Source organism: Hyposmocoma kahamanoa, unplaced genomic scaffold, assembly GCF_003589595.1.
Source record: "Hyposmocoma kahamanoa isolate Upper Pololo Valley unplaced genomic scaffold, ASM358959v1 202, whole genome shotgun sequence".
In the NCBI taxonomy this organism is placed as follows: Eukaryota; Metazoa; Arthropoda; class Insecta; order Lepidoptera; family Cosmopterigidae; genus Hyposmocoma; species Hyposmocoma kahamanoa.
The window spans coordinates 9025999-9142117 of NW_020653726.1; the positions used below are offsets into that span (position 1 = coordinate 9025999).

Here is a 116119-nt window from a genome sequence, read left to right on the forward strand (position 1 = left end):
CACACACACACACACACACACACACACACACACACACACACACACACGTCACAGTATTAAAATAAATACATATAAAAATAGCAAATGAAAAATTTAGTTAATATTTTAACAGATGTGCTCGAAATATCTAAATACTTATATTTGTTTTTATGTATACTAGATTTCAGTTTTAATATATAATTTGTCCTCTACAAAGTCGGTAATTAGAAAATACTTTAAAGGTCGCACTTTAAAGGTGTACCTTCGATTCTTGCCAGTAGTACAACTCATCCGTGTCTATAAAATGTGTTTTTGTGTTGTACACATTGAATAAAACTAGTAAATAATTTATTTCTTTATTACATTACTTATGATAAAATTTGATATAATCATGAAATTATGGAAGGAATAATGTAAGCGAATGGGTTTCACGTGTAAAGGTTTTGCAGTAAATTTTAGAACAATATAGGAAAAGTGTTACAAATGTAGTAGGTGTCGTTTTTGTGGTGGAAGTGAAACGTTTCAAGCATCCATCACATGGTGACTTTTGCTAATCGTCATGAATGCATATGGTTAAATGTTACGAGTATACGGAGTACAATATTTGAGTGACTTTCGTGCTTTGGTCTTCAAATAACGTACCAAATATGCTGTGCCGAATATGTTAGTACGTCGGAAGGTGTATTAAAAGTGTCACCTGTTGACTGTGTATTGTGGTGCGTAGAGTGCGGGTATGTGTAGCAGCAGGTAGAATCTGTAGACTCGTAGCGCAGAGGCGAGCGCGCGAGTCGCGGCGGCCATCGAACTCGCGCTCCTCTCAAATATTCCAAGCATGCACAAATTAAACTGGTTTTTTCTTCATATCACTTTATTACCTTTGCATAAAAACATTGTGAAGAGAACAATTTCGCGGCACTCGACGCGCCCGCACCCGTGGGTTACTGCGTTACGTCACTCCGTTTTAAATTCCGTTACGTATTTCTCCAAATTGTTATATTCGATTTGAGTCCGTGCCAGTTAGGATTCCGTTCTCAAACACACGAAAAACTTTCCAAGTTTTGATTTCACTTAATGCAAAGACTTTTTAAAACCTAATATCGCTTATTTGATCTTTTCGTGCCAGTGTCTCTTGTTAAGTCATTAGAGCGTTTCACAACTTTCAGTGAAGATAACGAAAATTAGTAAAATTTAGCTTATTATCGCTTTCATTTTAAGTGTGAAAAACTGATGTTCAGCTGACATCTTTTTTTTGTTCTCATAAATATCGTACGTACGGAACACTACTCGGTGATAACCATATCATTTTCTTTCTTTTCTAAATAATATAAGTTTCGATCGTCCTACTTGAGATGAGGACAGAGTTCGGCTTATTTAATTTATTTGATGTATTTTCATGTAGCAAGTTTGGTGGTATTGCTGTATTTTATGGAAGAAAAACTTAAATGGATAACAATCCTCAAGTCGATAAAACAAGAAAAAAGTATGTGAAAATTAATGATTAAAATGACAATATAATTAATTCTATAGTAAAGTTTAAGTTTTGTTAAGAAATGAAAACCATATTCGACAATGTTTTTCGTCCGCAATTACAAAAGTAGGTAAAAATGTGAAATACGCTACTTTAGGGTAATAATATTAGAATTGAATGTTTAGATTCCATTTCTATGCAGATGTTGGTGTTGATGTGGCGATAACTGCACACGATCAAGAAACAGAGTCACGTGTGAGCGACGCTGTGCCAGCACGGTGACGGTTGCGGGACAACGCGGCGCGGCCGGCTGAGCCTCGTGTTTCGTTTGTCCCGTACGCACCTCTATCACATCGACTTTCACCGTAAGGGCGGCGTCACACCGACGAGAGATTGGGGCAAATTCCGCTTGTTATTGACCGAAATCACATCTCGCGTGCTGCAGCCTCAAACGTTAACGTTAACTTCAATTTGAAACAATTCTATAGCTATTGCGATAATGATAAATCATAACACACAGATACGTGTAGTGCGTCATATAGAATTTGTTTTGGTTTCAAGGTATAATTCTAATTACATAATTTTTTTTATAACATCTAGTGATGGGACGAACAAGTCGTGCGCCTGATGGTAAGCTACTCGCCTGTCCATAACAGTTACAGTGCCACTCAGAGCTTTGAATTTCAAAGATCTGAGGGGCACTGCCACTGCGCTCGTCACCCTGAGACGTAAGTTGACAAGTCCCATGTGCCTTTAACTTCACCAGCACCCATACCCTTCAAAACCGGAACACAGTAATATTGACATTACTGCTTGGCGGCAGAAATAGGTAAGGTGGCAGTACTTCCCAGGACAAACTCTATCACAAGGAGCTCTACTGCTACTTTCACACACTTTTGTAGAAAGTTAATAGCAGTAGAGCTTCTTGTGAAAGAGTTTGTCCTGGAAAGTACTGTCATCTTACCTTTCTTTCTGCCGCTGCGTGGCGGCGTTTCGGTTTTGAAAGGTGAGGGTGCTGGTAGAGTTACAGGCACTTGGGACTTGTCAATTTATGTCTCGGGGTGACGGGCGCAATGGCAGTGCCCCGCAGATCTTTGCTATTTAAAGTTCTAAGTAGCACTGCAACTGCTATGGACAGGCGTGTCGTATACCATCAGGCGCACAACTGGTTCGTCCCGTCACGTAGTAACATAAAAAAATAATATAGTGTGTGAGAATAAAGCATTAATTTTAAATATTTTTATTATTTATTAATATTCTATGTTCATGTATTCGTATATACGTTTCATTTACTGAGGTTATATAATACAGAGGGTGCCTAGGTGCGTCAATAAGGCGGCAGTATTTGTTACGTGACGTTATAGCGGTGATGATATGGCGCGAGTGCAACTTCACTTTTGTCTGGCTACCTACTACTACTTTAAGTGAATTAAATACAGGTAAAAGCTTTATTGGGCAATATTGGAATGAACTTTTTGCGTTGTAAAAAGGATACTTATGAATATGGACTAGAGTAAATAATCATAAGTACCCTTTTTACAACAAACAAACTATATACTAGAGTGTAAATTAAATTTAAATTAATAGTAGATAGATAGTAAATTAATAGTAGAATGTAAACTTTACACTAGAGTGTACAGTTTTTTTTTAATTAAATGGACTTGCTCTTGACCACTACTTAGCCCTGGAGTAAAGATAGGGTCTAGGACGAGCTTGCCAAGAAGATGCATGTTCAGTCGCCCATATTATATCAATGGGTACGAGTAATAGAAATAGAAATAGAAATGGAAATAGAAATAGAAACCATTTATTGTACACGTCAATGTTTAGAGGATTTATATTAACATAGTTTGTAAGTAATTTGTGACTAACACTATATGTATATTTTGTCCGAAATAAAGATCTGAATTTGAATTTGTATTTGAAGGTTGTATGTGCTCGAAAACACAGTCGCAGGCAGTTAATTCCGTTTCTAGGCTGTGAGCATAATAAAAGATGACGAAAAGCGCTTAATACGCCTGAAGGGAATATCGACTAAGTAAGGATAATATCCCACCGTACGCCTGGATGACCGATGGTAAAAGGGGACGGGATGAGCTGACAAAGCTCGTCGACATACTCACCGACATTCTCCTGGCTCTGCATTCAACCGAATCAAGAGCCTCAAGTTGATATTTCGCCGAGCCATCCTTGAGGTGACTGCAATACTCCGTGCAAAATCAGACTTGTGCTTTGTACAGAGTTTATGAAGCAACCAAAGAATTTAATCTGTGGCAATAAAAATTATGCACTATAAAGTACTAGTACAATATTGATAAATAAGCAGTAAAATTACATTTATTTATATGCTTTAAAAGCCCTGGTAGATTCTTGGAGTGTTTAGGGACTACGATCGCAATGCAAAAAGTAAAAGAGCAAAGTCCTCGGGTGATACGGCATCAAATGCATTTTATGCGCGATAGGTATGCTGCATAAAATAAGTTGCTTTTAATGGCCGCACAAATATGTAGCATAAAATCAGAATTTATTGAACTTGCTTCTTGTATATTGATTATCTAAACGACTATTATCACTAGTAAATTTAAATAATTTTCATGTTTTATTGAAAATCCTTCAACACTTTGAAATTGTCCTGTGTTGTCTATGTATGTGTCCATGGCAACTACGATACAGGGTTTCCCTAGTGCAGGGCTATGTTGAGTGTGTGCGTTATTATTATTATTATTATTTGTATTCATAATCATAACAAAACTAGTGAGTTGTTCCACAAAAAAATCTCAATAAATAAATACTCGCATAATTTAAAATTTCAAAATTGTATTTTTATTATTCAGTCTGTGAATGATACGCCATACAAGTAGTAAACAAATTGTAAAGGAGAGGGTTCAGTAATATGAAATCGTGATGATTTTGAAGATACCTAATAATTTAGTATAAAAACTCACTTTGTTTAATCGCTGTTAAAATTTTTCGTTGCAACATCGAATTACGTACCACTGTACGTATTAAATACAGTGGTATTATATATCATAATGGCACTGTATTAAATACATTTTTCTTACCAGGAAATTAATAATATGTAATATAATGTTGAGGGTCGTGGGTTCGAATCCGGGCTTGGACTTGAGTTTTTCGGAATTCATGTGGAAAATTTAATTTGAAATTTACCATGAGCTTTTCGGTGAAGAAAGACATCTTGAGAACACCTACAATGCAGTTTAATGATGTGTATGAAGTTCCCAATCCTCATTTTACCCGTGTGGGAACTACTGCCCTTATGAGAGGAGGCATGTGCCCAGCAGTATGACTATATATAGACTAACTATTTTGTACTGACTTCAAATAAACATTTTTATGATGCTGAGTGATGGGACGAACAAAGCGTGCGCCTGATGGTAAACGACACGCCTGTCCATAACAGTTGCAGTGCCACTCAAAGCTTTAAATCGCAAAGATCTAAGGTGCACTGCCTCTGCGCCCATCACCCTGAGATTATGTCAGGGCGCAGAAAAGTTCCATGTGCCTGTAATTTCACCAGCACCCTTACCCTTCAAAACCGGAACGCAGTAATGCTCACATTACTGCAAGGCGGCAGAAATAGGTAAAGTGACAGTTCTTTCCTGGACGAACTCTTTCACAAGGAGTTACTGCTACTACATAAGAAATTCTGTGACATTAACACAACCATATGAACATTTGAAAAAAAAAAATTAAAATCAAAAGTAAAACAAACTATTATCCACGTCACTACAAACAAGTTATAGAATCTAGTAGACTATTTAACTAAAACATCTTCTGGTTACACAAAAAGTTTTAGCCTCTGTCCTTATTTTTTGCCTATATAATTTCAACAATAAATAATGTTGATTGTTAAGTAGGTAACGTAATGTTGAGTGGTGTCATTAATCAGAGCTTGATTCTTTCCGCGTACGAAGGAGGCGCGGAGGGACTGTGGCTCCTCCGCCGCCGCCTCCGCCCGCGCTGCTTTGCCTGTGAGTGTGCGCTAGACAGACATAAACATCAATTTATTTCTGGCAACGAACCCGCGTCCTTGGCGCCGACCTTATTGCGCAACACCGGTTTCGAAATGCGCACACGCCCGCTCTATGTACGCTCGTGTGCCTTTTGACAACCTATGATAACTCGACCATCGATCGGTATAAAAGATTTCCTATACTGAAACGATTTAGATCTTTTAAGCCATATAATTACATACTGCATAATAATGTTTCAACGTAATATTACTGTAGAATCAAATACTTGTCAGGAAATAAGACCCATTATCATTAGATACTTTTTAATTATGTTTGATGTAAACTTGTTTTGGGTGGAGTTATTCAACTAAGTGAAGTATTCATATTTATGGTCATTTTTTGAGATCTCACTTTGTTGTCTTATAATTTTCTTGAGTTTGTTGGTTACTTTATCATACTACCTATATTTTTCTAAGCGATTTTTAGTAAATATTATGATTAATCAGAATGTTTTAAAGTTCCTATAGAAGAATGACCATAAACAAGGCATTACATTCAACGAAGAAAATTAATATCGTAGCAGATAACTGTTATTGCGGTATTAAAATTTATTGATGCCATTAATATACAAAAATTTCGCCTTTACTTCGTAATGTTTGAAGTAACACTAATACTTCACATTGTTTTTGTATATCTGGGTGCAATTACTATATAACAAGCTGGAATAAGTTCTAAAGAGTTTTTTTAGTTGTAATCATGTTATTGAAGATTGGATAGAAATATCATTTATATATAGCAAAGCGTTATTTCACACAATACCACATCTGATCTTTCCTAATTGAAGTTCTTGAAATAATATTGAAATAAAAATAGTATAAGTTAGTAATAATAGTTTATTACATACTTAGTATACGTTTTAGACGAATTCAATAGAACACGCACACGCATGCGCACGCGCACGCACGCACGCACGCACGCACGGAAGCACGCGCGCGCGCGCGCTCGCGTGCTTAATTCATTAGTGTAGCGATCAATATCACTTAAGCAGTTTGTTCTATTTGAAGATTAACTTTATACAATGTTTTTTTAACGTATTCGTTAAACCGTATAAACTATCTCCACTAATATTTTATTCAAATCTTATAATATTACAATCATATAAAAATTTTAGTCGTTACGACGCGATTGAGTAACAATATGAAAACTTTCGCATTAGAATTATATGATAGAGAGATAAAAAGTGAATTAGAGATCCATGGATCCAGGACGAGATCCAGAGATGGAACCACAAAGCCAAAGATACCGCATCCATGTCCGTCAGTATTCACACGTTCAAGTGTTGGTAGGCGAGTGAAAGTGGCCACAAGCCTCCAAGCAGCGCGGCGAAGGCCGACCACAACCGCGCGCACGATAACGTAAATAATATCTACCGAAACCTCCACGTATACAACATAACACCGATAATTTGATAACAAACGCTGCGGTGAAATTCGCGAGTTAGCATACCGCTGCACAAAGAAGGACAATACTGTAGTCTCCTTAGTAACATAAAAACAAGATGAACATCATACTTAAGGTGCTATTTCAAGTAGTATGCTTTCTCAATTCAAAGTTTGTTATTATCGACTTTAAAAAAACGAACGACAGTGATATAATTATTAACAAATGATCTCAATTAACGAGCACGAGGCACAGAAAAACAAATACCTAAAGCATAGCACAACGAGAGACGCTTCATGATGTAGGTGAAGTTCATGGCAGCGGAAGTGCTGACGCCCTCACAACGCATGGTGCCGATTGGTCACATAAAGAGTCAACTCTGCATATAGGCATATGTTGTACCGTATCAGTATCCTTTGATCATAATTTTCCATAGTTACGTCACATTTCCATAATAAGTATTTTACATGTCACATAGTCACTTAATTCAGTTTCATCAATATTAAGTATTTTCAAAAAACTACTTTTCCTAATGCTATCTTAAGATTAAACTAGCTGACAGTTAATGATCCCATGCAAGTCTAATAAAAATGTAATACATTCCACTAACAATACATAAAAAAACTTTTACAATAATTGGAGGTAGATACAAAATAATTTCCAATTCGTGTTCGAAATTGTGTGTATATTTTGGCTTCAAGAAAATTACACACGCAAAGGTATGCTCATGTAGAGTCAATACGACACTTAAATTAACTTGACACCAATATTGCGTGTGAAGAGCTGGGCTCGTCTGTTTACATCGTGTTTTATTGAAATAATCAATTTACCTGCAAGTAGTAAATCGTTAAATTTGTTTTAAATTATAAAATGTTAGTTATAATTTTTAGAGAATCCGGATGTGAATACTCGTAAATCTTAGACGCAAAAGCTCGGTTGGCAGTGGTTGAGAACGCTCGCTATGGCGAAGTGACGGCGTGCGCTCACGCTCCGTAATTACCGCGGTCGCCTGCGGGGCATTCCACTGCGCTCAGCCTAATTAGTCCGGTGTGCGATGAGTCTTTGTCTAACAGTTCAGCTCACCTTGCCGAGTTTTTGCGTCTGCTACTTAAACGATTCGCAGACTGACCTCTAGCTAAGGACATCGTGGCCCTTTAGCGAAAAAACTTATTGGCGTAGTCCTTATTTGCGTGATATTAAATATTCTATTGACAAAAATTACAATTTTCTACTCACTAGTGAAATTATAGGCACATGAGACTTATCGACTTGTGTCTCTGGGTGACGGGCGCATTAGCAGTGCCCTGATCTTTGCAAGATCTTTGCGATTTAAAGCTCTGAGAGGCACTGCAATTGCTATGAACAGGCGTGTAGGTTACCATCAGGCGCATGACTTGTTCGTCCTATCACTTGATGTTATTATAAAAAAATCTACTACTTAGCATTTACAAGTGGTTTCACTTTGATTTTATGGTGTTACATAATTGAGCCCTCACGAAATAGAGTATATTTAGAAAAAAATAAACAGAAATCTGGAAAGAAATCTTAGTGGTATGAAACCTAACTGTCAAATTAAAGATTTGAGGAAGTAATTGAAAGTTAATATTTTAAGAGTAGTGATGCCAAGCCGCAGCTGTGGTGGCGGCGGTATTGTCAGACGGCGCATGCTCGGACGTGAGCAAACACGGCGGTTCGGAAGCTGCGCGGTGTTTGCACACACGCACCCTCCTGGACACTGTTACGTCAACATGTCCGACACTCGGCACAAACACCGCACGCCCGCACTGATCGCTTGGAATAATATTTGTTCACTAAGGCGGTGCTACTTGTTGATTCATCGATAACTGTCAAACAGGCTACGGATTTATTGGGAATTCTTTTGAGTTCGTTTGCAGGTTACATTTCTTACAATAGTAATCTTTGTTAAACATACGATTGCTGACTATACAATCTACCAATATCTACCAAATTTTAATAATACTATAGCTCGTTCAATCACGCAATAGACCACAGCATCATCTATAAAACTCCATGAGCCTTTAAGGGCGTTTATCCACTACTCCAGACCTAGAATAAATTTGTAAAAATGTCAACGATACACAATAATTTGATGTCAATATGTGTAAGTGATTATAACTGTCTAACGTGATAAATATACACAAATTCAGAAAATTAGTGCCAAGTTAGATAACAAATGCGATCTTCATTAAGGATAATTTCTACAGGAAAGCAGCTTCCAAAATAAAACATCTTTGTTCTAAAGAACTCTGATCTAAAGATACTGCGCATAAGGCCAATAAACAATACCTATATTTTACTTTACTTGAGGTGCAGTGAAGTATAAACAAATACTGGTTGTGTAGTGACCCTATAGAGTCGTGCTAGTAGTTAGAGAGTAAAGTAGGTACGCGTACAGCTTCTGCACAGATTAGGTAACGCACAGACACGTGGAAATGTAATTAATAATAATAATAATAATAATAAAATATCTTTATTTATCTCCACAACACAATACAAAGAAACGTTACAATTACAGTAAATATACATTATTAATTCGTGAGGAATAAGCCTTAAATGGAAACGACACTTAGTTTATTCTGTTGGTCTTAGAATTTTGGAATAGAAACACAATGTACACCATGAATAACAAGTAAAACATAAACTTTAAACATTTAAAGGCAAAATGCCTGAAAATTTCTGCGTGCTAAGCGCGTTGAAGTCTTTAGCTCTACGCAGTCTAAGATAATTTTTCTGTCCTTATATATTTTTAATATGTATAATACATAATTAATTTCTAATAATTTTTCAAATTTAAATACGCTAAAATTAAATATATTTATCAGGGAATCGTACTAATTGTATTTCTTATCATATAATAAACGGTATGCGAACCTGCTTGAATCTTTAATTGACAATGGAGTACCGTTGAAATTACGACTTAATTATATACTTTAAGTGAAGTAATTTATTAGCAGTAAAGTATGGTGTGCGATCAGACTCACATACTTTTACTCTATGGCCGCGGTACGGTCTGGTTTATAAATAGCCGGCGGGCGGCAGGTGCGCTCGCGCAAGCAGACGCGCGGACGCCGCGCTTCCGCGAATCTGCTCAGCGCTGACACTATGGCTACTTTTTTATGAACCCTCATATTTTACAGCCTTTTAGGGCCATTAATATCATAAATAGTATTTTTAATATAAGAAAAGTCATAGTGCTACTTGGTACTACTTGGTGAAATTGCAGGCACATGGGACTTGTTAACTTATGTCTCAGGGTGACGGGCGCAGTGGCAGTGTCCCTCAAATCTTTGCGCTTTAAAGCTCTAAGTGCCACTGTAACTATTATAGACAGACGTGTCGCTTACCAACCAGGTTCCCGGCTTGTCCATCCCACTACTTAGTTTTATTAAAAAAAAAAGAAGTACCACGAGCAAGAGCTAGGTCGTATGCTAGAACGCTAGAAGTGTTACGAACTCAACATTTCTCGTAATTTAGCCGTATAACCGGATGGCCGAATACTAGTGCACACTAAATATCAAGTAATGTGATTTCTGGAGTCATTTCATAATTCGACAATGTCTCATTTCTACATAAATTCAGGAAATACGAAGAAAAGCAATCGTACGAAAAAATTACTGTAATTAAAGAAAAATAAAAAATAGGCTACCTACTTCCCGATTTTATGATTGGTTTTCATTACATGCAGTTTCGGATTGAGTATTTGATTCACAATCATTTGGTGTAACAAACTGACGTCGTTTAAATTCCCATGGTGTTTCTTTCTGATTTTTTTCCACTAGTGAATGTAATAATTTTGACTTCTTTTAAAAATGTAACTATATATTATGTATGTGCATTCCAAATACTACCTGCCACTTGTCATCCATAGGTTCCAAATTTGCATCAGTCTACAATATCATACACCCACCTATAGCGCGCCTTTAAGCACTGATCTCCTAATTCACCTGTATTCAAAAAGTTATGGAAACCTTCTTAACTATTCTTTGAGATGTCATATTCTTCTTACTCTATCAAATGTACTTATCTTATATATGTATAAAAAGACTTAAATCTACAGGTCCGTACCGTCGAACTCACAATGCATAAATGTTGTTTAGTTGTTGTGAAGTTCTTTATTCATTAGGATTTTTTTAAAAAACGTCGTTAGGTCTATTCGATAGACGCTTGACTTTCGTGCAGGAGCGTGCAGTTCGAGTTCCAAAATGCACTATAGCCTTTTCGCATCACGTGCCATTAATTTGCGAGTATTAATTACGGTGAACTAATACATCGTGAAGAAACGACAGATCTTAGAAGGTTCAGTACTGTTCAAAAACATATGAAGTCACCAACCAACATTGAACTGGCGTATACTCCTATCTGAGGCCGTGATTATACAGGACGTTTACATTAACTTGAAGGGACATGATTACATCTATTTATACGAAAATCTTCTTAGTAAAAGATGTTCATATTTAGAGGTGAAATCATTCAACTCGGGTGTAAAGTAAGTTAACAACTTTTACATGTACTCATATACATATGTCTTAACACAGTATTTACTTTTTGGTATTGAACAAATTATACTAACTCTTTTCTAAAAGTCTTTTTATTTTTCAGGGCTCAAGATTTTTTGGTCAAGCAGTACTGGCTATACCAGTATCATTGGGAAACCATTTACGGAATAAGGCTTGATAAACCCGGTTTGATTGCCTTGGGTGTATTGCCGGGTAAATTTGTCCGCCTGAAAAGCGTTTGCCGTGCATGGAAGTTCCATTGGTCATTATCATAATGATAATTGACAGCAATATTAGTTTACAGAAATGTTTGTGGTAATGTTTGCGCAGGTTTTAGGTACAAATAACAAACATTTTAACTAAAACATTTCACTTACTGTTCTTTCGGTCCTAGATCACTTCAAGTTGTCTTCAACTACGATATCTTTTAGTAGCAGTAGAGTTCTTTGCGAAAGAGTTCGTCCCGGGAAGTACTGCTGCCTTACCTATTTCTGCTGCCAAGCAGTAACGTGAGCATTACTGTGTTCCGGTTTCGAAGGATAAGTAAGGGTACTGGTCAAGTTACAGACACATGGGACTTGTCAACACATGTATTAGGGTGACGGGTGCAGTGGCAGTGCTCCTCAGATCATTACGATTTAAACCTCTGAGCCGCGCTATAACTGTTAAGGACTGGCGTGTCTCTTACCACCAAACGAACGACTTGTTCGTTCCGTTACTAAAGTCAATTTCAATCTCAATGTTATCAGTTTAATTTGTTTACCTGACTCAAAGTTGAGTTAAGTGGAGTAAACTCCAATTAAATACATTCAATTTATCACAATATCTGTGTGCATCCAACTCAGAAATTATAATACTGGGTAACTCAAAAATTTTAGATCACAAATGAGTACTGTCGCATTGTAAAGCCCACAGAGTATATTATAGTATGGTGTTTAGACACGTTCCATCATGTCATTGGTAAGTACATAATACTTGTTTAAGGAACGCTTCAGGAAAGGGCAAGAGCATCGCTCTCGGGCACTTGCTCGAACAGGAAAACAGGGACAGATATAAATGCAATCCCGGTCGGCGAAGCGCTATAGAGGACTCATTTTTGCTTCAGGTATTATCAGATCTGTTTTTGCCTACTTTTTACCCAGTATCGGAGAAAATCACTGTAATTTGAAGAAAAATTGGCTACTTATCTTTTGTCTTTATGATCGGGTTTAAGTTACATGCAGTTCCGGATTGGGTATTGGTTCACAATCATTTGGTATATACATATAACAAACTCCGTTTAATTTATTTAATGAGGTTTTTTGTGAAAAAGTTCTAATAGTGTTTTGTTTTGTTTATGAATACAAAGATCGACCACACTGAAAAATGTCGTAGACCCGGCGGGACTTGAACCAACGTCCATGCTGCACCGTAGCATTGCTCTAACTATCTGAGCCACGGGCAAAGTTATCGAGTCGTTGCAATTCTCCTATGTGTTTTTGTTATAGATATTTGTACTGACTTTTCGGCTTTCGTCGCCGCTAGTGACATACACTGAGAGATTTTTCAATAACCTTCTCACCGCAGCCTAAACTTCGTTTAAATGTCAATTATAAGATATCTTTTACGTATTTTCTTATTTCAACGTCATTTTTTTATTTCAACTTTTAATTGTATTGAAAACCCGTACCCAACAGTGAGACGTATAAATGTTTTATAGACAAATTCAGTGGAACCGGCTTTAGTCTTTTAATCCAGAATATCTCTATGCATTTTGGTAATATTTTTTAAATAGCGTGACAGTAATTAATAGCACGTAATCGTACAATTTTAAGATTTTTCTTTGGGATATCAATGAAGGTAACAATTAATGAAATCATTAATATAAAATTATAATGACCAAGTGAACGATTAGCCTCAATTGTTCATCTCTGACTTACAAAGTCTATACAATTGTCTAAGTAATTCTACTAATGAATTAACGTAACTGGTGTACTTAGAGAAATTGTGAGGACAAACAGACCGACAAATGTATGTTTGGACGACAATAATGATAGGTTTCTGTAGACGACAGGGCGCCGCGAGAGACGACGCGCTGCCTCATCGTGTCGCGTTACTCATCTACACACTGAAGTAGAGTTCGTACGACTTACTCTCCGTAGTTCTTAGTCTCCAGTAGCTTAATCATGGGCCCATTTACAATCTTTATTCTTACTATTATTTTGCATTGACTGTTTTATTACATGTCCAATTGGTTTTTTTAAAAATAGTTTGCTAACTATTTATTTTTAAATATTGCTATCGTACAAAGTACACCACCACTTAGATAACAAATATAATATAATATTTCCTAGACTGTTGCGTATCTGCAAGCAATGTTGTATAGTAGCTCAATGTGTAAACTAAATTAGGAGCTTTAGGAGAACATTAGTTCGTCTAAAGGATATGTAGATAATATTTTATATGCGACGGGACTAACGTCATAAAGTCGTGCGCCTGTTGGTAAGCAACACGCCTGTCCATAGCAGCTGAAGTGCTACTAAGAGCTTCTGTCCGTCCGTCACCCAAAGGTTCAATTTATATTGCGGCGGAACGGTATGGAAGCGAATTTTTGTAACGATATTGTACATAACAATAATTAAGTAATTTTGTATTGTACTAACCATAGAACGTAAGTAAAATTTACTGTATTACTAACATTATTATGGATCATGGTCCGAAATAAATAATTCTATTCTATTCTATTCTATAATGAACTTTATAGTCAAATTGTGTAACGTACAAACTAGATGCGAGCCAAAATCTTCCGCGGAATGCGCGGGCATTCTCGAGCATGCGTGTACAATATCGTTACAAAAATTCGCTTCCATTCCGTTCCGCCGCAATATAAATTGAGCCTTACCCTTCAAAACCAGAACGCAGTATTGCTCACATTACTGCTTGACGACAGAAATAGGTAAGGTGGCAGTACTTTCCAAGGATAGAAACAATCAACTCACAAGTTGAAATTTCTGTCGTCTCATTGTTCTTAAGAGCCTTGTGTATCTATTCTAAAGTTACCGTGTACGCACCCACCTGTGTGGCGCACCACCAGCACTTACGTTACGTCATTTACAACTTAAAATAATAAAACTGGTTCCGATTGTGATCTATACGCAGCCGTATCGACGATTAATATCCCTACACACCTGGCAGCGACCCCGCCGAACCACCGACACCCGATACCCGTAACCTATACCCTTTAAAAAACATATTTTCATATACAACTCATAATCATATTATTTTAACACCAAAATCTGACATAATCTGCGCTTAGAATGGATAAAACATTCATAATAAATTTTTTGCAGCAATTAATTTTTCGAAACATATATTTATTAGACATGCGATTCAGCTTTATAACTATAAAGCTGAATCACATACTAATAATAATGCCTATTTTACGACGAAATATTGTTTGTTGAAACGATACGTGATTTGGTAAATTTGTTATCGTCCAACATTTTCTTCAAAGTCAATATCCTTCTGAGAGGCCTAAAGCAATAAAAAGTAAATTAAGCGTCCCTTTTACTCCCCACTTGAGAACAAAAGACCTACCACAAAATGGACGAGCTAATGGCACAAAGGGCTTTCATTTCTCAGAGCATTCATGCACGGTCATCTCATAAGAACGACAAGAGGCTTCTCTCTCATTACTTACTCGGCTTTCCATGCACGTACTTACGAGCGACAAGTGTTATTTTTTAAACAAAGCCGGTGCAACGACCCAGCCCTTATTTGGGCAGCCAGTGAGGCGACGACGACGCTGCCTCATCCAGATCCTGTAACATTATCTGCAAAAAATGTAACAAGAAAGAAATATCCCGTAATATTAATCGAGATAATGTTATTTATCATTACATGAATTAGAGTTAAAATAACTTTCGAACTACAACATTGTTAAAATCCAATATGTTTATAGAGGATAGATTCAAAGACCCGTTTCGAAAAACTTGAATATTTTCAATTTTGTTACAAATTTTTACACAGTAGCGGGAGTTTTTGGATAAGGTGCAGAGATAAAGCTGCGCAATGAAAATTTAAAATATAAATTAATTTTCGGAATATTAATATGGTATATTTCTGCTTCAACTGCGTTGGCCCACCCAATGGATGTTAATTACTTTGAATGGTAGTATTAACCTCTTCAAGCTTTTGTAAAACCCGTATACATAAACGTAGAAAAACTCTTTGTACAATGTGTAACCTCTTTGAACTGGAACACATGATTTGCGTTATCTCTCATGAACTCTAACGCTTACTTTTCCATCCTAATATAGAAACAAAGCATCGAATATAATTTTAGAATTTTTATCAATATTGTAATTAGTTTAAAAGGAGATTTATATAGATTTTTTTGATGCAAGAAAGTGTGATGATGACTCAAAATTTCAATCTGTTCCTGTTGATGATTCAGAAGAGATGGTAATTTGAGAAGTTTTTGTAATCGATATCTTTGGAAATTTATTGAAAGCTAATTTGAATGGTCTATTAGCGCAGTGGACGTTCGGCCAGGTGGGCTGCGTTCGCGACCTGACCGGCCTGTCCGCGCGGTGTCGCCTTACACTAGGTTTCACATTAGGAAATTTATACGACGGCTCATATGACTACCGACGAGGGTAATTATTGCTTTATTGATGAGATAAATTAATATAATTATTAGATCGGTTCCGAGAAGCTGCTGCAAAACAAAGTGATTCATCCGAAGTTATTTCGTATGCTTGGCGCAGATGCGCGCCCGCACTGCGGGGAGCGCTGATTAAATTAAGTGACATTTCATTTTAAATCATGGACATAAATCTTGGATATTACGAGGGCCATTATCGTAGGTGCTGTGTATGTAAGTGCGGGAGCGGCTGAGGGGCCCAACGATGCCAAAGGTCTTCGTTGTCGATAAGGCAGCCGACACTGTGTCTGCCGAACGACTGTGACGACGCCGACGCCTGCGCACCCAACGCTCTCACCATATCATCATCGCCCGCGCACCAACGCCGATATTTATTATAGTTCATAAATATTTGTCCAAACAATTATTTACAATATTTAATTCTTTAAGGTTCAGCAACATTAAAAGAAATATTAAAGTCGTAAGAGTGTATCTATACTAACTCGAATTCAAATTCTTCCCGTACTAATACGGTTCATTTTACTTGGGTCGACCGGCAGAGACACTGGCTTTTTTTTACTAACGAAATTAAAGGCATTTCAAAAATGTATATCGTATATATAGTTCACGTGTCTATTTAATTCAATTGATATAAAAAAAACCAATGGTGAAATTCCTATTGAGTATAGCAATTTTCTTGTAAAATTTCGAGGTAAGCTTGTGTTTTTTCTATCGTGAAAATTTTTAGGAATCGTAGTTTCACACCGTATAGTGTCAGTGTATATCCTCGATTTTACTATATTTTTTTTACAAAATGATTGATTCAACAATTTCACTGTCATGTGGAATCAACGAAAGCCTTTTGAGTTAGTATAGACTCTTAAATCATTCGTTTCCTTATTACAAAAAAGTTACCTGCAAGGATGATGTTTTGAAAGTTATATGTAAATTAATATCATCTTGCATAAATGCGAGTCAGATGAAATAGTTTTATGAACAGAGGTTATAAGTTGTCGCAGCGTAGCCGCACCTTTAGACGATGGTACGTACGTACGTACGCACCCAGCTGCTGTCACTTTTACGCGTCCACTTCATATATTTCCATGTATATTGTTTGTCAATACGCTACATTTACATAAGTTGAGCCAAGGAAACATTGGCTGGGCAAAGTACGAGTACAATTACATACTTGCGCTACGTGGTGCGTTTCCATTTTGCAATACAATCAATGCTAACGTTTTAGTACACAGAACACGCTACACCTTATTAACATAGATATTTACGATGTGTACCGTAGTAAATAAATTTGTTTTTATACAAATTGTCTACATAACTTTATACATCGGAGATTAATTACTGTCGTTAACCGTGTTAAGAGTGTTAAACTGTTTTGAAGCGAACGCATTTTTGCAATGTCAATTTGTTAGGCAATGCTTGTTTTACACGAGTCCATACAACAAAATGTACTCGAAGTAAACTTGTTTATGTGGACACGTACCCATTTTTGGTACCTACAATTCTTTTGCATAACATAAGAAACTTTTAATCCTAGATTAAATCTGTGTTTGTAGAGGTTCGCTGAAAATTTTATGGGAACACAAGCTTCCTTGAAGACTTGTTCACACTCCATATTAAAAAGTTTTTATTTATTATAGATGAATTCTACACCAAATTTTTCTCAAAATCTTACAAGTCGGCGAAGTTAAATAACTAACATCTATCCATCTAAGTGTTCTTGCTTATATTATGATATTAATGTAATGTATCAACCTACATACAAACATCTCATTACTTGATACAGGTCACAGGTCTTAAAGGACAAGACATAAAGGTCCATTGGCTATTATGGCGGCGGGCGTATTATCAGTTGTTGACTGAACAGTTCGTTTGTTCTGGAAGTGTTGTTCGTGTAACATAGAATGTTTAATTATGAATAGTGTATAATAATTTGGCATGGTATTTGGTATTTCAGCGCAGCGCAGTAGCCGACCTTGCGGCGTGCGCGGGCGCAGCAGAGGTGTCACGTTGCACCGCAATGCAGCGACGCGGCGCGCGTGCGGTGCAACCCCGCGACGGAATGCCCGATCGCTTCCATCATCTGATACTCGCAGTGACAGCATTCCTATCGAACCGCATGTTTAGTGTTTACCCACTGCGACTTTGGTTCTCATGCGTTCTGGACTAAAGAGACCGTTAACATTCCTCACAAAGCTTCTTGTAGGTATTCGTCTATTATTACATACTACCACATTAACATTTGTATTAATCCACTGGATATAAGATTTCTACAAAATCAGGGAAACGTTTCTACTCGTATCGTAAATTTACTTTTAGTAAAAGGAAAACCATACATACATATAGCCCTTTTCCCATCGGATTAAGCAGAAACATCAGCTTTCCACTTGTTACGATCCTGATACATATCTTTCGCCTCATCCACACGCATCGGTGCTTTCTTACATGCTCGTCGGTTAAAGGTAATAATAATAACGGAAACGGCACGGGTGCCATGGACCCACACATAGACAACCACAAATGCTACCCAAACTCACAAGAGAAATAAATGTAGGCCATACAAATCTTTCTCCCGGTCCGGAATCGAACCTGGGATCTCTGCGAGGATCTCTAGTACTAGTAGAAGAATATTTTCAATATAATAAAGAGGGAAAGAACAACAATCGCTGGGCTCGTGTACATCCTACACAGGAAGAAACGGATTTATAGGATTTGAAACGTAACATGGAACGGAAAGAATTATGTAATTCGAGTTTTATCTTCTTGTCACCTATTTGGTAACCTTCGGTTACATATTACGCATTAAACATTGGTTATAATCGTTTCGAATTACCTTGCAAGTTGCAAGATTGTAATACCTATATACAATAACGACCTTAGTATTTATATTTACTAAATATACCTTCAACGTTATTATAATTTATCTGAAAACACGTATATTGATCCCCAAAGATAGAAAACGACTATATGGCAGGCCAAAGCGTCGATGGAGAGACGAGCCAGACGCGCACCTACGGGACTGGACCTCAGTGGCGCAAAAGAGAGTGGTGTGGAGAGAGGGGTGGACAGTAGGCCAATACAGGCTCATAAAAAAATCAGAAAACAGGACATGTCTCTAGTTAAAACAAATTTCTAAGATTTCAAATATTTGGACAAACATGTTTCGGCTTCCCATACGAAACATCAGCTGGTTTATCATTGAATACTACATAGGTACTATATAAAATAGAAGCTGCTGCCAAGTTTCATTAAACTAATTCCTTTTTTTTATCACAGCCCCGCAGTAGGGAAACTCTGTATCGCGGTTGCCATGGACACATAGATAACCACAAATTACACCCACACACACGAGAGAAATAAATGCAGGCCATTCAAATATTTCTCCAGGTCCGGGAATCGAACCAAGGACCACTGCGTGGCAGACCAGCATGGTAACCGTCGACCACGGAAGTAGTTACTAACCACATGTCAAATGTCAGTGAATACCAGAGCCGCAATGCAACAAACCTTTCCCGCTCACTTAATTTCTTACTTCCCTGGCTCAGCAATCCGAAGTGGATCTTGGCCTCCGAAAACACGGTTACACCAATTTTTTAGGCTTGTGCCAATTCCGACCATTCACTCAGCTCCTTCAGGTCTTTGGCGACTTTATCCTTTCAGCGATATCTCGGACGGCCCACTGGACGATTACCCGTAGGTTGCCCCAAATACGCTCTTTTGGCAGTTCAATCATCTCATATTGTTTCCATATGCTATAGCCAGCGGAGTCGAGTCGATTTTATCTCTCAGAACCTAACTCTTCTATCACTATTGAATCTGGCATTCCAGTTTAGTAGCAGTACCTAAAGCTCCTTGTGAAAGAGTTCCTTAAGAGAAGTACTGCGATCTTACTATATCTTCTGTCGCCAAACAGTAATGTAAGCATTACTGCGTACCGATTTCAAAGGTTAAGAGTGCTGGTGAAGTTACAGGCACATGTCACCTCATGTCGGGCGCACTGGTAGTGCCCTTCAGACCTTTACGTAGCTCTTAGTGGCACTGACTGCTATGGACAGACGTGTCGCTTACCACCAGGCGCACGACTTGTTTGTCCATCAGTTGGTATCATAAAAAAAGTTGCCGTCTTCTTTCCTGCTAGAATAGTAAATTCACGTTCCTAATTTTTTTTTATATCTCACTGTCAAGTTACACCTGGTGTAAATTCAAACACGAAAGTATAAAATACTCTTCCAAAGACTCTGTTGATATGTCTATTTTATGTAGCATAAATAGTGCGGTAAACGATAAATTTATGTAAGTATTTCGTTCTATAAATAACGCGACTGTAATAGCAGGGTCGGTATGATATACTGTGGCAGTAACATGTCCTTTAATGCAGACTACTAATTGAAACTTAAAGCTGGCTGCATGCTCCGTGACAAAATTAATTAACTCAAAAGGTGTAGACAAGTGGTCTTTTCTAAAATTTTTGTAGACTATCTAAGTTTAAATTGGATCCCGGAACAAAATGAATGGGGTATGAGTTCGTTAAAACGTCGTAGGGTACCCATACCAATCCTTAAAAAGAGAATCCTGCTAAGCTAGGGTCGTGTCCTGTCCATAGTTTGATGTTCATTCAATTAACACAACGGTACGATTCTAGATATAACTTTTTTATTAACCTAGTTAAAAAAAGGAGGAAATTTGGTTTGAGGTTTTTGTATGTATGTTAAGCAATAACTCCGGTAATAAATAAACTTGTGAACCGATTTAGATGATTCTTTTCTTGTTGGAAAGAGGGTATTAAATTTGAAGAAAATATTCCACCTCAAAGAGTGACAAAGTAGTATAGTAAATTACAGGCACAACTTGTCAACTTATGTCACAGGGTGACGGGCGCAGTGGCAGTGACCCTCAGATCTTCGCGATTTAAAGCCCTTGAGTGGCATTGCAACTGTTACGGACAGGCGTGTAGCTTACCATCAGGCGCACGACTTGTTCGTCCCGTCACTTGGTATTATTAAAAAGAAAGATCGTATTTACGGAATGACATTAATTTGACAGAATAAAAAATTAAAACTATGAAGTAATTTCTATCCTAAAGTGGATGAAACTTTATTTATACGGAGTGTGCTCTCGTAGGACTGTCTTCTTTAAGAGCGGTGGAATATCACCCTTACTGTATTTGCATCATAATGTTCATAAAGGCGAATGATGTAAAGGAATGGAAAAACTGGCCGACAAATCAGCCAATTACATGAAATAGTACTTCATCTGTCATAAATTTTACATCTAAACTATTATTTCACAAAACAGTTGTAAACTTTTATTTTAATACACAAATAATATACAGTGAGTTCATTGCCTAATCTAATCTAAAGCTTTGAATATTCTACCGGTGATTAGGGCACTGCTTTTAGTTAAACACCTAATGCGTCGTCAATATGCCGTGCGCCCGCGCTTTTTATAATACAATACTCCGGCTGAATTTGCTCCTATTTATTAATCACTGAACCTTAATGTGGAAGTTCCATCTAATTTTTTATTAATTAATTAGAAAATACAATAATTATTATTTATAATTTCTTAATAGTGTAAGTTTTTCTGTTTATGTTGTTTGACGACCTCCATGGCCCAACTGTTTATACTGTGGACGCTGGATGGGGAGGTCCCAGGTTTGATTCCCGGAGGTCTGGATGTTGGAAGTGCCCCCAGAGTGAATTCCGTTGCTCTGGTAGATACTCACAGTATGGAAAATTCCCTACTTTGAGTCCAGTCGCATTACTACTATTATTATTGTTAAGTGATGTATTTTTAAATTTAATAAATACCTTAAGTGCCTTAGTTTACTAACGTAAACCATACAATTGTTATAAACAAAAAGAAAGGAGTATTAGGCTTACACAAAAAAATTACAAAAAATCAGACAAAACATGTTCAAATTGTGATGTAATTTCTAATACATTGTCTTCTCTGTATAATTATGTATTCGCTTGGCTTTAGTTAATATGCGCTATGTAAATGCTCTATATCTATTTTTAGCCTGATTGCTGATCGGGCTTTAACGGCTGTTATGGTAATAAATAATGCAAACGAAATCGGATAGATCTGAATATAGGTACGTCTGTCTATATTTATAGTGATATTGGCGTACTGACATAAATCAATATTTGATATGATATATATCAAATAAGTTTATCAAAATGATGTAATATGTGTGAGTATGTATATACGATAATTCCGCTGCAATGTTGCTAAAGTCATAATGTTTCCACATTATGTTTGGTATTGCGTAAAAGGCCGTTCTGAAAAAGTTCAAATGTACAATTTGCTAAACAATGAAGTACATAAGAGACTTTCAAATTTTATACACATAATAACATTTTGAGACTGTGTACGTGACAATGTATTATTTTCTATTCTTTTCAAACAATTTTAATTTACATGTAGAATCAAATGTATTTTTAATAACGCAAATACACATGGCCACGCACTAGGGCAACGCTGTATCAGGAGTGCCATGGACACACACATAGACAACCACAAAGTACACCCGAACTCACGATCCGGGACCTTTGCGAAGCGTGGTAACCGTTCGGCCACAGAGGCAGTTCACAGGAGTTGATTACATGTAAATTAATTTTTCTTATCAAATTTCCTACAACAATACGCAAGTGTACTTCAAGTTAAGTGTTAGCTTTTAAACACGAATGATAATAGCGTAAACAACATTTGAACATAGTTCAAGAGGAAAACATCATGAAAATTATATTTAAATTAAGGAAGTTTAGTTGGATTATTAAATGTTTACTAAATAGCAATATATATACATAGAATGCCAAGTTCGAAACTCTAAAATTGTCTTTAGACATTTGTCTTTGAGACTTACTCGAAAACAAAATTAGCCTCTGTGTTCTAAAATTGTTGTTGTCAAATTTTTACTACGTATATTTATAAGAAAACGTTATTTTTTACTAGGTAGTGCCTTCCCACCGCGAGTAGCCTACGGCAGGGCTAAAACGGCCGCATTGACAGAATCATAATATTATTAATTGACAATTCATATTATGAATTTTACTGTTGTACTGTAGCTACTATTTTTCATAGTTTTATTTGTTCTTCATACAAACTTTCATTCACTATTTCACCTCCTTTAAGATTTATTTTTGTAACTTAAAGTAGTTACGTCCTTCTAGGTCCCATCGATCTCTATACCAAAATTCATCAAGGTTCAATGGTTTAAGCACGAAAACGTAACATACAGAGTTACTTTCGCATAGTTTGGATCATAATGATCAGGTGAATCACATCACGCAATATTCCATAATAGAACACCATCATGCAATGTTCTAAACCACCTGCAACGCGTTTCTCCGACCTTAATTTGGTCGTCTGTTCATTTTAAGATCCTTTGTCAATCGGTTGTCAACTTTTTTTTTTCATCGTGGCGGAATTCTCTATTTGTGCAGACCACCACACACAACTTATCTATTTGTAACGCAAAGTAGCACTAATCTCTTCCGTTTGAATTGTAGGAACCACAGATAGTATATGCCTGTGGTAGGAACAGCGAAAATCATCTTAGATGCAGTTTTACATTTAAATCTTAAATCGGAAATGTCTATAGGCGGCGGTTACCAGTTTCTATCAGGTGAATCGTTTCACCGTTTAAAAAACAAAATAAAAGTAGCATTTGCAGGCTACAGGGCCAGCCTATTGCCACATTAACTTGCTAACTCTTTTAAACGTTCATTTGCAAATTTTTCAAAATAGTTCTAGTTTAGGTTTATCGCAGTAATCACATGTTAAATTTTAAGAGCTTCAACATCCTAGGTAAACGGTTACAGAAACTTTACATACGATACGATAATGAGACTTAGTTTGTTCGACATCTACATAATCTCAAGGACTGAGTTCAAGACATGGTTCGTGACACGTAAACCCAAAGGCATCTAAGGCGCAACTTTTGACAAATTCACTCGCCTTTTAACAGGTACGGGTTTTGAGATAAGGCGTGTTTTAAAAGGTCCAAAACAGAGGTCCGATCGATCATTAGGACTTATTTGTTTTTTGAATGTGACAGGACACCGCTCGGGTTAGGTAGACTCACTTTTTTGTTTGTGTATTATCTATGGCAGCATCAGACCATTCGTCATGCTGTCAGTGCGACAGGGTCCGACGAAACAATCAAAGTGACCGCTTGATAACGGAGAAGGGCCTGACGTGCACTTGGTGCAACTTGCGTAAATGTGAATTCATTTCCCTAAATAGAAAATTTGAAACTAGTACTTATTAAAAAACAAGTATGTTTTCACCCCACTAGCTCGGAAAGGCTTTCTTTCTCATCAGAAATCTGCGCGCAAAAGCGTTTTTTCCACGCTAACGTGGAATAGGTTTTTGAAATTCGAACTTGACTAGACTAGATTAGACTGTGGTGCACCTAACTTTTTTTTTTTATGAAAAAGAAAAACATAATGATTCACGTTCAACTATGCGATTTGTCGTACATTATTTATGTAATATAGGTAAATACTTTGGTATATTTTATTCTTTTTATTGTTGACATTAAATGGACAACCGGAACTAATTTTGTTTATTAAATTAAAACTGATTTGTTATAGTTCAACTGTTTTTCTTTCATCTACCATTTTCCTTGCTATAGTGAGGTGAAAAGTTGCGTGTTTCGCTCGGCAACAAAGTTGTTTTGCGTCTCGTGTCGAACATCAACTTGATTTGCTTAAAATGCGAATTAGTTTATGTAATACATGTTGCATTAGATCAGTTCAAATGGTACCCTCACAAGCTGTTAAGTTATTAAGTGTTGAGTGTGTGCGTTATTTTTGAAGAAACTTTTAAAAGTTTCTCGGTGGCGCTATGGCAAAAAAGCAGTTTAAGCCAAATACAAAAGATCTGGAACAGGTACACAAAGAAATTTGTAAGTTCTGCTGACTCGATATGTAGCTCTGTTGGTTAGATCGGTAGCCACGGTGAGGCTTCAAACGCTGGCTTAGTTTTATCGGCGGAATTTTTCTTTGTGTCTGTTCGATATTTGTATCAATAACAATGGCGTAAGGTGTAGTTGTCTTGAAAGTATTTCGACTAATCGTTGCACAGTTGTAAATCGAATCTTTAGGGCTGTAGATGATGATGAGGCCCTTCGTAATCAGATATTGTAAAATTAACCGTACCATTACATTCATTGACCTCAATGCTGTAATGTAAAAAACTATTGGTGAAAAATCAGTCTTAAGAAAACTATTATTAGATTGTTGTTTATTATTTATTATTATTATTAGGGTGGCTTTATTTGGGGCATATGTAGGCCCTCATCACTGCGACGATCAGTTGGTCTATTGTGATCACCGCTAATTACAGTTCGGAGTTAAGGCCGCCAGCATTGAAGAACTGAAAGACTTTCCTGGCTCCGACAGATTTAATGTCCTCTGGTTGTGGCATGTGCCTTCTCAGTATGGAGCTTCGTACGCCCATCAGGGGGTAACATTGGGAGAGAAGATTAGCAGGAGTTTCATCCGCCTCGTGGCAGAATCTACACTCTCTATTCTCTCTCTGCCCAATATTTAACATGTGCTTGTTCAAGCCACAATGTCCTGTTAAGACTGTGGTGAGCATTCTGATGCCATTCCTGTCCAATGACAGAGCTTCTCTACAGAGTTTGGCACTGTAGGCAGCTATCAGGGCTTTTGAATGCTCAAGAACCTTACTCTGTAGCCACACTTCTTGGGAGACGTGTGTAGGTTGTTCTTATGGAACGCACTCGTTGGCAAGACGACATAAGTTTTTCGGTTTAAATTATACAAAATAATACTATTATATAGCATCTCACATACATACATTTTTAGACCAATTTTCTTGAAATTTACTTTAATTAATAGTTTCATTTTCTTAGCTAGGCAGGCGACATCAATCTAGCAAAGTCAACGTCCTTTTTAAGGGTAGGTATTGAAATACTAAAATATTAAAATTCAGTGGGCGACTATTTTCAATTTTAATTTGATTATGAACAAGCAAGAATTGTTATAATATTGTAATAAATCTGCGATGACATTTGATAAGTTATCTAAAGATGTAACATAGCAACCACTGCGGCCACCTAAGTGCACGCGGTCTAATAATGACAGTCACATTTGAAACTGGTACGCACAGGGAATATTTATAGCCTGCGGTTTTCCGTAAGGATGTCGGTCTCATTACAGAACACTCGCTAAACAATGCTGCGTATCAATGGAACGCAAATTTCCTTACGTCAGATAAGATGCTTAGGTAAACTTGTCTCTTCTTGTAGTTGCATGCGCTACCAATAACTTACAGTAGAGTGTATTTCCTACTTTTGATCAATTTTCATTATCACAGGAATCATTGGTTGCGATAGTCACAACACTTTCAAGGTATGTACAAGAATGTTCTTGTATTTGTAACAAATTTGTCATGTTCGAAACTGCGATCATAGGTGAGCATTTTTACACAAATGATTTTAACGAACATCACTTAAATTAATTTTTACGGTACAATTAATAATTGACCGTTACACTAATTAAAACTCTTAATAAGGGCAACTTAATTGACGTAAATTGTTATTTACTTTAACGTATCGCCAATGAGCGCGACTTGCACCACATTTTGAATAGAGAACTTGATAATAGAAATTAATTGCAACAAACGCTATGCCATTTATTACAGGAATACATCTCAAGAAATAATAATGTAGTTTAAATAATAAATCTACAAGCATTTGTATGTGACACTGGAATATTTGCAGAAATAATAACTTATTGACGCGAGGCTTGCAGACCTACCTTAAATGTGTTTTCAAGCATTGACAACAAACTTATGTGTAAGAAATAATCTTATTTCGATGTGTTAAAGTTGCAAATCCAAATAAACGCTTTTGATGGACGGTAAGCATAAATATGCGGTGGTGTAGGTACGTGAGATTATTGAAGGCAAGTTTTGCATATCGCAGGCCGCGTTCATAAAATACAATACATTACGAGCAAACCTCCGGCTCCCGTGTTACGTGCATGTGAGTGGCTTTAAATTATATCAATAAATATGGCGACCGTTCAACCTTATTTTACATGACAACTCTATGTGGTTCGTCATTATTGCAAAAAATATAAAAGAAGTTTATTTAGCTTGACGAAATAAATAACTTCTGCTATTCATATCATGGAACATGTTACAATATTCTGTTTTTGAGGAACATATGTAGAATAACAAGTTAAGTGTACGATCTGTATTGATACTCCTCAAAAACAGTAATTTTAACATGGTATGACAAAAATATCAATAAGCGACTAACATGTAGGTCTAATTCAACACGGGTGGTTAAACCGATTGGTATGCACCCAGCGTGCGCTCATTCATCGCCTACTCCAACATGGAATCCCAATCCTAAAACATCGTTATCACTGTTCCCACTCTAATCTCGAGGCAATAAAATTTCGATGGACCAAGAAAAACGGGTCACTTCGATAACCATAAATTTGAGCCGAAACGGATGGGACAAATTTTTATAATGGGGCTCCCCCATTTGGGCTGTGAGTCGCGTTAATGACAGGCTAACAGTTTGTTTTAACATCATTATAGGAGCGTATCGGGCATTCCATCGGCAGGCAGGTACCTGCACTTAACATATAGCAACACATGTAGGCGCGGAGACCGATGATCCAAGCACGGTATTTCTACCGCCACTGATTCGGAATGATAGGAATCTTAAAGCTTAATTTGACAATAAGTAATGTGATGAGGGCCCAATTGGGGACATTGTAGAATGCTTAACATAACCATGAAAATAAAATAACAACCATGGAAAGAATTACAAGCCCTTCACAAAATAAAGAAAACGGATAAATGGAAATTTTTCGTTTCTTAGTGTGACTGTTGTTTGTCATGGAAATATGTTCGTAGACCCCGTTAACTGTTCATTTTACAGCCAGCACCCTTGAGCAATATATCGGAGGGACAGCTACATGCATTTACAATTACCATATCGCGTCGAGGTAGCTTCTGACATCACACAACAAATATCTTTGAACTTCTCATCATCACCATGCTAATAATATAACATTTATGGTTTTTGATAGTCTACCATTACGGCTATATACCATATGGTAGATATTAAAACAACTCAAAAATTGTTTTATAAAACCACAATGAGCAGCAAGCTCAAGGACCGCATCTTTGGTGACTCTTAATTGGTTTTAGCTTAGAGCCTGTGAAGGGTAGATAAAATTGACATTTCAATAGTAAAAAAGGAAAGCAGGAGGTCCACGCGCAGTGCGCAGTGCGCAGGCGCAGCGAGTGATTTAGCGCAGCCGTCGCAGCCGCAGGTTCCCATGGGAAAGCGTCCGCAAATATTGACACTCCACTAACATGTTTATATGCACTTAATGCATCGCTCACCTTTTTACATTTTATTTGCTCTCCGCGCGAGGCAGACCGAATGTCGGCCTCTTATTCGAGTTGTTTTTGTCGTAATTTTGTTTAACAGGTAGAATCTAATGCCGGTTACAAAGTGATTATTTTAATATTATAATTTTTTTCTCTTAAGCTGTAACCGTTGATAAGCGGCTTGTGCGTAAAATATCCTGGAAAATACATTGCAACTACTAACAATAATTTATAATTAATAAAAACATGTATTTTACGATTTAATATTGCTTTATGACGAAACAAGTATAAATTTATGTAAATGTATGTCCTTATATGATAATCTACAGGCTTTAGTGGTTTCTTAAAGTATTTTTCCTTGAGGGCCCGTCCGAGCAGACTTGCTGGCGCGATATGTAGATTTGCCTCGTACTCGCCACGACGCATGAAGATGATTTACTTATGGGAGTGGCAAAGTAAACTTGTACGCAAACCAAACTTTGTTTCTCGTACCAATAACTTACCTAAGCATTGGAGGTGCATTATGCCTAAGCGTGAACATTTTTCAGGTAAACAAATCTCTGTCAATTTATTTTCCATAAGACTATTATTTATTACAAGAACATTATTACCTTTTCAGACGTTCGTTCGGTACCGGATACTAATATAATTATAGATCGCTATAAGAAATAGAATGGCATTTGATATATAAAACCAATTTAGCCAATAATAAATAGGTCCAGCCCGAGGCCAGTGCGAGTCGAGAGGTGGGGTTCCACGTTTTTGATATCGATTTGATCACCTCTGTCACACCGGTTTGTAACATTGTTACTTTTTAGAGTGGATGTATTTAAACATCTACAGTTAATATTATGTTCCGTAATGTAATAAAAAATCTGATTATCAGTTTTCATGACATGTTTTTGGAAAGTTTTGACAATTCAAGTTGTAAAATTAGTTTTTCTTATTTTTTATTAAACGTTGTACACATAACATACCTTCATAATCAAATTGCGGCACCTATTGGAAAGTAACAAAATCTTTAGTCATGGCTCTCCAAGATCGACGAGTTACCACGTATTAGCGATTAACGATTTATATGAACGCAAGCTGCCTTCTCACGAAGCAAGCAAGGCGCATAGAGCGCGTCACGGTGTAAGGTGGACAATTTGCGGTCTAAATAATGGGTCAAAATTACGCGTTTTGTCCTTGCCGTGACCATGTGAAGATGTGCAACTTGTTGCGTCACGCTCCCTCTAATTACGTATCGATGGGATGCACAAATTATACCCTGTTGAAGGAACGAGGGCCGACCATTTCGGACGGAATGTCTTTGATAGTTTTTGGTCCGACGTTTTTGTTTCTACCTTCGACTGGTGTTTAGGTTTCGGAAAGGAGCGACAGACCACCTGGCAGGTTAAGAGGCTTTACCATAGAAATTGTAATTGTAGTAATTGGTCTCCGTTATAAATTGATAAAAATGTAACAGAATGCAGAATTACAACAATAGCATGACATACTTACTTGCATCTTAAGAAGGTAGAAATAAAATCTTTCTTATTGTAGTAAATTTTATGCGCCAGTTGCAATAAAACTTGAAGTTATGCGCCATTTACTTGTTAACTTCAATAACAATAGCATTACGTCGAGAGCGTTGCTTTGTTTTAAAATAAAGTGTATGAATAAATCCTTATTTGAATTCCTCGTTAAACTAACGCAAATATTAAATAATGTGGGCGTTTACATTGTCGTAAATTCAAATACGACAGTGAAGCAATAATCTACTATATCTGTAATGCTAACGATATTCACGCAAGGATATTGTTATGTTTAAGACATCAGAATCAATTATTATTTTCTAACTGGATTTATTCTTCGATTTATTTATCATTATGATCTCGATCATAAAAGGAGAACAACACGGAATAACTTATTTAAGTATCTCCAAAGGATTGTGGGTTTTATGTACGGAAATGTAGAGGCTCTTATCTTGTGACGCGAGTGGCGATGCTCGGAGCGGTTTCGATTTGGGATACATGAATGCGTGCAAAGGATTTGGACTGTTTATGGCTTCGTGGGTGGTTGTGGGCGTGGCGTAGTCCTTCTCTTTTGCACCCATGCTCTTCCCATATCTTCGTCTCCACCGCCGGCCGCTCCCACAGGACCTTTCTTGTTAACGTGTTTTTTGTTCCTCTCAGCTCGGTATTAGAAATGGTCAGACGAGCAAATATTTACTCACGATTTTCAAAATCTTGTTTTCATACTACTACTTCTTAAAGTGAGGATGATGACTTGTTAATTGTCTTTATACGGACTCGAAGTGCCGTCTAGTCCACATTCTTTTAAAAAATAGCTTCTTTGAATATTGTCTTTAAATCTTGTTGCATTATCGTAACGTAGTACTTGTATACAAATAGGTAAATAAGGATAACATGTACCTACTACGTTCGTTTTTTAACAAAAGTAAGTATATGACAAAAAAGCAACCTAGCCAGGAACCGCGTTATTTTCGGTGTATCACATTATGATAATTTATCAGCATAATTACAAGCCAACATATTCAGGCGAACAACATTGTGGATATAAACCTGAGGGGACACATGAAATGATACTTACTTAGACGGTGTGTCTATCTGTTTGTTGTGTGTAATCGCAGAACTTGTAAATATCTATTAATAAACCCAACAATTAAATCTTGAAATAAATTACATAATTCGCCTCCGTAGGTGTGAAATCTACATGTATATTTAAAACAGTTATTTTCGGACACTGATACATCGTGCTCCACTCATCCGACAAATAGAGAATCTCGTTATAGCTTAGACTAATCAAAAAATGTTCTCAAAGCGCGCAATCTAACCATATAGGTGTTTATGAAAGCGGCTCGCGGCAAAGGGAGGGCCGGACCTCACGCGCGCCCTCCGATGAAGAAATTATCCGCCGCCTAACGACCAAGCTTTCGGGCTAATTGGACCCTATCGATGCGCCGATTTATTCTACGAATTGTTACTTCAAAACGTCTCTCGGTTGATTAAGATTTGATGACTCCAAAAATTTTGAACAGAATATAGATATTAGAGGTGGTAAGCTGATTTTTTTTTAATGAAACCGCAGGAGGATGTGAGAAATGCGTACACATTAAAGTTGGTACTTTTTGCATTAAAGACTATATTAGAGTACTTTACTTACTTTTGTACTAATTGCTTTGACTACTTACAGACTTACCAGTATAATAAAGTTTACGCGGGCACATTACCCAACATATAATTACATAGATAAGGAGCGTCTCAGTGTATCGGGTTTTTGAATGAACAAAATCCGTCAAGAGGAATAACTAGAAATTAAACCTTATTGGTTTACAATAAAATATCTAAAAGAGATAATTTCGACGTGTACTGCAGCCGTCCAATATACGCATTGAAGAATAGTATTCACATTACCGCCACAGTATCCGCAGAAAAGACATCAACGAGTGCATAGTTTACTTTTTCTTTTTTTTTTAACCTTTTGTTTTGTTTGTCCACAGAGCACTCGATGGAAAGTGAAGATGTGAACAAGAATGATATACGTTCGTTAGAAGATGCCTGTTCAATCTGACTTTAAAAATATCCAGATTATATCTTTCGGAAATACTATCTTCATAAATTGTATCCAGTATGCATGATGAATGTAGAACGAAAACGCTGCGTATTAATGGAACATTTGTAAAATATGGTGGCTGAAAAGAACGAACGGGATTCAGTACCGAAATGATATGGAACCACGAGCATATTATCACCGGATCATCATCAGCGATTTAAGAGCTGTTTCTTTGTCGGTTTGAGATGGTGTGTCTAATTGGACTTTTAGAGTGGTCGTAGCAAAGATTGGCAGACATTCGTCTTGACCGATTTAGTAAAAGCCCAGAAAGATTTACTCCAAAAAGTAAGTAAGGATATGAGAAATGTCTTTAAATCGGATGTAACGAAAAGCCTTTTCGCAAATCTAAGTATGTGGCTTTATTTAATACTTTCTTCAGCATTTGAACATTAAAGCAAAACCGAACATCCACCCACGCCGAGTAAATCAATTCCTTTCGTAATACCAACACAACGCTGTACCTACTTACAATCAGTATTGGATTTGTGGTTTCTATTCTTGCTGGAAATATCAGAATATGGAATAAATTACTCCATAGAATGACATATCACCTTGACTGCTTCTACCATCAAACTGCTGACTTGTATAGTTAGTTCTGTTTAAAAGTAGGTGTATCAGGTGGAGAGTAGACGGATTCATAATTCATCAGATAATGGTCGAACCTTCCTAAAGAAAAAAGAGACATGATATAGTTCTAGACCAATAGTCAGCAGGAAGTCCAAGCAATAAGTCTATTGCTTGGACTTCCTGCTGACTATTGATATGATGTGTGACTATCAATATCAGTTACACAAGTAGTGCTTGTCAACAGTCACGTGAGACTTAGCGACAGGGCATGCAATGCCTATGCCAGTGTGGTCAGTGTTCTGGTATGGGCACAAAAACACTTTGTTGTGGGCATTAGAATCCCGCACAGCAAGATGCGCCGACAGGTAGGTACCATTACCTACTGAGCTGACTCCACCGAGTCGACAAAATTAAATAGTTCAGAACATGAACAGCCAGCTTGTCTTCAAGCCTTCACTATGCATCAAATGAACACGGACATAAAGCATTTGCTCGTGATCTCTATCCACTGAACTCATAAATCTGAGAAACCAGGAAACCTCAAGGTTTCGAAGACGCACAGACGTGCAGAAGTCATCGTTAGCTTACATGCAGACAATGATATAGATGTCAGCCGGTAGTTTGGAATTGCGCTTCCTGTAGCATAATTTGAAGCCCTAGTTTATTCTCAATAATTTTAAGTAAGCCGCATCGATTGGAGTCTTGTAACCAGAAGAAGGGAAGTTTCTCTATTTTACGTTGTGGGTGGTAGCAATGTATTCAGTTTATAGAACTCGCGGATGTGAACTACGTAAACCTTCAGAATTCATCATCATCATCTCACGTATAAAAAAGTTTGTCTCAATAATGAAGCGAAATATCGTATTTGGAAAACAGTATTTAGTCGCCTTTACTCCAAGATATTTTGAAAGTAAGTAATTCATTCCTTAAATGACACCTTACCTACTGCAATTATTCCTTTTAGTTCACGGCTGGGTGGAAAAACACATTTACAACTTTGGACGTGTTTCGACTCTCATTTTACTGGTAAAAGTCAAAAAGAAAAACGAATGACTCATTCGATCATGATTCACTACACAATTAACCGCTGCCTCTAACGTTTCACTGATAACTTGATAACATTTCACTCACATCTTTGTGCGTGATGAAAAGGACTCTACACCGAAGCTGATTTCTATAAGATACTAACTTACACCAAACAAACACTACGTTTACTCACTTTGGACTTTAAAGCCAAGGTAATTGTGCTCATTTAAAATACTTAAAAGCGCAGAAAAGTGGATAAGAATTCCGAGTACGGAAGCCTCTTTGGAACGCCGCTGGCGCTAGTAGGACAATGGTTTATCTAACTTAACAGACAAAAACAAACAGGGCATCTCAACATTACACCGCAATAGGCAAAAAATGTGACAGCACAACTGAGGGAAAGTTAACAGGTACACAAAGCTCGTCGGGAGATAAGGCAAACACGCACTTTGAGAAATATGCGGAGTACGGTACCTTATTGTAATTTGTGGGGACCACTCGAGTGCATTGTGCATCGTTATTGTCCTGTTATTTGAGTGCTATGACATCATTTCTTATTGATGCCATTCTTTTATGAGAGTTAAGCCGATTATATAATTTTGGACATAAAATGAGTGAATAATGCTTGGAGGGTAATACAAAGTGTATTGCGTTAATAACGCGTACACATAATAACGTTAATGCATCATAAAGAATTGATGCAACACTCTTTATCTATATTTTCTAGATGTCATACACGTCGTACAATTATCGAGCTTTAGCTATAATTAAGTATACTCATAAAATATGTATATTATGACCCGTGAGTTATATTAGCTTGAAATATCTCTCTCCAGTTTCCCTTTTTCTTGACACGGTGAGAGTACAATAGTAACGTTTTATTTTGCAGTTAATAAGTATAATAAAAACTGATAATTAACTTCCACACTTATAGAGCCCATAAGACACGTGGACAAAAAACGAATGCCCCTGTAAGTCGTCTTGTTACATAAATGTGTAGAGACCTACGCAGTTAACATGCCAATTAGATGACGCATCGCGGTCGCTTTGGTCCACTAGAGGAGGTCTCGAGGGTTGGGATACCATCGTGGTGGCGCTAATACTCTATTTTGCCTCATATATTAAGGCTTTGTATCCAAAGTTAGCGCCACCATAAAAAATACCGACGGAAGTAAGCCCACAAAGCGAATGCCAACGAGCAAAAAGACGGCGAAAAAAACTGCATAATGCCGTGGAGAGGCAGTGTGGGCGCTCGACCGCTCTTGTAAAATTTATAACAGCTCTATTTTGTTTACCTGCTTGACTCCGCTTTTATATTGTACGGTAATTGGAGGCATTTGACGATGACTTATTAATTTATTGAGCGTAGCTCTGGTTCAGTTTTTATGGAGGTGCTAAAACGCTCCTTTTTGCTCGCCTTTATGTATGTCGTTGTCCAAGAATGTTTTTATTTCTGAATGTCAAAGTCTGCGATTCATATAATAATAGTCTAATGGCTCGTAATAATATGTCGTATTTTATATTTGATTTCAGAAGTTCTGCGGTAGGTTGATACTATTTACCTACGAATATTTTTTCGGCTTTTTATAATAATCAGATAATGATCATTTGATTATTAAATTAATAAACTTGCTTAAACACGGAGTTCTTTTTTTACCATGAGTCACCCAGTGATAGTACGTAGAATATGTGCATAATATATCTTTTTAATTCAGATAAATTGCTAGAAGTCACGCTGAATTTAAGTTTGCATAGATCGTGTATACGGAACTCAAAAACAGTACGTGCTATATCATAGCACTCATATACATATATACGTATCATCATATTACAAAATATTTTAAAGTAATTTACTACATTTTGTGATCAATTTCACGTGTACAATAATTAACCAGTGAAATAAAAGTGTACTAGTATCCTGTGCGCTTATAAGTGTTGTGTTTAATTGTCGCCAAGGCGCCACTTGTTACGGCAATTGTTTTTTGTTTTGATCCGGCTTTAATAAAGTCAATGTTTTCACGCCTCGCCACTGGAACAGTAGACAATCCACACAAAAATTGTTTATTACTAAAACAAATTAAATATAAAAACTAAATAATATATATCTTTTTAATTAATATTATAACATATGTCATAAAGTGTCTATTTACGCTAAAAAGAAACCAATATTCATGAGAATGATAGAATCCAACTTCACGATCTATCGGCGCACTGTATTTTGAAATGTGTGCGCCTACATTAAATGATTACTCTTTTTTTCCTTTTGTTCGCCCGAATCGAAACGTTAAAACATTATTATGACTTCTACATTATGGAAGGCTCGAAACCCCGGAGCGGCTAAGTTAACACACCATTCTATGTGTGAGTTCTAATCTTACACGCACGCCTTCTATGGGAACAGTTCGTTTAGTCGTCATTAGCTCTACTTAGCGTTATAGTCCCCTTTTAACAAGCCATTTGATAGTTTTAACACTTACAAGGAACTTCAAACGTATTTTCACTCAAATGTTGATTTTCTTACACTTTTTCATTAAACAATTATTATTTTAACACGTGTTTTAAGAGTCTAACTATTATTTCGGTTTATTTTGTACCCTAATATGTGTACAGTACAATTTAAGAAGAAATACATGCAGGTAAAGTAAGAGTATTACATACATTTCCACATCACCGTTGTCGCCCGGTTGTCTCGTACTGCTTGCACCTGTGCCTCACCTTACACCATTGATATCATTTTTCATTGATCAAATTCTATGAAACGTGTTACATGTCTTTGACAGAATGAAACTACAAGAAATTGTGAGTGCAGTAATGCAGCAATGGATGTACACGCATGCATGTGACGTTAATGATGTATCTGAATATAGGTACTAGAGTACCTACACAATTCAGGTTCTGTACGGCATTTGTAGACGAATGTGCCATTTACATTGTAATGCATGCGTAGAGCCTCCAACCTGTTCGATTAGGAGGGGAATGCTGTCCACAGTCCTACGGACACACTAGTACTTCTTTACATCTCTATACATGTCTGCCTAATCCACAACTTCATTATAAAAGCGTTACTAAGACAATGTTTTTTCGAGTTAATAAACTTAATAAGCTCACTAATGTTCTCATTACCCTGTTTATGCAATGATCATTGGTAGAGTGGTTTTTCTAGGTAGATATGGAAACAGGAGTCGTAACTCCAATATCAAATATATAAATTATCTACTCTTTTTACTGCCGACATTTACATAAGTAAAATGACCAAAGACATTTTGATTAATTTAAAAACTGCCCCTTGACCTTTTATTGTTGCAATTGTTGTCAATCTGGCACCAAGCTGTCTGATCAGTCGGTATTATTGTTTGTTGTAAAATATGATAAAGAGCTGATAATACCACCGAGTAGACAGAAATAGTGTTTTAGCGAGTGCATGTCATGACTATTAGATGACCATGAGATTCACTCTAGTCTGATGATATTTCATAGACACAATAATATGTCTAAAAGTAAATACTGGTGTGACAAGTAGGAACGTGATTGATCCCCGAGTGTGAGGGTACGGGTGGCGGGCGGCGGGGCGGCGCGGGCGCAGCGGCAGTGACCGCTGCAGCCAGGTGCGTGCGGCCATCGACACCATAAAATTAATAACCCGTCGAGACCAAGCAATGCACACTCGAACCTCGTGTGTACTTCACATACGGTGCATACTCGACAACTGTTCACGTCCCAAACCACTTCGGGACTCATGGGAAAATATTCCGCAAAACAAACGACTCGACGCAACGAGTTGCTGCACCGATACATCGTAAATCGAAGTACCTACTCACTGAAAAGCTTCAATCACCTTTCGATAGAACTCAATAAACAGTTTCAGTCCAATTATCAATTATTTGCAGTAGGCAGGGATTATAACTATGTAGAGTGGGATATTTTATTGGGCAAACCGCCTCTTATATACCTGTACTGTATAATTTCACGATTTAGTGAAGTACCTAACTACATTAGCATAGGCAAGTTCATTACCAAGATATTTCGTCAAATTTTCATTTTGACTCATGAATGGAATGATCATAATTTGATGCTATCAACGCGTGATGCTTCAGTCATGCAGGACGGATGTTAGATTTGTATTTAATAGCGGCTAAATACAGGCGGGTCAGGGCGAGGGCTTCGGGCTGCAGGCCGTCCGCCGCCCGGCCGCGCACAGACGGGCCGTCGCGGACGGCGGGCGACACGGCGGGCGCGGAGAGAGGACGAGCGGACTACGCCGAGACGGTGAGTCTGACTGATAAAGGAGGATTTTATCCGCTCGATTTAGCATGAAATTGGAACACAAAGTGAATAAAGCCACAAGATTGTAAACATTATGAGGTTCCCCTTTTTTATAGCAAGCATTCGGCTTATTTACGGTTCTCTTTTTATTGGTCACTAGTGTCTGCCTCGAACCCCTGTTTATTACCTTGTTAAAGTCTAGTTAACGAACTGATCGATCCGTACCAGCTCGGTACTCGCAATGCAGTTAATTGAAAATTTATCGCTCTACCTGTACCCGTATGAGCTTAATTGATTCGGGACGTGAGCGACTGTAAACTGGAGTACGAATTGAATTTTATTAAAACGACATGAAAATCGAATCGCCTATTATTAGAGACAATTTGAGTGGCTCGTAAAGTGGGTGCGGGTGTAAATCACGCGCGTCTCAGGTTCCCACGCGGGCGGCACGGCTCCTCCGGAATGAATGACTCACTAAACTCAAAGCTCCATTTCCACAAGTCATAGTGCAATTAATAATATGCGGCATCCTGTCGAATTATCTCTCGCCGTGGCAGGGGTCCGGCCGGCTTTAATTTACCACAATGGAAGTCGGTTCTGAGAAGCGTTCGGCGGCGAGGCGGGTCGATTCTTCGACGAAAACAAACAGAAAATAATTATCATAAAGATGAAGAGCGGCCGCTCGAGCCTCGCCGCTGCTAATGGGAGCCCACCTGGCCGCGCCGCAGGCCCTCCTCCCCCGTCTCACAGCGCGGACCGCTGCGCACACTCGAAGCCTCGCGCACACATTCCTCCCGATATAGCCTTCGCTTCCCTTACAGCTCTCCCATCATTCGAGTAGGCAATAAACACTTGATTGGTTTTTAATTGTGATTGTTAAGAAGTCGTTTTCTGAATAATGCATTTCTGACTTGTATTAATTTACTACCATTAATTGCTTTTTGCAGGAAAATAAATGAACTTTACGTTAGGTCCTGAGACTAATCTTGTCCCATTTTATCAAATTGTAACGTGGGGCAATTAGCCCTCAAAGTCCTATCCTAAATAAGAATACTTATCTATTACTGCAAGAAACATACGGTTTTATATCCACGTACTAACAGACAGCAAGGCGGTGATAATTTTCGTCATCATTGTTTGCTATCCTCGGTCTACATCTGACGTAACTATTACTGCTATCTATTAATTTACCATTACGGTTAACCTTTTCAATCGACTCCTAAGATAAGTTTATTTGACAACATTACGATTCTTAGGATTGAGATACTCGTATCAGTACCCAGATTGTAACAGAGAATAGCAAGGTCTTCTTTATCCCTTATCTGAGCGCAGCTTTGACCAACTATTTTTATCGTGTCTGAGGTATGTAGGGTCGGTTACGGTACTTTCTCTTGAGAAATGCAAGAAGTGTTGTGGAGTTTAGAAAAAAATATTTATTATATTAAATAGCAAACAGCAATTGTTCATATTCCGTAACTTGCTATAGGTACAATTTAGCAGTTACTTTAGAGTAACATTTAAATAATTTTTTTGATATGAAAAAATAACAGTATTATGTAGGTAACAATAAACGACGGTAAGAAAAGCTATTTTCCGAGAAACCATTAAATGTAGTTGCAACGTTTATTTGGAAAATTGGCAAGTACCTACCTACGGCAATAAAGTATTGAGTACCTAAATAAATTTCAAGAAAACGTGTTATATAAATTTATCTATAAAAAAGTCCCCAAAAACCATTAATTAATGCATGAAAACTTGAAAGCTCAACAGTATGGTTTACGAAATACCTAGATAATTACAATATCATTAGACAAATAATATTGTAATATAAAATAATAATATTAAAAATAATCTAAATATTTACAATATTATTATGTCAAAATTCTATGTTGGAAACTTTGCCGTCCGTCATTTACATAGCCTTCAAATTCGCAATGTAAAACGGTGACAGTTTATGTACTTAGCTTAACGCTGGTTCAGACAAAAATTGTCTCAAGTAAGTACTTACTTATTTATGAAAATGTAGCAAAATAAATTAAACATTCCTTTAAATCTCACTTTAGAAGATAACGATCTTTTGGAAGATATAATTTAACACTGGACAACATGAAACTGTGAAAGCTGAAGATAAAAAGCTTTGACGAATTCCTCAGACCAAGCTGAATGGCGGTATGAGTTTTTCGTATTCGTTTTTTGGGCGGCGTTGACGGCCGGAGTTTTTGCGCGAATGCCGTCGTATCTCTCGGTGGTCCATTAAAGCTGGAACAATGGCCCACTCAGTTTCTATTACCCGTTTTATCTAACTTGACGCAGATTATGTGAATTCTGTCGGGCTTTTTTAACTTCGCTTAATGACGTGTTGTCATTATACCGAGATCGCAGCGGTAGGTATATGGATACTCGCCGAGTTGTACATTGGTAGGTAACTAGGTACGTGGTCTATTAAAAGTAACGTGAGTTTATTGATGCCTTACATTCTCTCAAATATGTGGATTAAACATCATCGTCTATAATGTACGCAATGAATACGAAAGAATTATATTGACATGGAGTTCTTCAATAAATAGTTGGACAAAAATAAAGAATTTCTGACAACATCATCAATGGTTATAAAATCATTACACATTTTTGTTTGTAAAAAATAAGCCGGTGGTAGAAATTAGGGAATGTTGGTCTGGTCGCGTGGTGCGTGGGGAATTTTATCAATTATACAGATAGGAGCCGCGGGCAGCGCCCCCCGCAGCGACCGCTCTACCCCACACGTATGTAGTATGGATATGGCTTGTGTTTTTGAACACACGACTATAAATTAACCACGGAGTGTGTATCATTGCCAGATACAACTAAAAAATGTTAGAAAATTATTAAAAGTCTTAAGCTAAGTATTCTTTAACATTTCGGCTTAAAAATAAACCACTTAAGTGACATTTTTCACAAAAAGCCTAAGTATTTATTATAAAAATATAAAGCTGTGCTGTAAAACTTTAATTTTAATAGCTTTTTTTTATTGAGCTTTACCTACAGGAAGATTCTGATTTTCTTACCATAAATTTTGTGGCTTTTTGTGGAAAACGTCAATAATGTGGTTTTACCTTTAAGCAGACGTACTATGTTTTATATTATTATGATCAGACTTTACGTTATTTACAAACTCCTGTCAAATATAAAAAAAATGCAAATAATATAGAAAGGAAATGAATTGAAAACCTATACTAGAGTACAACATCCAATATAAATTCTGATGCCACATTAGTGTATCCTTAGGTGTGTATTCTCCGACGAGGCATTGGTAGTTCCAAAACGCAGGCTTCGCGTGTGTTCTACCTTTACATTCCGCAGGGTACCCGGGCGATCCGAACTAAGAGTCGGGAACTTCAGGACTCCTAAACGTTTTTAATAAGCTAACCTTTTGCATTACTAAAATTCTTTACTGTTAAGTAAAGATGAATTATTATGTAAGGTATATTTTATGTTTTATTTGTGTGGAAAATTCATATTTTTAGTTAAAAAAGAAATATTGTATTAATCAATGGTTAAGTTCCTGTTACATAAATCACTATGCATAAAGTTTAGATTTTCGAAAATACGTGAGTGGTACAGAGGAAATATTCGAAGAAAATCACAAGGATACTTTTGTAAACGTGTTCTACGAAACAATCCAACAAAATGTTTCTAAACTTCAAATAAAGCTGTTGCCGTCGGTAAAATCGGACACGTTCTAGTAACCCACTGGTGGTGTTATTGTTTTAATCAGGGAATAACATAAACACCTCCCAACCAACCTCAACATTGTAAAATCTTGAAAACAAAACAAAACTCTTGCCGCTCACTTATTCGTGGAAGTGAAATAACACACTGTATTTACTTTCATGGAAAATTATTTAACGTTACATCTTACAAAACGAAAAACAGCACGCCGCCGGTGTGTTTGTAAACGAGGCCGAAAAGAGCCGGGAGCCTTGAGCGCTGCAGCTAACATGTTCCATCTTTAGCCAATAAACCCACTAACGCTCGCGAAACTCAACCTTAACCACGAGTAACAGTAACCAGATTCTGAGCTGATTTTGCGACCATGTTCCAAATTGGCTACTATAAGTTTGCAATGCCCGCTCTAAGCTTTTGTAATAAGGTTGGAAATTGAGTACTCGGCTAATCCTGTAAACTTGAAGAGCCGAAAATGTTTACCCGTAAATCACGTCCATTGTTTAAGGAAAATTCTATTTCGATGCATTACCGTGAAGCGCCGGCAGCGGGATTCGCTAAACAACGCTTCCCGGTACAGACTGGCGAAAGCTAACTGCGCACTTGCGCACTAGACGAGCTTTTAGAGAAACAACAACAAACGTTTTTACTGAAGTACATTTTTTTTAAGCAACGGCGCAGAATAAAGTATTTAATTTTATGCCAAAAATTGTCCTTCGAAAACGCACTAAGCCGATTAGTGCTTAGGTCGTCGTGAGCTCAGGCATATAGAGCCCGCGCTCGCGCGCTCTCTTTTACGAACCCTGTGACTCGTTCTCTAATCAAGATCATATTGAAAAGTATATACAGTAATAAACCAAGTCATTAAGAAATACAAAACTTTAAATTTTTTGGTAGTTAAATCATACAATTAATTCACTGAAATAAAACTATATCGAGCACTACTTCGACTGTTACAACAACTGCTTACTTTACAACTTAACTAAAATTATTCTCTTGTAACTTAGAAACATTTTATATATACCGTATTAGTGAAACGTTGACAAAATCATTTTAAGGAAATAAAACATACGGAAATGTAAATAAATCTACATTTATTGCTATACTTACTATACATAGAGGCTAATAGGTTTCCTCAATTAAAAAATCATGCACCGATTTGTTGTACCTCTCAGGGAAGGTTTCCGTCAGTTCGTTGCGAGTCAACCACTCAGCCTTGCTTTTGCTGTGAGCGCTTCCGCTCTTGTAGTTGGCATAGTAGAAAAATACCTATTGGAAGATCGATGACATTTTACTAAAGATGTACCAACTAAAAGGCGGCAAGGACGACAAATCTGCCAAATTTATATAGTCAGCGACAAGAACGCAATCAGACCACCTTGAATTTGACAGGGTTATTGTTGGATAATAAAAAGAATAAAAACATTTCGACGCACAATGAGTTTTAAGGCACACATTTTACTGATTAATTTTCAAAACAATAATTATACCAGTGAAATAAAAATAAGAAAAAGTATTTTAAAAAGCACGTAGCCAATAATAATGTTGTTCTAAATGACGTATTTAAAAATAATAATTTCGTCAAGCTATATATTTTGACAATCATAACTATACAATTATAATTACAAAAAGAAATCGATTAGTTGAAAAACTGAAGTTGCCTACGGAAATGAACGAACGGTTCCGCGCCGAAATTACTGATATTTGAACATAATCCGCAATCGGCAAATATCTAGTTTTATACATATAGAATCCATTTAGACAAGCCTACTTGGTACTTGGTGTAACGGGCTGGTGTCTGCAACTCGACGACATGGCGCCTATTTTTTTTGCGCCTATTAGACAAGCCTAACGTGCGTACATAATATCAAGCCAATATACGTATTGTTGATATAAAGTTTTTACTGTATACCGAAGTAAGCTCACAGGAAACAAAATACGACGCACAACAAAGTAGGAATATGAGAAACTATTAAGATTAATTTAACGTCAATAAATGCCAACAGTCACTGATACTAGGGCCTCGTCACAAATAATCTTGGATTCCGCAGCATTTTTAACGTATTCTATTCTAAACTCTTAACGTATTCCACTTTAAAAAAATAAAAATTACTTCATTAAATAAATGCAGGATGAGGTTGTGGCTATGCGACCTCTTTCATCGTCATCCCACCTTTTTATCCCCCTGTTCCCTGGTTTCTGGTCAATTAATAAAAATTTTGAATAGTTTCTAATTCTTTTTCTCCGTCATTCTTACTTATTTGTTATAATACCAAGTGACGGGACGAACAAGTCGTGCACCTGGTGGCGACACGTCTATCCACAGCAGTTGCAGTGCCACTCACAACATTAAATCGTAAAGATCTTAAGGGTACTGCTACTGCACCCATCATCCTGAGACATATAAGTTGACAAGTCCCATGTGCTTGTAATTTCACCAGCACCCCTTACCCTTCAAAGCCGGAACGCAGAAATAGTCACATTACTGCTTGGCGGCAGAAATAGGTAAGGTGGCAGTATTTCCTTGGACCAACTCATTCACAAGCTCTACTGCTACAAAAAATTTACATTGCTCCGTTTCGTTCCGTCGTCGTCACTCCCATCAAAATTCTCGGAGAGAAAAGGGTGATAAAAAAGTGGGATGACGATGAGAGTCGCATCATCACAAGGTTAGTGTTGAATATAACTGTCATGTGCCTAATGTATCGGTAGGGGGGGGGGAATCCCCCTAGCGCCGAACAGCACATAGTAGGTACCGAACAGATCACGTCCAAACATGAAATAATGCTCTCATTTGCTCTCGTTTATGAAAAGACGTTAAACTTAAAGGAAAGAAATCCCCCGCGGCGTGGGAGGCCTTAGTCTCGCTCGATACGATTTACAGATGACATTCTACACATTTCGCACGGAAATCAGTTGCATCGAGAGAATACATTGCGTGTATTGCATTTTCTTTAATCATTGGGTACATTTTACATTGAAATACTTTTGTGGCAAATATATTAATAAACGTTGTTGTAATCGAAATTTTACTTAGGTATAGTGTGTCCCTACGTTCGGACAATATCTGATTCCCTAGTACCGGACAAGTATATTTTTACCCATACAAGGTCCCTAGTAGGGAGACAATCTTATTTTGGCAAAATGTTCTATGCTATATAATTTGCTCTACTACCAGATGCTGCTATAGAGAACAAACAAGGAAACGTCGAGCAGAAAAAAGTGAAATTTTGACTGATTCGCCAAATAGAAGTTTAGAAAAAAAATATAATGAAAAAACAAATAAAAGAAGAAGGTAATCGCAGAATTAAAAAGACGAAAGACATATGACAAATAAAGCCGGTTGAAAAACCACTAGAGAGGTACAACTGTGTTGTTTGTTGCGAAGACTACGAAGAAGACTGGATTCAGTGTGAGTCATGTAAAGAATGGACACATAAAACCTGCGCGGATATCCCACAGTGCCCAGATCTCTATGTTTGTAATCGTTGTAATATTTTGTAAGTTATCTTTAAATTGTTTTCACTAAATTGAATTATTGTTTGCGTTGATTTATTGAGTCTATAATGGCCGTGTTTCTTAAAATTATATACATATGTTAGATTATATACTTCCGGACACATAATTCGAGCCACCACGCATTTTCAGTACTAAGTGTCATAAGCTTAAACAGTGTTTGATTGATCAAAAATCTTTATGCAATTTTGAAACTGGTATACTAAACGTCTTTTCCATAAGTCCTTGTTGGGACTTTAGACTTGCAAAACCGGCGAAAACTTTTTCTTCGATGATAACACTATTTTTGTATTCTTGCCCTTTACGACAAAAATGCGAGGTGGCGCGATTTATGTGTCCGGGAGTATATTATATTAAATAATGAGTACATTATGTTTCAGTATGTTTGCTGTATTAATGAAAGATTAATTGACTAAGTTTTTATTTCAGAAATCTCGATGTTAACGGTATTGGCCGATATTAGGGGTTTGAATAAATACTTACCCGGTACTAGGTGCCACTTTTCAATGATACCAAAAACGAGACCATTGATTAGTTTCTTTTTTCAGTTGTTAAAATTGTTCGATAGTTATATATGTTGATTTATTTGAATGTCTAATATGATTGTGTATCTCAAAATGTTACGTCGTAATAAAACATTATCTGAGTTTGTTTATTTTTTGCAAAACCTTAAGTGTCCGGTACTCGAGGGACTCCCCCTACATATACATAAGTGGCGACTTACCTTAGCGCCAAGTTTGCCAACAATTTCACAGGGATATTTGTATTTATAGAAGCCACAGGGCGCGTTGGAAAGAAACTGCACTTTTAGCTCTGACCCGCACTGCTCCTTTACTATTCGTTCAGCTGTCTGTACACAAGACACAGTACATTAATTAGTTAAAATCAAATGCAGGCGTAGAGATTCTAAAAATATAATAGTAATAACGTACACACTCGCGGGTGCCATGGACACACACATAGACAACCACAAATTACCTACACCCAAATTCACGAGAGAAATAAATGTAGGCCATATAAATTTATATGGCCAAAATTTATTATTATTATATTTCTTCCGGCCCGGGAATCGAACCCGGGACCTCTATGTAGTAGACCAGCATGGTTATGTTTAAAAGCATATTTTTACTTTTAAAAAGCTTTACTTTTACTTAAGCTTTACTTTATTTTTACATTTAAAGTGTCTGCAGCTATCACTAATGTTAGTTATAGAATCTTTATCTGGTTACTCTTTATACCTGTACATTGTAGTAGGGTATAAAGTACTGTACACTGTACATTGTAGAGTACATACCTGTATATTTAGTATTTATTGCTCATGCTCTTTACTATCTCTTTACATATAAATAAATTAACTATAAGTGGATCAAAGCATTAAGTTTTGTAACTCCATCTAGTGGTTTTCCAGTGTATCACAATAACATTTTCAACACTGATCAATATATTCAGCTGTTACTTCTTTGTATTGTTAGATAGCGCTTTAAACAGTTTTAACTTATGTACTGCATTATGAACACTCGAAACATGGTTTAAAGCAAGCGCGACCTAACTTATTACAATATTTCTACTAGTTCTTTATCCAAAAAGGCATTTATCGATTATATAACCAGAAATAGAGACGAAATGTCATTTAATTTGCTTAAAAATTATTCTGCCAAATTATTACTGTGACAACTGCGCTCCGATTTGTCTGCCCATTCGAAACGTGTCGTCAATTGTTTCATTTGTAAACGACCAGTTTAACTTGAGCTTTGCTATAATGGACGAAAATTACATATTTAACATTTAATTACCGATGAAATGTGATTCCGTTTGTTTCGTAATTAGATGTTTCGCTGTTTTTCCCACACCACCGAAAGGAACAGCCCCCATTGTTAATATTATCTTTATTACAATAAATACAGAACATTTTTGGAATATACGGAGACGTACACCCGTCTAATAGGTCAGTTGTTGGCGCTGTACTATTTCAGTTTCATAATTTGTGTTTTCAGCGCAAACGATAGCTGATATTTAAAAGTGATATATACGGCCCACTGAACTCATGGGCTAAATGGCCAGGGATGGATTTTATTTCGCCTCTATTTCTGGTTATATACTCGATGCCGACACGCAACCTCAAACTGCAATAATCTTTATATAATAGGTAAAATTTCAAATTTTACTAAGACTTGTAATCGTCACATTGATTACGTGTCACGGGATTGGCGCTATGTGGGGATCCTAACATTTGATTATTTTTTTAAATTTATCGATTGCTGGTGCGTCGCTAGTTTGATGATAAAAACACTATTTTGTATTAATTTAAACGATTTCGATGTTTTTTCAGCATTGCACATCACCTGCTTAAATAGCAACATTTATATAGAAATTTTAGCAAGCCGCTAATATGAAATTATTCGGCAGGATTTGAAGCATTTTTTCCAGAATTGTAAAATTGATTACCAGAAGGTGTGTGTTGGGCGCGCGACCTTACCTCCCGTTTAATCCGGACCCCGGTATGAAAAAACAAACGAAATTAGATATTGCCATACTAAGCCGAGCCAACTGTACCAACTGGTACTTTCACACCTCGGTTTTCCACTCAAGTTTAAATATTAAATTAAGGACTCAATTTAAGTCGTTGCATAATTACAAACGGATGGTCACCCATTAGATACTTAAATTTTGAGTTTCTTAATTCTTTGATATATTTTTAAGCGATGGATTTATAGCCACAATAATTAAAATATAATAAAAACTGAGAATTAATAAATATTATTAGATGTGGAAAATTTGTGGGGTATATGAATTTTGCTCTCCCAAATTTGGGTACTTTAACCTAGATTTTTGGGGATTTCAAATAATTACCATTGACAAAGCTTTCCTTTTTGAAGACAGAGTAAAACGACGTTTGCAGAATGCAAAATTTTAAATAGTCATGTAGTTATTGTCGACAGTTTTATCGATAGACTGTGAAAAAAGGTAAAACTTTGCCAAAAAATATATGATTTGTAAATGTTATGACAATTAACACAAGGTAATTTCTAAGGCAATTAACACACTGCACCGCGCCACGCAACGGTGCACGAGACGCGGAATCGCGCACGAGACGCGGAATCGCGGGCGCGGTGGCGGAGACGCATATCTGCGTTAACGCGCGGTTTAATCTATGCGTGGTCAGCGTTCTAGCGACCCCGCGCCACTTAAGGTATTCACGTCGTAGTTGTTCGCCGTAGTAATTGTACATGTAGCTGAGATCCTTCTTTGACATGAATGGTTAATAATACAGAATTCATTAAAAACGCACAGTTATACTGTCTATTTGGTTTTTGTTTACTCAAATAAAAAGACACCGAAGATATTGGGTACAGCCCTTTTTACGAACCAGATCGATAAATGGATCATTTCAACTTCATTACAAAGATTTAAGAAAATATAAAGATAAATTTGGTCGATTTTCAATAGCAAATCTAAATTCATTGACGTCAAGACCCATTGTAGACAACTGAACAGGACGTGTTCAGTGAGAAGCTTTGTCAGTGTGTTGGAAGGCGCGTGTTTTCCGAGCAAACTGAGGTACTTCAGTACAACGTTAAAAACCGCAGCTACACGCTTCGTCGCGGAGCAGTGTGTTAACCGCCTAATGATTACTACTTAATTGCGTTATTGCCTTGTTTATTAGTATAATGACAGTTGGCCTTCTAGAACCGAAATCAGTTTTTATTCATACACGTTTTAACAAGGACCGACGAATTTGATTATCTATATTGAATTAAAGTGAATAATTTTAAAATATGTCTTCTCTTTGCATTTTTAATAGACATAATTCTAAATGCAGTGAATGTATGTATGAACTCACAAAAATTAACAATTCAAATGGACCTGTGCTCAGCAGTTGACGAATAGTGATGATTCAAATGAAACGAGTTAACTAGGCACTTAAGTAGGCAGACGCTAACCTTTAGTGTAAAGTTTTTGTTTCACTATAGTTTTATATCTTGTAAATAAAATTTTTGAATATCAACCAGAAATCTTGTTATACATGGGGCGCACTATAAGTTTCCGGAATGAATAAGAAAAAATACTACAAATGGTAAGAAATGAAATTATTGTTTCTCAAAATATTCTCCGTTAAGCGTTAATGAACTTTTTCATACGAATGAACATTTATGCCACTCCTCCGTGACAATCTCTGAAACATATTTTTCAAACTCTTCGACAGCCACTTCAGGTGATAAAAATCGTAACCGCGTAACTGGTTCTTAATTTTTGGAAATAAATAAAAGTCACAAGGTGCGAGGTCGGGACTGTTACCCGGGATGGCTCATAATGTCAACGTTGTTCACCTTCAAACATTCATTTGTCTGTGTGGCCGTGTGAGAACTGGCATTAGCGTGGTGCAAGATGATACGGCGTTTACGATTATTTTTACGGAGTTTGTCAATAACTTCCGGCAAACAAATGGTCGTGTATCAATCACTATTCACGGTACAACGATACTCTAAAGCAACAGTAGCCACGTGTCCAGTTTTATTTAAAAAAGAAGCAATCATCCTCTTAGAGGCATTTTACACGCGCGTCACTTTGGTTGGTTTCGGCATCTCGAAAGACCCATACGCTCGATTGCTGCTTTGTTTTGGGATCGTAACTATAAATCCATGTTTCGTCACCTGTTACTATATCCCACACCAAATTTGACGCCCCTTGTTGAATCTGGTAAACATGGCATTGCACTAAGTGACGCGATCCGTTTTTTGAGCCTCAGTCAAATTGTGTGGGATCCACCGAGAGCACTGCTTATTCACACCCAAATGTTTGTGTAGTATTGATTGTATTTGAACTATGTCTGTGCCTAAAGATGCCCGAATCTCATAGTATGTCGTATACGGCGCACAGCATCGATGTTTATGTTGTTCACAGCAGTGGACGGGCGACCATCACGAAATTCGTCACACACACGACCGCATTTGAATTCTGTAAACCAGCTATACATAGGCGTCTTGCATGGTGCTTCATCACCAAAAGCAGTTTGAAGTTCGCTCCGCTGAGCTGTTAAATTACACTTAAAGTCGTAGAAATCATACTACGAAAATTTTCACGACTTAAATCCATGGTGATGTAGACAACCAATTTATAAAATGACGCCACAATATAAAAAGACGTGACAGTCAAATGAAACAAACTGTATTCTACAGCCAAAGATTTCCATTATTCAAATGTTGTAATTACTTTTTAAATATTGTTTATGTAAGTGGCCAATTTCGGAAACTTATAGTGCGCCCTATGTAAAAGCGTATATACATTGACCCCTTAAATGAAGAAGTGTAAGAATGTTCATTTCTTTAAACTTCTCTCTTAAAGATACTCTGGGGCCCAGATTGTAAATTGCCTTAACCACATACCCTCATAACTGATTACCTATCAAATTTGTTATGTAGTTATTGATCACATATTTCTTACTTGTCTCAGAGTCTCGCCTTCTTTCCACAGACCCTGTGGCAGGAGGGTCTTTATATCTTTGCCAAGTTTGTGAGGCATGACCAACACCAAGTGCCTTTGAAGGAATCTATCTGTTGAGGATTTATCACCTTTTTTATCTGCTTCTGTAAAACGATTTAATTATTTCATTCAATAATTATTCAGTGGTGAAAACTGGTGAAAACTGTCACAAAATTGTACATGAGGTGGTGAGCATTGATATTACATCGGCCTAAGGTAGAAAAGTGCAATCACATATTACAGATTTAAATAATTTCAAAATCACAGAGGTCTCAGAGAATCAAAACAGTCATGTTTCTATCAGGTTCCTAACAGAACCAAAAGCTTAAATTTAAAATAACTGAAATTAGAAATTTCTCCAAAATTTTATAACAAACGGGGAGATAGAAAATTGTTGGGACTGCACTCACCATAATAATAGGAAGGAACAATCTTGATAGTTAAGATAGTATTGTATTAGAAGTTATTGCCTATTAATGGTATGAGTATCTCAACCCCTCCTATGTAAAATATTGTATGTCGAAATTGCCAAGTTTACAAGGGAGCATTTTAAAGTTTTGAAATTTCTGAAATGAGTATAGGGCCATTCCAAAGTGACAGGTGGGACATTTTGACTCCTTTTTGTCGAACTTTAAGTAATTTCTCCCTAACCATTGGTTAATTGGACTTAAAATGAAAATATCATGAAGCCAGATATGCAACTTAACCGCAACCATTTATTTACATTAATTTATGACCTTATTTATACTCAAAATTTTTAAGTTTCTACTCACGACACTCGCCTGTTTGAGTTGATGGCTTCATTTTCATTTTATTTTATTGCCAAGATCAAGACAAACTATTAATATTTTGTTCAGCAAGTTTTCATATGTGATAATTTGAATGTTAAAGTTCTATTTTATATACACACTTCAGTAATAACTTTGATAAATATTAAGGAAATTAATATGTTAAGTTGTGACGGGTGGGACACGATTTTGTGACGAGTGGGACGAGTTACAATTGAAGACACAGAATTAATAAAATTACACTGTTTAATATAAGATCTATCGTTAAGACATTTTAACCCAAAAAAAAACCCCAATTAAAGAACTGATAAAGTAATCCTGTTATTTTTCCGAAAGACTATCTATGACGACATGAAATGAAAGTCACGCTTGTAAAATGCGTTAATAAATTTGAAAAATTCTGCCTCATACTCGAAGATTATGACAATTGTATCATATCGAAATATATGAAATTTTTGAAATGTTGCTCTAATATATAGTGACAACATGTGGAGACAGACTTTTCATGAATTTCCTGATACTAAAAATCAGCAGGTAAAATGTTGTCAGTTTTTTTTATGTGTTAAAATGTCTTAATTATGAGAAAAATTATAAAATACTTCCTTACAAATGTTGGATCTACATATAAACAGAGTATTTTTTTAAATTCTAGGTATTCAAATGTAACTTGTCCTACCTGTGACAAAATGGTGTCCCAATCGTCACAATTTAATCGCAACTGTTACACATCAAACAAACAAGCAAACATCGTAAAAACTCGAATCCATGAAAGTACAAACATTCAATCAAAGTAAAAAGTTTAGAAGTGTGTCCTACTCATCTCTGTGACGGGTGGGACACACTGCAAAATCTTAATTTTTACATTCCTATTTACCTGCACAATGCCCAACCAAGCCAAAATAATTACCCTTACCATAATTGTTATTTTTACAGAAGCAAATGCCAATAGATTGCATATTTATTGGTTAAAATAAAAATATTTATGTTTCATTGTGACAGGTGGGACTTGAAATTAGTATTTATTGAAACTTTAATGACTCTTCACCATATATACTTCCATGCAATCACTTATCACTGTTTTAAAATTAGTAAACTGTATTTTCTTCAACAATAATAACTTATTTAGAAAGATGCACAAATAACTACAGAAATTGTTGCTAACATTATAGAAAAAAGTGTTTCACCATAGATGATTACATTAATTTCTAATGATTTGATTTATTGGGCGTATTCCAGTCATACAATTAAAACCAAATTGTGTAATTTATTTTTTTGAGCCGCAGTATCATTTTCACTGGAATGACCCCATAACATGTGACTTTAGCATTTCTCAGTTTTATTCGCCAAAGCTCATAACTCACATAGAGTATTATAAAATGTAGATATCAACTAGACAAACAATCACAATTTATTTTATAATTTTATCCTAACGCAGATGGGGGGTAACCAGCAGGTAAACTAAAGTGAGACTGTGCAGGTCAGGTGACAGTTTAAAATTGTAAAATAATTGTGGTTGTTCATCTAACCAATAGCAAGGGTTTTATAATGCTCTATGTGAGTAATGAGCTTTGCTCAATAAGACTGAGAAATGCTTAAGTCATGTGTTATGTCCATTTCAGAGGATTCAAAACATTATAATGCTCCCTTGTAAACTTGGCAAATTTGACATACTTTACATAGGAGATGTCGATCTATGTTTCAAAGTATGAAAAAGTTCTACATAAATGTCTAAATGAAAAGTATCAACAATGTTCAATTGGCTAAGATTCAAATTGAAATTGCTGTTATATAATTACTTGTTCTTGTTACATAATATTTTTAAAATTTCACACCACAGTGGACCTTTGACATACATATTGGATTACAATATACAATTTACCTACCAGTAGTAATACTGGCAAATTGGAACTGTGCAAATTCTTCGTTGGATGCATCTTCAAAGTCCTGTGCTGTGTTTTTACTAACAACTTCCATGTCCACTTCAATAGAATCGTTTTTGAGGAGCTCAGCTTGAATTCTACAATTATTAATATTTTTTTTATTATCAGTTTGAAAATATCAGAATGAAAATTTCATAAACACCCAAAAAATGTCCTTTCAAAGTATTGGTTCCAACCTTCTTGGATGGTGGAGCCAACGATTATAGTTTTATTTATCTGTAAATAAGAGTTTGAGTTTGATTGAGTCTGTTTGCTTTGCTTTGCTGTTTAGGTACCAGTTTTAAAAACTTACTTACATTAAATACATATTTTGTGTTAACAGCATAAAATTACTTACTTATCTTGTTCACGTCTCAATTCATGAGCAGATTTCAAACTTTTCTCAATTTCCATGGTGGCCAACATGTCCTTATATTTCTTCTGAATATCGTTCAGCGGTGGAGTTACAACTGGTAGCCGTTCGATGCAAACTCCTGTCACGATGTCCCATGATGATGTAGTACTTACACCTGTAACATTTTCCTTGCCGTTACAAACGACACCGATTGCAAACGTTACCAGTTGCAATTGTTAGGTTACCTCTTAATAGAATTTTACTACAAATCCTTAATTCTGCTTGTATTAGGGTTTTGTAGAGCATTATTGTCTAAAGAAATGACATATACAATCAAAAGTGTCTTAAATAATCAGAATATAGTAATTTCTAAATTATTTATATTTTCCAAGCCAGCTGATTTTAGTTAGTATTTTGTAATTCTTATTTCTTTTCTTTCAGTTAGTGAAAAGGCAATGGTATAAAACCAAAAAGCACCTTTATTAATTCTAGCTGTCATTCAGAATTTTAGATTGTGCCTTTTCGTCCAAAAAGTTGAGACTAGGGCCTTTAAGGCACTGTTGGGTAGTTTTCCGAAAACAAATTGAACATTAAAAAAATTCGAAAAATCAAAATTTTAGGCTAATATTAGGAAGGCTAATTATGTTCGTCATTCAGAAATATCTTTTGAAGTTTTATTTAGCTTGAATTATAAAATAAAATTGTGTCGTTAGCAAGTAGAAAAAGGAGAATTCTAATGATTGGACAACGGGGAAAAAAATCTCTTAAAAAAAGATGGCTCGAGATGGGTCCATCATTTTCGTTCAGTACCTTCAACTTTAGACAGGTGTCCTCATGAAAATATAGGAAATAATTCGGAAAAATATTTATTTTTCTGAAAAATATGATTTTCAAAATGGAAATTTTTCTTGACCCAACACTGGGCTAGGGTCACAATCACAGGGTTCTATTCAATGATTCTATATACCTAAATATATACATCCATTCGCATCTTTAGAATTTATTATTAAAGATTATTAATTTGGAAAGCTCGAGTGGCACAGACTCTCTGTCTGGATATCTCTGTCTGAAATTCCACTCCCGCGTCGGTATACGTACTTAATACGGCATAGATTTAGTCGCCGATTGAGTGTCGTATCTGTAACTGCAAAGACAACACGCCAACACCACCACTGTTGATAAAAAAGTGGATTAGTGGCGGAGTAATAACTCTCTTTCGCAATTAAAATGGCTTGAAATCTGATTCGGTCTTATCACTCTAAAGTCATAAATAACAAAAGCAACATTGCTTAGCTAGTAAAAATGAAAGTGATTTAATTCTTGTTAGGTCAAATGACATCATAAAAGTTCAGTAATTAAGTAACCTTATAGCAACAACTTTTTGTATTTATTTATTTTATTTTATTTTTTATTTTATTCAATGAACAAAGTTTCAACAGCATTCTTATACTTATTTGACAAATGTGTTTAAGCAGTACAAAAGCCAATTACAGAAACTCACTATGTATACAAAACATGTGATATTATTATTACAACATTGGGTAGAAAAATAAATTTAAATTAGTACAATAAGAACTGAGTTCACAACTAACTGTAAATTACTGATATCAATTGTCGTGTATAGGTCTGTGTAAGTATGTGTGTGTGTGTGTGTGTGTGTGTGTGTGTGTGTGTATATGTGATGGAGCGTGAGTGTCTAGTTCGCCTCCCCCTATTTCCTCAGAGAATGTGCTAGGCAGGTAAAACTAACAATGAAAGAAACTGCTCGCATCGTTAGTGCTTACAACTCGGCTTACATGGCGCACGAAATCGACGCAAATAAAACTGTTTAAGAAAATAAGTTAAATTAAAATGGTTCAATTATAGTAATTGAGTTAAATATTCAAATAAATTATATAAAGTTAACTTTGATTAATTAATAAAATGAGAAATAAATACATTATTTTAATTTATTTATTTATTTATTTATACCTCTGATGTTTCGAAGCAAAGCAGTTTTAAATGTAGTCCTAGACGTAGAAAACAGGTCAATATGTCAGAAAAATACTTGTTGTATGTTTTAGGCAATCTCACGGTCATGTCGTTAGCCTCGTAGTTTGTCCGTACAAGCGGTACGTGAAAAAGCTGCGTATGACGTGACCTTTTCTTAGGAGCTTTTAGGCTGATAATCCTATTAACTAATTCGGTACAATCTAATTTTCCTGAATATATATCGTACAAAACAACCACATCCTGCATACGACGTCTATCGCTGAGTGTAGTGAGGCCATGTTTACTACACGACTTCCTGTAATCGCTTATGTTATTAGTTCGAAAGTTTAAATATTTTATGAATTTTATTTGCAGGCGTTCGATAGCGTGTTCGTATCTAATATACTGTGGGTTCCAAATAGTGCTGCAGTATTCAAGAATGCTTCGAACATATGCATAGTACAAAACTTTTAAACAGGATGCACTCCTGAAATCCTTGGTCACTCTAAAAATGAACCCCAAATTTTTATATGCCTTGTTGGTTATGTGCTCAAAATGATTAGCGAAAGTTAGTTTTGAATCCAAATAAACACCTAAATCCTTAACGACATCCACCTTGCTCAGAAATGTGTTATTCAATTTGAAATCGTATTCAATGCCTTTTTTGCTTTTTTTTTCTCGACCTACCTTACGACAGGGACCAAAAGTTTCCGACTGGCATAATTTAACAGCTGGTGTTCCGCAGGGTGGAATCCTGTCACCACTTTTGTTTTCTCTTTTTATTAATTTTCTTTCTTTCTCACTTAACTGCTATTAGCATTTTTATGCTGATGACTTGCAGATTTACACGCAGGCATCTGCTGAGGACATTAATTCACCGTTTTCTCAAATTAACCGCGATCTACAAAGCGTTAGTACATGGACAACTAATTTTGGGATATCTGTCAATCCATTGAAATGTCAAGCAATATCGTAGGTGGATCTAAACAGATATCCGAGATTGACCATAGTTCGCTTCATCATGTAGTGTATGAAAACTCGTCTGTTCCACTCAGCTTTAGTGTTAAAAACCTTAGTCAATGTAGTGTGGAGTCAATGTAGAGGACATTGACTCCACGCTACATTGACTACACACTGGTCCTCACAGGTGTCCCGAGCTAGTCGTAGGTTTCTTTCTTCTTTACGTTTTCTCAACAGCTTTCGGAATTTTCTTCCTACTAGTACTAAGATCTTATTTTGTCACCTCCCTTATATTTCCCCACTCGTTGATTGTGCTGATTATTTTGATGTCCGTTGCCCTGATCTCATGAAAGATCTATTAGATAAATTGTACCGCCTTCTCAATAGTGCTTTCTGTTTCATCTTCTACCGTCGCAAATTTGATCATGCTTCTTATTTCATGACTCAACTTAAATGGCTTCCTATTCGTCAACGCAGGCAGAATAGACACTCTGCACGTTCAAATTCAAGCTAGTCTTGCCTGCGTACCCGGGACGCTCATTTATTGTAAGTTAAAACGTAAAATCTAATTAAATAGAGCATATTTTGCCATGACAGTTGTCTAACTGCGTGGCGGCAAGGCGGACTCCGCTCGGCGATCGCGCGGGGTAAGAGGGATGAAATTCGTACCAAATAAATGCGCCCTTACATGTTGTGGTCAGTAAAGTTTAATACATAAAGAAATATTTAAATGAAATACTTTTCGTCTTGTCGAAAAAAATAAATAAAAAAAAAGTTTAAAAACGAAACAATTATAATCTGTGGTTCATAATAATTGGTCAAAGCCGACATAATCGCAACCAATCAATATAAAGAGAATGCGCTTATTTGAGTGTACTTTTAGCAGAATATCAAAATAAGCAGAAATTAGTCAATAGGTTTATTTCTATAGATCTATCTCACTTGCTCACGAACTTTTACGTACTTTTTTCAAAACACACACAGTGCACCGACTTTTGTCGGTCGTGTTTTCTGTTTATATGATTTGTAAAATAATTTACGATTTAGATCACACAAACGTTCTTATTTACTGATAACGAATGTGTTTCAGTTTCATTCGGATAAGTGCTCTATGGTGTGCTAGACGTGTCGTGAGTGACTTTGAGACTTGAAAGACTCAATATGGAAGAGGAAACTATAGGGGATTATTTTCCGATGTTTGATGAACCTCCAAAATTCGGGCTCAAGTTACCATTAGATCATGTTTTTCCTTTGCAAAGTAAGCAGTCTATTGTACCAAGACCCAAACAGATACTTGAAATGATGCCTTTAACAGCCAGGTAATGCAATACGTACTTTGACATAAACTTTGTTCATTTTCTTTTGACTATTTTTTTCATTAAAACTCTAACACAAATTACTAAATTTCATTAACCATGTTTTCCTGGCAGATACTTGAAGTACTACATGGGAAAAAAAATACACAAAAAACGTCCTATCATGGATTACATTAATATGATTTCTGCTCAAAGAATGTATGGTAAGTGATCTAGTTACCTATAAAATTTTATGATTTATCCTTATGTATATAAAAGGAACATACAAAATTAAGGCCAATAAGAAATAACTGTCTCACAACAATATTTAAATAAATTTTATTATATTTTTAATTGTAACTTATGCTTAAGGTACTATGTGATATTATAAAAATATAAAACTCGCACTACTCCATATTAGGTCACCACTGTAGTTAACTGTAACTCTAAAGTAAGAATGAATACCTAACAATGGCATACAAACCTACTATAAAGGTTGGATATAGTAAACTCTGTACCATTGAGTTACTATGCTTGCATTTGATACAGGTCCCATCGGTGTTATAGAAAGACTTCAAATTACTTTCTGCTCCTAGCTGCTGCTGCAGAAATGACTCGAAGTCTCTTAAAAAAAATGTTGGCCAATTTTGAGCAAATTTCTTATATTTACTCCTTTTTCCATATTTTAGGATGCCCAATTGGAGGTATAGGAGGAGGTACTATAGGTCGTGGCTTTAAGGGAGAGTTCTGCCGTTTCCAGCTCTACCCAGGACTGTATGAATACATCACAGTACCGGAATGCCAATTCATAGTCAACATCAGAAATGCTAACAATGAAACCATTTTTCAGTCTGTCTTGTCTACCTATGAGTAAGTTCAAGGTTTAATTAACATTATTAGGAGATAATAGTACTTCAATCTTTGAAACTGTTGTCCTAATTATGTATCAATGAATACATACATTCATGAGCAATTTGTGTAATTATAGCAAACCGAAAAAAGCACCAGCCTCATGGGAGTGGAATCTGAATGCTCCTGATTGCGAATACACCGGCTTGTACCCACGTGCATGGACCACTTATGATTTGTCTAAATATGGAGTAAAATTGGTCTGCAGGCAAATATCACCTGTGATACCTCACAATTACAAGGTTAATACTAACCCACCACACATGTGATAGTATGATTCATTAACTATTTTTTGTAACTTCTTGTCTTGGCCTGACTCACTAAAGGTTGTATTCCAGAACTCTACTCAATGCTCAAGTCAGGATTTGAGCAGACTTGAGTATGATTTCAAGCACTGGAAATACTACCCTAATGGCAAGGGCTTGAGTATGATTTTCAGTGCTCACTGCAATACTCAAGTCCTGACTTGAGTATTGAGTAGAGTTCTGGAATACAACCCTAAGAGCATGGAGATTTTTAGTACAATGCCAACGCTCTATTATCTATTATAACTTAAAGATTTTGATTGAGTAGGGCTTAAAATGTGAAAATTATGTAACACAATTTTAAAATTTAACAAAATTTCAACAAAAAAAACAGTCACTTGAGTAAGAGTTATATTACAATATTTCAGTATTTTTTCATCCTGGTTCGGTTATCTCACTGGTTTTCAAATTTTTGTTTTCACTCCAATTTTTACAAGGTGTATTGTTACAACTTGGCATTTTCACGTTTTACTAGAGATCTTCTATGTACAACGATCGCCATGTCACTGGCGATGTTTGTAGGCGTGTCCCCTGGATATGATCATTTTGATCATATCGAGGCGAGATGAACCACGCCCCCATACCAAATCTCCCCTTTTTTCCTATATCTATGATGCCAACGCGCGTATACTTGCATCACGTCTCTAGCGATTTACGGGCAGTTGCATCGAGATCGTATCGCTGCTTAAGTCGCACATATGTGTAAAGGTCGACGATTAGCGACTGCATCGCGACTGAATCGCTGCAGACGACTGCTAATAGTCGCCGTGTGTAACTGCTCTAAGTAACAACCATGACAGTTATATTCTTATAGAAGTTGTCATTTTCTGGACACCAATAATTATAATACTAAATTATATTTTATTGTAAAAACCAATGTAAATATGCTTGCTTTATTTATATAATCTGAATAAAAGAAACTGCATGTAACTAACAGAAGTGCACAATTTTATAGCTTTCTATTGATAAGAACTAGATTACAAGAATTTTGTATTAAGGGCAGAAGCATGTAGGCATAATTCACTTACATCATCGTCAATAAAATAACTTAGATTTTTCTAGTTTGTTTTGTTAATTTCAGGATAGTAGCTTACCTTGTGCAGTATTTGTGTTCTCAGCAAAAAATGTGTGCACTGAAAAGCGAAATGTGAGCATTACATTTACATGGACTGAAGTACTGAATGGGGCCAATAAGAAGAAATCGATAGGTAACAACAGATTCAATTTTCTGTGCATAAATTAACTTTTAATTATAAATTACGAGCAACAACAGCATAGCTGGTGGAACACTTGCTTTTCATGCACGATTGCGAGTAGGTGAGGACCTTTCTTCCATCACTATTGAATTTAATATCACTTGTTTTAATATTACATGAAAACATAAAACCTACATGTAGTACACATAGAAGATTTAATAAATATTTTTCTAAAATTTTTCAAGTCACCGAAATTCAATTGGCTAACAAACCTTCTCCTAGGACTATATCTGTGGCAGATTAATTCTTCCAGTTTGTTAAAAGTTGACTATTAATTTTACTAAAGCCTTTTAAACTAACTAAATTTTTATGTGTTTTTATTATAATAACTACAATGTCTTATAGATAAATATCTTATTATTATATATTATATTAAAATGATTTCCTTACCAACAATCTAATTGTTAATTTATCACCTAAAATACAGTACGTGTGATTAAGCTGATATCATCAAACCACCAATTACATCTTATCTAAATATATTTAATAATCAATGTACATAAATGTTATGTATGCCATACGATGCCATCATTTTATGTGTACTTACTTATTAAATTGCAAGTCTTAGGCTGAATATTGTTCCATATTTCGTGAAATCATGTTCTTTGTTTTGTTTCACAGTGCAATTTTTCATTTTGTTATTTTCTATCTGTTTTGCTCTATAAGTAATAATTGTTTAAATTACTTTGACAATTATTTTAAAATTTATTATAATATTTTAGGAAAATTGGACCTTGAGAGGTATTCAGAAGAGTACACATGTGGAGTCACCCTGGAGCAAAAGATCTCAGACCAGCCGTGTACTTTTACAATAGCGAAAAAAAAAGACGAGAAAGAAACGATTCACGAAGGATATTGCCTATGGAATGCGATTAAAACTTCCAATTATGTGTGGGAGTGTCTTAAAAAGCATGGGAAATTGTCTCCTGATCCAAGCTTAAGTCCGCCTCCGCCAGATAACCATAAAACTGAGAAAAAAAAGAATGAGAAACCACAGAAAATTTATAAATGTAAGATATTAAATAAAAACTGACGCTATATTATACGTACTTTCGTTTTTCAAAGCTAAAACTGTTTGCTATAATTTGGTGCACACGCGTATAATATCTAATACCAGCAAAGTGTACGGTCTATCGAGTACTGACGAATACCCATAATAGTATTACTGGTCTAGCAAGTAAAACTAACAAGTTTCATATGGAATCTAACTTTTTTTTGTTTTACAGGTGATTCCATAGGACTTTCAAGTACTATAACCTTAGATCCAGGGGGTACTGGATGTACGGAGTTTTGCCTCTCGTGGGATATGCCTGTTATTAAATATAAAAAGGATCAAAAAGTTCACAAAAGGTTGAGCAAACTTCTAAATAACAAATTATAATAAAATGTCGCTTTTAATTTTCACCAACTTACACTTGATACTCGATATTGTTTTAAATTCGCTTTACGGGTTATCTTATGCCAACGTCTTTCTACAACGCTTTTAAACGAGACTTACACAGATCGTTATTACACACTGAATAACTTGACGTGTACGTGTTTGACGCCTGTATCACCCAAATCTAACGAAAATGTTTATAATACACCCATTGGCCTTTGCTGGTGGGTCAATGAATACATCCCAAAAATTCGGATTCTGCAAAGGATGCAATACAACCATGACGAAACGGCTGCAGAATAGTGGTCTGTGAATAATATTATTAGCAATCTTAGGCCTTGTTTAAGTTTTGGAGTTTGGTTTGTATCAAGTACAATATTTTTATTTTATTCAATATATTGTTTTTACTACCATAATATTAATGTGTTTTTGGGAAACTACTATTAGTTTGGTGTTATTACCCATACAGAGATCGAACTAACGCAAAGAAAAGTTCCTTCGATCCGGCTGGATTCTAACCAGCGACTTTGCCAGACCGTATCCAAGTATATTTTAGGACTTTTCCCTGGCGAAATAATTACGTTACAATTTTACTAAATGCTTATTTATAGATATTACACAAAATACTTCGGCAGCGACGGCATCGCGGGTACCTGCATAGCGGCATACGCGCTCAAAAACTACAAAAACTGGGAGAAGCAGCTTGATGACTGGCAGGACCCGATACTCAATAATAAGTACGATATTCAAGCTGTACAGAAAAATTAAACATTTTTAAAGAATGTCTCTTGTTTAGGGTGATCTATATTTTCCGTACATTTAGTTAATAGTGGATTTATTTCAGCAATATACCAGATTGGTTGAAAAATGCCTTAATGAACGAGCTCTATTACGTTGCGGACGGCGGGACGATTTGGTTTGACGTCCGGGAAGAATTCCCTGATTCAGATCCTAGGTAATTTGCCTATTCTCTTTTCCATTATGTCTCAATATATACGTCAATTTTATATTTTTCACGACGCGATTTCTGTGTAATTTTCACTTAATAAGACGTACATAATCAATATAATCGGTGGAAAAGAATAGACTAGATTTTGGAACGACCATGAGAGATTCTTTTATAGGAGCATCGTGTGGCTAGCGCGATCTGGCTATTGATTGTATGACTGATGAGGTCGTTACCTCACCACAAATCCCTCGAACGTCCTAATGCTCGCAAGCTTTTTTAAAGGATCAAAACAATTGTACATACTGAATATTTTAAACAATTTTTACGAAATTTACCTGTTAATTTAAATTTAACTTGAACTTAACTCGCGTTGCTAAGTGTCACTTAAATATTATGCAATTTATGGCGAACCATTTGAAGTTTCCTTATAAGAATTTATGGAAGAAGTCTGTTTAAAGGATATAGGGTATTTTTGCCTCTTAGCATGCTAAGCAGTCCCCGTATTTGACGGGAATTTCTAACACAGACTTCTAACTGAAAAAACCGTATATGCATTCTATTATTTAGAGCTGTGTTTATAGGCCAATAGGTCCTTATCATTTTGTGTTTATTCTGATTGTGTACTTCGTTTTTTACAGACATGATTTCGGGCTATTCGGATACTTGGAAGGACACGAGTACAGAATGTACAATACGTACGATGTCCATTTCTACGCGTCTTTCGCTTTGGCTCAACTCTGGCCTAATTTACAAGTTAGTACATGTAATTTATACACGACATCATGTCAAATACAATTTATTTTAAGCTCTGTTGCTCGAGTGTCCTGTGTTTCATCAAGTAGCATACTGGCTCGAAAGACAATTTTATTTTTTCTTAGACACTAGGGGGTTGAAATAGAGGTCGATAGAGGTATATGGTAAAAGATAGTCAAGTAATGAGATAGGGATAGGAAAATAATGAGTCAATTGCTTGACGCGAGGATCCCTGGAAAAGGACGGCTGCCATATTTTCGTTGGGAGGCTGATAGGCGGATTAATGAAGCTGAAATGTGCTATATGCAGGAGTATAAATTTATCTTTTAGTCATGGATGGAGCAATAAAATAACGTTATTTTTCGCAATCATTTATTATAATTTCAATGTATTCAATTTTACGCGACTATAACACTTTTTGATTTTCAGGTGGTGCTTCAATATATGTTTCGAGACACAATTACAATGGAGACAGAGAAAAGTAGGCGGTCGCTATATAACGGAAAAACTGTCAAATTCAAAATTAAGGATTCAATACCACACGATTTAGGAGATCCACGTAAGACACATACTCAAATTAATTGCGATACATTGTAGTTATTACGCGTCATATAGCATCTGCAGCAAGTCCTAAACAAACTCGTTCTGTTGGATTTGAGCATTTTGTTTTTGTCTATAGATCTCACATTAGAACATTTTTGGCAGGCAACAGACGCTGGTTCAAGTCCAGTCAGATCAAAGGAATTATTTTACATACATTATTATACATTATTTTTTTTTTTTCTACATATTGCGACTGAAAAAAAAAGAAAGTTTCATTAGTTTATCTCGTCGCACTAACCGCAAAAAAGCCGTTTAAACCCAATACAAAGATTTGCAACAAGCACTTGATTTGAAACGTGATGGGACGAACAAGTCGTGCGCCTGATGAGTGGCACTCGGAGCTTTAAATCGCAAAGATCTGAGGGGCACTGCCACTGCGCCCGTCAACCTTAGACATAAGTTGAAAAGTTCCATGTGCCTGTATTTCACTAGAACCCTGATACTTCAAAATCGGAACGCGGTAATGCTCTCATAACTGCTTGGCGGCAGAAATAGGTAAGGAGGTGCGGGTCAATGGGGCGTTCAAGGTTTGCGCGTACATTGTGTCTTGTGCTGGATGTATTCAACACAAGACACGTGTCTGCGCGCAAACTTTGACGTATATTGTGTCTTGTGTTGGATGTAATCAATACAAGGCACACGTTTGCGCGCAACTCTTGAACGCCCCGCTGAACGCACCACTGTTCCGAATTTGCAGCCTTAGAGATCTTCGTGCGATCTGCTAACTCGGACTGTAGCTCAGTTGGTAAGCACAGTAGCTACGGTGTGGCAAAAGACACTGGTTCGAGTCCAGTCAAATGTATCAGTAACAAGCCTCGGATAATCTTTAATATCGTCTACACTTTCATATTCTAAAATATAACAACATCATTTTATATTACATATATATCGGAACAATTTCTCGCAGACGACAGACCATTCTCAAAGATAAACGCCTACAACATCCACGACGTGAGCGAATGGCGCGACCTGAATCTGAAGTTTATACTGCAAGTTGCGCGCGACCACCGCCTGCTTCGGGCTTACTCCGCACCTTTCACGTCTGAAAGGTACCGCTCCATGACGTATATAGACGACGTCAGAGACGGTACTGAAGATGACCTCTATGCTCGCTCTACGGGACAAGCCGACGATTCCCGAACGCCTTCTGAAACGCCCGCGTCAATCAAACAGCCCACTCCAGTTGCCAACATTGAGAAGCCGCCTATTGGGGATATTTTAGACCTACTGTACAGGTTAGACTTTGGAGTGATGCAAGTGTCTAATATGCCCCAGTTAGTACATAACCCTATGAATGTACTCATAAATGTTGTAGATTCGTAGTCATTTGCTACGAACTAGCCTAGCATGGTAATGCATGTCCGTATACAACCATGCAACGCAAGGAGAAATACTTGCCTGTTTAACAGAGAATTCTGTACAGGAGTATACCACATCAGGCAGACGAAGACGTGCAGCATTTACCAAGAGAAGCAACAGTCGCTGTGTGGGACAGTCGAAAGTACTTAGCTGATATGTATCCGTCGTGCGCGGCTTTGTTACGGCGATGTGCACAATGGGACACTGATGGAGATGGTCTGATTGAAAATAGTGGAAGCCCGGATCAGACTTTCGATGCGTGGGTCATGACTGGTCCTAGGTAAATGTCAAACATATTTAATAGATTCAATGTGCTATATCAACGCATATTCATCCCACTGTTTAGCGGTCTGTGTTTGCATCATTTGACATGTTGGTAACTTTTGATGCAGTCGATGATAGTTGCTTAGATGGTACCTAATCACTCCAAAAAGGCCCGTTGTTGCTGGTTGAAAACTTATCGTCATTTTTTAAGATATGCAAAAATTGTCACTTTATGGACAACAATATGATTGATTATTATTACGTAATCATTTATTAACAATAATTATTACTTATTAATATACAATAAGTAATACTTATCTAGTAATAAAGATTTACAAGTGCATTACAAAATAGCAAATATTTGGACATTTGATTTTTTAATGTTCAGTTTTCTTATTATTAATTTAATCTATAATAGTGTATACGCATTCGGGTGGACAATTTAATCATATAATATTATTACAGAGTCCTAAAATACTGACCTCAGAAGTTCGTGGAATTACATCTATTTGCCAAATTTTATTGAAATCGGTTACCGGAAAGTGCGCGACACCGGATTCATTACCTAGTTTGTCACTCTTTGAGGTGGAAGCTTTTCCTCAAATTTAAACGGGACTAATACTGAGGTAGTACAGTAACACAATTGACCATAAAGTTCATTATGCTATGTACAATATCGTTACAAAAATTCGCTTCCATTCTGTGCCGCAGCAACATAAATTGAGCCTTAGGGAGACGGACTCAGTGACAGTGCCCCTCAGATATTTGCGCTCTAAAGCTCTAAGTAGCACTTTTTTTGCTATGGACAAGCGTGTTGCTTACCATCAGGCGCACGATTTTACGACATTATTTCTGTCGCATATAAAATATTGTCTACATATCCTTTAGACGAACTAATGTTGTGTAATGTTCTCGCGCATGCTCAAGAATGCCCGCACATTCCGCGGAAGATTTTGGCTCCTATTCAATTTTTTATGTTACACAATTGAACTTTTTTCATTATGTTATGTACATACAACATCGCTACTAAAATTCGCTTCCATTCCTTTCCGCCGCAATATAAATTGAGCCTTAAAGTGTTTTCAGATCGGCCTAAGCCGTTTTTTCGTCAACTGGTTTGGTAGTCGTTCTTTGTATTCAACTTTCAGTGCGTACTGCGGTGGTCTATGGTTAGCAGCACTAAGCGGTGTTCGCAACATGGCACGTTTGTTAGGACTGGAGGACGAGGAGCGCGAATTCGCCAAAATTCTCGACCACGGTCGTCATTCGTTTGAAGAGAAATTATGGACTGGCAACTATTACAGCTTTGATGTCAAGCCTTCTAATAAAAACGTTATTATGGCGGATCAGTTAGCTGGACAGTGGTAAGTCGTAAAAAAAAGAATGAATACCCCTTTCTATAAGATCTTAGAACATCAAGTATTCCTGTTACGAAGATTTTGACCTATATTTGTAATCTATAGTATATTGTTTGTGGGGCTTCCATTTCACGTTTCCAAACGCATCTGTCTCCGAATTTCACGTGTTACAATAAAATCGCACCTCCCGACAAAGGAGTAGAGTCCATCCCCACATGTCAGATGACATGGCATTGTAAGACCACGCGGGCATCTTGTTCGTTCCTACCTCGAACCTGCAAGATGTGGAATAATCTTTCTCCCGAAGTATTTCCTTTGCGCTATGACGTGGGGTTCTTCAAAAAACGTGTTTATAGGGCTTTCAAAGGCTGGCAACACATAGGCAGCTCATCTGATGTTGCAAATGTCCATGGGCGACGATGACCACCTCCCATCAAGTGGCTCGTCTACTTGTTTGCCTCCTTCTTTACATAAAATAAACAAGGCTATATCAACACTTTCATAGAATGTATTAAAAGATATATAATTACCAATGACAGTTCAAAAACTACTTGTAAATAACAAATTGTATCCTAATACTTTTTCCGGGGAAACCCTTTTAATCATTTAAAATTTTTCTTTTCTTACTTTCTTGTTGTTCTGATTCCTTTAAGTTTAACTTACGTAAATTTATCGTTTAAGCTGAGTCGTTGCCAAACCCAACTCAGATACTAACAAAGAAACTGAAATAAAAAATCACCTTGCATAAAGAATATTCAAATTTTTTTTTAATGACAAAATAAGTAAGTCAAATGACTTGCATCTCACCTGATGGAAAGACAATGGAGTCGACGATGGAGCACACACACCTAAATAATATAACTTAATTAGCACCAACGTTGCTCAGGTTCCTCCGCGCCTCCGGATTATCAGACCCAGTGTTCCCCGAGGCAAATGTAAAGAAGGCCCTAAAAACGATTTACGAGAACAACGTCCTACAATTCATGGGTGGTACCATGGGCGCCGTCAACGGCTGGGTGGCAGGTGCACGCGGCCACGTCGACACCACGGCGCTGCAGAGCGAAGAGATGTGGACTGGAGTCACTTATGGGTTGTCTGCTCTTATGATCTACGAGGGTGGGTAAATAATACAAAGCCTTTTGAATTTTATTTATTATTATTATTTTGTCGGTCTCGATGGCCTAACGGTTTATACTGTGAGCGTTGAATGCAAAGGTCTCGGGTTCGATTCCCGGTAGAACCAAGTGAAGGAAATGAACTTTTCTAAATTGGTTCTGGTCTGGGTATTTTGGGATGTGCCCCAGAGTGAAGTCCGTTGCTTTGGTACTCATAGTACTGGGAATTCCCTAGTTTAAAACCAGGCAATTGGTATTAAACACGTTATTATAATTATGATACGAAGTGACAGGACGAACTATTCGTGCGCCTAGTGGTAAGCGACACGCCTGTCCATAACAGTTCCAGTGCCGCTCAAAGCTTTAAATCGCAAAGACCTGAGGGGCACTGCCACTGCGCCCGGCATTCTGAGATGTAAGTTGTAAAGTCCCATGTGCCTGTAATTTCACCAGCACCTTCGCCCTTCAAAACCGGAACGTCGGTAGAAATAGGTAAGGTGGTAGTTCTTTCCTGGATGAACTCTTTCGCAAGGAGCTCTACTGCTACTATTAATAGTAATGTTATTTATAAATGAAAACCTCGTGAGAATTGCATGCCGAGACAGTCCTTAAAACGTTTCTAGTCTTGTGATGTCGCCCAACCTAACACATAGTGCAAAGCAGAAAACTCGCGCGTACGGAAATACAGGGGGGCGATTCATGTAATCAAACCGTTGTGATATCGTAGCGATTTAGTCGTTGAACTGCTTTTTCGTATTCACGTGTGACAGTGAACGTCAACGAGGCCAATTTTAAAGTCGTTCAATCCAAATGTCGTTAAAGCGTATTCTGGTATATGAATCGAACTTAAATCGATCTAAACGACAAGTCATACGTATTCTGCAAAAATTTTGACAATTCTTTCAATAGACTTTTGACGACTAATTGTCAAATTTCACAATGCAAGATGTCGTTCATTAGTCGTTACGTTTCGATTCTCCTCATATCAACGTTCGTTCAAGTGATACGTGAATACCCATTTTGGATAGGACTTCGATTGAACGACTACGTAACTTCAACGATATTTTGACAGCTTGAACTTACGTGAATCGCACTACATGGCAGACAGTAACCAAGTTTTATTGGTTATATTTGCTAAAATTTCGGAGTAAATATCTTTCCTATTTTCGTAACATCTAATAATAATCAAGAGCGTAGCAGGTGGAAGTCCATAGTATCTGCCTACCCCAGTGAGAGACAGGCGTGTGATATATATGTGTGTAATAATATTACCTATTTTTCAGGTATGCACGATGAAGCCTTCGCAACAGCTGGCGGTATGCACAACACTCTCACACAAATGGGCCTGTCATACGAAACACCTGAAGCTCTATACGCCAATGGGAACCACCGTTCCATCGCATATATGCGACCCTTGTCCATTTGGGGAATGTACCAGGCAATACTGACGCGTCCCCCACCCCTCACACCCGCCTCCCTTCCCAATGGACTTGTTAACCATACAGATAAGTCAAACTCATAGTATTTGTTATTACATTAGTAAAGCATATTGAATGGTAGAGCTTACATATTTTGAATAGATCCAATCTTGATACATTTTCAATATAAATACAATTTCGGTAAAAACAGCGGCATGAGCTTACGAATACCAGGGAAGGTTTCAGCTACACTAATATGTTTATACGTGTATAGGATTGGGATGTAGCGACAGTGGATCAATTTGAATTGAAGTATACAGAGTTTGTATGATGGATTGGGCCGAATTAAGGCTGAAACTATCTTAAAGATAGGTTCCTTTTTTTCCTATGAACTTTAAAGATTATAATTGAGGGCAAAAATTTCATTATCTTTGTTACATGCATCGTTTTAACTTTTAAATAACGCTCGTTTAGTGAATTATTTTAAAAATAACGACTAAATCGAGCAGTTATGAAAACAAAATTTTATCTTAATTTTTGTTTAAATAATGTAATGTTTAAGTGTCCCATTGAAGTACGTGCAAAAATTTTGAAATTATAATTCGAATACGATCTGTTGACGAGTGTTCACGTTAAATATAGCCTGCCTTTTTTTTAAGACGGAGTAAAATTACATTTGTAGGGTTTGCTAGTTTTCATAAAATTTTAAAGAGTTTGTAGTTGTCGATAGTTTTATCGATAGATTATGAAAGAAGATCAAATTTTGCAAAAGAATTTACTGAATTGTGAATGTTACGACGTTCTAATATGTATGTTTGCATATGCTATATTTTCCATTTTTATATATATTATTGCCTTCTTTATTCTTACTTTGACAGTTGGCCTACTAGTACCGAGGTCAATTTTTATTCATATACATTTTAACAAGAATAGCCAGATTTCATTATCTATATAGAATTAAAATGGAAAACTTTAAAATATGTCTCCTCTTTGCATTTTTTTATAAATGTAGTTCTAAATACAGTGCATGTATGAACTTCCAAAAATGGACTATTCGAATGAACTTTTGTTCAGTAATTGAATGAATAATGGGCAGAGGATGATTCAAATGTAATAAGTTCGGCTATTTGTTCCATAAACCTGACCAATATTCAGTCGATAGTCGATAGAATATTTATCGACTGCAATCACTAGCTGCTCGCAAGCGGGTAACACATTTGCGTAATGAACTGTCATTTTAATCCGTCTTCAAAAAAGAAACTATAAGTTACCCTTACTAAAATTCAAAACTACCTCAATAGTCTAGGTTTGCGGCTTGCTCACTATGGACCCATAGAGTATAATCACAAGAGTAGCTTTCTGCAACTGCAAAATAGCAATTCGAATACAGTGGAAGATGCAAGCAGGCAGCAGTTCTGCCCTCCTTGTCATAAACAACGCATTTCCATTGGTAACTTTTGAGCGCGCAAAGTTTTTTTTTAAACAAACTAAATAAAATATAAAAAACAGCTTATAAGGAACCCCTTATATTTTGGTTATAGATCTCGTTTTGCTAATTCCAGATATGTTAATAACATAATTTAGTGAAAATGTCGATTACGTTGTTTATGACAACGATGTCAGTGTTGTGGTGTCGCGTTGCAATTGACGTGCAACCATAAACTGCTTCCAGATTGCATTAAAGTTATTTTGCCATTGCGATATAGTCGGAATGCAGCTCGCGTGGCAACGCGTTAATATTCGAAAAATAGGATGTCGAATCGTTCTACTTTGATAGACTGTAACTTAAGGTTTCTGCTATCGGTTATTATATCTAAAGCCATTCGAAACAAGTTAATGTTGCACAAAATACTTGGCTCCGTGCAATTAAATTAAAACTATCGCAGCTCCTGGATCAGCATATCTTATTGTACTAAGCTAAAGTAAGTCTTAGTTTTTTTTTTGTTTTTCGTAACCTGATATATTATTCTAGCCTGGCTCAATATTATATTCGTGAAATGTTATTGTAAGTAACAAATTGTATTTTTTATTAAAATATGGCGAAGGTCAGCCGGTTCGTGGCGCTAGCGAGTAGTACGGAGCCGCACGGAGTTAGGGTAAAACATTAAATCAAGACTCAACGCAAACGATGTACTTGAGACGTAGTTTTTGTCTACTATTGCGTATCTTCGCATAATTTTTTCTTTTGGCGTATAATTTTATATCTCAAGCCATTGATCTAACAGTATTACATTAAAAATGCAGTTTACTTGAATTGTCTAATCGTCTGCATTGAGGCTTAATTTTTCATGTCTTTAAGAGCGGGCGCACACCACGAACTTAGTTCGCGTGCGGTTGATGCAAACGAGTGTGCAATAGGATATAGTAATCCCCATCATAAGAACGATAAAGACAACCCGCCGACTTTTTAGTCGGTGGCGTGCCCCCGCTCTAATAAGACGTAATATTGTGATATTTCGTACGTAACGAAAACCCTAAATGAAGTAATGTGATTTTTATACTTAATAAAATAAAGCATTTAAATTTTTTACTTACCAATTGTTATACTTACCAAGGAAAGCAACGAGATTATTGAAATAGTTATTTATTAGTTTTGTTTCTATTTAAATTTATAATGTTACTAAATTACTTACATGATATGAAGTGTTATGCTAACAAAAATGTGGTATTCAATTAGACAAAAATTGTCTTTAAAAGCTTTGGTTTAACGTTCAATTTATGTTTGTTTATATGTACGTGATGTATTAAAAACTAAAAATAAATAGGAAATGAAACAACACAAATGTTTTTTGTTTTGATATTTTATAGGTATAAATGCATTTTGAGACACGCGCGTATGTGCACGCGTAACACGTATTTCTATAACTTCATCGTTTGTTATGTATATGTTATATATCCCTATTCTATAACATAGACTAAACTACGTATTTTGTGTTATTTCAATAGATCGTATCGCCTGTGGGTGAATTTTAGACGTATATTGTTGATAAGACGTAAATAAATAAAATATTACTACTAATTCTTTTAAAGTATTTACAAAGTATTTACATAAATATTCATTCAGTCTTCATTACCGATGTGGACGATCGTCCAGGACATATATCCAAACACAGAGGCACAATGTAGAACATAATTATACCGAAAATAATAAATTTACTTGAACATTCACATTTTGTATTTAGTATAAAACAGACTTTATACATATATCGAGTTCCTATGTTTTCGCGATTGTTACACATAGGAAATGAAACTATTTTTTCGGATCTTGTATTTTATAATAAAGTTCTGTGATTTCTTGTATGACATTTTTTAGCAAGTCATTAATGGACACCATTAACTTTTACAAGGCTGAATGTAAAGCTTGCAATACATGTTGGTCCAGCGTTGGCGAGTGAAGTCCAATACCAACGTATGGACAGCCTATTTGCTTTGCTTTGCCGTCGCTCGGTATCGCTCGCCTAGCCGAGTGAAGGTGAGCGCCAACGTGTACAAGGCTCATTGCCGGGCACTAACTAAAATGCGCCTAAGTGACAACTGGTCAAATAACCGTTTTAAATTGCAAAAAATAGATCAAAATTCTTTTTTAAAAACAGTTGAAATTAGTTAACGTTTTCGACTTATCGGAACTTGTCCTAGCGATGCATAGCTGAAATGTCATTAAACAATTTCAATATTCTAAAACTGGGTTATGGTTTTCTAAGAGATCTCAAAAAAATATTTTGTCACTTAGCTGCATTTTAATTAGCGGATGGCATTTGGCGTGGCTCGTCACAACTCACAGTCGCTCGACCACTTGTTTCACTTCTAAGCGGCCAATGTGTTCACACGTTTGTGACAAATAGATAGTTAAATTAATAACTTGTGTAACATAGTGAGAAATAGGCATTTTGCATCAGTAATCCATGACTATGGGACCCAGAAATTTATTTATTAAACTTTGGTTCGTTTCGATAAACAAAAATACGCTATTTAAATCCGAGAAATAGATTTCCAAAGTTTTAATGTAAATTGAAATGTTAATGTACGTTGTCACTTCGTTTCAATGCCCAATGAAAAACTGACGGCGGCGGCGCCAAACGTGTGAGCAGCTCCACAAAGCTCTTCCACATTGGCTGTTTGTATTGCACTTGTCCAAAGCGTAGACGGTAGCACCTGTCTTGTATCAACTTGCGCAATTTTTATTTTGGATATCTATTTAAGACTCTCGCCTCTCCCAAGGTCAAAAAAAATTTTTTTTAAGTATTATTATAACATGTATTGCAGGTTTTAGGTTTGCGTTCCGAACTTCCGACATTTTAGGCCTTAATAACTATAAATGTTATATATTCTTAACTAGTTAAACTAATTTCACGACGTTCCTGTCGTAGGTTTTGTGTTTGCGATAGCAAAATAATCCTTTTTTGGAGCAGATTGCATATCTTAAAGAACTTTAGTCACGAGTATTTCCATAGGTTCAAGTATAACTGGTACTTAGATTTGGAGGGTGCAGTATGGATAAATTGACGGTTTCTATTCTTCTTATCGTATTGATGGCATATAGCATAATGCTTATGGTTTTCTAGTTTTAAAAGACTGTTTTAAAATTACTATCGCCATAAATTAAATACACTAGTACAAAATTGAAGACTACGTGTTAGATAAAGATGTATAGAAAGACGACATGGCTAGATTCCACACAAATGATTTTTTGAATTGGTATTCCATAGCATTTAAGGTTATTTGAAAAGAGCAATCCCTAGAGTTTCTTGCTCGTTCTTCTCAGGGAAGTCCGCGTAGTGAACGAGCAGTAGCTTAAACGTGACGTTTTGAAGTGTAAATTTATTTTACCTATGAAATAAATGGTTCTTTGACTTTGACACTTTTAAGGAGCGCAATGCAGGGATACAGATTATCGCCTACCGATCTTAACGTAATTATATTTTTTTTACAAATGCTTTTCACCTTATTGGGAAGAAAGGAGACACTTTGTATTTTGCAGAACCACGTGCTAAGTGTGTGTAGCCGAAATGTTCATATACATATGCGCGCCATCCCTGTCGTCGCAACGCGGTCTGTCGCGAGAGAAGTTCAGTCGCAAGTGTGTATCTGAGTCACAGTCCAGTCGTTCGCGAGACGCTGATGCCTCTCGTTCTACTATTGTCGCCATATGTTGGCCTCTGGAACAAGGAGTTTCACATCTTTGTTTGAAATCATCCGAGTGGATGAATAAATTTAAAACAATGCATTGCATCCGAATGAGATCGCGCCAATTTCAACAGTGTTTTACTCTAAAAACTTACCGGATATCATTCTTAGGATGACCGAAGGTAGTAAACTGAGGACATCCATTGAGTGGACGTGGTGGCGGTGGGATCAGGTAGTCATCCAGCCGACTGTCTCCATCGCAAGCTGAGTGCATGGTGAGGGTACTTGAGGATATCTGCAAAATGTACAATTATACTTTAGCAAACCATTAAAGATTGAAATTTTCAATAAGTTATTTAACGCGATACTTACGATCGACCTGGCCTTGTCATCCATTTCGGATTGAACGCTATTCGTTTCACCAACACTGCCACCACTCACCGTACTCAAACGTCCTGACGAGGATGAACCTTTAATTTAAAACTTTAATATTAAATATGCGAGCTCGGCTACTGCAAATTTCAAAATTTACGTGTCTACTTACTTTCACTCAGACTACTGTTTGGTCTAGTACCATTTCTCTTCTCGATAGTACCATTATTGTCGTGATCTGAAAAAATATTTACATTTAGAATCTGTCGTACATAGTACGATATTGTATATTTTGCATCAATGAAATGTGATACTTACTTTTATTTTTGTTCTTTGAAAACATTTTCTTGACGCGCTCAAAAGGCGTTGGTCTCTTTAAATTCTCTTTGATTTTCTGTTGAATCTTGTCGTACTCTTCTCTCATCTTGTTTAGTTGTTCTTGCTTCTCCTTCAGAGACTGCTGAGTCTCGTTCCTATTTTTCCATTCTAACACTAGTTTTTCTACTTCAGATATAGTGAATACATTATTCTTGAAATCATTTATAATTTCAGCTAATTCCTCTTGTGCGGTTACTGGGTAATTTTCTTTTCCAGATTTTACGCTGCCACTGTTGCGTAGCAAATCTTTGGTACTTAGGTTTATTTGACTAATGTCACTTGTAGGAGTGTCGATAGTGAAAGTCTTCGATTCTTCAGTGGGTGAGTACAGAAATATGTCTGCTTGTTGTGGCATTAGCCTTGAACTATTTGCGTACAAATTATTCGGTCGGAACTTGGGACTCTCTACCTTAATATTCGACGGTTGCACTAAATAGTCGTGTTCGATAGCTTGTTGGATTCTGCTCTCTGTGTCGTCGTGAATCATGAAATCATTTTGATATAATTGCTCTTTTGGTTTTGGTAATTTCAAGATCGGTCTATGTTTCTTATCTTCTGATTCCTCGAGAACTTCCAGATTATGTGTGCAAGCTTCGCTGAAGGGATCCGGCGATGGTTCTATTCCATTAACTTCAGTCTTATCAGAGGGTGAATCGACGGTATCACATGGCTCTACAATGCGTAACTCTTCTTGTTTTACATCTTCTTGCATATCATCTTTGTCATTATCTGACATATTTTTCAAGTAGTAATACATATTAGAGAATTCATTTATTTTCTACAAAAGAAAAGAAGAGTAAGGTCATTGTTAGATGCAGCGCGATATATATTTTTTTCAATCAATAGTCTTAATATAGCCCTTACCATGTGATCTTGCAAAACTTCAGCAAGCCGATGATGCTTATGGTCCCTTGCAAGGTCGGCAGGTGAGCGATGGCGGACGTTGCGTAGCGCCACCGCCGCACCTCCGCCTGGGCACTCCAGTAGCTGCCAGCAAAGGCGCTCCAGACCGAATCTGGCTCCCCAATGAAGGAGAGTGGGATACTCCTCTGTACCTACGCGTAATTGTTGTAATTAAAAACACAAAATTTTTAAAGGGGATTTTCAAGATCATCGAAATGATCATCGTGTTATGTAGGCACACGGGTACTTATTTGAAATATTTTGTAAAGTTTGATTCGTAGTTACGAATATTTGTAGCTTTTTCTTAGAGATTTCCATACATTTGATTAAATTTTCTACTAAGGCTATCGGCGCAAAAGTGGTGTAACCAACATTTAATTTTTTCCTACAATATCATTTTACATGGTACTAATGCTACTTTCATGTATAAAAAAATAATAATTGTATATTATTACTACATAGCTCACATAATTTTCTATGATGCTACCTACACACATGAAAAGTATCAGGGATCAAGCACGTTTTTGCTAATCACTGAAAATCGGGCTTCTTAATTATGTTTTGCTTCACACCAATGGTTTTTTTTTTTTGGTCAATTTCAAATTATGAAATTGACGAAAAAAACCATTGGTGTGAAACAAAACTAAATCAATAAACAATTTAAAAAAAATACTTTGATCCCTAGACACCTTTGATGTGCCTATATATAAAATGAATTAGGCAAAATTAAAATGTCTCATTATTATTTATATGCATTTCATGGGGTTACACCACTTATGCATTGAAAGCTTCAATTATTCCACTCTGTAAAGCTGACCACTGAAGTAGAGAGTCATAATAAAAGTTGCAAGCGTCCACAGTACAAAAAAGGTAGGTAGGAAGCGAGTAATTTTGCCTACAAACTTTTAATTGTTTTAATTAACTGCTCGTATATTCAACAATAGCTTCTTCCGGCCCTTTTATTGACATTACAACTTTAATTACGATCTGAGAATAGATGTGTCATGAATCGAGGTGATTCATGACACATCACCTTTTTTATTGTATATACTTTTGTAAGTACTTTTCATTATATTTATACAGAATAAGTAATAAGTACTTAAATGTTAGAAATTGGCAGTGGTGATGTTTGAATAAAAAGGGGTATTTTCGTTATTTGTATAAATATTCTAGAGTTACTATATTATTATCGGTTATTGTAAAAGAGCTTGTAACTAAATTGGAGGAATACGGACGACTCTTATTAACGTCAATAGCAGAATCCACGATGGAAAAAATACATAAACTTGTTTCATAACGTCCTAATTTCTTCCTTTGGAAACTCTTTATACATTACGTGTTTTACTTACTTGAAACATCAACCTTAGGGTTGAACTGCTCAGTAGAAGACAGCAAATTAAAGTGTGGAGGGATATTCTTTTGGAACGCATTCAGCATCCAGCTGTCCAGCTGCTCCTTGCTGGTAGCTTTGAACCCGAGCGTCTAAAAGAACGAATTATTACATTTTCATTAAACGACACGCGTTGTAGAGACACGGCGTTCCAAACGTTTTTTTTTAAATTATTTTTGGTGAAATTACAGGCACATGAGACTCAGGGTGACGGGCGCAGTGGCAGTGCCCCTTAGATCTTTGTGTTTTAAAATTCTGAGTGGTACTGCAACTGTTAGGGGCAAGTGTATCACTTACCACCAGGTGCACGACTTGTTCGTCCCGTCAATTGGTACCATAAAAAACCGACCTCAAAAGCCATTCATCCTCTAGTTTCCCACCCTTAGAGGTGGAATATTTTCTTCAAAATTAAATGGGATCACTACTGACTCTTTCCGACAAAAAGAATCATCAAAATCGGTTCACAAATTTTTGCCGGAGTTGTTGCGTAACATACATATAAAGAAACAGTCCAATTGAGAGCCACCTCCTTTTTTGAAGTCGGTTAAAAAATAACTTCAACTCTTATAATTTTTTATAAATTTATATTTTAAAACGATAGATGAAAACACAGCTGCACGTTAGAGACACCGTGTAACTCTAGGACGCTACAGTACGAAAATCGTTAGGTTAGGACACTGTACGGTCTGCGACGGATAATACGTTCCATCAGCACTTTACGCCTTATATTTAGTTGCAATTTAAATCAATTCACAATCAGCAATCAGTAGGTACCCTTTCAAATCGCCAATCTATCAAACAAAAACACCGTACAGATACCATTCTCGTCAATTCCTTTGTTCTATGTTACACAGTTCAGTCAAATTTGTGCACCATTTCCCCTCGCAGAGAAGCCCTTTTCGAAGATATTTCTTCCACAGTAAATACTAACCTGACACATAAATTCTAAAGGATGATCAGAGGCTCTCAATAATTGGTCCAGTTCTCTCAATCGGCTTTCGCACTTAATTTGTCGACGACCCAGCGACTGGCCGTTCTTGCTCACACGTACCCAGATTAACATAGAAACTTCCAAGCAAGATTCTGAAATAAAAAATACAAAGTTACCAAAAGTTTATTCCAGATATACATACATACACTTCGCCCCCTTATCAACTATACAAGGCCCCGTCTTAAATGTCAAAATGCATTATAATTCATATTCCTAAACTTAAACGCAAACTTTCATGGTGTTCTTTGAATTTAAGATACTATGTTACTTATAAGGAATTAATCTTTTTAAATGACTCTTTTAATCGACATCATAAAAATACAGGATGCTAATTTTTACTATTTATGTCGCCTTACTTTCTGAAATCGTATCTCAAAGCACAAAGTTATTGCAATGCAAAAAATGGATTGTAGGTGTATACACATTTTGCACGCTGATTTCACATCACATTTCCTTCATATTCACACACGGGCTTTTACCTATTCTTAAAGTATTTGCGTCCGAATTAACACCCTTGATAAAAAATTTAAAATAAATGGAAAGTTTTGGCATCTCCTGAATAATCTCTCTGTATAAGATACGACTTTGAGAAAGTAAGGCATTGATTTGGTCGGTACGATTCTTAGATAAGGCGAGCAACATTTTAAAAGTCTTTGAATGCAATATTATATTTAAGAATAAAATAATGTCTCCTTGTAGCAAAATATCCTGTCTACAATATTTAAAGTATACTTCCCTCCGTGTCGCATAACCGTCTGACACCCTGTATATTATAGATACACATTAACCCTATTCAATCTGTTCATCTGTTTGATACTTTTGTCATGCAACGATCTAGAAATGTTCTAGTGCCAATTTTACTTATTTGCACTTACCTGGTATATCGAATTGAAGAGTATAAGGGTTCCTTTTCTTGAAAGTGGGGATTTGTATGACCTCGCCCTTCTTATCCACCATTATCTTAATGCTGTCCTCATCTCTTATGGGGTCATTCAGAAGCGCTATCACTCGACTCTGACCCTGATAACGAGATATATCAGCTCCATTACAAAAATTAGAAGAATTTCTTTGTCAGTTACGTGTAGGTACTTGAAAAGTGCTTATCTATTTACTTAATTTCTTATTGACAGACAAATAAACTGAGTACATTTCAAATGTCTTATAAATACGTACGTACATTATAAATATGAAGTTATATTTGTACTGTTGACTCAGAATGGTTTTCTAAATGGGAGAATTGAAATTAGATATCGAAATAAAAAAAGTAGGAGAACTTGAGTTGTTTAAAGCAATATTTCTTTAGTGCCTAGTAGATTACTCTTTAAACGGACGGGTCACATACGTCATAAAACTGAAAACCACATTAGAATTACTAATTGTGACTCAACATTGTTATAACTTGTTTATAAAAAACCGACCTCAAAGTTTAGTTATCAGTTTTCGCTGTGTTCTAGAGGTGGATCAAATTTGAATAGAACTACCATTAACGTCGTACTTTTCCAACAAAAAAAAAAATACAGACAAATTGGGAATATCTTATCACCTTTTCTGAAGTCAGTTAAAAAGTAAAATCAGGACGAGGACGTCCTGAAGCTAAATGACTATTCTCGAAGTCATTTATTATATGTTATTTATATGTTTGTAGTCACTTACAATTTTAACTTTTTTTGGAACAATGGAGAAGCTGGTTCTATCTGTGGCAGAGTCCTTGCAGTCCTTGGTGCGAAGAATGCCGACTGCAGCGGTGAGGAACGTGTCTACGAACGACGTGTCCTTTTCGCGAACGCACATCATTTGCCACTGACCTATTGTAGGGTAGTCTAGAAGTAAAGAGAGATAGTGTATTGTAATGAAGTACAGGGTTATATATTTATGAGCCGTGTGGAAAAAATCCATATAAAGCTAACTGTACAACTAGAAGTAGAAGGATTTTACCACAGAACGTATTATTATTGAGAAACGGATAGTGTCAGTAATAATAATAATAAGCGACACGCCACTCGCTTCCAGCACAAATGCAGAAGGCGGTCCTGCTCTATACGGCACGTATTGTATGCCGGTTCTTGAACCCGAGTCCCTACCGTGCCAATGCCGGGGAATACCGCCTCTCCTATTTAAAAATCCAAAACTTATCTTTTAGGCCTTGTGAGATTCGAGAATCTAAACTAATAATACCTGTGCCTGACAACCACGCCAATTGCCTGGTCTCAAACCAGGGAATTCCCTGTACTATGAGCGCCAGAGCAACGGAATTCACTCTGGGGCACTTAGTAGGACACCCAGACCAGAACCAATTTAGTAAAGTACATTCACCAAATTGGTCCTATCGTGAATCGAACCCAGGATCTCCTCATCCAGCGCCCATAGAGCAACAGTGTTTGCCATTGGCCCCGGTGGAGCTTCGAGGTCGTCAAAAGTATTTAAACATGATCACAAACTCGAGATATCGTAACGAGCTTATTATATTATATTATGGCATAGAAATTTATATGTTATTCAATTTAATAGCATAAAATGATTGATAAATTTAATATCCTCCACCGGTTAGCGCTGATCCTAACTGTAATTCACTGTCTAATCACATTGTATATCAATTTAAAGTCAAAAAGTTTTATATTCCGTAGTAAACAGTGCGAAAAAAATTCTAAGTGGCTAAATGGTTACATAATGGTAAATATACCTTACAGCTCACAGCGATTGTGGAACTGTATCGTTCCATCCCCTACTCTGAAACAAATGGTAAATTGGTTTTTATTCGCAAATTAAAAAAAACCTTACCTTCACAATGGTTAGCAATTACTTGACTCTTCTCCACACCCAGCAGCATAACAAGAATTTTATCCAGTTTGAACATATCCTCGCAATGGATATCTCGTTTCAGATCTGATAGTTTCATAAGTAAATTTGGACATAGAATCACAATTTGCAATTGCGCTTTCACCAATTTGTCCAATTTCTCTTGAGATCCGTGAGATAGGAGGTCTTCGGCTGTTATTGGTGTTACTCTGAAAGACAACAGTTAATTCAAAAATCTCCGTGAAATTGTCTCCGTGGCCGAACGGTTACCATGCTGGACTGCCACGCACAAGTCCCGGGTTCGATTCACATTTATTTCTACCCTGAATTTGGCTGTAATTTATTGTGGCTGTCTATGAGTGTCTATGTGACCCGCGTAGTCCAATTCGAATCAGAGAAAATACGGACATCGCTTGTACACCTAGAGATAAAATGATCCCTGTGATATTTCGGACAGTCATTTCTGGGATTCGGAACAGGGGGTCTACTACCGGTCCCCGTCCGACATCCGTCCGAAACAATTACTGTCAAATAAAAGTAACACCCGAGCAAAACAAAACGAAATTTAAACGATATAAGTATAGTGGAAAAAGACGCCTACGTATACAATAAAAATGAAGTTTGCTGTGAAGACGTTCTTATAACATTTATTTCTCTCTTTGTAGAATTACTCTTTATTGTTACTCTTTGTTGTTGTCTCAACTTTGAACCAGTATTGAATGGCGATTATTATACTACCCTTGGAACGAAAAAAGGCACAATTGCTGTATAAAGTACGCATACTTGCGCCTTTATTCCCATTCATTCTGACAAGTAAAAAAATCTACCTTTAGGTACAGTGGATGCCCTAAGATACCCGATTCGTTAGCCGACCTTTTCATTCTAAGAGCCTTTTTACTCATTCAACAGAAAAGTGTTAGGAATTCCATCTTTTTTTAAATAATATTAAGTGACGGGACGAATAAGTCGTGCGTCTGATGGTAGCTACACGCCTATCCATAACAGTTGTAGTGAAACTCAGAGCTTTAAATCGCAAAGATCTGGGGGCACTCCGCTACGCCCGTCACCCTGAGACATAAGTTGACTAGTCCCATGGGCCTGTAATTTCACCATTTTGTTTTTGGTTGTAATTTGTATTTATGTAACGTAATTAAAGATCAAAATGTCGTAAAAATTTCTTAAAACGTCATTCACGAATGATGCAATACGGAAGTCATACCAAAATGAATTTTACGGCCCACATGTTAAAGGTTAAGTGTGTTAAAAACCTTTCTTCATACTCATATACTTAGAAGTAAATAATAGTTAGAAACTTAGAGGGTCAGGTATTTTAGGACGCCAACTGTATACCTGATACTTTAAATAGATGTTTATTTATCGAGTTTTTAAGGTTTCACGATTGCTACATTGGAAATTAAACAATTTTTTTCTAATCTCAGTCGCGTTTATATGTTTTTCAAACAAACAACTCGTTTTGCAGTTCCACAAAATAAAAAAATAGTTTCATTACGTTGTTACTTACTTATAGTGGTGGCGAGCTCTCTGCGACATAATTTTGTCGAAGCTGGCGACGAGATAATCAGACCACAAAGCGCTCTCTGGAGACCCCGAGCTCCATAATATCGCTATATCTTCCATTTCTATAACAAAAAATATGGCATTTTATTATTTCTGTTCTTTTTATAACTGTTAGTGGATTAACTAAAAGCTGAAACAAATACTAGGAAAGATCATTAAGTTTACAACCGTCCAGTTGTGAAATAAATTATAAAATCAATACAGTATTATCTATCTACTTAATCTTTTTGGGAGACAAGGTAATTTCTATTACGAGATTACCTGCCTGAAATTAAACACGTGCATAAAAATGAATGTTTGTTCTCAGAATTAACAACAACATTAGTAGTTTTTATATATGACTGGCTGCACCTGGCATGCATTGCAATACTACTGAAAAGTGTGTCGCCAACCCGCATTGGGCCAACGCGGAGGATTATGGCCTTAACCCTCTACTTAGAGGAGACCCGTGCCCAGTAGTGGGATCTAATAATTCAGAAACTTTTATGGGCGTGGGCACAACAACTCAGCAAAATTGTATCGCCATCAGATGGTTAATAAGAAGTTTTATCTCACGAGTATAGAATACAATATAGGACAAATATACAGATAAATAGGTACATTAATTTTAATATACTTTATAATTGTTAACTTTTTGCATTAGACTTGCAGATCGATTATTCTATTTATATGCAGTATGTTTTTACTATTGTGACCTCCCTGAAATCGCGAAAAAAGAAATCTAAGTATGCTGAAAAATATTTTAGTCGGGCTGGTATGAAACAACACTCGACCAAAATAGATGGAACTGCTGATTTTTTACGTATACACATGATCAAATCTCCGTTTTCTTTAGCAAACAAATGTAACACAAAACCCACATATCAAATGTCATCAATTCACAATGGACCGATTGATTTATCAGCGAAATATACTCGCGCATGAAAGGATGTGCTGTCATGGGATAATCAAGGCACATGAGCGATGTCCTTTATAAGGGTCATTGGCAGGGCAAAAGACCACGGGTGGCCATAAACCTATCATAAAAGTCAATAATGTAAACACCTTTTGATGTTTATTCTCAAATATTATTTCCAACTGATGTTTGTGCGCACGATGTATCTGTAACTTGGAAACGTAAATAATGTAGAGACTATATGTCTTAAATCTTCAACTTAAATAAATATGGTATAAATGTGTTTGTGTATTGGTTTATTCTGAGAATAATACCGAATCCATTAGCAAAGTGCTCTTGAAATCAATGATGGTTTTAATTTAGCTTGCATTACAGAGTCTAATATCGTTCCTAATGAACAGCCTTTGTAAAATATAGTACCTATTTGTTGGGCGCTGAGAAGTACGTATCTTATAAATACATATAGGTATGTATACGTGTGCTTATATGTAACTAGTATAATGTTTCGTAGAGAACATGGGAACAACGGGTACTTTGGAACTAATCCATGTTTATGTATAATAATATATATAGATCAAAATTTCTTAGACATTTTTTCACGAAAGTGTGTTGTGTGAAACCCGACTGTGAACTAGAAACGATATATTCCCCTGTTAATTTACATTCTTTGAAGCAATTGTTCCCAGAATGTGTCGTTCTAAAAAAGCCAATAAGGCTGTCCTAAAAACACACTTACATATTCCTTCCCTAGTCCAAGTGAATGAAGGCATACGTTGGTTGTTAAATTTTATAGCTACGCAGCACGTATGCACGCATGGTACGCATACGTTGTGCTTACAGAATATGGCATGCACCGCGCCACATCGCACCGGAAACACACGGGCTTATTCTTGCCCACCTCAGCCAAATGAAACCCCAGCTAAATGTAATATCCGTTTCCTAAATAGACAAACGTATATCAGCGGCGCCCGGAATAAATATAGCCTATTTGATGCAACGCGTGCCGCGAAAGGAAAAGATAATTTGGTATAGGCCAATGTGCATTTATTGCAAACCCGATAAGTAATAGATAAAGCACAGTTATAGGTATAAGGTTGTGAGTGAAATATATCTACTTCATGGTAGATTTTCATCCTTCGAAAAGTTAAAAAAAATCATCGAAAATATAGTCCTATGATACCTACTTTTTGAACTCGAATATTATTCGTTGCATATTTTTAAACACTCTGACCTATTATTTCCCTTTTCATTTAATCGTAAATGACATGACACAAATTAAATTATTACTTACTACACATGCGTCTTACGACCTCCGGTGTCTACAATATAATCTCTTGTAACCTATTTATATCTTAAATTTCAGAGGGTAAAAGTAGAGTTAACGAAATTAAACCTCCCGGTAGGTACCTCGGCCCATTCAGGGCGTTATGGTTCACTGCTTCCAACCTATACGATGTGTATCGATATGACATTTTTCCAGTTATATGAGGATTGGACATCATAAATCAAATTATTGTGTTTTGTTGCTGGCAAAAAATCTTAGAGTACAAAAAAAATAAAGATCGAGTACCGCCACAACTGAACAATGTAAAAACGGTCCAGAATATCTCTCAATAACAAAATTAAGTATCAAATATCTCTGTGCAATTTTTTATGACTGATTACGTGTAAAGATAAATAACACCTTAGTTTAACGACACAGTCGACAATTTTAAAGCCATTTGCAAAAAAAAGCTAAAAACAAACTAAAAATGTCCAATTCGAAATGCCTTTCATTGCTTTCTAAAGCGATTGTGCTTCCCGATGGCATTCAGTTTTCAGTCGAGTGGTCCGTCCGGTTTGATGTGCGGAGTGAAATATAACAGCTTCCTATAGTTCCGCGCAGGTACAACTGGCAGCTTTTTGATCTGTTTTTGTGTTTGTCCAACGGGAAATGTTGCCGATGCCTTTTGTTACCATTGCAGGAAAAGTGATTACTTTTGAAATTGTTTTCGTACCTGTCCGTACACGAGAATTTATTTATTTCTTTGGACCACCAACAGATTACCATAAATACATTTTATAAGCAACAGTTGTTGTGTATAAGCCAATTAAAGGTATCCACATTACTCAAAGCATATTCAGATACAATAAAAAAATTTAAGATCTTAATACTAATAATAATAAGACATTTATTCATAAGCGCATTTACAATAAAAATGTTTGATAAATACACTTTCGGAAATATAGTGGAATCCAGTGCTAATGAAAAGGATGGAGCCTCAGCACTACATGCTGCAAAGAAACTACTATGCATATATTTTAAGTAATAGCATTATCGTTGTATGATCTTCCTAATTGGGTTATTGCTTTTAGAGGAAAAAATAGCGCTACTTTAAATGTACAATAATACTAATACGTAGCTAATATCGTAGATACGGTGTATTATAAGTATCTACGGTAATTATTAGTTTTCATTACATTTATTCATCTCAGTAAATTCTTTGTTACATGCTACACTTTTAGTTCAAATGACGCTTGTGTTATTTATCGTTTTTTCACGATTTTTAATTGTACCTACTCAGAATCAGCGAGGTCCTGTCTTAATAGAGTACAATGACGACGTATGTAATGTTTATGTACGTTATAAATTTGTTTTCAGCCTAACCAGATGACATCGTTGTCGACCAAAAAAAAATTATGCTTACATTATAATTATAACTTTTTTATAGAAAAAACTGACCTGAAAAGTTTGTAGAATTACATCTATTTGCAAAGGTTTTTGAAATCGGTTATCGGAAAGTGGATAAATTGCAATAAACCGGATTCATTCCCTAATTTGCTACCCTTAGAGGTGGAACATTTTCTTCAAATTTAAATGGAATTACTACTGAGGTACCCCCTTTCCAACAAAAAAGAGCAATCGAAATCTTTTTTACGCCCATGTGGTCAATAGGACCATATAGGCTGAGAACCTCCTCCTATTTTGAAGTCGTTTAAAAATATTAGAGATCGCATATCTGTCTCTACAGTAGACGGTCTTCCTTATTTATTTAATTATCATTTCCTTAGTAAATAATGTCAATATATTCGATATTTAAGTATTTACTACTTCCCAACATTTATTGTTGTAAGGTAAATATATCGAACAAGACCGTCTAATTTCCGTCAGATAATGGCTCCGCGAGAGGAAGCTGGTCGCTTTTAAGTCGAACTCAATGGGTTTGTGGAAGATTCGCTTCCTTTAATCTTTAAAAACCTACCACTTTCCTTGTATACCGACAAACAGTCATATGTGTTTGTTATATTTAATGTAAGAAACAGATGATATTCAGTGGTAGACATAGTGGTAGGTATATGGTATGCAATTTAAGGAATCTCTGTTCTAAATTTAAAATACATTAGGTACACTACGCATAAAGTAAACACGTTATAATAGTGTATAGAAAGGCAAGCTAAAACAAAATTTTTTGAGAATAAAAACAAGTACATATACAATAATAAGTATGAATGTTAATAGAAGAATTCAAATTTTATTAGTGTAACAATAATTAATTTCCATGTGAAATGCCTCCAACTAGCCGTAACTCATGGCTTTGGACTCCTACGACTCTATCATAGAGAACTATCGCTTACACGTACCTTTTTGCTAATATGTAAGCGGATAGGTATATGATAGTTACAGATTTCATAGGCATAGGATTGTTAAACGGCAACGACGCGGCGTCAACGAAATACTAAACTATATAAATTGTCTTCTCAAATTTTAGTCAATTTCGTGAGTTCGAATCCGAGCTCTTACCTCTGAGTTTTTCGGAATTTGTGTGCAGTGTAACGCGCACACACTCGCACACACTCAACATAGCCCCGCACTAGGGGAACCCTGTGTCATGGGTGCCATGGATACACACATAGACAACCGCAAATGACACTCAAACTCACGAGATGAATAAGTGTAGACTATACAAATCTTTCTCTCGGCCCGGGAATCGAACCTGGGACCTCTGCGTGGCAGTCCGGCACGGCAACTGTTCCGCCACAGAGGCAGCTTTTAATTTGAAATTTACCATGAGCTTTTCGGTAAAGGAAAACACTGAAATGGAACCTGCACATCGAGAAAGATTTACGAATAATGTAAATAATGTGGGTAGTCCCCAACCCACATTGGGCCAGCGTGGCGAACCATGGCCTAAACTTTTGCCCGTAAAAATATACATAATTTCGTTAAGAAAGAAGGTATCCATAATATTAACCATAGAACTAAGTTCAAACCATGGTACCACGATTTCGTTTAACTAAGGTAAACGTTTCTTTTCTGAGGAACTGTAGGTATACGTTTTTACAATAAGATTCCGGATCATATATTAAGATTACCATTTCCTAAGTTTAAAAACTTACATTAAAAGTATTTTAATTGAAAAGTCATATTACAAAATTATAGACTACGTGTTAGATTAAGATATATGGAAAGACGACATGGCTCTAGATTCCATACAAATTTGATTCAAAGTGTATTCCATAGCATTTATGTTTATTTGAAAAGAGAAATCCCTAGAGTTTCTTGCTCGTTCTTCTCAGGGAGGTTAGCGTAGTGAACGAGCAGTAGCTTATAAAAATGACGGTTTCAAGTCTAAAAATTTTACCTATCAAACAAATTATTATTTGACTTTGACTTGCGTGAGAGGAAACCCGTGCCCAGCAGTGAGACGTATAAATGTGTTAATGACGAAACTTTAGTAATAATAATAATAAAATCGTTTATAGATCTAAACCCATCAATAAGTAAATAGAAGTTACTTTACAAAAAGAGTTTAGTAACAGACATAGTGACGGGAGGCAAGGTCTGTGACGCGGCATAATGGCGAAATTTTTCTCAGTGCCACTGATCTTCTGCTACAGTCTGCCATGTTAAAAAAGAAGAAGAACATTGTTTGTAACGCCAGATTATATGTGATTCACCACAGTCGGTATTAAAATAAACATTTCTTTTTTCTCCGGCCCGGCGACGTTACTAAATCATTATTTCTGACATCGCGTCCTAATTAATGAACATAAATTTTAATATCACTTGAAATGGAGTTTTATGCGAAGTACTTTATTTTGACATTCATACAATTGTTATTTACTTTAAAATACTGTAATACAAAAGTTTGAATACAAACATTTGCTAGTATTATGAACTGCTATAATATACGTATCGCATCATAGTAATAATGTACAACCAAAATTATGTATCGATCAATGATCATAATATATACGTGTATCAAAGAACATTGGTATTGATATTTAAGTATGTAGGTATAATTAAGTCTTCCTTCGACTCATCTATCTTATTTGCTAAACATCCTGTCTTAATAGCTTGTCAAACAATTAGTTATAGTGACCGGAATGTTACAAAACTCACTTTCCTGTTACAAAGCATAAAATACAATAAAAGCAAACGCGGGCAGCCTTGAATACGGTCACAGGAGATAATGTGTCGACGTCCTTTATCTTTTCTTGCGATTCTTGTCACGAAGACAAACAAAACCCTGCTTTCATCATCACAATTTCTCTGTGTATTTTTTTTACAATGACTGAAGCACCTGAAAGATTTCTGAAAGGACAGATGTCGAATATTTCAATTTTTTACTTTGTTCATATTACTTCTGAAGAAATAAACTTAGGTTGTACTATTATAAAATTGGTAGGATAGGATAATATGTAGTGATAACGATATTCACATCAATAGAGCATACAATTTCCCTTCCACGATTTTGAGAAAATTCCGTATACTTATTTTACTATGACGTGAAATAAAAAAAAAATGTTTTTTTAGTAATTATACCACGGATTTTAAAAGCAACAAATACAATTGAAAGACTACTTACATACTAAAATTAGACGATTCCTCATGGATGTTAACTGTTCAAAATGAAACAAAAGGAGAAACATTAGAAGGGGCGCCATATCTAGGCGATTGTGAAAGGCAAGACTATAATATAACCTACACAATTAAAAGAGGACCGCAATGTTGGATACCTACTAAATTAAACGAGGACCACAATGTTGGAGAACTATTATCTTAGGCTATTAGAACACAATGGAACTATAGGACATTAGAATTCTTAATAGTTTGTTTATATAATTTGTAATCTTTACTATCGATATGTGTAAACATACACACATCAAAAGTGTCTAGGGATCAATCACGGTTTTGCTTATTACTGAAAATCAGATTTTTAAACGATTTTTTTTGGTCTATTTCATTTTCTAATTCGAATTATAGAACTGACCAGAAAAAACTTTTGGTGTTAAAAAATATTTCAAAAACCCGATTTTCAATAATTGGAAAAAATATAATAGCTGCCATTTTTTAAATTGAAGTATGTTACATCGTCTTTCATTAATTTATATAAAAATGTACGTCCATCTCCTGCAATACATTCCAGTATTGTGCACGTATCTCTTCTAAGGAGGTACTTTAAAAAATTTGCATATGTTATTTTTATAGAATATCATGTTTTACTACGATTATATTCATCTATTTTTTTTTTTAAATACTTTGTTATTATTATGGATACAAATCTCAAACTAACACAAAGAAAAATTCCATTCGAAAGGATTTTTCATTTGAGTTAAAATAATTTTATTAATTAATAATAATTTCGCGTGTTGTTTTTATATTATGTAGCTAATTGATATTCCATAGCCTACAGCATTTATCACAAACTTTTGCTATCCATGGTTGGCACAAGGCTCTCACTACGACGTGCTTATCAGGATACAGACACATGAAGCTATGTATCTCCTGACAGAGGCGCTGTAGAATGGTACTACGCTTCATTTACATTCCTACTGCGACCACATTACGGGAGACGCTTCGATGCATGTAAATCAAGGTATGTTTATTCAGTGATGCACACCATCCTGCATAAATAATTATGTTCAGAAATGATAAAACATCAAATAAACACTTTAATATCAGTGTATTAGAGACTAGAATCGTTAGTTGGGATTTAAGTCAACGGTAAAACGAATTTGGTAATGACATACGGTGCTTTTTGACATTGATTTTTAGATGGCTCAGGACGTCTTCGAATTACAAAGTGACGTAGGCTAATGGGATTAGTCGACATAGGATGTTGAGCGGGGAGAGCTAAGGAACGAAGGACAAACGACAATGGATTGTCATAATATAGTATATCAAAAAATATATAAAATATTAATAAATTAATAGCACCCCTTTGTATGTATTGTTTTAACATAGAATCGAAAACGTGAATTGTGTCTAACTGGAACATTATCGTAAATAAATATTTATCTCTAATTGCTCATACAAAGGAAGCTCGAATGGCTTTGAATTCATCAAAATTTGTATTATAATGTCAATTTAATTCAATTACCGCATTACATAATTATTCAATTAGTAACAACCTTTTTTAGTTTAAATTCATGGAAAAATAATATAATCACATGTTGATGGATACAGACAATAACATACATTTTCAAAGTATAAAAAACAATAGGTAAAGTCTTCCGACAAAACAGGAAATATAAAATTTAAAAAAACCAATTTTTTTTCAGCTCTTAAATTCATAACTAAGCTCATCACGTCCTAGCTATTAAATGACGAATATGTATGTAAAAAAACTTACTTGTGTCAGCCATTGCTTCAGTGCTTCCACTCTTAAAACACTAAAGAGAATGTTCGTTACTCACGAGAATTCAAAAGTAAGACATTGCACTGGCCTGCAGCCACTAGAAAGCGCACGCAAAACAGGAGTCCACGACACTGTGCCAGAATGAAGTGTCGGATTGCTCTCGTATGCGGTGCTACGGGCAAGCGAGCGACACCAGTGTGGCGGTGCGGCGGGACGTCTCTGGCGTCTGGCAGCGTACGCGCACGCTCTTCGCATACTAACCACCCGGCGCGACGATAATCGCAACTCTGCCATCCCCGGCGCCTAATCTCTTCAAACACATTTGAGCCCATGTGTAAATATTCCCGGAACGTTATCGTATCCAAATACGGGACTGTAAACACTAAACACGTCCCGATTAATCCGTACGTCTATCTCTGATCACTTCAACGACGAGAACATAGATAGAGACAACGATCCCTGAAAATGCCTTATCAACCGTCATCCAAGGATTTAATTAGCTTACGTAAGATAAATAGAAATATTTAACAACTATGCGCATATTCCGATTCTGATGTACTCGTTATCACTATCAATATCTTCCAATCGGCTACGAGATGCAATAAATTGAGTCAAATTAAGTACAATTCGTAAAGATAATGTAGGTCAAAAGGTCACTGGCGTATGCAACTAAAAGCAGCGCTTGGGTAAATCAAAGTGCCGCTAAATATTATTGTTTTGGAAGTTGCATCTTCTTTTTATCGCTGCCATCATAGAAGCTGGGTAGGGGTCTAAGTGCACGCGCGGGATCAACGCTCGATATCTGGCCCTCTGTCTGCACCGTTGTTGTTTACGACCATCCATCATTTTATCTGCTCCCTTAACGTCAGATACGTACGAGTAACTATTACCTAATAATAGAGCTTACTACGCTTTCCTTAAAAACATTCTTATCGAACCTCGTAAAAATGTCAAATCTAACGGCTTCTATAAGTTGAACGCATGTCGGCTCTGAAAACTTAGCGGATAGCTGGTATTACGATTTGTGTAACAATCACCTTGTATAACTCATAATAAGACAAGTGCCAACATAACGATCTTAATATCAACATTTCAATATTTTTCGCTTAAAAAATTTGCACGATCAAAAGCGTTTATTTGGCAACATAATAATAAATACAAAAAAGACATCGATTCACACCAAGGCAGATTGTACCATTATACCTGTCCTGTGCTAATAATGGCCACATGGCACTTTTTGACATGACATGACACCACATGGCCTGATAACCTGATGTGTACCAAAGATAAATACGATAAAATATGAGTTTAGAGTGGAACTTACCCTTGAAAGGGAAATTTTTCGGTCTCCTCCGCTTGATTGTTTCGTCATCCTTATGCCCAAATTTTGGTGGGGGCATTTTCGGCACCTCACTAGGCATTGTAGTAATTTCTCCATTACCTGCGGCTCCTGTTGCCAAATAACCGCCAACAGAATGTCTTCTACGGCCTTGCAGCGGAATGGTGTAAAAAACTTCTTCCCGCTCATGTGTAGACTCTGGAGTACCCACCTGTATAGGCATTTTGCCTTTCCTGTAGTCGGAAAGAAAAATTAGCATTGTTACGTACTGTACTCTGACTTAGCAGCTCTGACGTAGGAGCTCTACTATCCAGTATAAAGAATATAAGAAACTATCATTGTTAAGAATATCTAGATATTTATAAGAGAGTTGATTTAAAACTTACTTTATTCTAGGGGCGGTAAAGGTATGTCTCATATCACCAGGAGCACAGTCTCCCAGTATGGGCTGCCCTTTGAGAAACCCCTCTGCTTGTTCAGGTTCCTGTGCGGATAGCGACCGTAACAGTGCCCTGAATTCCTTCCTTCTCGGGCTTTCTGGCTCGCGTCTTCTAGGAGAGCCCAAAGATCTAAAAGACTCCGGCCATCGACTTGGGGCCGATCGTGAGTACAATTCCCCTGCATTCTCAGCACCATCAGGAACGTCCTTATTTGGTAACGCAAAGTACGAAGGGTTATCTGTAACAAAACATATATTTACATAAGAAAAACGATATAGTCACTATTGAACTTGCTTGCATACAATCAAAAGTAAACTTGACCGATTTATTCAGTATAGGTGTTGTTTTGGCAACACTCCAAAGAATTGCAAATTGAATTGAAACATTGCGTTTTATGTTTCACCTGTTTATTGTAGCATGATAACAACAATCAAGCTTTCTTCAGCTGAAATGAAACAGCGGTTACCATACTCTAGCCTATCACACATTTTCAGCTACTATGAAATATCAGTAGTTATGCAAAACGAGAACCGTAGATATTTAATCCATTTACATCTGATCATGAAAGTCGAATTTATGGTAATTGGTGGGTACAGATAGCAAGTTTCCGAGGAATTTGTAAGGTTAATAGAAGTTCGAACGTTAACAAAATGTAATTTAGCTATTGCGATCTAAGTAAATAAAGGATTATAAATGTAGATGGGTATTTAAATTACAAAATCCTAATCCAAATCACCTTTACGTAAAATTTTGCATAAACAAGTAAAAGAAACAAACAACCCACTCCTGGAAATTGTTTTTTTTTTTATAATATTAAGTTACGGGACGAACAAGTCGTGCGCCTAATGGTAAGCTACACGCCTATCCATAATAGTTGCAGTGCCACTCAGAGCTTTAAATCGCAAAGATCTGAGGGGCACTGCCACTGCGCCCGCCACCTTGAGACATAAGTTGACAAGTCCCATGTGCCTGTAATTTCACCAGCACCCTTACTCTTCATAACCAGAACTCATTAATGCTAACATTAACTACTTGGGTGCGGAAATAGGTAAGGTGGCAGTACTACCTACCCTGAATGTACTCTTTCACATTGAGCTCTACTGCTACTAATGGTTTGTTCAAAAAACGAAAAGAATAAGAATAATAAATAAATTAAATTGAACTACCTCTGCAGAGTGCTGAAAATGCTGATAGTGTCCCCACTATGGGTAAGTTAGATGACTATCTTTGAGTCTCAATACCTTGTTTGTATTAATAGTGTTATTTGGGTCGTATATTTTTTGTTTTATCAATGATAATGGTGGCACAGCGAGGACGGACAGTTCCGCGGCTGTCGCGCTCGACTCGCGGGAATTATTCAATAAAGGCAATGAGCTAACGGCTCTCCATTACGTCCAGGCAACCTACTTTTGTAAGCCGGAAAATGCGAATTGACGACAATCTTCCCTACTCGCCCTCACGGCTCTACAGGACTGGACCGCTTTATGGCTATGATAACGCAGTATCTCAACTAAGTGTAGGTAACTATACTATATGTAAGTACTTATGCTTCCCGGAATTTTATGATTATATAATAGAGATTTTTAGTAATTGAACATTCGGATCACCAATAATTTTTAAATAAGAAACAATAAAAAATGCAAAATGAACTATATTAAAGAAATTCATTTTCCACTTTTACGTTCGTTTAAAGTTTAAAGTATTGAAACTATTTCCATACAAATAAATTTATACAGGAAAAAATACGTATTTCTAGACTAAAACACGCATTTCTAGAACTGTTCTTTGAGATTTACAGTATGAGTTTTTCCGCTTTGTAAATTTTATGTACTATCAACGGCTGTAGTTTTTATGGTACGCTTTAAATTTTCTACAATCAATTTCATAGTCATAGCTTACCTTGCAATTATTCGACATAATTCAAATGTCGTAAATAACCCAAATTCATTGCCCGCTAGTGTATTTCGAACGTTTTAAAGTACATCTTTTAAAACAGAGATCTGCTTTTTTGTTAAAACCCGCATATGCGTAGCATTTCTACATTTGATGTAGAACAGGGGCAGGATAAAAGGTCTGTCCCTGGAAACATGTGGCAATATAAAAACAAGTAACAAACAATACTGTGTCCCTAATATTATTGTCGTTCTATTACGGAGATATCATAGATGGTTGATGAAATATGTGACAGTAATTGATGGCTCCCCTACTTGCGTAATTACGAAATAGCACGCCGTTGATTGTAATGTATTTATAGAGGAAATATGACAGGAAACGTGGTGAAAGTTCGACTACGGTGTATATCTCAATCACATTGATGCTGTCCTTAAAAACAGGTCAAAAATATTAATATTATACGTGAGTGAAGAAGGCAAAAGAGATATGAATATGCCAAACCCTAGAGGGAAGACAAGCGTGATGAAATGTATGTATGTTGATTGCATACATATATTTTTCTTTACCCAAATGTGGTACACACGGAAGAAAGAAAGTGGTACAGATTCATTATTAGATTACAGATTTTATTTTACACATATGACAGATTAGTATTCTTATTAAACTAACGTGGTGACTACTTTCTTTTTTTACTTTTAATTTGCACACGTCTCTTATGAAAATGAAATAGTTATTATGCTTAAGTGCCTACAACTTCTAACTGACCTAAAATTTTATAATTCTATCTTCGCATTTGTCATTCCGTAAAAAAAGTAATTTACCTAATTGTTTAGCACAAGAGGGCATGTGTTGCGGATAAGGAGAAGAATCGACCGTTGTCTGATGAATCAAACGTCTTCTCGGAACCACAGACTGCTTGCCACGGGTTACATTGAGAGAGATATTTGCTAGTAATGTAGCTGGTAAAGACTAATTTGTGATCTTCTTTGTATTTTGTACGTATACATGTATTGTTTGTTATTATTGAGTTAATAATTCTTGGTTTAACGCCAAAAATGTACTGAAAAAAACGTTACATTTATTTCATGAACTTTTAGCATATTTTGATTATACATGAGTCGACAAAAATGATTTAGCTTAAATTTGTAAACTGATAAAAAGAAACTTGAAAAATTCCATCAGAAACTTTGATTTATCCACTTTTAAGATGCAATTAAAATACCGATAAAGTTATTGGAGAACACTTCCAAGAATTTTTCGAGTCAAATTACAAAAGTTTCAAGAAGATCCCTCGGGCGGACAGCCAATAATATATCTAAATAATAGTACCTGCCTCTGCTTCCGTAAACGCGATTTGTATATAACGCTGCCTGTTTTCAATAAAAGTACGAATATAAAATACAATAATTTCTTACTTATTGCTTTATCTAGCATACATAACTCTAACTCTTCCGTAAATATTAAACTACTTAAAATACCGTTTGTTTCTGTAAAGAAATATTATTTATTTCTTAAAACGATTTTTTTAAATTACTTAATATAAAAAATAAATAAGACTTACTCGTAGCTCGTAAGCAATAGTCAAATTGAGGTCCCATGGTTGTTTACAAGCGGCTTTGGTACGTTGCACTAAACACGACACATGTCGGCGGCGACGCAGCGCGTTATGTTAGGTTCTCTGCGTGCGCGCACGCAACTCAGCGACCAGAAACAGCGGCGGCTGTGCAGGTGGACGCGCGCTTTAGAAGCACACGTGCGGAGCTTTCAGGAAGCTTTCTTTAGCTTGGGCGTAAGGGGAATTGTAAACAGAGCTTTTTGTGGGTACTCATAATATAGGAGAAAAGTATTTGTGTGTGGTTGTATGGTCTGTGGATGATTGTATAATAAATAATTTACTGTATTGATTTATAAGATTTATAGGTACATCATTTTAGGGAGAAATGTTAAGCAATGCGGTTCGTTTTCATTTTAAAAGAATAACTTCCCGATATCTGTTTTTTTTTTGTTCTGCAAGAACCATCAAGGTTAAATCCCATAACTTATTATTTCGCATAAGAAGTTTGTATCGGGCCTAAGCGCACGCGCTTCGGAAGCGACCCATCTCGAGGAATCAGAGGGGATGCTGCGCCCGCGCTGCCGATGCCATGGCGGCGGCGTCGTCCTGATTTTATTTTAGGTTTGTATGCGCGGTAGCTCGGCGTCGATGTTTGTAAATACGCCCTACATTGTTGACATTCATTCATACACCCTGCACGGTATACAACAGTACTGCCTCAATGGGTTAAATATAACGGTGCATAAACATATTCGTCTTCGACGCTATTATTGACTGGTCATTGAATCTATACAGTGGTTACTCTCTAGTTTCTAATACGTCACACTTATATTAGGGTTAGAAAGAACAGATACATTAATTAATGTATGTGCCTACTTATATAATTATTGACCACGATCAATCATGGGTCGTAGCAAAAATAATACGGTTAGGTACATATTATACGTGTTACACATGTCTTCATGTATAGTATGATTTAAACGTAATAAGTGTAAAGTTTTACGTAGGTATGTCTGTTTTTTTTTGTTAAGTTTGTAACCTTTCGGCGGTCTAAGACCACGATGAGAAATGATCACAATTGAAAAGGGCCATTTCTCGAATTCACCATTTATTGAATTGACCTCTTCTTGAATCGATTACAACTTGAATTGGCTATTTCTAGAATTGACCACATCTTGAATTGACCACTTCTATGAAATAGAATGTCAATAAAATAGACCTTCTAAGAATTTGTTTACTTGAAAAAACTAACCAAACAGATGTCACCAAGAGTGCCACTGGTCCTAGTTGCAAGTACGAGTATATATCAAATCAAAACCTATTTGTCCGTTCATACGTTCACCAGTTGTTCATGTTACAAACATAAAAGGTATCGGTAGAACAAAGTTAAAATAAATGTGTGTTGGCAATGGCGCATGACAGAGCAGGGATTACATTCAATCTCGACTCCGCCGACCCGTTCGAAAAATGAGAATTGTGAGGAGGGGTGCCATTATTAAGTCAGTCGATAGATTAGTCTCATGTAGGGTTAAGGCTTCTTACATTCTCTTCAACACCTGTCACTTAACCAAACTACAAAATAACATACATATATAATATACATTAATACAAAACTACTTCACACAAGATCAAGCATTCTGAATTGACTTTTTCTTACAGTACTACCTAACAAAATTACAATGCCTTTTACGCAAGAGCGTGTTTAGCTGAGGCCAATTAATTATTTTTCATTTGGAGGATAAATTAGACATGTAAAACATGTATAATACAATATTACTCATAGCCTTACAAAAATTAGCTAATTTAATTTTGGAACATTAAATTTATTTTTGTCAAATCGTAAAATCGCACACTTTAGTCGTAGAATGATTCCTAAAATGACGACCCCATTAAGTAAAAGTAAAAAAAATATGGCAGATGTCGAAGCAGTGTTTACTTGCGTTGCATCTGGTGGAAAACAAAGCTTTGTTGTTTGGAGCGCGGCGGGACCGCAGCATCTGTAGAGTACTTTAAGCTTATTTCGGGAACTAAAGATACATAATCGTGTAGCATTTCCACAGCACACAATGTTTCTACAGGCATAGTTAGGAGCTAAATGCCATAATACGTTGTTGCAAATGCTTTAACAAGAATGTACGAGAATCGAGATAGAGGATTTCGAATCGATGCGTTTTCGAAGTAGCGCACCAATAAAAGATTTTTGCAACACCTTTGCGTGACTTATGACAAACTCACTCAAATGTACGTATGAGACACGAAATAGGCGTATTTCTCCCTGGAAACAAAATATTGTAAATGTCCAAGCGCTCATAAATAAACTACAATAAAATTGGTTCTGTATTAATAAGTATTTGTCACCATTCATAAAAGTTACGTTTATGATACATGATATAATGAGGTCGAGGTCATGGTCGAAGTTCCAAACGATGGTGTGACCGCCACCTGGCTGAAAGTCTGGCAGTACCAGTGTGGCACGTTCCACCTAGTCAAAGACAGAGTGCAGTGGAGAGGATCGATTGACGGTATACTTGCTCAAAGTCACGATCCTCAGCAGTGAGGTACCGATAGAGGAACAGGAAGAGGACATAATGTAAAAGTATTTTTTTTACACCAAGTGATCGGACGAACAAGTGGTGAGCCTGGTGAAAAGCGACACGCCTGTCCATAACATTAGCAGTGCCACTCAGAGCTTTGTTTGGTGTTCGTCCAGGGAAGTACTGCCACATTACCTATTTCTGCCGCCAAGCAGTAATGTCAGCATTACTGTGTTTCGGTTTTGAAGGGTAAGGGTGCTGGTGACATTACAGGCACATGCGACTTGGCAACTTATGTCTCAGGGTGACGGGCACAGTGGCAGTGCCCCTCAGGTCATTGCGATTTAATATTCTGAGTGGCAATGCAACTGTTATGGACAGGCGTATAGCTTACGAACAGGCGCACAACTTGTTGGTCCCGGTCCCGTTGGTATTATTTAAAAAAATCTTTTTTATCGTATATTAAAAATGTCAGCGACAGGTTAAACTATGCAAAAGTCACTTGTTTCAACTGCTAAGCGCTATGTAAATCACGTAAGGTATATTTTGTAGCTATGATACCTACCTACAACATTTTATATATAAAAGCGATTTTAATGTCATTTTCAAAACAGAATCGAGAGTAAAATCATTTAAGTAACAACCTGTGGATGCTAATACCATCAATTACAATGTTCTTTCTTCTTCTTATTTAGTAACTAGTTACCTAGTAGACTAGGCTCTTGTGGCTGGTGTAATTGAGCATCTTCAGCGCCTTAATTTTGATTTTCTGAAAAATTTATGCGATGTAATTTTTTTTTCTCTTATATGATCTAAATAACTTCGTCTTGGTTTTGCTCTACCTCTCTTTCTTTCCCGATAATACTTCTAAAAACTATTGTGACGTATCAGATGTCCAAATATCTTTCCCCTTCGGTTCTCTATTGTTAACCGACTTCAAAAAAAGGAGGAGGTTCTAAATTCGTCTGTATGTTTTTTAACCGCGATTTGTGAACCGATTTGAATGATTCAATATTCCACCCCTAAAGGTGGCAAACTGGGGGGTGAATTCGTTTTCGCGCACGCAAATTTGGCAAATAGATGTAATTCCACGAATTTTTGAGGTCGGTTTTTTTAGTACTCTGTACTGAGATTATGTTTAAATTAAGCTTCCCTGTTCTTGCACTATTCTTATCACCTCCTCATTAGTTTTTATTTCCGTCCAACTGATTCAATGCACTGCAATATGCAATGTACAAATGAGTAAATACGTAATACACTTCGTGTTCAACCTACATATATACACGTGGAGTTCAAAACCCGTGATGTTTGCGGAATGCAGTTTATTTTAGCAGATCGCAGCTTGCCCGCGATTCTGCATCTCGTTTTCCATCATTAGTCACCGCCAACATATGTAAAGGCTTATTAAAACTACCACATGGAATGAAGCCAACTTATATTTCAACCTCTATAGGTTGATCTCTAACGCTTGGGTTTCAATGAAGTACATTTGTTTGAAAAAGCATTTTGAAAGTCACGATAACATGTGCTGCTGAACGGCAAATTTGCTCGTGACACGTATTTTGACGACGTTGGTAACCCAGCAGTGAGCACTGTGGGTATTTGATGAGGAGGTGTCCTACGCCACCGAAGATATTTTCGTGATTCTGAGCTCTGCTAGAGGAATTTTTCAAGTTAATTATGAAGACCAGGTAATTATGTTCAAAACATTTTTTGTATGTTATATATAATCATATAACCATATTATTACCTACATACTCAATACAAAATATTTAAATATTTTGGGAGTACTTAACGTTCTGAAACAAACATTCCCTCTTTGTAATAATGCAAAATTAAAAAGACGTTTTTGTAGGTAATATATTTAAGTACTTGTAAGCGTGTATGGAGATCAAATCATTCTGGGCTGCATGAGGCACTCGTTTAATAACGGAAATAATAAAAAAAAAATGCATTTTACACCGCACTAATTTCATGTCTTGGTGACTCTGATTTGACATTTGAATGTTCTAAAAATTTACACTGTGTACATTTAATTTTAAGTGAACTGGCTCCTTTTGACAAGTGCTTACCCAATTAATGTAGGTGTTATTCATATAATAAACATGTAGTGTATTTATTTAGGGAAGTACTGCCACTTTACCATTTCTGCTGCCAAAAAGTAATGTTAGCAATACTGTGTTCCGGTTTTGAAGGGTAAGGTGCTGGTGAAATTACAGGGATATGGGACTTGTCAACTTATGTTTCAGGGTCTCGGGCGCAGTGGCAGTGACCCTCGGACTTTTGCGATTTAAAACTCTAAGTAGCACTGCAATTGTTATGGATAGGCGTCTAGCTTACGATCAGGCACAGGACTTGTGCGTCCCGCCACTTGTTATTATTTAAAAAAAAATGTAATCTGCCATTCTAAAGATGCCTGATTAATTTGTTACTAAAAATATAATAATAAATCATTTATTCCGTAAATGTCACAGCACAACACATACACACTATATACCTACATAATTCTTTGCAACTTTAATACAAAATTTAAAACAAATGGAAAGCACAGCATACGTTATTATTCGTAAATGTGAAATATTTTTATAGGTGACTTAGCAACAAGATCGCCTGTTGTACGTTAGCTAATACTTTGCTATTCTATGTTGTCATTGTAATTTTTAATGTGCACTATAGAATATTAATGTATAATAATATATAGTAGCATAGAGCTCCTTAGTAGCACTAGAACTCTTTAGCAGCAGCAGAGCTCCTGGTGTAAGAGTTCAATGAGGCAAGTACTGCCACCATACCTATTTCTGCCACCAAACCGTAATGTGAGCATTACTGCGTTCCGATATCTCAGGATTTTATAAAATAAATATAATTAATTCGAACGAGGATTACATTGCAAGTACCTAATCATTTAGCACAAAACATTCATTACGTCTGTCTTCATGAAAAACATTCCAACGATACCTATAGTAATGCGTGTGTTTTGTCTAGTTTAATAGTGAAACAGTAGGTAATAAGAGTCAATTTCTACTCTATAAGAACACAAGTGGTTAGATAATTCTATGTCATGTCGAACACGATCACCGCGGCAGAGTAGACACAATTGGACGCTTCCGTTCTTGTCTGTCCAATTCGTTCTCACATTTATTTGTATCTGTTTACTTTATAGATATGTACCAACCAGAATGGTTGTATATAAGGAAATGATATTGTAAAAGAATTCCGATAGGTTCTTGAGAAACTAAACCAACTTGTTGAAATTTAGTTTTGGATAACAAGTGACACGTCGACTTTTATCTTCTAAAAAAATTACTTTTGTAGCTCTAAGTAGTAAATTTCACGTAGTCATAGGAATAAGGTAATTTTCATGTTAGTTTTCATTATCTAATTTCGGTGGAAATTTTTATTATTTAAATATTGTAGAATATTATCATGATGCACTGTTTAGCTGTTAACTGTTAAACTGCAATATTATATTCTTTGCACAGTAAATAATAAAAATTGCTATCGAAAACTAACCTGATTAATTACCCAGTACTTATTTTTTTTCAAATTATGAAAGAATATTGCTATCACCATTGACCTACCAAGGTCAATGGCTACCATAGAAAACTTTAAAAGGAATATACCTACTTAACTACGTAAAATACTGATACAGAATATATTAAGTTTCTGGTTAGTAAATCTTGAAAGAATGTAATAATCCAGAGGAACTGATATTCTCCTAATGCATTAACAGAAATCAGTATTAAAACAAGTAATAACAAATGCTCGAGTGTACCACTTATAACAGGTACATCTTAATAGGTCAAATATCTCAGAAATGCGATGAACATTATCCAGATGTACTTCCGAAGCATCTAATGGCAAATTCAAAGTTCATCGACCAACCTGCGCTGGCGTAAGCCACGCGCTGTTCATCATCTCTTCACGATTTACTGATCCGTACCCTACTTACAATCACTTGTACTTAATACCTTAGTATAGTGGGCTATACTATGTTATTATTGACCATAGAGCTGGTATAGCAAAGTTGTGTGCAATGAAACTTTTAGGTAAGCTTATAGTGTGTAAGGTCTTGGATTTGAAGAGTGACTCTACATCACAACTCAGTAATAAAAATCTTAAAGACAATTGAAACAAGTAAATGGGAAAAATATGTAAATGTTAAAAATTTGAATATTAGGTTCAGAAAAATTTAATTGCATATATGTAAGTGTTAAGTTTTTATTGAATGTCAAGATGTTTCGCCACCATGATATTCAATTATTTCTTGTCTTAATGACTCCACTAGTTTGTTTTAATTATTAATACAAAAATTGAACACTTAGAAAAAATTCCTTCGATCCGGCTAGGAGACGTCGGTTCAAATCCGTTGAACCGACGTCTCCTAGCAAACCGTGCCAGACGTTATGTCAACTAAGCTACGGAACGAATCAGCGAACATCACGAATTTCTCTGTGCTTGTTGTCGGATCTTTGTTTTTGGTTTTTAACGACTTTTAGCCTTTTTGCCGTAGCGCCATCTGTGAGAAGTCCATGAAGTATTTCTGTAAGTAATGTAAGTGTTTCTTTTTTAGTTTCTGGCTTCTATGTGGAAGTGTTAGCAAGCTACGAGGGGAGGTCCAAAAGTCCGCGGAATGGAGGGGTTGTAAATAATATAAAACAATAAGGCTATTTTTCCTTTTCTTTTGAGCTCAATACATTTTTTAGATCTCGAAATCAGCTTTTCTATGCCATCGAAAAAATTTTTTTTCTCTTTGCTCTCAAAATGAGCCGATAAAATTCCTTCACAATCCCAAAAAACCGTAGCCATGATTTTTCCAGCCGATTCCGACACCTTAAACTTCTTAGGGGGTGGTGTGCCCTTTTTATGCCATTGCATTGACTCCTGTCTGGACTCGGGCTCAAAGTGATGAACCCAAGTTTCATTTCCAGTAACAATTTGCTCCAAAATTGGGGTAGGTTCTGCGCCACACAGCTCCAAGAAGTGCTTTGATGCATCGATTCTTTGTTGCTTTTGAGGCGGCGTGAGCATTCTCGGCACCAGATGGGTGCACTGACTTTCGTCATGCCAAGATGATCGTGTAGGATCCTCAAAATGGTAGTGTCTGATACTCCTACTAATGCAGACAGCTGTTTCTTCTTCAGACGGGCATCTTCCAATATAAATTTTTCGATTTTTTCAACATTGTCTGATGTGGTGGCCTCAACTGGCCGTCCTGGGCGAGGATCGTCTTCAATTGATTCTCTGCCATGTTTGAAAAGACCGTGACACTTGTAAATCATTGTTTTACCAGGGCACTGATCCCCATAAACAGTTTCCATCTCATTCATAATGGTTTGAGGAGGTTTTCCTTGCTTGGTAAGGAATTTGATGACAGCACGAAACCCGATTTGCTCCATATTTGCAGTTTTCTTCCGGATTTACTTGTTTGTAGGGCGATATCTTGTAAACTAATGAAGTTAAAAGGGTGAAGCTTGATATATATACCCCTAATGAGTATCTGATTAGTACCACATCAAGCAAGCGTAATTAGCGGGCTCCCGCCCCCTCCATTCCGCGGACTATTGGACCTCCCGTCGTATATTTACAAACTGACACTTTGTAATTTAAAGTTCTGAGTGGCACTGCAACTGTTATGGATAGGCGGGTCGCTTACCATCAAGTGCACTGTGTGTGTCACTTGATATTATTAAAAAAAAATACCGTTGTCGCCAAAAACAAGCGAGAAATTAAGCTAAATTTTAATCCTGTCGAGGGTATATAACGGTAACCCCACAGACCAGATAACCAAGGTCAGGAGAATCTCTTTTTTTAAACGCGTTTTTTAAACTGCTTTAATGAAGTAATTATCGAATATCTAATTAAATTATCCTCATTGAAAATTATTATAAATAAATATTTAGAACGTTATCTCAAACAGGCCTGTCCCTCGTGAATACAAAAGCCTATCCCAGTAGGTAATTAATTTCTTGATTGATGTGACCCATTTCAAAGTTCTTAATTGCTCCTTTAAACTTTATCTCTTGTACGGCAGGAACGCTGACTTTTTGATAACAGTTTGTTTACTCAACAATTCGCATGTTATTGTTTTGTTTTATAGACATTTAAAGGGCTAATATACATTAAAAGCGTTTGAAGTACGTACATTAGACTACATCAAATATATGAAATTAACAATATGCTTTATACTGCTATACTTTAGGCACACTAGCTACAAAGTCCTCAATGTTTTCCGATATCGTTTTACAGAAATAAAGGGCATGCGGACCCTATGGATCTAGAGGTACAAATACAAAGAATGGGAATAAGTAGTCTCACCCGGGCATGTGGTACTTTCGGCCTTTTATTATTTCCACCAGTTCAGTTGTGGAACCAGCTAGCTCTCTGGTTGATGTTTTGGTGGTATGACGGAGACAGTGTACGTATCTATTTTTATTATGTATAATTTTAAAACAAAGTATTTATGAGGATACAAGGTATCTACGAACAGTTACATATATAAATCAGAACGGAAAAAATAGATTTCGTTTCAGACGTTTTCGAGATGTGGTGAAAGGGTTGTAACCCTAACTAGCTGTGAACAGGTTCATGGCAATGAAACGGGAAACTTCCGGTCCACAAAATTTATTAAAGAAGTAAAGTTTAAAGAAAGGCTGTAACAAAAAGGTGAATGTAAAAAACAGGTATAACAGTATAAAACACTCCCTACACTTTGTTATTAAGACACTTACCCCTAAATGGGCCGAGTAACTGAATTACAGATATAGGTACACGAAGTCTGTAGACTGTTATAAATTATTACACATGATTTAGCTTATGAAATGATTATAAACGTAATAAAGAACCAGAATTAGCGATTATACGCGATGGAATTTGAAACAGCTCCGACTGTTGTGGCGGTCGAGTTGGGAGTGACCGTGGTACGAAAACAAAATGAGAAAGTGAAGAAAGATGGAACAATTCAAATTTAAAATTTAAATACATGTAAAATAAAAAAAATGATAGGATACAAGCGGAGAGAGGCGATACAAAAAGGTGAGATGACGGTGTAAGGAGGTCACATCATCACAGTGGTGTTGGAGAAGGATGCTCCGTATACCTTGGACCACGGTCCATAATTGAGCACAACCTTGATAAACTGGTTGTGGTGGGTAAGATGGAGGGAAAGAGAGTCTCACCTCGCCGATGGAATGACCAAGTGACCGCCCTCACTGAGAAGACAGAATCAGGTGGAAGAAAACCGTCAATAAAGTCTCGAAAACCATTCGGGGACTTGACCATCAGCAATAAAGATAACGACCAAGAAGAAGACACATGCAAATATAAACGCTTTGTCAACGTTGTATATGTGTCGTTTGACAATTGTTTTCCTTAAATTATGTAATGTTAAATACAAGCGGCTTTGTGATATAGAGAAAGCTAAAAGAATACGAGTGGGTCTTTGAGTGACTTCGCCCATGAACTAACTCGTAGTTTTTTACACCTTAATACAAATAACCAACATATTTATGTATAAGAATCGTTTCGAATAAAGACATTGGGTACTAGTCGACAGTACCTACTCATAAAACCTTTAATGAGCTAATTAAACCCTACCGCAAAGTAAAATCATTTCAAAGAAACAACTTTTTGGACTGCCCACGTACACTAATAAAACAGTTCCAAACCAGTGAGTTATTTTTAAGATCAACAGAATACGTTTATATTATGACCGACCATATGAGCTCTGTGTTAGGACCGCTTGTTCTATGAAGTAAATGAATCATTTAGGGTTAAACCTCAAAATAAAAAATTACTCGCTTATAAATTACTCAAATGTGCCATAGAAATTTATAGACTTAACAATATAACATGTTAATTCACGTATTTTATACATAAAAATATTAATATTAAAAAGCACAGGACGCCAAATGTTTAAGTCGAAAAATACTATTTGTGTGTGACAAATACAACGTCAAGAACCTTAATAAAGTCATGGCATGTAGATTATAGATATAGGTAGATGTTCAATGAAAGTTATTTACAAATAGATTGTTTACAGGCTTTCATTCTCAAAAAAACCCTAAAACCCGGTTCTGACCCGGTAGTTTTTGTTTATAGTGTTGTTTTAGTTTTTGAAAAGCTTAATTGATTTTTCTATAATGATGACACTAATTACTCTAGTTTGGAACCATTAGTACGCGAGTCTGACTCACGCATGCTTTTTTATGCTAATACTAGTAACTGACTATGAATCCGTTCGCGTGGTAGGTATGCAGAAGCAAGAGTTAAAAACACGTAGCTGTAGTTCTCACCAACAAAGTTGCGTTTATTACTAGCGGCATTAACGCATAAATATACCTACGTAAAGAATAATGAACTAGTAAATTATGTTTTGAATTTATCATCTCATGTAATAAAGTAGCTTGTGAAGGCTTATTTCCATTGTAATATAAAATATCCATACAAGAAATGAGCTTGCCTGATTTCTAAATGACCCAATTTTTTAAGTTGAATCTAGGACAATCTTTTTTTAAAACAGATAGCGTACACTTTGATGTGGCATTCCTTACCCAAGGCCTAATGTCCTTATAAGTAAATAATCTTTGTTTTAAAATAGTTCAAAATGATATAGAATAATATGAAATGTATACTTAGGTACCTCTGTTTTCTAAGGCATTCATAATACCTACCAACTTAATAATAAATTGCGTAAACCATTAAGGAATGGAAAAACAATCTTTAAAGTTCTTGAAATTCAGATTTATTATTATATCATGAAGTTAACGATCGATTTGGCCTTTGTCCATTCAATGTTTGTGAATAAATAAATCTGAGATATAAATAGAAACGGTCTTATGTCCGTTCTGTGATGTCGCGTGAGGTTTAGATAAATTACCAATTGATGGGGAAAAAACTTTCCTACAACGCGGTTCAGTTGTGCTTATGGGCGAATGTGCTTATGTGTGCCTAAGGGTGAAGCACGGAAGAAATGTGGTCTGTGGGGTGAAGTTATATAAATTACGTCTGTAGTCATATGCAACTAACGTACAGGTACTAATACCAGTAGTACTAATACCAACAAAAACTTATGTAAATAAATTAAGTCATCAGTTATTTAACACCCGATTCAATTTTCAGAGTGAGTAAATGTCTAATAAATTTCATGTCAGAGGCGTCGTAAAACAATGAGACACGTAATATAGAAATTAGGTAGGCAGTTTATTTAATCGATCGTAACAAAAAATTAGAGGTTGACAAACTTTTGGAGACACGCCGCGAATAGAAAATATGGGAACGAGTCCGATTGTTGTCAAGCATTCATATGCTACTCACCCATTGGCGGGACATCCGCCGGGACTTCCGCTGCCAAAGATGGAAGATGCGCGCTCCTAGTTCGTTGACATACGGATCTGGTACATGACAACAAGATTATTTTGGTAAACCATGCAACACAATTCGACGGAGCTTATAATAATTTCGGGAGCGCGGAACGCGGCCGAAGCGTGCGGCGAGCTGAGTAAACTTGCGTTTGCGCGTCTTCTAGAGCTATTTTTGATGCAAAAGCGATGGGACGCCAATGTCGAGAGCATGCACAGAATATGCAATGTCACCAGTCTTCGTTTATGCATAGGATGAGCTCAATTCTCTTACATTATTGCACCCCATTTACGTACCTGTTAGAATGCTTTGAATATCGAATAAAAATAATAGAATACCTATGTTTCTGAGCTAAGTCAAAATTTGTTCCGAGAGTGTCTTCGTATCTAACGTTTCGTAGTAAATGTGTAGTAAGTAAGGAATAGAATATAAGAATTCCAAATTGTTAACGGTTCAATTTTATATCAATACACTTTTTTTAAGGTAACGTTACATTTTCTAAAATTCGTGCAACACCACAAGATATATATATATAAGGGATACTAAATAGAAATTTATTACCTAATAAGTGTGATGTAAAGGCAATAAGCGACTCTTCTCATAAACTTTTTCTCCAATCAACATAAACAGAACCGGAATATAGAGTCGTCTATAACATTTTATATTTCGCGGATTTATTTCGCGGCAATCTTTTTTTTTTTAATTATTGCTGGCCATGGAAATAATGTCCTTCAGCCGAAAACATAAACGTTTAATTATATTTCTGTAAATATGGCCACCACAAAGAGGATAGGCAATTTGAAGCGGCTTGCTTGGATTGACTCGGGATTCCTTAGAACGGGCCGATACGGGTATTTTAGTTCGAGATTCGTATAATTTCGCGTTTTAATCTTCGATTAAGGCACAATAGCACTATCCTATTCCACTTTAAACTAGATTTCACAAAATAATTGAAAGTCAAAATAAAAACGACACTTTTCCCTCCAAAAGGCCCAGAGCGAATCTCGCGGCAATCTGTTTTATTTTCGTTCTGAAATTTACTGAATCTACACAAAACTTACTTTCTTAAACACAAAACTTATTTTCTTATTCAATAACGAACACTTTGTGGCGACAATAACTAACTAGTACAATGGAATAAACAGTTAGAAACAAAAAATGACTCAGAATTGCGTTTCAAGAACGAAAACATCTATATGTAAAACTAAAACAGCAAAACAGGTTTCCAAACGAAAACTAAGAATCCGATTCTTAATACATCTAACGCAAAGCGCACATTATACTTTCCATTGCGTAACTAAAGTTACAGGTTTGGTGTTTGCTTCACAAAACGCGCATTGTATGGAATAAATTATAAATGTTAAGTTGATCCAAGAGTTCACAATCCGCTTTCGTATTGATTAGCAGCACTGCGCAGGGAATTTCATTCATTGCCTCATTGCTCAACTCGAACACTCACACAGACAAGATTGGGATCAATACAATGCGTGCTGAAATACAAATAACTGTATCTAGCCTCTATACAATGAGCAATGTAATATAAAAGTGACCCGGCCGCGAGCTGTGGAGAGGAAGGTGCGCCGATGGCGCAGAGTCGAATATCACTTCAGTGAGTATTACCGTAGTGTGCGGTTGTGTTAATATAGTGTTGAGCTGATGTCTAACGTTTTAATAGAAGAGAAAGTGTCCGTGTGAATTTGTGTATGGGTGGAGGACGACAAGCGGCACACAAAGACAGGTGACTGATTACACACGCAAGCAAAACAGTATCCGCTGGGGTTTCGCAAGGGAGGGTCGTGAAGATGACGGGGGTGGACGAGATAATAAATTATCAAAGGCACCCTGACGACGACTTCTATGCTCTTCTGGGCTGCGACGAAAATTCCAGCGTAAGTTATTAATAATTTTTTTGTAATTTTTTTTATAATTTTAGAGTTGTATTGATTGTCGCTTGTTGACCTTATTTTAGTAGAGGCCGTGTAAGTTGAGTTGACCTACATTGTTAGACAGAGGTATAGATAGTAAGTCTATTGAACCTGCGTCTTTTGCAACGAATTTCGTGAAATCAATGTGCGTCATTGTGTTTTTTTATGGAAATCCCCTCTAGTCAACTTATTTACCGCGACTGCGGCGGTAACGTTCGCGTTACGTTGCAGCTTTGCGCACCTATCTCGCTTGAGCACCTCATTTAATTACCATAATTGACACACGTTGTCGTCGCCAGTAACAGTGACATTCAAAACCTCGTTAAGTTGAGCGAACATTTCACGAAGTTATAATGTAGAGTTTATGTGGTATTGCTATTTGAATTTATTAAAAAGTAACACATATATGTTGTATCTAAATCGGTATTTTAATTCACATGTCATCTATTTTTTGTGAAGATATATAGAATAATAATCTTACCATATCGAGTTCTTAGGTTTTCGCGATTGTTACACATAGGAAATGAAACTATTTTTTCGGATGTAAATCGCGTATAGGATTTGTATTTTTCGAATAAACCAACGTTTTGGGCCCTTTACAAGTTCCATGGTCACAGGACCAAGACAGTTACGTCTAATATTAATGCAAAATTTTTCAGTATTGTTACAAAAGTTATTAAAATAATTAACTTATTGAGTTCTCAGGCTTTCGCGATGGTTACACATTGAATCAACTGTGACCATCTGACCTGTAAAGGGCCCTAAACGTTGGTCTGTTTGAAAAATTAATATACGCGATTTAAATCCGGAAAAATGGTTTCATTTCCTAAATTACCTTATTTTTAATTTTTTTCAAAGGAATATTCCAATTTGCGCTACATATATTGTACAAATTATTTTATTTTAACAATATTAGACATAACTGGTTGATGACTTTACCATCTCAGTCACCCGTGACCATGGGACCAGTAAAGGGCCCGAAACGTTGGTTTGTTTGAAAAAAGAAATATATGCGATTTAGTAAGATAATAGTTTCATTTCCTAAGTAACCTTACCAGTTAAAAAATGTGGAGTAAAGCACATTTGCGGATTTATTTCCGACTTTAGTCTCCCAAATACTATTAACTTATGACTAAAAAAAATAAGATAAATATTACGAAAATAATTAAACATACACAAATAAAACGAATTTATAATAACAAATCATAACTTTACACTTCAAGTAACAACAACGTAAGACTTGATTAGGTATCTCACAACTCAAAAGTTATCAATATTGTTCGCCTACACCTAAATATTTTAAATACGCAATTTCTATACAGGTTGATCTATTCAGTGTTCTAATTTTTTTTACGCAGAGGACGTGGTACTGATCCATTTGAAACATTAGTTCCGCGAAAACCAATAGTATGGAAGTTATGATAGTTTTTTAGTCCCATTTTGAAAATTTTGTACTCTACTCAGCTGAATCATTGGAATTTGGAAACTATTCCACTAGTGTGGTGTGGAAAAGGAAAGTAGTGTGGCCGTGTATGCAATTAAATTAGTCATTTTTTCTCACGATGTTTTTACTTAACCTTTATGGCATGGTTTATGATTTCTTTTTATTTTAGGCTGAGCAGATCATCGCCGAGTACAAGGTACTCGCTCTGCAGTACCACCCCGACAAGAACGATGGCGATAAGGATGCACAAGCCAAGTTTCAAAAACTGAAGGTACCTTAGGACATTGTAAAACAAAATCGAATTATATAATTTAATATCATTAATTAACTTAATGATTATCACTAGTATCAGGTTCCTTACCACGGTATGACTTCTTTTTATTTTCCCGATATTTCGGAACGGTTGCACGCTCCATGGTCACGGGTTGACTGCTTCACGGGTTGAGCGTGCAACCGTTCCGAAATATCGGGAAAATAAAAAGAAGTCATACCGTGGTAAGAAACCTGATACTAGTGATAATCATTTAGTGAATAACCACGAAAGTCTTAAAAAAATTAATTAACTTGTTGTCTTGTGTGTCTTGATCAATTTTCTTCGAATAAGGTCCGAGTAATTAGATAATTACAAAAATCATTTCATTAACTCACCTAATAACTGAAGTAGTCAGTGAACTGCTTCGAATAGGTATGTAAATAATTTATTATGAAAGATTATAAATTAAAATCTTCGTACATTTTTTTTATGTACTTTATTCTTGATTACAGGATGCCAAAGAGACTTTGTGTGATCCGGCTAAGCGCGCTCTCTATGATAAGTGGAGGAATAGCGGCATAGCTATGGGATACAAACAGTGGCTGGGCATGAAAGACCACGTCCAGCAATCTATGCACTGGTCCAAGCCCAACACTAAGGACCGCATGCTGGAGGGTGAGGGAGGTCGCTCTGGGCCTTCCAGCCTCGGACCGACTAACGCTGCGGCCCGCCGCGCTTCCGAAGGTGGCGCCGCACTCTGGGGCCGTTTCAGCGGCAACCAGGAGCCGCCCTCTGAAGTCATCTCCAAGTTCCGCAATTATGAAATCTAATTCCATAGTTGCGAGCTTTAAAATTCCCGCCCTTCTTTATTTGTTCACTTTGGCTCTTCCATTCTTTGTTAATTTTTGTTATTAAGTTTAGTTTTAAAAGAGGTTAGTTGTGCCCTGATCTCTTTTTGCAATTATGATGTGTGATCGGCACAGCGCTCGTGATTACCAGGCTGTTATCACTTGCCATTTGAATTCTCTTCGTGTTGTATTTGACTAGAAATCTACTAATTAGTACTTATTATTAGATTTAAGGTCGGTTTAATTAGTTTTAACGGCACAATATTCATCACGTCAGCTCAAGAACAAACTCGAATGTGGCTCGGTATCTTAACTAAATGTATTACTATGTTCGTTGTGCTAAATGTATTCTGTTGTATGTTAGCGGTTAAAATTAGCATCCTACCCCTTAGCGCTCTTGACTAGTGTCAAACACTTCTAGCCTAGTACCCTTAGCTGTAAGCTATGCACATTCCTGATAAAACACAAGAGTCTGATTATTAAACATTTCTGCTGTAGAACAATATTTTATCTATAAGTCTTTATGATATTTTGAAGAGTTATATTTTTGACCCTCTTTTATGACTATTTATCTTACTATAAGTATTATTTTTCAAGATGGATGTGGATTATATCTGTAATAGTTGTGAAATTTAATACAGGGTATAGAGGAGACAGGGGATGTTCCGTTTAGTTCAGCTCTCCGATTTTGTTCGCGACGGCGACTCTGTATATGTTCAATAAAATCACAGTATTTGATCCAAAATAGATGTTGTGTTCCCCAGTAGAGTTTAATCATAGTCGACTCTACGTAGAGATTAATAGGCATATTCTATGTGTTACATGAATGTTTTTAATCAGTATTTACGTTGGATGTTTAAGAAATATCAATGTGCGTTTAAATTATATTGATGGAGTAGTGAATTTTAAAATTTTAAATGTTTTACTCGATGGGAATCTCTTACAAATTTTATGCCAAATGTTTATGATAATACTTTATTTTTGATGTAATGATAAATATCGTCTTGGAAACAATAAACGTTTACCATACATTCGAGTTTCATTAATTACACCATTTAGTAAATATAGCCTATAGCAGTAAGTATTATTGCAAAACAACTCTATATCTTTGCTTATGATTCAGAAGAAAACAATGTTTGATAAGAATAAAAGCGTCATGTTTTTTAAAACATGCGAAAGACAGTGTAGGTATTGAATATCAGCGAATTGATTAATTTGTATCAAGGTCGTTGGTACTAAACATCATCTATTGTGTTTACCTTCGCTATGTACTCAAAAGTACATATAGAAAAAAAACAAGGAAATTAAAAAACACAGGTAGGTTATGTATATTTATAAATCTAATTAAGTATGTACTGCTAAATACTCATCAGATAAATAATTCAAAACCTATATAAACGACAACATTAAGTAGAGCTCCTTGTGAAAGATTTCATCCAGGTAAATACTGCCATCGAGCAGTAATGTCAGCATTACTGCTACCAGTTTTGAAGAATATGGGTGCTGGTGAAATTCCTAGCATATGGGAGTTATGTATTTATGTTTCGAAGTGACGGACACAGCTGCAGTGCCCCTCAGATCTTTGCAATTTAAAGCTCTGAATGGCACTGCAACTATTGTGGACAGGCGTATCGCTTAACAACGGGCCTTCTATTTGTTTGTCCTGTCTCTAGGTATCTTAAAAAAAGTACCTACAGTCACAGCGTCTATTATTCATTTCCAGTATAAGATAACACACGATGTTGTTAGTGGCCGTAGTAAAACTAGATATTAAGTGTAATGGTATAGCTAGCCGTGTAGTGGTTCGTACCTACTACGTATCAATCTTTAAGAACTTATCCAATCTCGAAGTGAGAATTACTGGATAAAAACATGTTGATAAAGAACGGATTCACTCCTAAGAAAAATTGCTGACATAAATTAATGAAAGACTCTTATCGGTCCTATCTACATCCTCTAAGGGAATGGAGAAAATTTTGTAACAAAAAGAGTAAGTATCTAGCGAAAAAGATTTTTATCACAAAAAAAGGTCTTTTATAGTATACATACGAGATAGAGTATGAAAAACACTAAAGGCGCCTAATATAATAAATATTTCCTGCTTCACGTTTCATGTAATTCGTTTAGAAATGTAAGGCACCATGTACTTGTAACATGGGACTAAAACCACTATTATAAATATGTTTTTCTGCCTTTTAGGTATTTCTGCACTGTTATTACAGAGGCAAAAATGTAATTTGAAATAATTTCAGAATCTAATGAAATGACTTTATTGTTCAATTATGATTATTTTTTATTTATATCATATGTAAGTTAAGAAATGATAAGCGTAAAAGTTTTTTTATGTAATAATAAATATCAAAAAAAAATAATTAATATCAAGTAACGGAACGTACAAGTCGTAAGCCTGATGGTAAGCTACACGCCTGTCCATAACAATTGCAGTGCCACTCAGAGCTTTAAATCACTAAGATCTGAGGGGCACTGCCACTGCGTCCGTCACCCTGAGACATAAGTTGACAAGTCCAAAAATCGATGATTTGATGAAATAATATTTTTAAACTCGTACGCGTCCCGCTGATCCCACAGTGGTATGTACAGATGGACATATCCCATAGATGGATAGTACAAATGAATAAACATATACCGAGCGTCTCACGGCGTGGGATTTACATTTACTTTAAATATTGTAGACAGGCTATTTAGCTTCAAGGAGACATTTGGAGACACTGCTTTATTTTTTGTAAATAAGTAATACTGAATATAAAGATTTTTAAAAGTTATTTACATTATCTGGGAACCAAATTTTTGATGCCGATCGAAAACCTAATTATAAGAATTAATTCCTTTTAAGTACCTACCTAACATAGTACATGAATTTAAAGGAACACCATCAAAGACACTTAAAACACATGTTACAAAGGACATATACAGTTTTAAAGTA

The 116119-nt window shown here is 36.3% G+C and overlaps 4 protein-coding genes across 7 annotated transcripts; 2 read left to right on the forward strand and 2 right to left on the reverse strand.

The window, feature by feature from the left end:
- Positions 1-42658: 42658 nt before the first annotated feature.
- On the reverse strand, positions 42659-54046 carry LOC113227027 (39S ribosomal protein L46, mitochondrial). The gene is made up of 6 exons (XM_026459887.1): positions 53888-54046; positions 53646-53817; positions 53252-53385; positions 50542-50684; positions 45824-45949; positions 42659-42852 (listed from the first exon to the last, which is right to left on the reverse strand). The coding sequence occupies exons 1-6, from the start codon at positions 53946-53948 to the stop codon at positions 42706-42708; spliced, it is 783 nt and encodes a 260-aa protein (XP_026315672.1). The 5' UTR covers positions 53949-54046; the 3' UTR covers positions 42659-42705.
- Positions 54047-57564: 3518 nt separating this feature from the next.
- On the forward strand, positions 57565-70432 carry LOC113227218 (non-lysosomal glucosylceramidase). Of its 2 annotated transcripts, none has more exons than XM_026460115.1 (16): positions 57565-57892; positions 58004-58092; positions 58558-58738; positions 58857-59019; positions 60164-60290; positions 61061-61348; positions 61565-61688; positions 62328-62453; positions 62561-62671; positions 63304-63418; positions 63848-63977; positions 64929-65070; positions 65445-65660; positions 66793-67008; positions 67889-68118; positions 69401-70432. In XM_026460115.1, the coding sequence occupies exons 1-16, from the start codon at positions 57735-57737 to the stop codon at positions 69637-69639; spliced, it is 2655 nt and encodes an 884-aa protein (XP_026315900.1). In that variant the 5' UTR covers positions 57565-57734; the 3' UTR covers positions 69640-70432. The 2 variants fall into 2 exon arrangements, with proteins under 2 accessions (XP_026315900.1, XP_026315899.1); XM_026460114.1 differs by having other exon boundaries at positions 57568-57892; positions 64929-65256; positions 69401-70430.
- A 3842-nt stretch (positions 70433-74274) lies between these two features.
- LOC113227217 (phosphoinositide 3-kinase adapter protein 1) lies at positions 74275-108820 on the reverse strand. Of its 3 annotated transcripts, none has more exons than XM_026460111.1 (15): positions 108661-108820; positions 93310-93601; positions 92909-93156; positions 83012-83129; positions 81472-81698; positions 80347-80513; positions 79569-79713; positions 78634-78785; positions 77662-77794; positions 76274-76464; positions 75350-76187; positions 75204-75269; positions 75032-75129; positions 74815-74954; positions 74275-74691 (listed from the first exon to the last, which is right to left on the reverse strand). In XM_026460111.1, exons 1-15 carry the CDS (start codon positions 108662-108664, stop codon positions 74523-74525), a joined length of 2988 nt encoding a protein of 995 aa, XP_026315896.1. In that variant the 5' UTR covers positions 108665-108820; the 3' UTR covers positions 74275-74522. The 3 variants fall into 3 exon arrangements, with proteins under 3 accessions (XP_026315896.1, XP_026315895.1, XP_026315898.1); XM_026460110.1 differs by lacking the exon at positions 108661-108820 and adding an exon at positions 96818-96911; XM_026460113.1 differs by lacking the exons at positions 92909-93156; positions 93310-93601; positions 108661-108820 and adding an exon at positions 91579-91805.
- A 1435-nt stretch (positions 108821-110255) lies between these two features.
- Positions 110256-114111, forward strand: LOC113226874 (J domain-containing protein). The gene is made up of 3 exons (XM_026459662.1): positions 110256-110594; positions 112244-112345; positions 112840-114111. The coding sequence occupies exons 1-3, from the start codon at positions 110508-110510 to the stop codon at positions 113155-113157; spliced, it is 507 nt and encodes a 168-aa protein (XP_026315447.1). The 5' UTR covers positions 110256-110507; the 3' UTR covers positions 113158-114111.
- The last annotated feature ends 2008 nt before the right edge of the window (positions 114112-116119 follow it).

What these genes read in the sequence shown, in the direction of transcription:
- LOC113227218 (XM_026460114.1), top strand. Translation starts at nt 57,735, where the DNA reads ATGGAAGAGGAAACTATAGGGGATTATTTTCCGATGTTTGATGAACCT. An exon ending in TTCCCTGATTCAGATCCTAG is followed by an intron (nt 62,672 to 63,303) that starts GTAATTTGCCTA and finishes CGTTTTTTACAG; the next exon opens with ACATGATTTCGGGCTATTCG. An exon ending in TGCTCTTATGATCTACGAGG is followed by an intron (nt 68,119 to 69,400) that starts GTGGGTAAATAA and finishes CCTATTTTTCAG; the next exon opens with GTATGCACGATGAAGCCTTC.
- LOC113227217 (XM_026460110.1), bottom strand. Translation starts at nt 96,854, where the DNA reads ATGGGACCTCAATTTGACTATTGCTTACGAGCTACGA. An exon ending in AGAGCTCGCCACCACTATAA is followed by an intron (nt 81,699 to 83,011) that starts GTAAGTAACAAC and finishes GTTGTCTTTCAG; the next exon opens with AGTAACACCAATAACAGCCG. An exon ending in TTCAAAGAACAAAAATAAAA is followed by an intron (nt 75,270 to 75,349) that starts GTAAGTATCACA and finishes ATATTTTTTCAG; the next exon opens with ATCACGACAATAATGGTACT.
- LOC113227027 (XM_026459887.1), bottom strand. Translation starts at nt 53,948, where the DNA reads ATGCTCTACAAAACCCTAATACAAGCAGAATTAAGGATTTGTAGTAAA. An exon ending in TTGAGACGTGAACAAGATAA is followed by an intron (nt 53,386 to 53,645) that starts GTAAGTAATTTT and finishes TAATAATTGTAG; the next exon opens with AATTCAAGCTGAGCTCCTCA. An exon ending in ATTTGCCAGTATTACTACTG is followed by an intron (nt 50,685 to 53,251) that starts GTAGGTAAATTG and finishes ATCGTTTTACAG; the next exon opens with AAGCAGATAAAAAAGGTGAT.
- LOC113226874 (XM_026459662.1), top strand. Translation starts at nt 110,508, where the DNA reads ATGACGGGGGTGGACGAGATAATAAATTATCAAAGGCACCCTGACGAC. An exon ending in GCTGCGACGAAAATTCCAGC is followed by an intron (nt 110,595 to 112,243) that starts GTAAGTTATTAA and finishes TTTTTATTTTAG; the next exon opens with GCTGAGCAGATCATCGCCGA. An exon ending in CCAAGTTTCAAAAACTGAAG is followed by an intron (nt 112,346 to 112,839) that starts GTACCTTAGGAC and finishes TCTTGATTACAG; the next exon opens with GATGCCAAAGAGACTTTGTG.